The following is a 104768-nucleotide window of genomic DNA, read 5'->3' on the forward strand; positions in this document are numbered from 1 at the left end:
CAGACTCTGGGACCATAATTTCCAAATAAAATTCAAAACTTGCTTTCATCTGAAAAGAGGACTTTGGACCAATGAGCAACAATCCAGTTCTTTTTCTCCTTAGCCCAGGTGAGATGCTTCTTGCTTTGTTTCTGATTCAGAAGTGACTTGGTTCTAGGAATGTGACAGTTGTAATGTGACAGTTGAAGATGTCTGTGTGCTGTGGCTCTTGATGCACCGATTCCGGCTTCGGTCCACTCCTTGTGAAGCTCTCCCAAGTTCTTGAATCTGCTTTTCCTGATAATCTTCCCAAGGCTGCAGTCATCCCTGTTGCTTATGCACCTTTTCCTACCATGCTTTTTCCTTCCAGTCAACTTCCTATGTGTATATTTCGATACAGCTCTCTGTGAACAGCTAGCTCTTTCAGCGATGACCTTCTGTGGTTTACCCTCCTTGTGTAGGTTGTTGATGTTCATCTTCTGGACGACTGTCATATCAGTAGTCTTCCCCATAATTGAGGTTGCATGTTCTAAACTAGTTTAGGAGGTACCCAATATTTATACTCAAAACTAATCAAGCTCAGTGGAATATTTTCATTTTTTGAGATGCTCTTTTTTTTTTTTTTTTTTTGGTTTTTTTTTTTTTCATTTTCCCAAGCTGTAAGTTGTAGTGCTGCAACAACGTGTCGACGTAATCAATTACGTCGACTACGAAAATACATCGACGTGCGTGAAATGCGTCAACGCGTCACATTGTTTACATTCATCTTGCGTAATGGCGGCTTCTGCTCCTGGGAATGGAGAAAGTTCTATTCTATCACAAAAACCTAGACCACGATTATCAAAAGTATGGGAATACTTTAAACAGAGGCCAAATAAAATGGTCCTTTGTTCCCTTTGCAAAAACGAGATGGCGTACCGCGGCAGCACAACTGCGATGCACGAGCACTAGGGGTGTGACATGAGATTAAAATGTGACTAGATTAAAATGTGACGAGATTTCTTGTCGAGGTGAAAAGTAGTCTTGTGATATTGTCATGACAGAGTGTTAGGATGATTAGGAAAGAATATGCCACCGCAACGTTTACATTATGCCTCCACTGTCGTTTTGCTTTGTATTTAAATAAAAAAACATTTAATTCAGCTGGATAACGGTCGCCGCCGCTCCATATTTACAGAGTTACATGCCATCGTGAATGTGAAAGTAGACGCGTGGGCGCATTCAAACGAGATTTCTGATGAATATATCTCTCAATATGAAAGCTATTTTAGGATGGGCAGTGTAGTTGTAACAATCTCTTAGCTCTGTATCAAAGAAAAAAATTGGTCTTAATTGCACTTTGAATATTGAGAGAGTGTGATTATGGTTGCACTTATTGTAAAGTGTTACCATAAAAATGAATAACAGATTTCTCTTAATCTTATTAAGCACAAACAGTAAGGTTTCATTTGTTAGCATTAGTTAATGCACTGTGAACTATCATTAACTAACAATGACTATTTTTATTAACTAGCATAAACAAAGATTAATAAATACTGTAGCAAATATATTGCTCATTGTTAGTTGATGTTGGTTAATACATTAATGTTAATAAATGAGACCTTATTGTAAAGTGTTACCATTTTTATTCTGTTTTTTATTTCTACGATCAGTTTGTGGAAAGGAGTTCAATTAGGAGGTCAAAAGTTGTAGAAGCTCATAAATCACATGAGAAGTCAGTCAGTTGAAAAAAAAAAATTAATAAAAGTTGAAATATTATATTAGAAGTTGTACTTATAATTTTTTGTAAAGTTATCCAAAGGATTCAGTAGCTAATCCCCGTATCCGCTTACATATATTTATATATAATCTATTTTTAATCTCTATAATAAAATGTATAATTTAGATTTTGATATATATATATTGATATATATATTATATATATCTTCCAAGGGGTTTTTTCCCTCCTAGGACTTTTTTCCCAGTGTTAGCACGCTGGGTTTTTCTCCTAGGGGTTTTTTTCCACCCCTGGGAGTCAGCCGACATTGGCTTAATGTAGCACCATCTTGTATATGTTACATATTACCACGCTTGTTTGTACAGCTTATTTTTAACCACTTCCCTTTTTTCTGTGCTTCTAATATGTAAAGCTGCTTTGAAACAATTACCAATTGTAAAAGCGCTATATAAATAAATTTGACTTGACTTGACTTGACTAATCAAAAAAAAGAACACTAAATTAATAAAAAATATTTAATAAAAATAATCGTTAGATTAGTCAACAGAAAAAATAATCGTTAGTTGCAGCTCTAGTAAGCTGTAACCATCAGAATTAAAACAAAAAAACTCTTGAAATATTTCAGTTACTGTGCAATGAATCTAAAATATAAGAAAGTTTGCTTGTTTTAATTAAATAACAAAAATAAAGAACTTTTTTTTCATGTGTTTTCCATATGTTCCTTTTAATATAAGCCTTTACTTTAAACATAGACTGTGAATCATAGACCCCCCCCCCCCCACACACAAAAAACCCAAAACAAAACGAACAAAAAAAACAGATGACACATCTCCACTTCATTCCACTATAGAAAAGGTAAAACTAAAACATTGTTGATGACAACACCCAGTATTGGCTGCTGTCATCTTGACCGGTTACGTCATTTGCCTTTGTCTGCACAGTAGTGATTTGGAGCCTGAGTCTGTACAGTAGTGAGCATTGGAGTGACACCGGATGCGAGCGACGCAACATGTCAAAAGACAATAGATCCCATTATAATCCGTGATATTGTCTACACTGGATGCGGCACGGAGCGATTCCCCATTCTATTTGTGACGTAGTCCAATGGTCATCGTGTCACGTTCAGTGTAGACAGCTTTTAGCTGTTGCGGCGCAACGCGATAAATCACGTCTGGTGTAGACACGGTGTGAGCCTTATCTGTGCTATCAAAGTCCTGTCCAAACTACTACAGACCAAATAGAAAGTTCAGTCATGATGCTTCACCCCATTTTTATAACATCATATGGCTAAATAAACTTAAAAAAAAAAAAAAAACTCGAACATTTGAGCATTGACTTTTAAAGTTTCTGTATGATAGGTCATAATCTTGTCAGTGTTGCTTGCAGTTAATTTAGATTTTGATTTGTCTTTTTAAATAGATTGATTTTCTTTTAAATACTTTTTTTTTTTTTTTCTTGCACTCAGATGAATTTATTCCGGAAGCTGTAGACAGCGTGAAGTCCATTGAGGAACCAACTTCAACAGTATATTTGCAACCAAAAGCAAAGACGGCCAAAAAGAGAGGTGAGCTTAAAGTAAAGCAGATTGATGGTTCAGCTGATCTTTAATCCTTTGGGGTCTGAGGGTGTTTTTGGGCCCTGGAAAAGTTGACATATTAGAATTCTACTGACTATAAGTAACTACATAAGTAACTCAACTAAACCTAACCCTACCAGTCTACTAACACTCAGAGTTATGAGATCGACTATTCACTTTATTTGATGGTTATTCATACCCTTAGTGAATATGACCAAAGAAGGCTGTGAAAATAAATCTGCATCGTTAATACTTTTGATCTTTTATTTAAAAAAATCTACAAAAATCCCAACTTTCATTGGAGAATAATAATTTTAAATGGGGGGAAATCTCATTATGAGAGAAATGTTTTTCTCTAATACACATTGCTCACAATTAATCATACCCTTTTATTCAATACTTTTTGCAACTTCCTTTTTCCCAAGATAACAGCTCGGAGTCATCTTCTATAATGCCTGATGAGTTTGGAGAACACCTGACCAGAGATCAGAGATCATTCCTCCATGCAGAATCTCTCCAGATCCTTCAGATTCCAGCTCCATGTTGGTGCTTCTTCTCTTCCCTTCACTCCACTCATTTTCTTTAGGGTTCAGGTCAGGGGACTGGGACGACCTTGGCAGAAGCTTCATTTTGTGCTCAGTGACACATTTTTGTGTTGGTTTTGATGTTTGATTTGGATCATTGTCCTGATGAGTCAGGTTTTGATTTTCATCTGTTGTTATTTGATAGAATCCATGATGCCATGTATCTGAACAAGATGTTCCGGACCTCCAGCAGAAAAATAAGCCCACAACATTAAAGATCCAGTAGTATATTTCATTGTACACATGGGCTATTTTTTTACCCCTGTGTGCACGAAACCAATTTTAAGTGTTTGTGTGTGTGTTTGTTTTTTGTATATATGTGTATAATATATAATTTTAATCAAAACCAGTAGTGTTTCAGATGGGTTTTTTTTTTTTTTTTTTTTTCAAATTAAGTTCATAAACATAACTTTTTTTTTTTTTTTTTTAATGTATACTTAGGCAAACAAACTGCAGCCAGAAGATGCTGGTCCGCCGATGAATGTGCTGCAGTGGAAAAGCACCTCAAGAAGTTCATTACGAGGAACCAAGTCCCTGGAAAAATGGACTGTGAGCATTGCATTGAGGCAGAACCAGAAGTTTTAGGAACCCGAGACTGGAAGGCAGTCAAGTATTTCATAAAAAACCGCATTACTGCTTTACGAAGAAAAGTAGAGTAAAATAGTGTCCACTAGTGTTCAGCTTGGGACATGAGTTCAAAGTGTTTTCAGGTAAAGGTCACACTCTAAAAAATGCTGGGTTAAAAACAACCCAAGTTGGGTTGAAAATGGACAAACTGGGTAGTTTTATTTAAACCAAAAATTGTTTAAAAATTACTATATTTCTTGCTTAAAATGAACCCATAATATGTTGGAAATTAATATTTATTCAAGTTTAATAAACAAACATTTGAATAATACTTAAACAATAAACATTTATTAAATTGCTTATTAATAAATGCTCCTCTTTTATTATTGTTGCCTCTAGTAATTATGTGTCTGATTTTTAATTTAATTTGGGTTCATTTTAAGCCAGCCGTACAGTAACTTTTAAACAATATTTGGTTTAAATAAAACTACCCAGCACGTTGGGCAAACATTTAACCCAACCACTGGGTTTGTCCATTTTCAACCCAACTTGGGTTGTTTTTAACCCAGCATTTTTTAGAGTGAAGTCTTTTTTTTCCATTGTTTTTATTTTATTATTCTCTTAAAGCATTCGTTCACCCCCAAAAAAAGTTTATTTTTTAAATAAACTGTTATTCTAAACCCATAAGAAATGTTGAGTCTTCATTTTGAAGGAGCTAATGTTGAAGGCCCCATTAAATAAGACAAAGGTTACTGGTTAGGAACACAAAACTGCATTAGAAATGGATAAAAAATAACCAGGGAGAAACCAGATCTTTCCACCAACACTTCATTAGAGAAGTCCATTTCATGATCAATACAATGCAGACAAAGTTCAGTTGGTGTCTTGTAGGCTGAAGTAATTCAGACCAAAATTTGAGGACTCATTGGTTTTATAGGAGACTAGGATTTGAGATATGTTGAGCCGGAGGTCATTTTTCTAAATGTCATTTTACTGCTATGTTTTCTGCCTCATTATATTTTGCTCAGATCCAACCAATCATAGGAGTGACTAAGCTAATGGGTTTATGAGCTGATTAATTTAAAGGATATAAACTATAATCTATACAATTTTCTATGATAATCAAGGCCAAACTAATGGAAATGGTTGTTTCCAGATAGTAACCTTTGGTCCTTGCTAGGATATAAAAACTGGAAATGTTTGTGTCTGTGAAAGTGGACCCCATAAGTTCTAAATGTTGAAACCAGAACCCCACAAGTGACCAAAAAACACACATGGGAGAAAATTTTGTCTGAATTGTCACATTGAAGTTATATTTGTTATTAGGAACTGTTTATTATCTTGCATGATTTTTATATGTGCATAGATACACTGGAAAGGGTGGACCCCACAACTCGCCAAAAAACGGTGGGCCCCCTTATGTGAGGAAAACAAGAGTGTGTGTGTGTGTGTGTGTGTGTGTGTGTGTGTGTGTGTGTGTGTTAAAAACCTGAACCAAAACCTGAAAACAATCCCATACAATTTAAAGCATATCGTTTTCTTGTTTTCTCAGCTTTTTGTACATTGCTTCTTCAGGTTTAATATGTAACCTCGAGGTTTTTCGCCTCATTAAGCACAATGTTTCTTCCTCAGTCAGCGAGCATAGGACTTTGCATACAGTACAGCAGGGCCACGTACAGAACATCAGTGAACGGGGAAGGAAGTGCGGTCGGGGCTGAGAACAGCCATGTCTATGATCAGCCACTCCAACAAAACACAGATCTCCTGTCATCATCAGCTGTATGGCATTTGTGCCAGTTATTGTGCCAATATTCACCTGCGCTCATTAGGGTGCTGCTAAAACCCTTTCGTGAAATATCTGGAAATCTCCTGATCAAAGCTCACACAATATACGGGTATACAACATTTTTTTGTACAACTTTTTTTGCTTCAATTTCATGACATGATCATGAGGAGTGTGGATTATAACTAGGGCTGCACGATTAATACAAAAAAAAATTGTGATGTAGCGTAGTGCAATTGTCAAATCACAAAGGCTGAGACTGAACTTCATAAATATATGTGCTGCGTAGAGTGAAGCGTGGCCCTGTGTTTATTTACACGTGAGCAGCTCATGATCCGCCAGTGTCTCAGTGCACCTCTGGTTTTCCATCAAAATTTTCTGGTTTTCCATCAAAAGTTTGATGTAAATCACATTTTATCTTGCCATTTTTATCAGAAATTTTGCAATTATATGTTTTTTCCCAAACCGTGCAGCTCTAATAATAACCATGACCTCTGAACTCTCAGCATGCAACAGCCTGTTACTGGACATTTAACAAATGTTTTGTACTCACAGCTTATTCAGAGCAACTTGCACAACACAAATTGCAGGGATCATCCCTCTGAAGCAACCCAGAGTTAAGTGACCCACTCAAGGGCACAACAGCGATCTGGATCTCAGTATCTCAGCAGTTCACTTATGAAGTGGGATATTTTAACCTGGTCCTGTAAAAAAAAACACCCAGACCACTCCAGAAAGCACCTAAAAACCAGCCAGAACTGAGAACCTTTGACCCATAAAAGTTCCCACACCAAACCCATCTTAACAAACCTGTTGGTGTTTAGTCATAATTATGGGTGATGTGTTACACCTTTCAGAGGATTAGAGTCAAAATCTGCTAATGGGCTCATTAAATGTAACAAATCATGTAAAAAATTGTCATCTTTCATTGGAAAATTAAACAACATTTGATCAAACTTTGATAAACAACTGAGGAGATATGAACAAAAGTCTTATGGATTTGAGGGTAATTAATTGATGACAGAATTTTCATTTTTGGGTGAACCATCCCTTCAAGATTCAATTTTAAGCAAACTAAATGGCTCAACATTTTTGCAGTGCAATGATGATAAAATCAGTTCAGCAAAGGTTTGCAGAAACACATTAAATGATAATGAAGGTGTACACCTGCAGAAAACATGCTAGAATTGCAACACACTTTGGCAATCTTTGTTTACAACTGAACAACTGCAAAGCTGACTCCAGGGCTGCAGTTTTGTCATCATCCATATGTCTGGTGATCAAATGCCTTCATGGCTGCATTGTTGCAAATACCTAGCAGAAATGTTGCACATCAGCCTTTCAATGGAATGAAATGGGCCATACCACAACATTTTAAGTCTTTAAAAACTTAAGAAATAAACACACGAGGCCATGCGAGATAAACGGCAATTGACGTTCTCCTCATTCCACAGCAGTTAGAAAACCAGATTGTCTCCCTCAGGCAAGGTCAGCATGTGAAATACATTCATGAGACAGAGAATCTTCCCAGCTGACATACACGCCTTCATATGGGCCAAACAAACAGCCTAAAGAACTGAAAGCTACAGCATTACAATATACACAATCACTGCTTTGAGGGAGATCTGCCACTTCTACAGCATCACACCCCATATCCTTCACAGCTAAAGCAATAAAATTTACATAAACCCCGCCCCTGAGAACACAACAAAGAGGGTGAGGCCACGTTGGGCTGCTTTAAGCCCTGGATACACTGCATGATTTTAGCAATCCTATAAGATCATTACTTTATCAGACTGTGTGACATGAATCTACTAAACTTGGGTACGACATGCATGTAGACTGTACGATCATGACACCAATTGACTCGTAGGCTACGATGCAAGATTTATAAAAGAATAAAACATCATCAGCATGCACTAGTGGTAAACAAAACACCATGTTGAATCACACTTTGGCAGTTTTTATGTGTGCTGAAAATAAAAAGGAAGCGGCGAAAGACGAAGGGAAAAGAGCTTGAGTTAAGCAGTTTTAAGTTTTAGCTTTGATTTTATGTCACATTTTCATTGGCTGGTCATTAGACGTTGGTCGTAGCAGCAAACACACTGTGCGTTGATCATGATGAATTTATGACACTGTCAGAAAATGATCGTAGGCTATCTTTGGTCGCAAGACCAGGAAAACGGCCGTCTTTGAACCTCTCTTACTGTACTACATAGGACCACCAATTAAGAGCCACGATGACCGAAATCGCCATGATTGTTTCACGATGGCAATCTTTCGTCTGGGACAGCCAAAAATCGTGCAGTGTATCCCGGGCTTTAGAGAAGAGGAAGAGTTGTTGTAGTAGAGTGTTGTTACCATGCCGTCATTTTACGCCGAACTGCTTCACAAACGAGGGTCAATTCAACACAAAAGATGAACATGGCGGCACATGCTAGTGGATGAGTTGAATCAACTCCACAGCAACTACATAAATGTATCCACTAACCATTCAGAAACGTCCAGTTTCATTCTGGTCACTGGTAAAACATCTACATACAACATATTTGCAATTAGTTTGCTGCTTTCAGAAGCTGTATTTTTATACATGGAAATGCTGAATCACTCTCAATGGTGAAAGATGGGTCCGTATGGTTGTAGCTATGGCATATACCAGCAGGGGTAACATCACCAAGCGAACCAGCCAAACCTACACTCCCTGATCCAGCCGCCAGTGTCTACATTACCGTGGCTTTATAAGAGCTTTATCTTTATCAGGTTAAAAGCCTCAAGCGGCTAGCAAGAGAGTTAAAACTGGCAAGATCCATTAGCTGCAGGATGTTCTCAGACCAAACCCCCTCTCAGCCATGATTCAGAAGATAATTGTGTGATAATGTTGCATGGTCAATAGAGAGATCAGAAGAGAGTTGGGGTCTCAGGACTGTGATGTGTATTGATTACCGCCTCAGCCATTAGGACTCAACTGTTCAGGCTCAGATGTTCTAATGAAGCTCTCAAGAGGGTCGGCTGTGACGATACTGATGAGGTGATACAACAATAGAGTGTCTACTGTGCATTACTGTCATAGGAAAGAAAAGCAAATAAACAGAGCACTATTAAACTCACCATTCTTATTTTCTATATTTATTATAAATTATTTATTCGTACAATCTTTGCTGGTAATTGGAATAACTTCCCCTCCCTCTTGCAGCGACATCTCATCTCTTCTCTGATGATGAGGGCGGGGCAACCTGTCACTTGCATGAGATCCACCAATAGCAAACCACAACCATCCAATCAATTCCCCATGGACAAAATCAAGCCCCGCCCACATCTGTTCTTGTTCCAGAAGCCGTTTCACTCAGATATACATCACAATAAGTGAAGAAAAGTTCAATTTCATGATGACTTCAAAAGCTAAAATCCTCATTTGAACAAAGGATCTTTCATTTACAGAAGACAGACTTTAAAGGGGTCATGAATTGAGAAATCAACTTTTTCTTGAGCTATTGATATATAAGAGGTCATCGTACTATAAGAATATCCTGTAAGTTTCAGAACTGAAAACTTTATTGTTAGTCCAATAAGAGCTTTTATTGACACCAGGTCCAGCGAACGACTGATCATAGACAGGTGAAACTCTACCTCTGCAGAAGAAATCAACGCCTACTTCATCATTGCAAAAATTAGAGGAGAAAAGCAATACAGGACAAAAATAACATTACCTTTCAAAGGATCCTCATGCTAGGAATATGGTTATTTTCAACAATGTGAATGTCTCAGTTGAGCTTTATTTATTTGTATTCGGTACATTTCACTGTGGATTCTTTGGTAAATCAATCACATTTCGGCGCAGGCTTTGCAAACAGACTTTTACGATATGGACTCGACAGTAATGCAACAACATGTCAGTAACTGTGTTAATTCTAATGCCTGATCTGATATTAATGATTCATGTACAGTCAGATGTTCATAGTCTGTGTGTCAGTAAATCAAACCAGTGACTAAACGCTCAACTTCACCTTGTTTCTCTTAGTAAGATGAAAATAATCTGTTATTAAAACTGTCATTAAGTTATATTTAGAAAGCGATCAAAGAACACTCCCTTTACAATCGCTGGAGCTGTCAATCAAACAGCACGAATTTATCAGTGACTGAGTTCTGGACTCGTGCCAAAACTCCCGTTTTACTCAACGGATCTCTTAGTTACACTGAGTTTGCACTGTTAGTTATGATGAAAGCATTTGTTAGTGTGCAGAAATTAAGTTGTAATTGATGAGATCACTGCTTTCATGCGCTCAACATGTCTGTGATCGACTACATGTTCATCACTGCAACCTTTCACAATCTAAATATAATGCCATAGATCTAAATGTAATGCAACACTTTTCACGATTAGTTAACCTTGAGAGTTGTAATAGTAAAAAACGTGCCAAAAGTTTTCGAGAGAGTAATGCTTAGCTATTTCATATGGAAAGATGTTAGCCAATCACAACAGTGGGCATTTACACTGAAGTCTCACAGCAGACACGCCCCTTAAAACAGAGCGTTCAAACTAGAGGATAAAATCAGGGTAGGAAAAATGCCTTTTATTTCTAAATGATGACAATTTGATATAAAAAGCATTCTAACATTATAAGTGCACCACAGGAAACATTATAAAACAATAAAACAACAGAGTTCATGACCCCATTAAACTGCTAAATGGGTCTCCACACTGAAGGAGAGGCTTTCAAAAAGACAAGAAATCTTTCTGTATCTACTTGTTCAGGATTAAGGGGGGGTTATGAGAATCATGCTGTATTGCTGAGTCACTGCTTGCTCCGACCTTAAAGAAATTATATTATGCACAACCTTGCTTGCTAGAAAATGACTATTAGTATTATAGCATAATGGCATAATACTATTTTCTGCTTTCATTATATTTCATTATATTCTGATATTAACCTCTTCAGATCACCAAGAGTCTAGACATTTCTACACAAAATTGCACTTAATTAAGTGCAAAATAACAGTTTATGATAACTGACTCACTGAATTTAATGTGTACATAATAACAATGTTGCATACTACTGTCTGAACTGTTTATCATGGCATACTGCATAATGATTCACATTGTATTTTTTACAATAGTGATCAGTCTTCAGTGTATACTTTACAGAATGCAAAATATTCCATTCCGAATATAGTTGTTGTCTTAATATGTCATGTCATGAATTTCATGTTTGTTCATAATACATTTATTTATACACTTCAACTTGAAATGTTAAAAATGTATTAGTATATATAGAAATTAAAATGAACCTAAATTATTAAATGATATAAAAGTAGAGTTCATTGTTATTTAATTTTAGCTATTGCATTAATTATATGTTAAAAAATCTGAACCTAATTGTTAAGTATTGCCATTATTACATACGCCGCAAAATATGGCATTAGAAACAGTCACCATTTGGCATTCAAAGGATAAAATTTGTAGCAGGATTATTATTGTTAACTGAAACTAAAACTAATTTAAATAAATCTGAAATAAAATAAAATAAAATATAAATATCAGTTGAAAAACTTAAAGGTGCCCTAGAATTTAAAATTGAATTTATCTTGGCATAGTTGAATAACAAGAGTTCAGTACATGGAAATGACATACAGTGAGTCTCAAACTCCATTGTTTCCTCCTTCTTTTATAAATCTCATTTGTTTAAAAGACCTCTGAAGAACAGGCGAATCTCAACATAACACCGACTGTTACGTAACAGTCGGGATCATTAATATGTACGCCCCCAATATTTGCATATGCCAGCCCATGTTCAAGGCATTACACAAGGGCAGCCAGTATTAACGTCTGGATCTGTGCACAGCTGAATCATCAGACTAGGTAAGCAAGCAAGGACAACAGCGAAAAATGGCAGATAGGCAGGCAGTATTAATGTCTGGATGTGCACAGCTGAATCATCAGACTAGGTAAGCAAGCAAGGACAATAGCGAAAAATGGCAGATGAAGCAATAATAACTGACATGATCCATGATATTTTTAGTGATATTTGTAAATTGTCTTTCTAAATGTTTCGTTAGCATGTTGCTAATGTACTGTTAAATGTGGTTAAAGTTACCATCGTTTCTTACTATATTCACGGAGACAAGACTGTCATTATTTTCATTATTAAACACTTGCAGTCTGTATAATTCATAAACACAACTTCATTCTTTATAAATCTCTCTAACAGTGTGTAATGTTAGCTTTAGCCATGGAGCACCATCAAACTCATTCAGAATCAAATGTAAACATCCAAATAAATACCATACTTACGCGATTAGACATGCTGCATGACGAACACTTTGTAAAGATCCATTTTGAGGGTTATATTAGCTGTGTGAACTTTGTTTATACTGTTTAAGGCAAGCGCGAGCTCCGGGGACGGGGAGCACGAGAATTTAAAGGGGCCGCAGCCTGAATCGGCACATATTTAATGATGCCCCAAAATAGGCAGTTAAAAAAATGAATTAAAAAAAATCTATGGGGTATTTTGAGCTGAAACTTCACAGACACATTCAGGGGACACCATAGACTTATATTACATCTTTTGAAAACACGTTCTACGGCACCTTTAAACTGTATTTTTTGTAAAATATTTAAAAATTACATACATCATATAAAATAAATAGAAAATAATTAGTACCCCATCTAAAGGTGAAACACCTCCTTTCACTGAATATTAGTAGAAAAATTATACATTAATATTTTTTTTATATTATGTCAAGTCACCTTTATTTATAAAGTGGTTCCCAGGTTCCTAACTGACGACGAAGACTTAACAGAGCAGCCATCAAGTGTTAGACAGTATTCTAGGTTATTACATACAGAGGTTTTTGGTCCAATAATAACAATATCTGTTTTATCTGAATTTAGTAGTAGGAAATTACTGGTCATCCAATTTTTTTATGTCAGCCATGCATTCCGTTAATTTTGTGAATTGGTAAGTTTCGTCGGGGCTCAAAGAAATATAGAGCTGAATATCATCAGCACAACAGGGAAAACTAACGGCATGCTTCCTAATGATATTTAACAAGGGTAGCATGTACAGAGTGAAAAGCAATGGTCTAGTACTGAGCCTTGCGGTACTCCATATTGAACATGTGATCGATATGACATTTCTTTGTTTACTACTACAAACTGATAATGGTCAGATACCTATGATTTGAACCATGACAATTCAGTTCCACTACTGCCAACATAATTTTCGAGTCAAGACTTTAAAAGAATGTTGTGATCGATAGTGTCAAAAGCAGCACTGAGATCTAGTAACACTAATAGAGAGATACAACCACGATCTGATGATAAGAGCAAATCATTAGTAACTCTAATGAGAGCAGTCTCAGTACTATACAGTCTAAATTCTGACTGGAAATCCTCACTGATACGATTTCTTTTTAAGAAGGAACATAGTTGTGATGATACTGCCTTTTCTAGTATTTTTGACAGAAAAGGTAGATTTGAGATCGGCCTGTAATTGACTAATTCTCTACGATCAAGTTGTGGTTTTTTAATGAGAGGTTTGATAATAGCCAGCTTAAAAGTTTTCGTATGTATCCTAGTGACAAAGATGAATTAATGATATTAAGAAGAGGATTTATGACCTCTGGAAGCATCTTTTTCAGTAGCTTAGTCAGTATAGGGTCTAACATACATGTTAAATCATCAAAATCAACAACAAGTTTAGACAATTCTTCCTCTCCTAAAGCAGCGAATGAATGGAATTTTTCCTAAGGAGACACTACAATACCCTGTCTGACGCAATACTGTTGTAGATGGTTGAATGATTATAATTTGCTCTCTAATATTATCAATCTTGCAAGTAAAGAAGTTCATAAAGTCATTACTGCTGTGTTGTTTGGAAACATCAGAAGTTGAAGCTTTATTTCTCGTTAATTTAGCCACTGTATCAAATAAATACTTAGGGTTGTGTTTATTTTCTTCTAAGTGATTTGAAAAATAAGCAGATCTAGCAGTTTTAAGGCCTTTCTGTACTCAATCATTCTCTCTCTCCACGAAATGTGAAAAACTTCTAGTTTTGTTTCCTTCCAGCTGCGCTCCATTTTTCTGGCTGCTCTCTTAAGGGCCAGAATGTGCTCGTTGTACCACGTTGGAATAATTTCCTTAATCTTTTTTAAGAACAACTGAGTCTAATGTGCTGGAAAAGAGAGAGTCAGTAGATTCTGTTGCAACATTGAGTTCTTCTAAGCTATCTGGTATGCTAAGAAGATGAAACTGATCAAGAAGATTATTTATAAAGCAATCTTTAGTGATAGAAGTGATAGTTCTACCATATTTGTGGCAGAGAGGCAGTTTTGTAGCCTTGGCTAAATGTAATATACACAAGACTAGATAATGATCTGAGATGTCATCACTCTGCTGTACAATTTCAATGGCATCAATATCGATTCCATGTGACAATATTAGATCTAAAAAGTGAAAGTGAAAGTGAAGTGACTTGTGGCCAAGTATGGTGACCCATACTCAGAATTTGTGCTCTGCATTTAACCTATCCAAGTGCACACACACACCCGAAGCAGTGGGCAGCCATTACTGCCACAACCTCAGTCGTGGTATTGAAGCTGGGAAGAGCGCTGGATATTCACTCCCCTCACCGACAATTCCTGCCGGACCTGAGACTCGAACCCATGACCTTTGGGTTACAAGTCCGACTCTCTATCCATTAGGCCACGACTGCCCCATCTAAAGTATGATTACAACAATGAGTGGGTCCTGACACATGTTGTCTAACTCCAATAGAGTTTAGAATGTCTGTAAATGCCAAATCCAATGCGTCTTTTTCATTATCTACACAGAAATTAAAATCACCAACAGTTAGGACTTCATCTGCAGCCAGTACTAACTCTGATAGAAAATCAGCAATTATTTGATAAAGTCTGTATGGTGCCCTGGTGGCCTGTATACAGTAGCCAGCACAAATGTCAAATGGGAATTGTTGCTTACATTACATGATGTTACATGAAGCACCATCACTTTGAATTAATTATATTTGAAAGACTTTTGAGTAATACTGAAGATATTACTATAAATTACAGCAAAACTTCCCCTTTTGCCTTTCAGTCGAGGTTCATGTTGAAAACAGTAACCTTGAGGCATAGACTCATTTAAAGTAATGTAATTGTCTGGTTTTAGCCAGGTTTCTGTCAAACACAGCACATCTAGATTATTGTCTGTGATAATATGATTTATAATAAGTGCTTTTGAAGAAAGGGATCTAATATTCAGCAACCCAAGCATTATCATTTGTTTATCAGCATTATATCTGTTTTTTATTTGTTGAACATCAATTAAATTTTTACCTTTAAATGGGTTTGGGAGTTTTTTGACGTGAACAGTGAGCCAGAGCTATGATGACTGTTCACATCATGCCTGCCCAGCCAGAGACTCTTCACATCATGCCTGCTCAGTTAGAGACTCTTCACAAGATAGCTGCCACCCCTGAGCCATCAGCCAAGGTGGCTGCCACGCCTGAACCTCTAGCCAAGACAGCCACCATGCCAGAGTCTCCAGAGTGTGCAGCACTAACCATTATGGCCACTGCTATATTGTGTGTTTGGGGCCAAATGCATCTGTTACGCACCCCTACCTTAAAGGCAAAAAAAGGGGAACCGCAACACAAAGAAGGACACGCGAAACCCAATACCTCGTTAAATATTTATTCAACAAGCCACAAGAAGTCGGGAACACGTAGCCTATCATACAGAAAAATAACCCGAATAAATGCCCAATAACCAACAGTAAACCCAAATTAATAATAAATAAATACCTGACTTAACCACGACAAACAAATCAACTTAAATAAAGACAAAATAAAGAAACAAGGGAAAAAAGCTTGTTTGCTGGTGTGTCTCCTCACTCCAGCCTCCTCAGCGTCCTCCATATAAGCACAAGCAACTAGAAGCAGGTGCACAAGGGCGGACCTACAATCAAAACTCTCAGGAAGAAACAGAGTCATGACGTCACACAACACACACAAGGCACAGGCCGTAACACATCCTCTCCAGCCCCTGAGTCCGCTCCAGCGACGGCTCCAGCCCCCGTCCAGAGAGGACTCCAGCCCCTGACCAGCATCCAGAGAGGACTTCAATCAATGAGCCAGAGTCAAGGTCCGCTCCAGGCCACAACCCCCTAACTCCACCAAAAAAACTGCACCACCATGGTCCCCTGAACTTCCCTTGATTGTCATGTTTCAGTCATGTGATCCTGCCATGTGCTCCTTTGTCATGTGCCTCCTTGTTTCATCTCACTAAGATTGTTCGACTTCAAGCAGCGCTGCACAGACCGATTGGCGGCTGACTTGAAGCAGTGCATACCGGTTAGAAATTTTGTCCAACTTGAGACAGCAGTGATGCCATGTGACTGTGATGAATGGCATCAAAGTAACACGAGAGCAATTTGACAGCAGCCGGCTGGTTCATTCTGCGCAGCACCTCTAGAGCGGCTGCACAAGTGAATTTATTTAACTTCAGCTGTGATAAAGTATGCATATGCAGCATAAGCATCACTACGGGAAGCAGAAAGTGTCTGACTTTATGTTTTCAGCTCCTCCCCACCTGCATGTGACTACTCTCACCGATCCAGCCGGGATGCTAAGCTAAGTCTGTTTTTTGTATTTCTGTCCATGTTTTGCGATATAAATAAACTGCACATGGGTTCTCCAAGACTTGCCTCCAGTGGAACCATTACACTATCTATCTATCTATCTATCTAGAAGTTTTTAAGCACGTTATTCATATATTTTGCTGTAGTGCCAGTAATATAATTTTATGTTTCCACACATTCTTTTTTACATTAATTGTATTAATCCAGTAAGATTTTTGTATGCACAAGGAGTCTGGTATGATCCACACGGACATCTGAGCCCCTGCCCCTTTGATTGCGTAAGTGAAAGTTCCCATTTCTCCCCCCGGAACGCGATTTCTACCGAGGGAGAACAATTTAGAGAGGGAAGAGCAAAAAATTTAGATTGCAACGCAGCCAGTGACATCTCTGGCCAATGTGAATGAAGACATGCCTACAGGAATAGGGAGCAAGTCAATAAAGTTGGAATAATTAATGGTCTAAGGTGCTGGAAAACGACTGTACTGTTTGTACTGTTTTACCATTTATTTATTTTTCTCATAGGCTGCAATTTATAAATGCACAGGAATGAGAGATGAAGTAATACTAATGTTGTCCACCAGAAGGAGACACAGGATAAGAAATCATTTGATCTCATAGCTCAAAATCTGTGTAAATGGTTCAATTTAAATAGATTGACTTGCAGAAATCTGTGATCTCCTAAATATCCTACTTCATGATCATTATGAATGATTGGACATCGCATCGCTAACATTTTTCCACTGTAGTTTTCAGACGGTCCATATGGGATCCACCGAATACAACCAACTTTACCGCCCAATAAATGTGTCATGCTGTACTGTATGGTAACAATTTATACGAAGCTAAAGCATGAAATCAATTATTCAGGGACAAACACACAAAACGTGCACCGAGCTCGTAACGTGACGTCATCACCGCTCGCGCTATAAAAAGTGAAAGTAAATGAACAGAGTTGATGGAATATCAATGTGTTTTTAGAGGAACCTTTATAAAAGGTAAGTCGTGAATTTACGTGTAGATACTTGATAGAAAATGTGGACGAGTTTTTTATAAATCATTTAATATATAATTAAATGTTGATCAAGGTGAGTGTTCAGGTGATGAGACTTAACAGGTGACTTCCGCATTCTCTGAAGAACGTAAATAATTCTTTGAAATGCGTTTGATATTTTTCGTTTTGAAGCAAATTAACATGGTTATATTGTTTCATGTTGTCTGTGGTTTATTTTAGCATTTGTGTGAACATACAATAACATTGTGTATTTGAGTGAACGCCGCGTCTCTTGATCCTGTCTGAGGAAAGCTGAATTATTGTGTTTGTACAAGATCTTCCCTCCAGAGTCAGTGTTGGAGATCAGATTCTGTTTCAACTGTTCAGATTCATCATGGATGGCACACAAACATCCAGAGATGAAGATTTTTCTCCAGGATTCAGGTACTTTGAATAAACACTAGATTAAATCACCTTTAAATTATGATTAAAGGTCTAAAGATAGTCAGATATTTTGTTAGGATGCAAAAAGATGTTTGATGATAAATGCTTGTAAGACGTTATCTTAAAGTGATTATAATCATAAAGGATCAATTCTGTTCTGTTATAGTTCAGTTGATCAGAAGAGATCAGAACCAGAGTCCAGCTGTGTGTCTCTGAGGAGTGACAGATCTATGGGTCAACCAGTACATTTTAAGAGTGGAGATACACAGACTGATCTCAGGTATAACATTTCTATAAAAATATGATTATAGTATGGCAAAATACTAAACATTGTACAAGAATAAATATTTATTATCAGAATATTATTCTGATAATTAATAATTATTTGTTTACTTTAAAGTATATAGTGTTTCTCACACAGAGACACACATCTTTGAGAGTGCTTAGTTTAATGTACAGTTTTTGTATCAACAGTGTAAATATAAAAACTTGAGGATAAAAGAATTTAAGAAGGTTTTACATTATTTAAATCATAATACAATCGTTTAAATCATTCACTTTATCTCTCTTTGTTATAGTTCAGTTGATCAGAAGAGATCAGAACCAAAGTCCAGCTGTGTGTCTATGAGGAGTGACGAGTCTATGGGTCAACCAGTACATTTTAAGAGTGGAGATACACAGACTGATCTCAGGTTCATTTTCTACAAAGCCGATTCCAAAAAAGTTGGGACACTGTACAATTTGTGAATAAAAATAGAATGCAATGATGTGGAAGTTTCAAATTTCAATATTTTATTCAGAATACAACATAGATGACATATCAAATGTTTAAACTAAAAAAAAAAAAAAAATTGTATAATTTTAAGGGAAAAATAAGTTGATTTTAAATTTCATGGCATCAACACATCTCAAAAAAGTTGGGACAAGGCCCTGTTTACCACTGTGTGGCATCCCCTCTTCTTTTTATAACAGTCTGCAAACGTCTGGGGACTGAGGAGACAAGTTGCTCAAGTTTAGGAATAGGAATGTTGTCCCATTCTTGTCTAATACAGGCTTCTAGTTGCTCAACTGTCTTAGGTCTTCTTTGTCGCATCTTCCTCTTTATCTTCCTCTATGGGTGAAAGATCTGGACTGCAGGCTGGCCATTTCAGTACCCGCATCCTTCTTCTACGCAGCCGTGATGTTGTAATTGATGCAGTATGTGGTCTGGCATTGTCATGTTGGAAAATGCAAGGTCTTCCCTGAAAGAGATGACGTCTGGATGGGAGCATATGTTGTTCTAGAACTTGGATATACCTTTCAGCATTGATGGTGCCTTTCCAGATGTGTAAGCTGCCCATGCCACACGCACTCATGCAACCCCATACCATCAGAGATGCAGGCTTCTGAACTGAGCGCTGATAACAACTTGGGTTGTCCTTGTCCTCTTTAGTCCGGATGACATGGCGTCACAGTTTTCCAAAAAGAACTTCAAATTTTGATTTGTCTGACCACAGAACAGTTTTCCACTTTGCCACAGTCCATTTTAAATGAGCCTTGGCCCAAAGAAAATGCCTGTGCTTCTGGATCATGTTTAGATATGGCTTCTTTTTTGACCCGGCAACGGTGAATGGCACGGTGGATTGTGTTCTCCAACAATGTTTTCTGGAAGTATTCCTGAGCCAATGTTGTGATTTCCATTACAGTAGCATTCCTGTATGTGATGCAGTGGCGTCTAAAGGCCCGAAGATCACGGGCATCCAGTATGGTTTTCTGGCCTTGACCCTTACGCACAGAGATTGTTCCAGATTCTCTGAATCGTTGGATGATATTATGCACTGCAGATGATGATAACTTCAAACTCTTTGCAATTTTTCTCTGAGAAACTCCTTTCTGATATTGCTCCACTATTTTTCACTATTTTTTTATCCTCTGCCCATCTTGTCTTCTGAGAGACACTGCCACTCTGAGAGGCTCTTTTTATACCCAATCATGTTGCCAATTGACCTAATAAGTTGCAAATTGGTCCTCCAGCTGTTCCTTATATGCACATTTAACTTTTCCAGCCTCTTACTGCTACCTGTCCCAACTTTTTTGGAATGTGAAGCTCTCATGAAATCCAAAATGAGCCAATATTTAGCATGACATTTCAAAATGTCTCACTTTCAACATTTGATGTATTTTATTCACAATAGAATATAGATAACAAGTAGATAACAAGTTTATGAGATTTGTAAATTACTGCAAATTATTGCATTCCTTTTTTATTCACAATTTGTACAGTGTCCCAACTTTTTTGAAATCGGATTTGTATTTAATATCAGAATATTATTCTGATAATGAATTATTTTTTCTTTATCTGATATTACAGCACAGAGACACACATCTATGAGAGAGCTTAGTTAAATGTGCAGTTTTTGTATCAACAGTGTAAATATAAAAACTTTAGGCTTTATTGTGGATAAAATAATTTAAGTGTTTTTCGTCATTTAAATCATTCACTTTATCTCTTTTTGTCCAGCTGTGTGTCTATGAGGAGTGAAGAGTCTATGGGTCATAAAATACATTTAGTCCTCAACAGGTTTAGATCAAATCTGAAGAAGAAGTTTGAGTGTCTGTATGAGGGAACAGCACAGCAGGGAAACCCAACACTCCTGAATGAGATCTACACAGAGCTCTACATCACAGAGAGTGAGAGTGGAGAGATCAGTAATGAGCATGAGGTGAGACAGATTGAGACACAATCCAGGAGAGCAGCAACAGAGGACACACCGATCCAATGCAATGACATCTTTAGACCTTTACCTGGACAAGACAAACCCATCAGAACTGTGCTGACAAAGGGAGTCGCTGGCATTGGAAAAACAGTCTCTGTGCAGAAGTTCATCCTGGACTGGGCTGAAGGGAAAAAGAATCAGGACGTCCAGCTCATATTTCCACTTCCTTTCAGAGAGATCAATTTGATGAAGGACAAAACACTCAGTCTTTCTGATCTTCTTCATGTCTTTTTCCCTGAAACAAAAGAAATGGAAATATCCAGTGACAAATATAAAGCGTTGTTCATCTTTGATGGTCTGGACGAGTGTCATCTGTCTCTGGATTTTCAGAGCGATGTGAGGTTGTGTGATGTAAGTGAATCAGCCTCAGTGGACGTGCTGCTGACGAACCTCATTGTGGGGAATCTGCTTCCCTCTGCTCTCATCTGGATCACCTCCAGACCAGCAGCAGCTGATCTCGTCCCCTCTGAGTGTGTCCATCGAGTGACAGAGGTACGGGGCTTCAATGAGCCACAGAAGGAGGAATACTTCAGGAAGAGAATCAGTGATCAGAGTCTGGCCAATACAATCATCTCACACCTGAAGTCATCAAGGAGCCTCGACATCATGTGCCACATCCCAGTGTTCTGCTGGATCTCAGCCGCTGTTCTAGAGAAGATGTTGAGCGAAGCAGAGAGTGGAGAGATTCCCAAGACTCTCACTCAAATGTACACACACTTCCTGATCCTTCAGACCAACATCAAACATGAAAAGGACTATGAGAAGAACGTGACAGATGAAGACATGATCCTCAAACTGGGGAAAGTGGCTTTTCAGCAGCTTGTGAAAGGCAATGTGATCTTCTATGAGGAAGACCTGAGAGAGTGTGGCATTGATGTGACAGAAGCATCAGTGTACTCAGGATTGTGCACTAAGATCTTCAGAGAGGAGTTTGGCTGGTATCAGGGGAAAGTCTTCAGCTTTGTTCATCTGAGCGTTCAGGAACATCTAGCAGCGCTATATGTGCATCTCTCCTGTACAAACAACAACATACATGTGTTTGATCAGAGTTTGTGGTATAAAGTTAAGGAGAGGTTTCAACTCAATTCATCAAAACATGTTTCATTATCTGAGCTGCATCAGAGAGCTGTGAATGAGGCTCTACAGAGTAAAAATGGACATCTGGACCTTTTCCTGCGGTTTCTTCTGGGTCTGTCAGTGGAGTCTCATCAGATTCTCCTACAAGGACTAATGAAACAGAGAAGAAGCAGATCTGACAGCAATAAGAAAACAGTTGAGTTCATCAAGAAGAAGATCAGGTCCATTGACTCTCCAGAGAAATCCATCAGTCTGTTCCACTGTCTGAATGAACTGGGTGATCATTCACTAGTGGAGGAAATACAACAGTATCTGACATCTGGAAGAATAAAGGAAGTCAAACTCTCTTCATCTCAGTGGTCAGCTGTAGTTTTTGTGTTGTTGACCTCAGAGAAAAAGCTGGATGAGTTTGATCTCACAAAGTTTATTCTAGGAAAAAATAAAGCTGAAGATATGAAAGTTTATCTGAAGCTGCTGCCTGTGATTAAAGAATCCAGATCAGTTCAGTAAGTATCTTTGAGACCAATCACGTCACTGTTAAAACAGTAAAAGTATAAGTAAAAAAAATAATTGACTAGATTAGAAAATAATGCACACCCAAATTAGTAATGCGGCCACGACTGGAAGTAGATTTTCTAATAATTCAACAGCCTGGAGTAAATTATTCTGCTTATACTACGGTTACCACACCTCAAAACATTGTTCAGATGTTGCATTTCAAGACATTTGTCATGTTTTTGTCCTTAAAACACTCTTGTGTGGGACTAATTTCTTATGCAGCTCATCCCAAGCCTCCGTTGCTAATTCCAAAACATAATTTCAGAACTAGTAACGGAGGCTTGAGCCATTGATAGCAGAATAATACAGTTATTAATGCAACATGTTTCTGTGTGAGTGTGTGTTTGTACTGTGTGTGTGTGTGTTTGAGTGAGAGAGAGAGACATATTTTCAGGACATAATATTACAATTTCCTAATATGACAATAATTTATTGTTTTTATCATATTGTTTACTACATATATTTACGGAAGAGGATTAGGGCCAAGCAATAATAAAAAATGAAACCATTTCGAGATTAAAGTTGTTAAATTTCGAGAAAAAAGTCGAGAAAAAAGTTGAGATAAAATGTTGAGAATAAAGTAATTAAATTACGAGAAAAAAGTCGTTAAATTACGAGAAAAAAGTCGTTAAATTACGAGAATAAACTCGTTAAATTATGAGAAAAATGTCATTAAATTTCGAAAAAAAAAGTCGAGATAAAATGTTGAGAATAAAGTCATTAAATTTTGAGAAAAAAGTCGAGATAAAATGTTGACAATAAACTCATAATTTAATGAGTTTATTCTCAACATTTTATCTCAAATTTTTTCTTGAAATTTAATGAGTTTATTCTCAACATTTTATCTCGAATTTTTTCTTGAAATTTACCGACTTTTTTCTCGTAATTTAATGACTTTATTCTCAACATTTTATCTCGACTTTTTTCTCAAAATTTAACGAGTTTTTTCTCATAATTTAATGACTTTATTCTCAACATTTTATCTCGACTTTTTTCTCGAAATTTAACAACTTTAATCTCGAGATTGTTTTATTTTTTTATTATTGCTTGGCCCTATTCCTCTTCTGTATTTATTTGCTTGGTCAGTGTCGCTGTGGGTTTTGTTTCTTTTGCAGTTGTAGACTGTAAGGACCTAATAACTTTGGCAAAGTGATATGTAACTGTAATGCGATCAAGACCTGCTAGAACTACTTTAGCTGTGCATTTTCCTGAAAATAATCGCACACGTTAGAACATTCGTCAACCAATCAGATTAAAGCATTCAACTGCTCCATCTATAAAAGTTCATAAATCTTCAGTGCTGCAAAAGTTGTCCAGAGTTTAGTGGTCAGTATTTTAAAGTGTTTGACAATGTAAAATTCCTTCAGATATTCAAACAAAGTCAGTGTTCTTGCACATAAAGAAGGAATTTACATATTTAAATATTTGTTTTTAAATAATTTACATTAAATAATTTAAGATATTTGATGTATGGTTAACATAGCAGAGTCTTACATTTTAATTTTACTATCAGATAGACAATTAAACATTTTCTTAAACTTTAGCTCAAAGTTGACTAAAACTTCACATTTTAATTTTACTGTCAGTAAAATTAAGACTCAAATAACTGAGTATCTGAAGTTTGTGGAGGTTTGATTAAACATTAATTGTCGGACCCCTGCAGTACCGCTGTGAACCCCCGGTTGAAGACCTTTGGTTTAAAGTTAATAAATACATAAATATTAATTTAATTCAATCATAACCTTTTTGATTAGTGTGAATTTGACCATGAAAGAATTCAACACTTAAATTATATTGGAATTGAAAGTTGTTTGATGTTTTTTTTGATAGTGTTTAACTATTTATTGATGTTTGATTTCTCTCTACAGGTTGACTGATTGTGGACTCACAGATGAAGGTTGTGCTGCTCTGACTTCAGCTCTGAGATCAAACCCCTCACACCTGAGAGAACTGGATCTGTCTTGGAATAAAATAGGAAAATCAGTGAATCTGCTGTCTGATGTACTACAGGATCCTTACTGTAAACTGGAGAAACTGCGGTAAGATCATATTTGACTCTCACACATGAATCACAATGTAAAGTATTGTCGTTCTCACTTTAATTGATGCGGCTGCTAGGTGCTCTTGCTCCGGCATACGGGTGTATTCATACAGGCCAGAGCGAGTGATGAAGGCTATCTTTGGTCTGTCCATTTCATCTACTGCAATTTGCCAGTACCCAGACTCGAGGTCTATGGTAGAGAAGACACAAGCGCCACCAAGGACATCCAGGAATTCCTCAATCTTGGGAAGAGGATAAGCATCCTTAGTTGTCAGGCTGTTTAGGTGCCGATAGTCAATACATCAGCGGACTCCACCATCCTTTTTACAGACTAACACGACAGGGTTCACAATGTAAAGTATTGTCTCCACTCCACTCCACTCTGAGAAGGAAGGTGTAATGACTCCTGCTTCCAGCATAGCTTTGAGATGCCTCTCTTCTTCCCCTTGAAATCCGAGTGGAGTCCGTCTTACTGGCTGGCGTACTGGACTAGTAGCTTCAGTATGTATTTTGTGTGTGACAGCTGTTAGGAAACCAAGGTCAGCATCTGAAACGGCAAAAAGAAATCTGTATGAGAGCAAGAGCTCAACAAATCGTTGTTGTTGTTCTTCAATTAATGTTCCACTTGAAGCAGCATAAAGGGCTTGGAGGTGCTCAGGTAAGTCAGTGGCAGTTGACAGTCTTCTTAGTTCCGCATAAGTTGTGTCATCACTCGGCTCTTGAATGCTACAGTCCTCTTCTTGCTCTGTGTAATGTGATAGCTCTCATCTGGAGAGGTTTCAACCAAGAGACCAAGACAGGCTCCTTTCAGCAAGGTGGTCTTATTGCTGGAAAAATTGCAAAGCCTTACAATCACCCATTGCTCCATGGTTGTGACAACACTTCCAGAAGCCACATTTTCTGTGATCAGGTACGGTTCCAAAACAGCACAGACATCAGGTTTCGGAATGTCAACTTTCGGATTGTCAACTAAGGGAAACTGCTGATACAAGGTTTCTGAGATAACCGTCGCTTCAGCTCCTGTGTCTACAACAGCTTTCACTGGGATGCTGTTCACAGTTGCATCAATGAGCAAGCTTGGGCCTCTACTTGTAGTATGTCCCGCCTGTGGTGTAGGGGACTGGCTTCTCCAGCTTTCTAAGTCCCTTGGAGCAGTATTGCGGTTCTGCTCCTTACTACTTGGACTGGAGTTGGGTGGTGGGGTTGACAGCCTCACACACTCTCTGTGAGTACACTACAGTGTACTCTTCACTACAGTGATAACACAATCCTGTTCCAACACGGCTGGGACTTGGTGAGTAGGACTTGGTTTGTGCTGCTCCACTTTGTATGGGAGACCGACCTCGCCTCTTTTCCTGATTTGCTTCTTCCAGCTTTCTTGGCTCCTTGGCCACAGCATTATCTAGTTTTTGTTTGCAGCTGCTCCATCTTTTCCATCAGGAGGTGAAACTGGTCAGCAGTCACGTAGTTCTTACTAATTCTCTCCACTGTTTTTGTTAGGAATGCAGTTTTCTGCAAAAGAAGTGCTAGCTGGTCTGCAGTGATATAAATTAGACTCTGCACCCTGTGTGATGCTGCTGGAGTTTATTCTCTCCACTGTTTTTGTTAGGAATGCAGTTTTCTGCAAAAGAAGTGCTAGCTGGTCTGCAGTGATATAAATTAGACTCTGCACCCTGTGTGATGCTGCTGGAGTTTCACTGGACACTTCATCATCATCTGCCCAGGAAATACGCCTGGCTCTGCTTTTTGCATCAACATCACCTCCCACAGTGGCTCGATAATTGTGCTCATGGGCCTCTACAAGTCTTTGAGCGTCCACTAATGAATGAGGATCTCTGTTCATTACTTCATAAGCCACCTTTTGGTTACGAAGCCCCTTGAGGAAGAAATCTGTGGCAAGTTGATCGAGCTCTACACCAGGGTATGCTAAGGTGACTAAGCATTGTACCTCTTTTGCAAACTCTGCTGCCGACTCTTTAAACTGGCGGAGTTCTCCCAGCTTCCTTCTAATTGTGGTTGGGGGGGTCTCTCTGACCAAAACGTTGAGTTAGCTGCTCTTTAAGAAGAATGTAGTCTTCTCGAATATGCTCAGGAAGTGAACAGACATACTTAATTGCTGCCCCCCTCAGACATTCATGCAAATAATCCACCCTGTGGGCTCCACTCCAACCATACTTCCTGGCCTGCCGTTCAAATGGTACTAGAAACGATTCCCAGTCCCCACTACCATCAAAAATAGCGAGCTTTGCTCTGGGACTCTCTTGAGGGATGGCTTGGCCTTGATGAGGAAGAATACTGTGTCTTTGTTTAACGGCGTATGTAGGTGGCAGGAGCTGAGAGCCACACTCACTACTTCGATGTCTAACACTTGTCTCTATGGAGGGGGTAGCTCTGGTGGGGCCTGAAGTAGGTGCTCTCTGTTGAATGACTTCCAGCTCAGCAGCAAATGGCCCACTTGTAATGTTGCGTGACCTCTCTGGGTTCTCTAAGGGCAATGGTAAATCAGAGTAAGGCATCCGCCTCTCTCTGACAGTAGGCTGTGAGCTCTCACAAGTGTCCCACCTGGGCGCAGTGGACATGGATGGTTCAATATTGGAGCCATCATCTTTTGCAGTTGCTCATTATTCTTGTTCTGATATTTGAGCATCACTTTGACCCAGTCTGGAGGTTGGTCAGGATCAGGGGCTGCTGCTGCCATCGCTCCACAGTGTAAATCTTCCTGGGACATCTTTTAATACTTCTCTATTTACTATCCCTCTTGTTTCTATTATTATTTTTTTTCTTTTTTTAATATTTTGACTTTTTTTCTTTTCTTATATTTTTTTTATCTTTTTTTTTGTTTTATTTCTTGTTTTTTTTTTTTTTCTCAGTCAATTATCTTCACAGACGTCCTCCAGGAGCATATTTTTCTAATGCCTCCGACAGTTCACGGTGTAGTTGAGTCAACACAGTTCTCATTGGGCACGACGACGTCAGCCACCTCGTGCCTCCGGCCTGGTCTTGAAGAATGGTGAAGTGTTTTTTTTGTTTTGTTTTTTTTAAATCTATATAGTTTTGTCTTAATTTGTTTTTCAGTCAGTTATCCTCACAGATGTCCTCAGAGCATTTGGTTTTCTTAATGTCTCTGGCAATTCAGTGTGGTTGAGTCAACACGGTTCTCATCAGGCGCGATGACGTCAGCCACCTTGCGCCTCTGTCTCATGCGCCAATATCTGAAATCCTTCAGGGTTTCATACACATCCAGATAAATCCCACTTCTGACACCAGTTGTCATGCTTCTGATTTGGGTCGATGCAGTGGAAAATGCGGGTGAAATGAGCCACGACAAGGGGAATCGTTCACACAGTTTACTGAACTTCTGCACAGATGTAAGTCACAGTTCACAGCGCACTCACCAACAGTATCGTTCATGAACACACACTTTAATTGATGCGGCTGCTAGGTGCTCTTGCTCCGGCACAGGACGGCAGTTTTCCGATGTGTGATGAGCATGCAAGCGACCCAAAAACTAACTGAAGAAAAACTTAACTTTTACGCTCTATACAAAAGAGTGTGTAACTGAACAACCAATAAGAGACTAGATCACAGAAAGGGTAACTAAAATGCTTAAAGGGGCCATGTTCTCTTTTCTACAGTATATTTTGAAGTGTTCAGCCTCTTTCTGCTGCTGTGAGTTCAGTTGATTAAGCTGTAAATGATTGAACACATGAGCTGCTCCTCAGTCACATGATACTGCAGGACTGAGAGTCACACTGAAATACACACTTTCACACAATCAACATTTCAGTCTCTTGACTTTAAACAGACTCGAGCTAAACACAACTGAAAAATGAAGAACATGCTGGATTCATTCTTACTGTTCGTCATGTTCATCTTTCTGTATTGACACTTTCTAAAATGTTTTTAAACGTGTGTGATGTTTGTTTAAAATCTCACACACACACACACACACACACACAAATTGATATCCAGCTCCACCTACGCTGATCGGAACCTGAAAACTTTTGTGCGTATGCAGAATCTAGCTTTTTTTGCATACATACACTTTTAGGATGAAATCTACAGAAAGTTTTATAAATGAGGCCCTGATCTGAACTGAGAGAGTGAAGAGTGTGTCATTGTTCTCTACAGGTTGACTGATTGTGATATCACAGATGAAGGTTGTGCTGCTCTGGCTTCAGCTCTGAGATCAAACCCCTCACACCTGAGAGAACTGAATCTGTCTAGGAATAAAATAGGAAAATCTGTGAATCTGCTGTCTGATGTACTACAGGATCCTCACTGTAAACTGGAGAAACTGCGGTAAGATCATATTTGACTCTCACACATGAATCACAATGTAAAGTATATTTGAAGTGTTCTTTCTGCTGCTGTGAGTTCAGCTGATTGAGCTGTAAATGATTGAACACATGAGCTGCTCCTCAGTTGACACTTTCTGAAGTATTGTTTTTAATTTTGTAAAATCACACACAGAGACACACACACGTCATGTTTTGTGCTCTGTTACATTTTAGATCTCAATGATTTATAACTAGAGGTGTAACGGTACACATATTCGTACTGAAGCATTTCTGTACAATGCTTTAGGTTCAGTGTACTGAATGCTTTACATTAAAACATTGTAGCCTAACCACCATTAACCACAAATAATCGCAATAAGCTCTGCATTTTGTTACTTTCAATAAGAAACAAAGTGTCATCCTTCAAATTCTGTCCACGAAATCACGAAATTCAAACAGAAAGTGGCGTTTTGATGCGCTTTAATGTTGCGTAATTACTGTATAGGTGCCTCAACATAACACCGACTGTTACGTAACAGTTGGGGTGTACGCCCCCAGTATTTGCATATGCCAGCCCATGTTCCCAACATTATGAAAGGCATTAGACAAGGGCAGCCAGTATTAACGTCTGGATGTGCGCAGCTGAATCATCAGACTAGGTAAGCAAGCAAGGACAATAGCGAAAAATGGCAGATGGAGCAATAATAACTGACATGATCCATGATAACATGGATATTTTGGATAACAATGATATTTTTAGTGATATTTGTAAATTGTCTTTCTAAATGTTTCGTTAGCATGTTGCTAATGTACTGTTAAATGTGGTTAAAGTTCCCATCGTTTCTTACTGTATTCACGGAGACAAGAGCCGTCACTATTTTCATTATTAAACACTTGCAGTCTGTATAATTCATAAACACAACTTCATTCTTTATAAATCTCTCCAACAGTGTAGCATTAGCCGTTAGTCACGGAGCATAGCCTCAAATTCATTCAGAATCAAATGTAAACATCCAAATAAATACAATACTCACATAATCCGACGCATGCATGCAGCATGCATGACGAACACTTTGTAAAGATTCATTTTGAGCGTGAGCATTTAAAGGGGCCGCAACCCTGAATCGGCGCATTTCTAATTATGCCCCAAAATAAGCAGTTAAAAAAATTAATTTAAAAAAATTTTGAGCTGAAACTTCAAAGACACATTCGGGGGACACCTTAGACTTATATTACATCTTGTAAAAAAACATTTGATGGCACCTTTAATATATGCACTGCATTGTTTCAAACAGAAGGGACATAGGCACTGGAATGCAGGTAACGGGGTTTTATTTGAACAACCAGAAGAGAGTGACAATAGTGCAGGTAAGTGAACAGGTAAATGCAGGTGACTGGTAATGGTAACTGAACTGATACTGTCCTTTTCTTTTGCAGAGGTAGCGGATGCAAAAGAAGGTAGCGGAGACTGACTTGAACGAAAGAGACACAGGAAAACTCACACAAGAGGAGGAATCACAAAGGAGACTTGGGTACACGTTGGAGACAGGTAAGTAACTTGAAGGAGTCCTTAAGGTGAGCATGAAGGTAGGTCTTGATGCTAACGAGTCCAGACAGTGAGTGTGTGAGTTTGTGTGTCTTTTGAAGTGCCTGTGATTGCCGTGATATGAGGTGCAGGTGTGCGTGTTTAGTATTCGGGTGAAGGAGTGCGCTGTGATTGGGTGATGGTTGAGCCTGGCATGTCTGTGAAATTATGCAGACCAGGGGAACAATGGAGGTTGGTAACCGAGCACGCACTGAAAGGGGGTGAGTCCGGTGGTAGGTTGTCGCAGGGAATTCTGTGCGTACTCGGCCCAACCCAGGAACTAGTTCCAAGAGTCCTGGTGGCCGTGACAGAAGATACGGAGGAAGTGGCTGATCTCTTGAATCTTCCTCTCTGTCTGTCCGTTAGACTGAGGGTGGTATCCTGAGGAGAGGCTGACGGTCACTAGGAGTGAAAAGAAAGATTTCCATACCCTTGAGATGAATTGTGGACCTCCGATACAATATCCTCTGGAATTCCGTAATATCTGAAGATGTGGTTGAACATCAGTTCAGCAGTTTCCATGGCTGTGGGTAGTCCCCTTAGAGGAATTAGACGACATGACTTGGAGAATTTGTCAATCACCACAAATATGCAAGTACACTTGTCAGAAGGAGGGAGGTCAGTGATGAAATCCAATTGGAAATGGGCAGAGGATGGAGTTTTCTGAAGGGAAGATGTCGGGGACTCTTAGAGATGGCGCATTCCTTGCATTCCTGCACGTACCAGCTGCCATGTTCGGCCACCAGAAGCACTTTTTTAGCAGCGAGAGGGTTTCATTGATCCCTGGGTGGCCAGTGACCAGTACCCAGTGACGTGTGGGAGGAGTGAATGAGAGGAGTGCGCCGTGTCCGGGTGACGTATAGCAAACCTGGGGGGCAACCCGGCGGAGTGTTTGTGGAGATATTGGAGGAGGGCAGGGTTTCTTCAGACCAGACGATAGGATTGACAAAAAGCTTTTCGTTCAGGATGGGTTCATTTTCTTCAGTATTTTTGTCAGGACTGTGGAGACGAGATAAGGCATCCGCCTTAACATTCTTGGATCCAGGCCGATAGGAAATAGTAAAATCGAAGCGGGTAAAGAACAGGACCCACCGTGCTTTTCGTGGGTTTAGTCGTTTAGTGTCTCTTAGATACTCCAGGTTTTTGTGATCAGTTAAAACTCCAAAGGGATGTTGTGCACCCTCCAACCAATGCCTCCACTAGAAGAAGAAGAAGGCACATGGATGGAGTCTACTTGGGTTCCCCTGCTGCTATGAAAGAACCGCTCCCACTCCGGTGGTCGAGGCATTGACCTCTACTATGAAGGGTTTGTCGGGGTCTGGGTGGACGAGGAGGGGAGCGGTGGTGAAGGCTTCCTTGAGGGTTTCAAAAGCTTGAGTGGCAGTGGGGTTCCAGGACAGAGACTTGGGCTTTTTGTGTAGGAGATTGGTGAGTGGGCTGGTGATGGTTCTATATTCTTGGATGAAACGACGATAGAAATTTGCAAATCCTAGGAATCTTTGGAGTTCTTTTACAGTTGAGGGTGTGGGCCAGGTCCTGATGGCGTCCACCTTCCCCTCGTCCATCCGGATGCCACTGCTATCGATGTGATAGCCAAGGAACTGCACTGAGGGTTGGTGGAAGGAGCACTTTTCAGCTTTCAGGAACAGATGGAACTCCCTCAGGCATTGCAGGACCTCCGCAACGTGTTTGCGATGTTCGGCCATGCTCTGGGAGTATATCAGGATGTCGTCAATGTACACCAGCACGAACTTGTGGAGAAACTCCCGAAGCACCTCATGCATGAAGTTCTGGAATACGGAGGGGGCGTTGACCAATCCATATGGCATAACCAGATATTCATAGTGTCCAATAGGGGTCACAAAGGCTGTTTTCCACTCGTCCCCCTCACGTATCCGGATGAGGTTGTAAGCACTGCGGAGGTCCAACTTGGTGAAAACAGTGGCACCAGGGAGATGTTCCAGCGCTGATGGGATGAGAGGAAGGGGATAACGGAATTTAACAGTGATCTTGTTGAATGCTCTGTAATCAATGCAAGGCTGCAAGCCTCCGTCCTTTTTAGCCACGAAGAAGAAACTGGAAGCAGCAGGGGAAGTAGACAGGCGGATGTAAGCTTGCGCCAGAGTCTCTTTGATATATTCCTCCATGGCCTTCTCCTCCGGAAGTGACAGGGAGTAGATCTTTCCTGGCTCACCCAGAAGCAGGTCGATGGCACAGTCCCATGGCTGGTGTGGAGGCAGCTTGGAAGCTCTCTTGGGGCACAAGATGTCACTGAAGGGGGCGTAACAGGATGGGATGTCCACTGAACGTTTCTCTATGGGACTTTCTATGGAGGTCGCACAGATGGACAGATCTTCGGAACGTGGAGAGGTTGGCACAGGGAAGTAGAGAAGCAGTTCGGGAAGCAGCTGTCACCCCACTTCAGGATCTCGCCGGTCTTCCAGGAGATGATGAGGTTGTGCTGCTCCAACCATGGGCGCCCTAATATCTAGTCAGCGGTGGACTCCAGAACCAGCAGATGTTGTTGCTCAACATGAAGGATGCCCACTTGAAGTTGTACTGGACCAACACTAGAGTGTACCCATCTCCGTCTGAGAGGTCTTCCCATTATCGAGTGGACCTGGTAGATGAATGGCATGGCGGTCGTCTTGAGGTTGAGCTGACGGCAGAGGGCGCCAGAGATGAAGTTGCCGGCTGACCCAGAGTCGAGGAGGGAATGGAAACACTGGCAGCAGTAAGGTTTACAATAGTGGTGAGTGGTTTCATCTTATTTATCGAAGGAATAATGACACTCACCATGGGACATTTACAGATGAAATGCCCAGATAGACCACAGTACAGACACAGATTCTGGGTCAGCCACCTCTGCCATTCAGTGGGTGACAGACAAGTATTTTCAAGTTGCATGGGTTCGTTGGCTGGTTCTGGGGCTGGTTCTGACGGATTCTGGTTGGTGGAGGGAGGACATATAGAATGGTTGGCCCTGGTGTTCTTCGAGACTGCATACAAGTGGCGAAGCGAATGGAGAGTTGTAGTGAAGTGAAGTGACATGTGGCCAAGTATGGTGACCCATACTTGGAATTTGTGCTCTGCATTTAACCCATCCAAGTACACACACACAGCAGTGAACACACACACTGTGAACACACACCCGGAGCTGTGGGCAGCCATTCCTGCGGCGCCCGGGGAGCAGTTGGGGGTACAGTGCCTTGCTTAAAGGGTCTCACCTCAGTCGTGGAGACCCTTGAGCAAGTCGTGAAGGTGGGGAGAGCGCTGGAAATTCACTCCCCTCACCAACAATCCCTGCCGGACCTGAGACTTGAACCCATGACCTTTGGGTTACAAGTCCGACTCTCTATCCATTAGGCCACGACTGCCTTCCAGCCTGATGTAATCCTTGTATGCAGCGAGATGCAACTGCACTCGTGGATCCAATCCTTGACGGTATGTTGTAATCAGGGACTGCTCGTTCCTTCCACTGGCGGCAGTGAGTGTTCTGAACTGAAGAGCATATTCATTAACAGTCATTGAACCTTATTTCAAATGGTATAGTTGCTCACCAATTGATGAATCCCAGGCAGGTTTCCCGAAAACTTCCTTGAAGTGGGAGATGAAACTGGAGAGCGACTGTGTGATAGGATTAATCTGAGACCAAAGAGTGTCAGCCCAGCGAAGTGCCTTGCCATTCAACTGGGAAATTATAAACGCTACCTTAGAGTGGTCGTCGGGGTACAGGTGCGGTTGCATCTCCAGGACCAGCGAACATTGCAGGATGAATCCGTTGCAATCCTCCGCCGAACCAGAGAAAGGCACCGGTTTGGCCATGGGACTGGCATACGGAGGTGGTGAAGGAGAGGCGGCGGTGTTGACGGATGTGCTCGGTGGTGGAGATGCTGGTGGATTCGTGGTGAGTGCTCTCCGTAGAGCATCCACAAGCTCTTGAAACGGGTCTGGGGTGTTCATTCTGGTGTTCAGCAGTTATGGTTTGGACTTTTGTTACAAACAGAAGGGACATAGGCACTGGAATACAGGTAACGGGTTTTATTTGAACAACCAGAAGAGAGTGACAACAGTGCAGGTAAGTGAACAGGTAAATGCAGGTGACTGGTAATGGTAACTGAACTGATACTGTCCTTTTCTTTTGCAAAGGTAGCGGATACAGAGACTGACTTGAACGAAAGAGACACAGGAGAACTCACACGAGAGGAGGAATCACGAAGGAGACTTGGGTACACGTTGGAGACAGGTAAGTAGCTTGAAGGAGTCCTTAAGGTGAGCATGAAGGTAGGTCTTGATGCTAACGAGTCCAGACAGTGAGTGTGTGAGTTTGTGTGTCTTTTGAAGTGCCTGTGATTGCTGTGATGATGAGGTGCAGGTGTGCGTGTTTAGTATTCGGGTGAAGGAGTGCGCTGTGATTGGGTGATGGTTGAGCCTGGCGTGTCTGTGACATATATATTCATTATATTTTACTTAACCTGTTAGTAATGTCTTGATTATTTAATGTAGGCCTATGTTTAAAAAAAAATCTGTCATGAAAATGCCAGCCACTGTGTATAAATTATTATATTTCAACATTAAATTGGAGTAAAACGAAATTTTATAATTAGATTTAAAAGTTAAAGTGGTGGTTCAGTGTTTTTTTTCTAGGCTTGATTGTGTTTTTGGGGCGCAGTTTAACATGTCTTAATGCTTAGTTTTTTTTGAAAACGCTGTATTTTTCATATATTTTACCTTTATTCTACACCTCTGTTTCTGTCATTTGAACTTCCTGGTTCTATGAAGCCACTCCCTCAAAATACGCAATGTGTTCAGATTGGTTAGTGGGCCCAGTGTATCGTGATTCACTGAAGCGTCCGGAAATGCTTCAGTAGAAATGTAAATTTTGGCGTCTATATTGCTGTATCAAATTGAGCCGAATCAGACCCAGATGAAGAATGTTAAGCAGAACGTCTGCAATCGTGGCTTTTAAAGGATGTTTATGAATGGTATTTCATTTTGTATTTGTGTCAAAGTGTTTAGATATGCTGTCACTGTTGTTTGTTAGCTTTTAATATACAGTTTTATCCTGATTAAAGCTTTACTGTAGCCGAATGACAGTAGTAGTATTCTTTGTAAAGGTAGTGTTTAATTTATAACATGAACAACTGTGTGTCTATGAACATAGAAGTTTGTTGGTGTTTGTTGGCGTTTGTTGGAGAAGTATGCAATAGAATTTAGCTAACTGGCTAGCGAAGCAAAAATGCATTGGTCTTTGTTTACGTCCTTGATGCAACCAAAAATAGCAACAGAACTATACATTTAAAAGATATCTACAAACAATAAAACATACTTACAGTTTCGGGGCGATAAACAGCAGCTTCTGCTTTTAAAGTAGGAACTTCTTCTTTCAGTAAAAGCCTTTGTGCAAATCCAGTTTTGAACTCGTGTAGATTCTGGAAGCTGTCTTCCACAGCGCATCCAGTGTAGAAAATATCACAGATTATAATGGGTTCTATTATCTTTTGACGTGTCGCGTCGCTCGCGTCCGGTGTACACAACTCTTTCGCTTCCACTGGCTGCGCGACATGGCCTCGCCCACTTTGTTGCGTATTCCCAGGGGCAGTGTTTGCAGGGTTTATGATGTCACCAACCCGGGAAGAAGCTTGTTGTCATCCAAACCAGTCGTTTTTGTAGGCATTAAACTACGATAACTTTAAAAGACAATATCTCAGTTTGCATTGAACTTTCAGCGCTGTAACTTTGCAGATACTGTTTATGCTCAAGCAGCAACATTACACACTAACTAAAGTTAAAAAAGTGAAATCGCAATGAACCACCCCTTTAATGCAAAAACTGCCTTATTTGCAGCTTACATGTTTGCATACAATTTGTTATTTGAGTGTTGATTATTATATTTAAAAAAATAAAAAAGTGATTGAATTTATAGTGTGGGCTCTGTTGTTAACCTTTAATATTATAGTTGCATTATGTATGCAAGTAAGGGCTTCCTACATAGTTTATAGCATCAGCAAAGATAATTGTTTTTATCCATAAAAAGAAACTTTAAATATATTAAATTAAATTAAATTATAACTAAAAGACAAAAACACAATTTGTTCAGTAAATCACTGTTTAATCATGAAAAAAGCAATTTTAGTTTTCTCCCCACCTGCTGTACCGAACCTGTACCGAAATGTGAGTTTTGTGTACCGTTACACCCCTATTTATCACACATTTTGATTTGTGCTTTAAGTTTGTATTTTCTCTTTAATAATGGATTCACTGCTAAACTGATCTGATCTGAACTGAGAGAGTGAAGAGTGTCATTGTTCTCTACAGGTTGATTAATTGTGGAGTCACAGATAAGGGTTGTGCTGCTCTGACTTCAGTTCTGATATCAAACCCCTCACACCTGAGAGAACTGAATCTGTCTGGGAATAAAATAGGAAAATCAGTGAATCTGCTGTCTGAAGTTCTACAGGATCCTCACTGCAAACTGGAGAAACTGTGGTAAAATCATATTTGACTCTCACACATGAATCACAATGTAAAGTATATTTAAAGTGTTCAGCCTCTTTCTGCTGCTGTGAGTTCAGCTGATTGAGCTGTAAATAATTGAATTGCTCCTCAGTGGGGCTGAATGATTATGACCTAAAATCAAAACCTCGATTAATTTAACATTTTACCTCGATTACGATTAATGAACGATTATTTTGTTTGTTTTTTTGCCCTCATAGTTCACTTACAATGTTTGTACTGTAATGCTTGACTATTAAAGGTGGGATATTTTTTTCCTTTTGAAAGAGTGTTCTGACATGTCATAGCTCACTTTCATCCATTATTTTATCTATGTTTGTAACTTTTCTTGCAGATTTCTGCTCGTTGTAAATCAGATACAGATAAATTAGTACAGTCTCAGTATGTAATGAGAACGATTGCGTGCATGAATTAGTCATACCGTCTCTCTATTAATTTCGAAGCTGTTTAAATAGTTACTTCAAAAGTACAAAAATATATTCTATAATAAGTTGAGTTTCTAAGCTACTTTAGTGATAAATCACAGGACAGCGCTGACAACTAGTTTCTATGGCGTTATTTTACTGTCTAATGTCGAGAACACCTTATTGTGACGCGAGAGCACATACATGTAACAGGCAAGCGCGAATCTCTCCACTGGTGCTCAGATTTCCTTTGCTCTTGCACAAAACTAGACATGCGCTCTCAAATATATGTGCTCTCTTATGAACTGCCTCTCCTCTCACTCAGATATTGCATGTGCGCGCTCAAACTGTGTCCTGCACGGTCTTGAATCTCTCCATGCTCTTGGAAAAATTCATTTGCTTATGGATTAAATGCTGTCAACAGTTATCAACCATTCAGAATCGTTCAATAAAAAAAAATAGGTAACATTTTACAATAAGGTTTTTATTTGTTAACATTAGTTAATGTTTAATCTAACATGAACTAACAATGTGCAATACATTACTGTAATTATTAAACTTTGTTAACTTATTAACTTATAAGTTAAAAATACAGCTGTTTGTTAGTTCAGTTCAGTTCATCTTTATTAATTTCCCGAAGGTAATTTGGTTGCAGCACACAAGCATTTCACATAAACAACAAAAACACAATACAAACATTAAATGTTCATTTCCTTCCTAAAAAAATTCTTACCTTAAATTTAAAAACTTTACTGCTGAGGGGATAAATGAATGTCTAAACCGATTTGTTTTACTAATCGGAGTTCTATACCGAATGCCAGAAGGGAGAAGGTTAAACTCGTGGTACATTGGGTAGGAATCATCTAGTAAAATACTTTGGGCTTTACCCAGAACCTGTCTATGATATAACTGGGCCATAGACATCTGCTTACTCCCTGTTATTTTACTTCCCTGATTTACAATCCTCTCAAGACAATTCTTGTTTTTCACATTTAGAGAATTAAACCAGCACAACAATGAAAAGGATAACAGTGACTCAATATAGGATCTGTTGGGTATTGCCCCAATGAAAGCTGGTGTATATATTATTGACCGCTGCAGAACTCTGGTCAGGGAGTCGGAGTCATCAGATAGATTTGAACTGTTTATTGCACAAGAGTGACCATATACACATAGAAGTGTACTTGAGGTAGTTTTCTGAAATAAATAAAATAATATTCATTTTCTAAATATAATCAACAATTTAACAGATTACAAACTGAATGATAAACAACTTTACATAACAAACTGATATATAAATATGACAGTAATATCAGCATGAGTCAGCAATATTAAGCTGCAGTGTAATAAAGATTACAAAACCCACAAAATATGAATTATAAAGGGTAATGAGTAATACAGGCAGTAATAATGGTGACCACAGAATGATATGATCTAAGTGAGAAATGTTAAACTTGGAGCAAATAACTTTAATAAACATTACTAATACTAGCCGCGATGTTAGCGGGACAAATTCACTCATTAAACAGGATCAAATTACATTCAGAAAGATTGCGAAGCATAAAGAATATAATGAACTAAAGCTAATACTGCTGCAATACAGTGTAACGATCTTCATTAATAACAATATACATTGAATTAACTTACTTGTCATTAACTTTCTCTTGTGCATAAACGCTGCACTTTAGTGAGAGCATGCGATCTGACTGCCTAGCTGGAGTGATAGTGAATAGGCAGATATGCTGAACTCATACACGCAGGAAACACTGCACTACGTTGCTTACGTAAGTCATAATTTAAAACGTCACACACATAATGAACTTAAACTTAAAAGGAGAGAATTCACAACAGCCGCCCCCACATTTGAGCAGCAAATGGGTAATCAAAGGAATTCTCTAAATGTCTTTAGTGTTATCTTATAGAGCAGGCAACTCTATCAGGCGGGCAACTGGTCTGAGATAAGTTTTACCGTCAATGACAACTTCAGCAGTCCGCACACATTCATCGCTACTGGGCAATGTCTTCTGAACTTTGCCTATCGGCCACTGAGCTCTAGGGAGTTGTGGATCTACGATCAGTACAACAGAGTCTACTTCCAGGTTTTCTGAAGCTTTTCGCCACTTCTGCCGGGTCTGGAGAGTAGGCAAGTAGTTTCTTGTGAACTGTATCCAGAATTGGTCCACCACGTTCTGACAGTGTCGCCACCTTCGCCGCCCCATATTTCCTGGAGCATACACCACCTGAGGGAGCGATGCATCCCGCCGCCCCATAAGGAGAAGATTTGGAGTGATCGGATCAATGTCAGCGATGTCTGTTGAAACATATCCCAGCGGTTTTGAGTTGAGGATCCCCTCTACCTCTACTAGGATGGTGGACAGGACATCCTCTGTGAAAGCTTGGGTTCCGACAGCTACCTGGAGAGCATTCTTTATGGAACGGACCTCACGCTCCCATATTCCGCCAAAGTGTGGAGCACTGGGTGGATTAAACTTGAAGCAAATTTGATATTCTGAAAGCTGAGTTTTGAGCTCTGGCTCCATGGTGGAGAAAGCTTCTCGTAATTCTCTGTCAGCTCCGTGGAAGTTGGTGCCACAATCAGAACAGATTTCGTGTGGTTTACCTCTTCTGGCAATGAACCGGCGGAGTGCAAGAAGGAAGGCATCTACATCCATTGAATTAAGGAGCTCAATGTGAACTGCCCTGGTTGTGAGACATTTAAGGATCAGGCCCCAGCGTTTCTCATTCCGCCTTCCTATTTTGACCAGGTATGGTCCAAAGCAGTCAACGCCTGTTGAGTAGAAAGGTGGACAGAGCAGTCTGAGGCGTTCTTGTGGCAAATCTGCCATTTGGGGGATCTTTGGCTGCACTCTCCAGCGCTGACAGGACAAACAATGAAGTTGATGGTGCTTTATGGCCTGGCGTCCTCTGAGAATCCAATACTGTCTCCGTATCTCAGCATAGACTCTCTCTGATCCTGGGTGTAACATACGCTCATCAAATTCTTTGATAAGGAGCTTCGTTACTGCTTGTCTTGGGTCCAGCACAATAGGGTGGATTTGTTCTGGGTCTGAGTTTACCAGCCTCCTTAAACGGCCTCCAACTCTGATGAGGTTGGTCAGTAGATCCCATTCTGACATGTCATAGCTCACTTTCATCCATTATTTTATCTATGTTTGTAACTTTTCTTGCAGATTTCTGCTCGTTGTAAATCAGATACAGATAAATTAGTACAGTCTCAGTATGTAATGAGAACGATTGCGTGCATGAATTAGTCATACCGTCTCTCTATTAATTCCGAAGCTGTTTAAATAGTTACTTCAAAAGTACAAAAATATATTCTATAATAAGTTGAGTTTCTAAGCTACTTTAGTGATAAATCACAGGACAGCGCTGACAACTAGTTTCTATGGCATTATTTTACTGTCTAATGTCGAGAACACATTATTGTGACGCGAGAGCACATCCGTATCTCAGCATAGACTCTCTCTGATCCTGGGTGTAACAGACGCTCATCAAATTATTTGATAAGGAGCTTCGTTACTGCGTGTCTTGGGTCCAGCACAATAGGGTGGATTTGTTCTGGGTCTGAGTTTACCAGCCTCCTTAAACGGCCTCCAACTCTGATGAGGTTGGTCAGCAGATCCCATTCTGGAGCAAGACTGACTAATCGGCTGTGGGCAGGAACTGGTTTCTGTGCCTTGAGAGCAGCAACTTCTTCGGGAAAGCTCTGGAGTTGGCATGCTCTTAGCAGAACAGCTTCAGCTTCTCTACTGGTCACAGGTTCATTGCTTGCGGAGTTTGATGTGGCCGCCCCTTGACAGGTTTGTTGAGTCGCCTTCACAAGTTCACGCCATGTGTTGAAATGGGTGGCATCAGGGAGGTTGGAAGCAGTTTCAACCGTCATTAGGCAGTAGCATGATAGGCCTTTTAATTCGGATACTACTTCTGACTTCAGATTTCTTTGGCCAGTGCTCTGGGTTATGTTTCAAGAATGGAGGCCCTCGACTCCATCGACTGGGCTCAGACAGACTTTGGAGGGCTTTACCTCTCGTTATGTCATCAGCTGGGTTATCTTGCGAATTTGCATACCTCCAAGATCTGTGGTCTGTTAATTCTTGTATCTCTGAGACTCGTGTTCCAACAAACACCTTATATCGACAGGAGTCTGATTGAATCCACTCTAGCACAGTCATGGAGTCTGTCCATAGAACTGTCTGATCGATAGAGAGAGACATCTCATCCCTCACCAGTTTGGCCAGCTGAGCTCCAGCTAAGGCAGCGCAAAGCTCCAGACGAGGCATAGACTGCTGCCTCTTAGGAGCGACCCTCGATCTGGCCATTACGAAGGAAACGTGAATGTCACTTATGGTTTGAACTGCCAAATATGCCACTGCCCCATATGCTCTTTCAGAGGCGTCGCAGAACACATGGAGGGAATTGTGCTGTTCTGCTGCAGTTGCAGAGGATGGTAAGTAACAGCGAGGGATGGATACTGCACTGAGATGTTTAAGTTCATTTTCCCAGTTGAGCCAGGCAGCCTGAAGGTTTGGTGGTAGATCTAGGTCATCCCAGTCTCTCTTTTTGGCCCACAACTGTTGGATGATCACCTTTGCTCTGGTGGTGAATGGTAGTATGAATCCCAGTGGATCATATTGGGATGCTAACACCTGGTAGGCAGCTCTCATAGTTAGTGTTGCATGCTCAATGGGCCGATAATAATAGCCGAGGGTATCGGTTGCACAATTCCACCTGAGGCCCAATGTGGGCTCTATCGGGTCAATGTGGTTTTGAACTAGCCACTGCTCTGTGGCAGAGGAGCGGGCTTCAGTTGGAAGATGAGCTACTACCATTGGATGACTGCTAGCCCATTGTCTGAGATCAAACCCTCCTTCTGCTAACATGCTGCATAGTTCGTCCACTGTTTGTTTAGCTGCCGCAACAGTAGGAAAGCTTGTTAGGCAGTTGTCCACGTAGAAGCTCTGGTGTACTATGTCTTGCAACCCTGGATATTTGGCTTCAGAATTGCGAGCATGATGCTGCAGAGCGAAGATGGCACAGCATGGACTGCTTGTTGTACCAAATGGTAGAACCTGCCACTCGTATACATCTGGAGGGTTCTCACTCTGCAGATCTCTCCAAATTAACCGGAGAAAGGGTCTGTCCTTTGTCAGGAGACAGATCTGATGGAACATACCCTTGATATCGGCACTTACAGCCACATGATGCTGCCTGAATCTTAGCAGGACACCCAACAGTGATGGTCCAAGTGTAGGACCTGGCAGGAGTTGATCGTTAAGAGACAAACTTTGGTGTCTGAACGAACAGTTGAAAACCAGTCGTGGCTTGTTGTTATGGCTCACCAGATGGTGGGGCAGGTACCATGACTCGTCTGACTGGGCTGCTTCGCTTTGATTGAGCCTGGCGACATATCCTGCCTCGATAAGCTTGGTAATCTCTCCTGAATAGTGAATAGATTGCAGCCTTCTCAGAGTCTTTACAGAACCTCCTCTCATTACTCCTCAGATTTGCAAGAACGGATTGCATGGAGCCTTTGAGTTTAAGTGCACCTGGTTTCCACAGAAGAGGGGTGGTGTAACGTTGTACTCCCTTTACGTTGACTCGCTGCTTTTGGGACTCAAGCAGATCCATAGCCTCTTTGTCTTGCCTAGACCGGACAACCAGTTTCTCATTGCGAAAGGGCAGCACATCCAGTTGCCATAACTGTTCCACATTTCTGTAGAGAAGATCATCTGGGTGGGAGGTGGAGAGGAAGAAACACTGCTGCACTGGTGCATGGTCTGTAGTGCACATTACTGCTCCTTGGAGAGCCCAGCCAAGAGCTGTACGGACTGCTACTGGACCCCCTCTGGTGCCTTGGCGAATAGGTTCTTTAGCGGTAATGAGGTGAACTTGATTTGAACCTATTAGCACCAGCGGACGTATCTTGTGAAATGGATGTAGCGGAACTCCCCTTAGATGTGTATAATGTCTCTGAAGAGTCTGAACAGGGTATGACTGTTCCACCAGATCAAGACTGGAGGCTGTGAATGCTCCCAGCACCTGATATCGTTTCTCTGGGTTACCTCTTGGGGGGATTTCAAAGGTGATCTTGAAGCCACTGAGATGAGTAGTGTCTGGTCTAACTGTACGAAGTGCTAAAATATCAGGTTCACCTTTCAGCTGGAGCTGCTGGACAGCAGTGGGTAGGATCATGGTACGCTGCGCTCCATCATCTAATATAGCATAAGTCTCCAATGTCTTTGTTTTATGGTGTAGCAGCACTGGTACTACTTTCAGGAGGACTCTGCCTGATGTAATGGAAGGTAAGAGGTAGATACGGCTCTCAGAGGTAGCTGATGATGTGTCAGTTGCATGAGTTTGGGCCACACCATGAAGCACTTGAAGGTGAATACCACCACAGTCACTGCAGGGTTTCTTTAGGTTGCATACCTCAGGCGCATGGGAACGAGCACATTTCCAACAGCACTTCCCCTCTGCGATCCTCTTGCAAAGTTCAGCAACTGACTGTTCTTTGATATTGCTGCATCGAGTGATGTAGTGGTCTTTGCTGGCACAGAAGAGTTAACTTTGGGTGAAGTTCTCTTCCAAGACACCTAAGGACTGAGGGGAGTGGCTTTAGCCTCTGTGGGTGCTGCACCATGCTATAAGGCTGTACTTTGGCTTCTAGGTTTAACCACAGTCTTTTCCTTTGCACTGCTTGGGGATTTCTCATATTGGTAACGTTGCACTAACCTACTGGACAGTCTCTGTTGCTGAGCTTTGACTTGGAGCCATCCAGCGAAGTCTTGTAGGTTGTATGGGTTAATATTTGGGGAATTGAGCTTTTCTTGCAGCTGGAGAAACTCTTTGAAGCCATCTCTTAAGTACTTGGGCAGCTTACTGAGCAAGCGATCTACATGCGAGCAGCAGTTCAACTCCATCCCTCTGGGTCCCTCCAAAGATAACAGCATACTCACTAAGAGGTGAACACGGAGAGCAAAACTCTGGAAACTCCAAGCGTCATTTGGCTTGACCTCTGGTGCTGTGAGGATTGCTGCTATTTCGGTCTGAGCCAGCTGGTGTGGTTGACCATATTGTAACTGAAGAGCTTGCATAGCTGCTGAGTATGGATATGGATGATGACGGCAGGATTGGCCAATCATCTGTGCCTCAGGCAGTTTGAGATGTTCCAGCAAAATGTGGTACTTGTATTTCTCATCTAGCTCTGCATGAGGTTCCAGAAGGTTATCCAGTGCTAACTTCAGGTTAGCGAATTCCCTTTCGTTGTCATTCACAAAATCAGGAATCTTTGGCTGGGGTGCAGCCTGCAAAGGGCGGTGAGGCACAAAGTATTCTGGTTGCTTCAGTGGCTGGTTCAATGACTGTAAAGAAGTGCCTGCAAGGGTAGGAATGTTCATGACAGGAACTGAAGCACTGTGCAGAGTTTGAGGCACTGACGCTCCTGGAAGCATTGGAGTATATTGAGGAATTGAAAAACTTGATGCAGGTGGAGCAGCGACAGGTTGTCGTGGGGAAGGTGCCACTGTTGTATAGACATATGGCAGACTGGGATGCTGGTAGGTTGGTGTGGGTGCTACTAGCTGTGGATGCACCTGAAAGGCTTTTACACCATCCTCATAAGGGGGAAACTGGTTTGTGTACAGTAGTGGCACAGTCTCTGCTCTCGTAGCATGGGGCACAGTGGCAGGTAACGCACCAGATGAAATTGGTGAGTACAAAGGGAGTGAAGTGACTGGCTGTATTGGTACGAAACCGGGTTCGAAGTGCTCAGCCTCTGCAGCAGGTGTACTAGCATTCAGCTGTGTGGCACTCACATGTCTCTTGGCATGCAGCTCAATGTCAGGTGATTGTGATGAAGGGGTAGAATGACATGAGGAATGCGGAGGTGAAGAAATTACTGAAGGGGACCTTGGTGGTGTTGTGGCAGGCTTTCCACTTTGATCCACCTCCTCGTCCTCTTCTCTCAGGAACGATGTAATATGTTCCATCAGCTCTTTGCGTCAACGCTGTAGTTTTTCATACTGTTTCAGTTTATTGTGAAGCGCAGCCATATCAGCAGCCTCATCCTTTTCCTTATCAGAAATGGACCAAATTTTTTTTCTGGAGCTTGTGTCTGGGTGTTCACTCTGGCTGCAGACTGGTCGTGACTGGCTAGTGGGGCTCACTGCGGCTGCTGCTCCTCTCTGCTCCGCTGGCACCTCTGCTGTAGGTGGGGAGGAAATTGCAGGTCAGTGATGGCCATAGTCAAGAAGATACTCCTCCAGATGCTTGGGTGTGCGGCGATGCCGTGAGGGCCTGTCTGACGTCTCAGCATGAGGTAGAGAGGTGGCTTGCTCTTCCAATGACATCACTACAGTAGTCAATAGCTCCGGCTCGAAGGACCAATGTTGACTAAAGTGGAACAACTTCAGTCAAAAGTGGACGACTTGGAGAACAGAGGTCGACGAAAAAATTTGAGAATAGTTGGCCTACCAGAAGGAGCGGAAGGCTCCGGTCCGCTTGCGTCGTTTCTCCATTCATCCATTCCGAAATGGCTAGACCTGCCTGCAGACTCTCTCACCCTGGATATCGAATGGGCCCACAGATCTCCTTCTTTTGCACCTAGCAATACGAATTCACCCCCGAGGAGCGTTCTGGTTTGCTTTTTGCGGTTTACAGAAAAAGAAACTGTTCTGAGGGCAGCGCTGAAGAAGACAATTACCCACGAAGGCGCGGAGCTCCGGTTTTACTCAGACTTATCCTCCAGTGTCCTGCAGAACCGTCACGAGTTCACCTCAGTTGCCAAGATCATGGTATCTCGTGGCTTATATCGCGGATTCGCCTACCCTGCCCGGCTCAGATGCTTACATCTGGGGAAGATTCGCTTGTTCGATGATCCGAACTCGGCTAAAGCTTTTTTGGACTCACTGGACAGATAACTTTTTTTTTTTTTTTTTTTTTTTTTTTCTCTCATCTTTATCTACAATGTAAGTGTAGTAAGATCAAAGTTCGTCTGGAAGGAAGAGGACGGAGTCGGCGATTGACTGCTGACTGAGCTTTATTCAACAACTCAAAACTGTTCAACAGAAAGACTGTGCATCGCACAACAACAAAATAAATAATCCACAAAGGGCTTCACTCCAGTATCGCTGTCGTGGCCAGCGTCTCAGTCAGCAGTTCCCCTCTCTCTCTCACACTCCTGCTTCTCGCGGCGTTTTATCCTGTCTCCGCGCCAATTACTGGAATGAGAAACAGGTGTTCGTGATTTACATTTAACCCGCTCACTTACCAAGCCTCTCCTGGCGCTTTCTCCTGCTGCAGACCTCGCTGAACCACGCCCCCCTCGCCACAGTAAGGTACTCTATTTCTCAGAGGATTACTCTTTTTTTTGAGCCCAACAGACTTGTAAGATAAAAAGTGTAATGTTAGCCTTTTTTCTCATTTTCTTTTCTTTTCTATTATTTTCTATTATTACTTATTTATTTTATTTAGACCACGACTGTATATTGTTGTTTTTAATATTCGTTATCCAGGATTTTTTTTTTTTTTTTTTGAAGGGCATTTAAATGTTGTTGGCTCATGCGGTTGCTATACTTCCACTTTTTTTTTTCTTTCTTTCTTTTTCTCATTGGGCTCAATCATTTTAATTACGTATTCTATTTTATAGTTTATGTAGGAGCGACTCTTGAGGGGGCTATTTTTCTCAGTGGCATTAGTATGATGACATGTTTATTTACATACATCATCTCATTCTGTGACTTTTTGATGTTCTTTGTGCCCTATCGTTTGGGATGGGGCCTGGGGGGGCGGACTTTTCTGGGGTAATTCATTGTTCATTCTGTGGTACTGTTCTGTTCAAATTGGTGTCTTCTTTGTGCAAGATTTACGTTTGTCAGCTCATCAGCATCTTAGCATTTTGTTTTTTGTTTGCATGCATGATATTGTCAAGTTAGTAACTTGGAATGTGAAGGATATCGGCCACGTTGTAAAGAGGAAAAATAAATTCTCAAAAAGGAGCATGTATCCATTGCTCTTTTAGAGGAAACCCACTTATCAGCTTAAAAGAGACTGGGTGGGTCAAATATATTACTCTTCTTTTACGTGAAATAGTACAGGGGTAGCAACTTTAATTCACAAGAACATCCCATTCAGTCTGGATTATGTAGAATCTGACTCTGAGGGGAGATTTGTATTAATCTCTGGCTATATTTTTGGAGTACATCTCACTATTGGAAATGTATATGCCCCAAATATTGAGTGCCCCAGTTTTATATCTCAGACAGTTTTGCAGTTTAACCGGTTTTGCAGAAACCTGGGGTTCTTGGGTGGTGATTTTAAATCCACCCCACAGACCATGATAGGCCACAAATCCTCCCGTATTTTACGCAATCTCTGTAAAGATTTAGGCTTAGCAGATATTTGGAGGGAGCTACACCCGAAAGACAGAAATTACACATTTTATTCTCACCCTCATAATTCTTATTCCAGGTTGGATTATTTTTTCGCACCGTCCGATTGCATTCACCAAGTGAAATCCTGTTGTATTGGCCCTATCGTTCTGTCTGACCACAGTCCTGTTTATTTGGACCTTGAGGTCAATTTGTCCATTCCCAAATCTAATTATTGGAAGTTTAATGTTTCACATCTGAACAATGACGATTTTTGTATGTTCCTAAAACAGAAAATAGTCAATTACTGGCAGGACAACCAGAACTCTCCTGTTTCTTCAGCGACAAAGTGGGATGCTGCTAAAGCGGTGTTACGGGGCCATATTATCTCCTATGCCTCTTTAGTGAGCAAACTCAAGACCAAAAAAAGGAGAGAATTAGAGATCGAAGTGATTCACTTAGAAAACCAACACAAACAAATGCCAAATCAGATCAATTGGATTCAGCTGAACAGAGCCAGAGTGAAACTAAATTTAGACCACACGGAGCATATTAAGAAATTACTGTTAAATTAAACCTAGTCCTCTACTTGCATATCAACTCAAAAAAGCACAACAAGAAAGAGTTATAATAATCCAATTTTTATAGGACTTTATACAAATCTGAGGGCTGTAGTTTGAAGGGGGATTTATCAGACTATTTGCGTAAAATTTCTCTTCCTGTTGTTTCTGAAGCAAACAGAACTTTTCTAAATGCCCCCTTTACTAAAGAGGAAATCTGGCAAGCTATTCAATCCATGCAATCAGGCAAAGCTCCGGGCCCAGATGGGTTTTCTCTCGAATTTTACAAGCAATTTTGGAAGGATATTAGCCCAATCTTAATGCCTGCGATTAATGATCTTTTTGAGCTAAATTCACTGCCCGATTCTTGGTCCTCTGCTGTTATCAGCCTCATTTTGAAAAAAGACAAGGATCCTTTGGATTGCTCCTCCTATCGCCCCATCAGTTTATTGAATGTAGATTACAAAATCGTGGCTAAAGCAATGTCCCAACGCCTTGAATCCATCCTTCCTTTTATCGTCTCGCCAGATCAGACCGGGTTTGTAAAATCTAGATATGGCTCTGATAACATTCGTAAATTACTGAATATTCTAGATTATGTACATATGACCAAAGATCCCACATTAATTGTTTCACTTGAAACAATTAATGTGGGGGGGAAAAAAAGGCGTTCGACAGGGTGGAGAGGCCTTTCCTTTTCGCCGTATTAGAGAAGATACATTTAGGGCACAATTTTACTAATTTGATTAAACTTTTATATTCCCAGCCTATGGCGGCTGTTAATACGAACCAGCTAATGTCTAGTAGATTTCCTGTTGGTAGAGGCTGCCGCCAGGGCTGTCCACTCTCACCCCTTTTATTTTTGTTGGTCATTGAACCTCTGGCTGTGGCAATGAGGGCCAATACAAGTATACAGGGTATTAGAATTGGCTCAGATGAGCATCGTATCTCTCTATATGCCGACGATTTGTTATTATATTTTAAATACCCAGAGACTTCTGTTGACACAATCCTTTTGATTATTGGAGAATATAGTATATTTTACGGGTATAAGATCAATCTAAATAAATCTCAGGCCTTATACTTGTATGCTCCCCCCCCCCAAAGCTGCTTTGGGCTGTCCATTTCATTTAGCTCCCTCAGGTTTTCAGTATTTGGGAATAAATATCACACCCAATTTGTGTGATCTATTCAAAGCTAATTACACCCCATTAGTTACCAAAATCAGTCAGGACTTGTCCGATTGGTCAAATCTCCCCATTTCGTTTCTGGGCAAGATTAACGTAATTAGGATGAACATCCTACCCAGGTTAAACTTTTTATTTCAAAGTTTGCCCTGTTACTTGACTGCTGCTTTCTTTAAAAAGTTAAATTCCATTACATCAAAATTCATCTGGAATAAAAAAAAAAAGCCTAGACTCAAATTTTCTATCTTACTGAAACCCAGAGAATAAGGAGGGGTTGCACTCCCTAACTTCCAGTTATATTTTTGGTCTGCCAGATTAAAAATATGATAAACTGGTTTCTAAATAGAATAGATTCTCGGTGGGCAGGGATTGAGGCCTTGAGATGTTTCCCAAATTTGTTGTGTACCCTACCATTTATTTACAGTGTACATAAAATTGAATCAGTGTCCAATATTTTTATGGTATCAAAACACTCTCCTGGCATGGAAAGATATTTTGAAGTATTTGAATATTCCATACATCCTATCTTTGAAGTCTCCTATTTTGTTTAACATTGACTTACCCCCTGCTATTCAGAACATTGGTCTTCGATCATGGAGACTGAGGGGAATTCAGGAGCTGGACTAGTTACTTGACAAAGGCAGCTTGAAACCATTTCAGTTGTTAAAACAAGAATTTAATTTACTCAATAATGATTTCTACAAATTTTTGCAATTACGACATTTTCTGGAATCACTTCTAAAGGACATACGCTTGGATCTTTCTGATATAGAAAAACAATTGTACTCTTTCTCTCAAAAGGAAGATCTCTGTTTTTTATACTATGCTATCTAATGTTGGCTCCTCCTCCTTTGACCCTCTGAAATTGGTATGGGAAAAAGACTTTGGAACGAATCTCAGTGACGAGGACTGGCTTTTGGCATGCTTAGTCCCCAACTAAGCAAGCCAAAGGCGACAGCAGCAAGGAACCCAAACTCCAACAGGTGACATCAGGTGGCAAACAAGTGGCAAATAGGTGTTAAAATGGAGAAAAAAAAAACCTTGGGAGAAACCAGGCTTAGTCGGGGGGCTAGTTCTCCTCTGGCGAACAGTGCTTTGTTACGAATCAGGTTGCTATCATAAATCTGATAGGATCGCAACATTCAAAGTATTTATTTCAGTTCCATCCAGTTGAGGATCGTATTCATCACGCCGGTATGGACGGTTTGTTGAGGAACTGTGCTACTGGCTGTCATGTCGATGAGGCCTTCACAGTGGATGATCTAGTCAACTCGATCTCTGCTGATACTTCAGGCTGCGTTGTGGTCGTGTCCAATTGAGGATCGTATTCATCATGCCGGTATGGTCGGTTTGTTGAGGAACTGTGGCACTGGCTGTCATGTTGATGATGTCTTCACAATGGATGATCTAGTCAACTCGATCTCTGCTGATACTTCAGGGCTGCGCTGTGGTCGTGTCAAGGCGCAGGTCCTTGGTCTCAGCTGGTTACGGCCCGGATCCGGTTGACTACGGTAAACCTCGGGAAAAACAGAAAGACTAATATTAGCATAGATGCCATTCTTTTTCTGATGTAACGAGTACATCTGGTGTTATAGGAAGTGTTCCCGGTTCCGGCTGACCTAATTTATGCAGCCTAATAATCCTTTAACGGATTTGAAAATATAAATTGATAATGTGTTATGTGTATGCCAGGTTAAAGAGATGTGTTTTTAGTCTAGATTTAAACTGACAGAGTGTGTCTGCATCCCGAACAATGCTAGGAAGATTGTTCCAGAGTTTGGGTGCCAAATAGGAGAAGGATCTACCGCCTGCGGTTGATTTTGATATTCTAGGTATTATCAGCTGGCCTGAATTCTGAGATCGCAATAAACGTGAAGGACTATAATGCATTAAGAGCTCACTCAGGTACTGGGGAGCTAAACCATTTAGTGTTTTGTAAGTAATTAGCAAGATTTTAAAATCTATACGATGTTTAACAGGAAGCCAATGCAGTGATGACAGAACTGGGCTAATATGGTCATACTTCCTAGTTCTAGTAAGAACTCTTGCTGCTGCATTTTGTACGAGCTGTAGTTTATTTAAGCGGGAGGAACAACCACCCAGTAGAGCGTTACAGTAATCTAGCCTTGAGGTCATGAACGCATGAACTAACTGTTCTGCATTTTTCATTGTCGTAGTTTAGATATATTTTTAAGATGGAAGAATGCGGTTTTGCAGATGCTAGTAACATGGCCTTCAAATGAAAGATTGGTATCAAAGAGCACACCCAGGTTCCTAACTGACGACGAAGACTTAACAGAGCAGCCATCAAGTGTTAGACAGTATTCTAGGTTACTGCGTGAAGTAGTTTTTGGTCCAAAAATTAGAATCTCTGTTTTTTCTGAATTTATTACTAGGAAATTACTGGTCATCCAGTTTTTTATATCAGCTATACATTCTGTTAATTTAGCGAATTGGTAAGTTTCGTCAGGGCGTGAAGAAATATAGAGCTGAGTATCATCAGCGTAACAATGAAAACTAACGCCATGCTTCCTAATGATATCTCCCAAGGGTAGCATGTACAGAGTGAAAAGCAACGGTCCTAGTACTGAGCCTTGCGGTACTCCATATTTAACTTGTGATTGATATGACATCTCATCGTTTACTACTACAAACTGATAACGGTCAGATAAGTATGATTTGAACCATGCCAATGCAATTCCACTAATGCCAACATAGTTTTCGAGTCTATTTAGAAGAATATTGTGATCAATAGTGTCAAATGCAGCACTAACATCCAGTAACACTAATAGAGAGATACAACCACGATCTGATGATAAGAGCAAATCATTAGTAACTCTAATGAGAGCAGTCTCAGTACTAAGGTACGGTCTAACTGACTGGAAATCCTCACAGATACTATTTCTTTCTAAAAAGGAACATAGTTGTGATGAAACTGCCTTTTCTAGTATTTTTGACAGAAAAGTGAGATTTGAAATCGGCCTGTAATTGACTAATTCTCTAGGATCAAGTTGTGGTTTTTTAATAAGAGGTTTAATAACAGCCAGCTTAAAAGTTTTTGGTACGTATACTAGTGATAAAGATGAATTAACAATATTAAGAAGAGGATCTATGACCTCCGGAAGCATCTCTTTCAATAGCTTAGTCGGTATAGGGTCTAACATACATGTTGTTGATTTTGATGATTTAACAAGTTTAGACAATTCTTCCTCTCCTAAAGCAGAAAATGAATTGAATTTTTCTTCAGGGACACTACAATGCACTGTCTGACACAATACTGTAGTAGACGGTTGCATGGTTATAATTTTCTCTCTAATATTATCAATCTTGCAAGGAAAGAAGTTCATAAAGTCATTACTGCTATGCTCTTTGGAAACATCAGAAGTTGAAGCTTTATTTCTTGTTAATTTAGCCACTGTATCAAATAAATACCTAGGGTTGTGTTTATTTTCTTTTAAAAGTTTTGAAAAATAGGCAGATCTAGCAGTTTTTAAGGCCTTTCTGTACTCAATAATTTTCTCTCGCCACGAAATGCGAAATACTTCTAGTTTTGTTTCTTCCAGCTGCGCTCCATTTTTCTAGCTGCTGTTTTTAGGGTCCGAGTGTGCTCATTGTACCATGGCGTTGGATTAATGTCCTTAATCTTTTTTAAACGCAAAGGAGCAACTGAGTCTAATGTGCTGGAAAAGACAGAGGCAATAGTTTCTGTTGCAACATCGAGGTCTTCTAAGCTGTCTGGTATGCAAAGGTGATGAAACTGATTAGGAAGATTATTTATACAGCGATCTTTAGTGGTAGAAGTGATGGTTCTACCATATTTATGGCAGGGAGGCAGTTTAGCCTCTTTGACTAAATGTAGTATACATGAGACTAGATAATGATCTGAGATGTCATCACTCTGCTGCAGAATTTCAACGGCATCAATATCGATTCCATGTGACAATATTAGATCTAAAGTATGATTACGACAATGAGTGGGTCCTGACACGTGTTGTCTAACACCAGTAGAGTTTAGAATGCCTGTAAATGCCAATCCCAATGAGTCTTTTTTATTATCTACATGGATATTAAAATCACCAACAACAAGGACTTTATCTGCAGCTAGTACTAATTCTGATAGAAAATTGGCAAATTCTTTGATAAAGTCTGTATGGTGTCCTGGTGGCCTGTATACAGTAGCCAGCACAAATCTCAACTTACATAATGTTACGTAAAGCACCATCACTTCGAAGGAATTATATTTGAAAGACTTCTGGCTGATACTGTAAATATTACTATAAATTACAGCAACACCTCCCCCTTTGCCTTTCTGACGAGGATTGTGTCGATAATCATAACCTTGAGGACTAGACTCATTTAAAGTAATGTAATCGTCCGGTTTTAGCCAGGTTTCTGTCAAACACAGCACATCTAGATTATTGTCTGTGATAATATCGTTTACAATAAGTGCTTTGAAGAAAGTGATCTAATATTTAACAATCCAAGCTTTATCATTTGTTTATCATTATTATCTCTATTTTTTTATTTGTTGAACATCAATTAAATTTTTACCATTGAATGGGTTTGGAAGTTTTTTGTTTTTACTAATTCGGGGTACAGACACAGTCTCTATGTGATAATATCTAGGTGTAAGAGTTTCTATGTGTTGGGATTTATCTGACTTCTGTAACGTGAGGCAGCTAGCAGACGGTCGGTTTAGCCAGTCTGTCTGCTTCCTGTCCTGGGCCCCAGTTTGTCATGTTTCAGCTCTAAGACTATGTGCCATATTACTAGAGAGAAGAGCAGCACCATCCCGGGACGGATGAATACCATCTCTTTTCAACAGGTCAGGTCTGCCCCAAAAGCTTTCCAATTGTCTATGAAACCTATATTATTCTGCGGACACCACTTAGACAGCCAGCCATTGAGTGATGATAATCTGCTAACTATCTCATCACTCCTACGAACAGGAAGGGGACCAGAGCAAATTACTTCTCCTGCCATTGTACTTGCGAGTTCACACACCTCTTTAATGTTAATTTTAGTGATCTCCGACTGGCGAAGTCGAACATCATTTGTGCCGACGTGAATAATAATTTTAGAATATTTACGATTAGCATTAGCCAGCACTTTTAAATTTGCTTTGATGTCAGGTGCTCTGGCTCCCGGCAAACATGTGACTATGGTGGCTGGTGTCTCTATTTTCACGTTCCGTGTAATAGAATCGCCAATAACTAGGGCACTTTCAACAGGATTCTCAGTGGGTGCGTCACTGAGTGGGGAGAACCTGTTTGATGTTCTTACTGGAACGGAAGAGTGGTGTTTTCCGCAGCTAGGCAGCCTCACCATTACCCAAGTGCCCTGCTGCGTGGGCTCTACAGCCGGAACCGAACAATGTACAGAGTTCACTAAGCTAGTCGCATCCAAAACAGTATCTGAAGCCCCTGCATTCTATCCTCGATTAAAGTTTGGATGCGTGTCTCTAATTCTGAGATTCTCTCTGTCAGCCTGACTATTTCCCTACATTTATGACATGTAAATCCCTCGTCGCTGACAGAGAGAGCTATACTGAACATGTGACAGATGGAACAGGAAACAGTTCTGTGAGAGGATGACATGACTCACCGTGTTTGTAGACTGATCCGATCCGAGTTACCACAGCTGTTTGATGAACGCGTTGATTGTATGATGAATGACTGTATATACTGACATAAGACACCTGTACCACAGTTTTGTTATTGTAAAACTGTAAAAAATAATAAAAACGTATTTATAAAAAAAAAAGAAAGAAAAAAAAAAGATAAGCTTATTAATATAGAAATCAGCAATTTCTAAGATAGGCCTACATTTTGATTAATATTATTAAATATTATTAAATTAAATATCTTTGTCGAAAGAATTCCAGGCGCAGTTCACTCTTGTCTATTCTGATTGGTTAGCACGGTAGCTCGATATAATAATACACATCCGATCGTCTAATCGCTTGAATGTCTAAAACCGTAATACACATACAACTGACAAAGTTTAGTGAAGACGCAAGGGCAAGGCTCACCAGTTTCGCGCGTCTCTGTGTTGACTCTGCGTTCACCTGCATGTTGACTGGACTGGGCGGAGTCACTTGGCAACACGCGCGCTAGTCTGTTTTTAGGTGGGAAGTATTATAAGGATTAAAAAAGACGAAATAACCGACATGGGAAAATTACGTCGGTTAGAGGTTCTGAATTTCGGTTTTAATTACTTTTCGATTAAAGGTGATAGAGAGGATTTTTTCGTCGACTGAGAATCCAAAGACTGTTACTGAGTTTTTGAAATGAGCGCATGCGTAAGAACAACCCCCCTCCTTCGAAGGAACGCCTCCCAAAACTCGTAAACACTCCTATTGGAACACGAGTGTTTACCACCGGCATTCGCTGTGTTGTGTTAGTGGATTCATTATGTCAGACTCACCACAGGTAACTCATAATCTGCAGTTGTTACTCCTGTCTCCGGATAAAAACATCGCATGCGGCGCCTGTGGAGTGTGGAAAGTTACTGGAGCGCGCAGCCGCGCTCGTCTCTCACAAGGAACGTCATGGCAGTGATTGACAAGCCAGTGGGCCAATCCGCGCACGTCTCTCACAAGGAACGTCACGGCAGTGATTCACAAGCCAGAGGGCCAATCGTTTACGCGATTGGCTGATGTTTTTAAGGCCCTACCACGTGCACAGATGATGTTTATTAATATTATTCCTTTCAGTGCACCTAATAAATAGTCTTTTATCAGTTAGTAAAGACAGTTTCAAGTAATATTGCAAAAATGTATAAAACAAAACTTCCTATTTAGCACCTTTAATCGTCCAGCCCTACTCCTCAGTCACATGATACTGCAGGACTGAGAGTCACATTGAAATACACACTTTCACACAATCAACATTTCAGTCTCTTGAGTTTAAACAGACTCGAGCTCGACACAACTGAGAAATGAAGAACATGCTGGATTCATTCTTACTGTTCATCACGTTCATCTTTCTGCATTTACACTTTATAAAGTATTGTTTTTAATTTTGTAAATCACACACACACACACACACACACACACACACACACACATACGATCATGTTTTGTGCTCTGTGACATTTCAGATCTCAATGATTTATCACACGTATTCATTTGTGGTTTAAGTTTGTATTTTCTATTTAATAATGGATTCACTGCTAAACTGATCTGAATTGAGAGAGTGAAGAGTGTGTCATTGTTCTCTACAGGTTGAGAGATTGTGGAGTCACAGATGAAGGTTGTGCTGCTCTGACTTCAGCTCTGAGATCAAACCCCTCACACCTGAGAGAACTGAGTCTGATTGGGAATAAATTAGGACATTCAGGACGTGAACTGCTCACTGATCTAAAGAATTCTCCACATTATAAACTAGAGACACTGCGGTAAGTAATACTTTCAAATAAATATTCACGTTTTCATATAGCTGAACATTTATATATTTATATGCATATTTGGTCCCACTTTATATTAGGTGTCTTTAACAACTATGTACTAACATTTAAATTAATCATTTAGTACAATACAATGTTTTTACATTGTACTTACTGATTTTTTATTTTTTTGCATTTTCGTCACACTTTAATGTTTTAGATCATTAAACAAAATTTAAATATGAATCAAAGATAACACAATTAAACATAACATGCAGTTTTTAAATGCTAAGGTTTTTATTATGAAGGGAAAACAAAATCCAAACCCACATGGCCCTGTGTGAAAAAGTGCTTGCCCCCTAAACCTAATAACTGGTTGGGCCACCCTTAGCAGCAACAACTGCAATCAAGCGTTTGCGATAACTCTGTTACAGCACTGTGGAGGAATTTTGGCCCACTCATCTTTGCAGTATTGTTGTAATTCAGCCACACTGGAGTGTTTTCAAGCATGAACCATCTTTTTAAGGTCATGCCACATCATCTCAATAGGATTGAGGTCAGGACTTTGACTAGGCCACTCCAAAGTCTTCATTTTGTTTTTCTTCAGCCATTCAGAGGTGGACTTGCTGGTATGTTTTGGATCATTGTCCTGCTGCAGAACCCAAGTTCGCTTCAGCTTGGGTTCGCTTGGGTTCGCTTCATCATACTGTTGGTATGATGTTCTTTTTCTGAAATGCTGTGTTACTTTGACGCCAGATGTAATGGGACACTCACCTTCCAAAATGTTCAACCTTTGTCTTGTCAGTCCACAGAGTATTTTCCCAAAAGTCTTGGGGATCATCAAGATGTTTTCTGGCAAAACTGAGACGTGCCTTTATGTTCTTTTTGCTCAGCAGCGGTTTTCGTCTTGGAACTCTGCCATGCAGGCCATTTTTGCCCAGTCTCTTTCTTATGGTGGAGTCATGAACACTGATCTTAACTGAGGCAAGTGAGGCCTGCATTTCTTTGGATGTTGTTGTGGGGTTTTTTGGATGAGTCGTCGCTGTGCTCTTGGGGTAATTTTGGTCGGTCGGCCACTCCTGGGAAGGTTCACCACTGTTCCATGTTTTCGCCATTTGTGGATAATGGCTTCACTGTGGTTCGCTGGAGTCCCAAAGCTTTAGAAATGGCTTTATAACCTTTTCCAGACTGACAAATCTCAGTTACTTTCTTTCTCATTTGTTCCTGAATTTCTTTGGATTTCAACATGATGTGTAGCTTTTGAGGATCTTTTGGTCTACTTCACTTTGTCAGGCAGGTCCTATTTAAGTGATTTCTTGATTGCAAACAGGTGTCGCAGTAATCAGGCCTGGGTGTGGCTAGAGAAACTGAACTCAGGTGTGATAAACCACAGTTATGTTTTAACAGGAGACCTACTGGCAGACAGGTAGGAGGTCTCCAGGGCAGGCTCTGGTGCGGAGTTTGGGGCTGTCTCGGGCTCTGGTGCGGAGTCTGGAGCTGACTCTGGCTCTGGTGCGGAGTCTGGAGCTGACTCGGGCTCTGGTGCGAAGTCTGGAGCTGACTCGAGCTTGAGTGCGAAGCAACCGGCGGAGGCTTCGGAATTCCAGCTGCTCGTGCTGACGTCAGAGGTGGATCGTCCACACTGGACAACAATCCTCTCCGTTCTCAGACGGATTCAGAGACGTGACGTGACTGGGCGATCAGTGGAGACGTGACGTGACTTTGGGTGATCAGCAGAGACGTGACATGACTCTGGGCGATCAGCGGAGGCGTGACGTGACTCTGGGCGATCAGCGGAGGCGTGACGTGACTCTGGGCGATCAGCGGAGGCGTGACGTGACTGTGACTTGACTTGGTTCAGGAAGTTTAACTTGGACTTGATGTGGCTCAGGTAGATCAACTGTGGCTTGACTTGTCTCACGAAGATCAACTGTGACTTGACTTTGCTCATGAAGATCAATTGTGACTTGACTTTGCTCATGAAGATCAACTGTGACTTGACTTTGCTCATGAAGATCAACTGTGACTTGACTTTGCTCATGAAAATCAACTGTGACTTGACTGTGCTCATGAAGATCAGATGTAACTTGACTTTGCTCATGAAGATCAGCTGTGATTTGACTTTGCTCATGAAGATCAACTGTGACTTGACTTTGCTCAGAAAGATCAGCTGTGACTTGACTTTGCTCATGAAGATCAATTGTGACTTGACTTTGCTCATGAATATCACCTGTGATTTGACTTTGTGTTGTTGTTGTGACCGCCATTTTGTGAGTGTTCTCTTTAGCGGCAGCCATTACGAGGAGACGAGGTGTTGCATTCCTCCACGACACCCACAGTAAAGGGAGTGTAAGGCCCGCCTAATGGGCCCAATGACGGTTTCCCACAAGACGGGGAAGGTTAACGCATGTATGCCTTTTCAGCGTCTCTATTAAGTTTACTTAATTTCACTCGTTTAATCTGACTCCAATTTCAAATGATTCTTATTCTAAGGGTTGTGTCTCCAATTAGAAATTAATCATTTGTTATGTATTAATTTAGATATTCGATTATTCTGATTACCTTATCTTCAATTATTTCGTTCACTGCAGTCCCGGTATCGCTTTAGAAGAGTTACTTCGGCCGATTTGAGCACTCTTCCCGGACACAAACTCGTCAGTCTGACCTTAAACATTGGATGCAGGGTAAATATCTACCTTTAAGTCGGTCGCGCTCTGCTTACTCGTAACAAAAAGCATAGTTTTGATATATTTACGAAAACTGCAACTTATTTAAGGCAGTGATTGTCAGAAATCGAAATGGACTTAATTGACGTGCCCCATGCTCCATCTATTAAACCTTTCGTATGAACAATCCTGAACACAGCTTTGAGGTAATACCTTCGCTTTGATCTACTAGAAATAAGGGATTAAGAATAATACAGAATCAACCAAATATAACATTTTATTTGTCAAGTAAAAATATATCATGCCAATTACATTACAATTAGACAATTAGAAGCCAATTCAGAAATGATAAATGCATAACATCGATTACTCAAAGAAATGCATATATACACAGGGATGGGTGAGTGTCCTCAGACATTCACCCATCTCTGGGGGGCCTCTCCTACAGATGATCCCCCATGACTGCTTTGCTCTTTACCTTTTATACCAGAACCAGAACAAAAGGATCGTAAATGTTTATTACACCAACACCTGTTTTGGGGGAGAGAAGTGGGTTTTCACAAAAGGCACCACCCAAAAGAGGACAGAATTTTCCTTAGTTTTCAATCTTCTTCATGATACTAGTGACTGCTGTGAAATTGAGACCATCTAACCAATCGCACTGAGACAATTTAAATGATACCAAACATGAAAAGGGAGAAACAATAGATACACAAGTTACATTATATGTTTTGAATAACTTTCAGTGACTTGAGCCAGAGGAAGGGGAGGTGTGTGTGTGTGTGTGTGTGTGTGGTGGGGGAGGCGTTGTCCTTTTGGGGTTAGGGCGAGGCGTTGTCCATTGCTACTTCTTTGAGATCTTCTTTCCAGATTAAAGTTTTATTACTTTATTGCAGGACGCTTGATCTCAGTTTTTGTTTAGCAGGAAAATCAAGCCTTACAGGAGAGCCGCTCAGTTTTAATGCCATATCTATATTTTGTTTTAATGTCCCATTAGGATTATGTAATGGCATGCCGGAACTGAGCAGATCAGATAGTCCTCCTCTAAAGAAGATCATAAGACATTCCTCATTAAAGCATGTCAAATGCGCCAGTCCAATAAAGTCCTCAACGTAATCCTCTATGGATCTGTCTCCTTGATGGAGACCTATTAACCGGGCAGATGAATTCATTTTGGATGAGACAGACACACTCACGAAAGCAGCTGAATCCTGGTATGGCAAAGTCTTCTGTAATGATTGGTCAAACAGGTTTAAATCCAAATGCAAGCTTTTATTGTGCAAGTGCGTTGTCGAACAGGGGCAGACAGGAACAGCAAGGGACAGGCAGAATTGTGGTCACAGTACAGGCAGAAGTTGAGGCAGGCAGATATCACTCACAGGTCAGGAAACAATATGCAGTCCAAAGGTAGGCGGCAGAGAATGGTAAACAGTTAACAGACAGGATCGGTAACAGGCAGACAGACAGATTAACAATGCTCGGAATTGTGACTGTAGTAAACAAGACTTCGCAATGATGTGTGGTGAATGAGAGTCCTTTATAGTCTGGTTAATGTGCTGCAGCTGGGTGTGGTGATTACTGATTAGTGTGGAGTGTGTGCAGGTGACTGGCAGGGAGGATTATGGGAATTGGAGTCTGGGAAATGACAGGAATCATGACAGTGACAAACATGCAACAAAAAAAAAAAAATCAGGAAGGGGGCAAGCACTTTTTCACACCACTGTATATTTTAAAAAAACACCTGCATTTAATTACATCTGTAAATAATTTCTGTTATTGCGTTTATAATTACACTGTTGACCGTTCCCTTACACCTTTACCCACCCTTAAACCCACCCATACCTTACCTATATTCAACCTCAATAGCAGCAAAAGTGTTTTCAATACAATATGAACACAATAAGTACATTGTATTTGATAAACAGAGAGATTTGGCTTGTTTATAATTGATCTGTATTAAAATAATTAAGGCATGTTTCAGACTTTTATTATTTTAAATGAAAGAATGTCTGATTTTACATAATTGACTGTTTTATTTTTGGATTTACAGGTTTTGAGGAAATTCCCATTTCCATTAAAATATCCGCTCTGAGTCCGGCTCCACACACTCTCCTCACGGACACTCTCTTCTTTCTCCACTCTAACTTGAGAAATTCACCACAGTGTTTATAAACTCCTCTGATCTGAATCACGCAGCAGAAACCACAGGGTCCTGAAGCAGAGAGCTCAGAGAGCTGACAGAGAGACACCTTTTGTGTTTCTTGTTATACATACTGAATACAGATTGATAGATTAATAATTATAGCTTTTTTAAGACAGGGTTTCATCAATGTTAATGACTGTACAGAATGTGAATTATACACTAACTCTGTTAACTTGTATATATGTATGTATAAAATACTGTATAACTGTGTAAATAACATACATTTCTGACTGCACTGTATTAAAGTCTCACTCACATAAAATGACACTATTGTCACTTTAAAATTACTTTACAGCACAATTTGAATTTGTCTCATAATTGATCACTAATGTGAAGCTCTAGTCTAAAAGGAGATTTTTTTTTACAGTGTATTGTATTTACTGTGTACTGACTAACAGTAAAAATTCAAACATTTGCATTATAGATATTAAAGGTGATAGAGAGGATTTTTTCGTCGACTGAGGATCCAAAGACTGTTAGTGAGTTTTTGAAATGAGCGCATGCGTAAGAATAGCCCCCCTCCTTCACAGCTCATTTCAAGAGAACGCCTCCCAAAACTCGTGCACGAGTATTGGAACACGAGTGTTTACCACCGGCATTCGCTGTATCGTATTAGTGGATTCATTATGTCGGACTCACCGCAGGTAACTCATAATCTGCAGTTGTTATTCCTGTCTTCTGACAAAAACATTGCATGAAGCGCCTGTGGAGTGTGGAAAGTTACTGGAGCGCACAGCCGCGCTCGTCTCTCACAAGGAACGTCATGGCAGTGATTGACAAGCCAGAGGGCCAATCGTTTGCGCGATGATCGCGTAAATGATTGGCTGATGTTTTTAAGGCCCTACCTCGTGCACAGATGATGTATATTAATATTATTCCTTTCAGTGCACCTAATAAATAGTCTTTTATCAGTTAGTAAAGACAGTTCCCTTTCAGTCGGTCACGTTCGACGTACGTCAGTAGTGACCGACGAATTGGGATATCGCTTAGAGAGCCCTATCAGCTTCGTGTGAACTAAAACAAGCCAATGGAATTGGCGTGCGATATTTGCATAATGCGCACCGCCCCCGACAGGTGTATATAAATAGGAAGCGGATGCAATCGCACTCTGTCTTTCGCTTCGGAGCCATACACTGGTGTCCTGCTTCAGACTTTGTTTAAACTGCAACTAAAACTGCCTCAGAAGAGGATTAACAACGCGCTGTTCGTGTTGGTAGTGAAGGCACTCCAGCGAGGTCGCGAGCTTCCGAGGAGCCGAGCTATAAGCTCTCAACTGCTGTTGTAACAGCAACACTCTAAAAGTGTGTGTGCGTGTTGCGATTTGGGCCGGTTCCTCGGTGTGTTCAGGGAGTGGTGTACCTGAGCGCATCGCGTCACTCCCTGTGTGCTTCAGCACAAGTGAGCTGATCTTTCCCCTTCTAAAAGAGCTTTACAGACGAACCCTGACAGTATGTCATTTCGTCTGTGCGTTACTGGGTGCGGTCGTTCCCTGGTCCCTGCTGATGGGCACAATCGCTGCATCTCGTGTTTGGGCGTTCAGCACGCTGAAGCAGCTTTTGTGGATGGTTCATGTTCCCATTGCGGGAATATGACTATCGCGGTGCTGAGGTCTAGACTCTCCTTCCTGAGGTCTCAGGAAGCGGGGGTCCCCTCTCCTATGCCCCGTTCGACCATTTTTTCCGGCCCGGGCCGGAATGACGGTTCGGCGGTGTATGGGAAGGGTGACCTGAGGATTACGGTCAGGGCTTCCCCGCCGAGCGGAAACGCTCCGCGGGCCCCTGCCGCCTCATCAGCACCGCAACCCGTCGTGCCGCCGTTGGTTTCCGCTGGGCCCTCTACGGACTGTCCAGCCGTTACCTTTGGTGCGCCTGCGGCGGACCGGATGTCGATCTCTGCATCGGAAGGTGAGCCAGGGTCCTCGGGGGAGGAAGATCCGGACGCGCTGCCGCCCTCCGGGACGGTAGCGGTGGCCGAGTCGGATCCCGAGTTGACGGCTGTGCTTTCCCGGGCCGCCTTGTGTGTCGGGCTCGAGTGGAACCCTCCACCCTGTCCCGGCCCATCTCGGCTGGATGATTGGTACTTGGGGGGGGTCGCGCTGGTCATGTCCAGCGTCCCGCCCCAATGCCATTCTTCCCGGAAGTGCACGATGAGGTGACCAGGTCTTGGCAAACACCGTATAGTGCTCGTGCAAGGCCCGGTCCCTCGTCCGCCTTCACCTCCCTGGACGGCGGGGAAGCCAGGGGGTATGCGAGGATCCCGCCAGTCGAGCGGTCCGTTGCGATGCAGCTGTGTCCAACGGCCACTGGCTGGCGTGGTGAGCCGCGTCTCCCGTCCCGGGCCTGTAAGTTCTCAGCCGGTCTGACTGAGAAGGCTTACAGCGCCTGTGGGCAGGCTGCCTCAGCCCTGCACGCGATGGCCCTTTTGCAGGTTTACCAGGCAAAAGCGCTGTCGGAGATGCCCCAGGAAGGGCCTGACCAACAACTGCTTGGGGAGCTGCGCGCTGCCACCGACCTTGCCCTCCGGGCGACGAAGGTGACATCACGCGCTGTTGGTCATGCGATGTCTACCCTGGTAGTCCAGCAACGCCATCTCTGGCTGACCTTGGCGGACATGCGGGAAACCGACAAGCAGCGGTTCCTGAATTCCCCCGTGTCCCCGGTCGGCCTCTTCGGCGACGCGGTGGAGAGCTTCGCCCAACAGTTCTCCGCCGCACAGAAGCAGGCTGAGGCTATCAAACACGTCATGCCACGGCGGTCCGCTGCTGCCTCCACCCACCCGCCCGTGGCTCAGCCTCAGCCCGCCCGTCGCCGAGGGCGCCCGCCTGCGTCGTCCTCAGCCCCTGCTGGTTTGGCAAAGCAGCAGCCTACACCAGCCAAGCAGCAGGGTGCCGGTCGCGGACGTGGTGCCCAGCCCGTCTCAGCCAAGCCAGGTGGCAAACGCAAAAGGAAGTCACGGCCCTGAGACGGGCAACCTGGAGGGGAAGGATCTTGCTCTTCGGGAGAGTTTTCCACCTTCTCTCCCACCCCCGGAGGAGGGCCGGGGGGAATTTGTGATGTCTGTCCATCTACCGCCGCTGGCTCCCCGGAGTCCAGCGGTACCCACTTTATCACAAAAAGAGCAGTTTCCTCAAACTCCAGGTCACAACAGGGTGCGCCTGCCAGTGTGCCAGGCCCCGCCTCGCCACTTGCAGCCCCCTCCCATTTCGCCAGCAGGTGGCAGTGTGATGGTGCAGCCCGCGCCCCGTGCGCCGTCTCCCATACGCACTGCTGCCTCCCAGAGTTCGACCACACTCCGGGCCGCTCCCATGCCGTCCGAGTTGGGTCCCACTCTACCTTGCTGCCCCACCCCCGGTGCGTCTGTGGTGCCTTTGGTCCCGCTGGCTCGGAGTCTGGAGGCGTGGATCACGCTTCCCAGCCCGTCCCGCTGGCTCATTCGCACTATCAGACTCGGCTATGCGATTCAGTTCGCCCGGCGTCCCCCGGTCTTCAGGGGTGTCCACTTCACTCAGGTGTCGTTGGACAGTGCACCTGTTCTCCGGGCGGAGATTGCTGTCCTCCTGGCGAAGGATGCAATCGAGCCGGTCCCTCCAGCCGATATGAAGTCGGGGTTTTACAGCCCCTACTTCATTGTACCGAAAAAGGGCGGTGGGCTATGGCCAATCCTGGATCTGCGCGTCCTGAACCGGTATCTCCACAAGATGCCGTTCAAGATGCTCACGCAGAAGCGCATTTTCGAATGCGTCCGTCCCCGGGATTGGTTTGCAGCAATCGACCTGAAGGACGCGTACTTTCATGTCTCGATTCTGCCTCGACACAGACCCTTCCTGCGGTTTGCGTTCGAGGGTCGGGCATATCAGTACAAAGTCCTACCCTTCGGGCTGGCCCTGTCCCCCCGCGTCTTTACGAAGGTTGCGGAGGCGGCCATTGTTCCCCTCAAGGAACAGGACGTTCGTATCCTCAACTATCTCGACGACTGGCTGATCCTGGCCAGCTCGCGAGAGCAGTTGTGCGAACACAGGGACATGGTTTTAGCTCACCTCAGCCGGTTGGGTCTTCGGGTCAACTGGGACAAGAGCAAACTCGCCCCCGGGCAGAGGATCTCTTATCTCGGTCTCGAGCTAGACTCGGTCGCACGGACTGCGCGTCTCACCGAGGCGCGCGTCCAGTTGGTGTTGAACTGCCTGAGCTTGCTCAAGCGCAGGACAGCGGCTCCACTGAAAGATTTTCAGAGGCTCCTGGGGCATATGGCATCTGTAGCCGCGGTCACGCCGCTCGGATTGCTCCATATGAGACCGCTTCAACACTGGCTCCGCGGCCGGGTCCCGAGATGGGCGTGGCAGCGCGGCACGCTCCGTGTCCCCGTGACACCGAGCTGCCGCCGCACCCTTGTCCGGTGGTCGGACCCTTCGTTCCTGCGGGCCGGAGTACCCCTGGAACAAGTGTCCAGGCATGCTGTGGTCTCCACAGATGCCTCTGCCACGGGATGGGGGGCCACGTACAACGGGCATGCAGTGTCGGGTATTTGGACGGGGCCTCAGCTGCATTGGCATATCAATTGCCTCGAGTTGCTAGCAGTACGTCTTGCTCTGGCCCGCTTCAAGGAGCTGTTGTCAGACAAGCATGTACTGGTCCGTTCGGACAGCACTGCGGCCGTTGCGTACATCAACCATCAAGGTGGTCTACGCTCCCGTCGCATGTCGCAACTCGCCCGCCATCTCTTGTTGTGGAGTCAGAAGCATCTGAGGTCCCTTCGGGCCACTCATGTCCCAGGTGTGCTCAACCGTGCGGCCGACGAGCTGTCACGGCAGCCTCCACTTGCGGGCGAGTGGCGGCTCCACCCCCAGGCGGTTCAGCTGATTTGGCAGCGTTTCGGCGAGGCCCAGGTAGACCTGTTTGCCTCCCCGGAAACTGCCCACTGCCAGTGGTTCTATTCCCTGACCGGCGGCACGCTCGGCTCGGATGCCCTGGCACACAGCTGGCCCCCGGGTCTACGCAAATATGCGTTTCCCCCAGTGAGCCTTCTCGCACAACTCCTGTGCAAGGTCAGGGAGGACGGGGAGCAGGTTCTGTTAGTGGCTCCGTACTGGCCCACTCGGACCTGGTTCTCAGACCTCATTCTCCTCGCGACAGCCCCTCCCTGGCCGATTCCTCTGAGGAAGGACCTCCTGACTCAGAGACGGGGCACCCTGTGGCACCCGCGTCCCGATCTGTGGAACCTCCACGTGTGGTCCCTGGATGGGATGCGGAGGTTCTGAGTGATCTCCCGCAAGCGGTCGTAGACACCATCACTTCCGCTAGAGCTCCTTCCACTAGGAGTCTCTACGCGCTGAAGTGGAACCTGTTCGTCGAATGGTGCGCCTCTCGCCGAGAGGACCCCCGATCATGCTCGGTCAGATCTGTGCTTTCCTTCCTGCAAGAGGGGTTGGAGCGAAGGCTGTCTCCCTCCACCCTGAAGGTGTATGTTGCCGCTATCGCTGCACATCACCACGCAGTTGAGGGTAAGTCCCTGGGGAAACACGATCTGATCGTCAGGTTCCTGAGGGGGCAAGGAGACTGAATCCTCCTCGCCCTTCCTCCGTACCCTCTTGGGATCTGACCCTGGTTCTCACAGCTCTCCGGGGTCATCCCTTTGAGCCTTTGCGATCAGTCGACCTGAAGGTTATGTCCCTAAAAACTGTCCTTCTGGTTGCATTGGCTTCCCTGAAGAGGGTAGGGGACCTGCATGCGTTTTCGGTCGACGAAGCGTGCCTAGAATTCGGGCCCGGTGATTCTCACGTCATCCTGAGACCCCGGCCTGGATACGTGCCCAAGGTTCCTACCACTCCCTTCAGAGATCAGGTAGTGAACCTGCAAGCGCTGCCCTCGGAGGAGGCAGACCCAGCCCTAGCTTTGCTCTGTCCCGTCCGAGCTCTGCGTGTGTACGTGGACAGAACGCGAAGCTTCAGGACCTCAGATCAGCTCTTTGTCTGTTACGGAGGCCAGCAGAAGGGAAAGGCTGTCTCCAAGCAGAGGATGGCCCACTGGATAGTGGATGCCATCGCCTTGGCGTATGAATCCCAGGGCGTGCCTTGCCCGCTCGGGTTGAGAGCCCACTCCACCAGAGGGGTGGCCTCTTCCTGGGCGCTGGCTCATGGCGCCTCGCTGACAGATATCTGTAGAGCTGCGGGCTGGGCGACACCTAACACGTTCGCTAGGTTTTATAGCCTACGTGTAGAGCCGGTATCTTCACGTGTACTCGCATCTACTAGTCGGTAGACGTGTTGTACCCGCTCTAAGTGTCGGCTTGCAATGCCATTCCCGCCCCCTGGCCGGATACGTGCATACTTTTACTCCAGTCGTGTTCCCCGCTTGGCGAACCCTGTCGAGTTCCTCCGCCTCCCCCTTCGGCTCGGACATTGCGGAGTGTCTGATGCCAGGCCTACATCCGTCGCTGACGCTGTCTGTTGGCTGGGGCCCATATGTCATGACCCCTCTACGTGAGCGGTCCCATATGTGTATTGTCCACAGGTCTAAACTCCCTACGGCGAGCCCGTGTCTTTCCCTTAGCAGAGCCAGCTCTGCTGTCACCTGTCAGATGAGTCTCCCCCTACCCAGGTGGAGCCATCCCAGGGACCCCATATGCGTACTGCCCCCCGGGCCAGTCCATATGTGTATTCTCCACGTAAACTCCTCCCCCATTGGGTAGGTAGTGGCCTCCGCAGCGTCCCTTTCGGGTTCGCTTCCCCAGTGTAGTCTAGTTTACTTAGTGGGTATTCGGTAAGACAGCAGTAAACTCTCTCGGCGTAAGCTCGCCCCTTCACCGTTCCAGCTGGTGCTATGGGTAGCCGAGCTTGCGCTGGGCACTGGAAGGGGTTTCGTAACTGTGGCGCTTTAGTTGGGATCCCAATTCGTCGGTCGCTACTGACGTACGTCGAACGTGACCGACTGAAAGGGAACGTCTCGGTTACGTATGTAACCCTCGTTCCCTGAAGGAGGGAACGGAGACGTACGTCCCGTCGCCACAGTTCCTGTACCCTCGCTGTAGTGCGGACACCAGTTGTCTCCTCAGCGAAAAACAGAGTGCGATTGCATCCGCTTCCTATTTATATACACCTGTCGGGGGCGGTGCGCATTATGCAAATATCGCACGCCAATTCCATTGGCTTGTTTTAGTTCACACGAAGCTGATAGGGCTCTCTAAGCGATATCCCAATTCGTCGGTCACTACTGACGTACGTCTCCGTTCCCTCCTTCAGGGAACGAGGGTTACATACGTAACCGAGACGTTTCAAGTAATATTGCAAAAATATATAAAACAAAACATCCTCTTTAGCACCTTTAAAGTAACAATTAATACACCACTTTTAAAATTATACAGTAATGTATCATTACTGGTTTAATTATATTCAGTTGTGCTAAAAATGTAATTGACACCCTGACTGATGATGTCAAAGATGAACATTTCAAAGTTTAAAGCATTTTAACACTATTCTCACTTGAGGTGATAAAGAAACACAAAGCCTGTTACTGACAAATATGACAAAGATTGGTTAGTGTGAATGATGCCTCGATTGCGTTAATGTTAACAAATCAAACCTTATTGTAGTGTTCACAAGTTCATGTGCTCATATAATCTTAGAAACAGATTTGGCTTGCTGTCTGCTATAGAGGGGCTCAGAAAGAATATCCTACTCGAGCTCCGATTGCCCCCCTATAACAGGCAAAATAAGTACAAAAGGAGGAGGAGGGATGCCAAAAGAACTAACAACAGGAAGAGGTAAGATGCTGGTTTTATACCTTGGTATTAATTGGAAGATTAGATGGGCGTACTCCTCACGAAATGACGTTTATTAACTTCACTTAAAGACATTTCAACAACAAATGATAGAACTAAAATTATCATTCAAAAATAAAACAGAAGTATAATTGTAATATATAATAATAAATAGGAAATGTATCAACACTCTTGAAAAGAACAGTTTACTTTTCAGTCCCATTTTTTGGAGGACCATTTGAGGAAAAGATCTTTCACAGGCCTCTGAACACGTCTGTTGAGTGAATCCATTTCACAGCCAAGGGCGGAGGAGTCTGGACAACAAGCCGAGGAAGAGCCAGGAGGCAGAGCCAAGGGGTCCAAGCATCCAAAGGGATCCAGATGACCCGAGGTGGATCCACACCACAGAGAGGCAGACAGGAGACAGCAGCGACTGGGCAGAGGAACTGGATGAAGTCTGAAGAGGAGGCGGGAGAGGGAACATTGGAACCACAGGAGAACTTTTGCTGGACAGAACCAGCGGGGGACAGGGAATCATCCTCTTCAAAACAGTTCTCTTTAAAAAAAAAAAAAAATAGTCCAGCGCTTGCTCATCCTCTGTGGCTCCACTCCATCCCCTCGAACTGTACAAGGACTCCCACGACGGCTCATGAGCAGGGACTTTCTCCTTTTTTACCAGGAGTGGTAAATTTTTTTACTTTGTTCATTTAGACTCTGGTCCCTGCAGTCCAAATATTGAGTACCAACCCAAAGTCTCTAGTTCCTAGTTTGCAAATGCCATTTCAGGTGTATGTGACATTTGAAACTCTTTTTTACATTGAAGACACTTGTAAGGTTTTTCACCAGTGTGAATTCTCATGTGAATCGTAAGATTTCCTTTCACTGTTAAACTCTTTCCACATTGAGGGCAGGTGAAACGTTTCTCTCAACTGTGAACTCTCACGACGTGCATCTTAAGGTTTCCTTTCGTCGTGAAGCTCCTTTCACACTGAAGACACTTGTAAGGCTTCTTTTCAGTGTGAACTCTAATGTGAACCTTAAGCTGATCTTTCATTGTGAAGCTCTTTCCACACTGAGGGCAGGTGAAAGGCTTCTCTCCAGTGTGAATTCTCATGTGAAACTCAAAGTTTGCTCTGTTTGTGAAAGTCTTTCCACAGTCATGGCACATGTAAGGCTTCTCTCCGGTGTGAAGATTCAAGTGGGCTGCAAGGGCTTTTTTTAGTGTAAATCGTTTTCCACACTGAGAGCATATGAACGGCTTCTCTTGACTGTGAATTTTCATGTGGACTTTAAGTCTTTCTTCACGGACAAAACTCTTCCCACACTGTTGGCAGGTGAAAGGGCCCTCTCTAATGTGAATTCTCATGTGAGTCTTAAGGTTTCATTTTAGTAAGAAACTGTAGGGTCTGCACAGTCTCAAGGATGAGCAGGTCCCACCATAAACTGTGTTTAAGCCTCAATTCACGGAACTTTGGTTTGTAAATCTTACATCGGTTCCGGCCCGGCAGACACTAATGGATCACAAGACTCTTTTTATGACTGTTTCGATAAGTCCCTAACCTCTCCTCTGCGACTTCAAAGGGGGTGCAACACCACGGATCGGGTTTCTAGGAACCAGGCCCAAATTCCAAACGGTCATAAAAGGAAAATACACGCACACACCCACAAACACACAGCTCCCCTTTCATAGAGACTGTATGCACAAATATTATACCTGCAAATATGAATGTATCTGCCCTTGTAGTGTTCGCTGCATGTATGTGTTACTAGTGTAGAATCGTAGAATTGACTGTAGTAGGTTAGTTTTCATGTTAAACGATAGTAATAGAGTGTAAAGTGTATCTTCTTTATATGACGAGAGACACCTGTCGAGTTTGATCTCTCCGTAAAGCTGTGAATCCGAGCTATTCACTCATGTACGTTACATTTCTGTCAAATGCATCATTCAATGTTTAATAATACTATGAAGAAAATGCACTGATTCAACATACCATAAATTAATTCGGGGAGACTGGACAAAGGGATGTGGAAAAACCGCCAAATTGCAACGCTATCATTGGAGGACGTTATCAAGAAGGTGTTCTGGCCTGTTGTCCTTAAAATACCATGACACGCGTCTTTTCGATGCACAAGTTTTCTGCACGAGTTCCTGCCGTCAAGACGGACTCTCTTCTTTATTTTCCGGTCATATTACAACAGTTAAACCTTCGTTTGAAACTTCGCCGAAACAACCTCCGGAAGAAGAAACAACTATCAAACCGAGCGCTCCGAAACTCTAAGCACCCCAACGAACCTATGCAAGTATAACGTTTTTACGATTTTAAATGCTGAGTTTCCTTGCTGGCTCTTAAAGGTGAACTGTTGCAGTTTGCCATGCTTTGATCATCTCTTTTCATTTCTGCCTTTCCTTCTACTTTATATGTATTTGTATCTACTTGTGTACATTTATCCGTATAACCTTTGTATTACCCGTTCTGTATATTAAATACATCATATCCATGCTTATTTTGTTCACTTGCTCATTTAGCAACAACCAAGTCACTTTAACGTTCTGATTCTAATATCCTTGCTTTACGTTTGGATGCTACCATAGAAATTTATCTTCGTGGCCAGAGGGTAATATTTCTGTCGTAAGAGTCTGTGGAACTTACCGGTTTGCTGGACGGACCGATAGTTCTCTACATAATTATTAAAACAGAACTAATCATATATGTGATTGATTATAATTCGTTGTAGTTAATTCACAATATATGGTTAATTCCCCCCTTGGGTCGGTATGTGCATAATAATAATTCATAAAACCTTATGAATTATTGTATTCATATTCCACCCATAAATTGATTAATAACTGTGCAAATCGTCACAAAACTCTCCCCACATAGATTGCAGGTGTGAGGCTTCTCTCTAATGTGGATTCTCATGTGGACTTCAAGGTTTTTTTTCCCTCTGAAACTTCTTTCACACTGTTGGCAGGTGAAAGGACTCTCTCCAGTGGGAATGCTCATCTCAACTTTAAGGTTTTCAGGTTGTTTTATGAGTTTGTGAGTAACTAAAAGATTTTTCCCCGGTCATGATATCATGGCCTTTCTCGACATGAATTTTATCTTCCATTTCATTCAGTTCTTGACTTTCCTCTTTCAGCTCTATCAGGTCTAGGGTAAAAAGAAACAAAAATAAGTTAACACCAGTTTAATGCAACAAAGAAAACAAAGGGGTCATGAACTGCATTGTTTTATTGTTTTATAAAGTTTCCCTGGGGTGCACTCATAATGTTAGATTGCTTTTTACATCAAAAATTGTCATAATTTAGAAATAAAAGGCATTTTTCCTACCCTGATTTTAGCCCTCTAATTTGAATGCTCTGTTTTAAGGGGCGTGTCTGCTGAGAGACTTCAGTGTAAACGCCTACTGCTGTGATTGGCTGACATCTTTGCAATATGAAATAGTTACTAAGTATTACTCTCTCTGAAACTTTTAGCATGTTTTTAATATTACAGCTCTCAAGGTTAACTAATCGTGAAAAGTGCTGCATTACATTCTGATCTATGGCATTATATTTAGATCGTGGCATGAAAGGTTGCAGTGATGAAGATTGTAGTCGATCACAGACATGATGTTGAGCGCATTAATGCTGTGATCTCGTCATAACTCAATTTCTGCACACTAACTAATGCTTTCTTCATAACTAACAGTGCAAACTAAATGTAACTAAGATATTCGTTGAATAAAACAGGAGTTTTGACACGAGTCCAGAACTCAGTCACTGATAGACTGTGGGGTTTTAGTGAGCATCAGCTGAAGGAAATTAAAGGTAGATTACTGTACATCTTCATGACTGTGACCAGTGTGTACAAGCTTGACAAATGATGAAAATAAGATGATTATTAAAAAGAAAAGCTGAACATTAGTTCATAAATAATATATATTGTTTAAATTGTTACTGCCTTTAGTTATTATTTTGGAATAAATTTATACAAATGCGTAAAAACACTAACTTTATGAAATTATTACTTGGTTTTAATAAATAGAAACTTACATAGTGTAAAAAATACAAAATAGAATTGTATTTGGGCTCTTTTTATGTAATGTTTATTTAACCAGGAAAATTAAGTGTAACAGACATAAATTTACATTTGATATATAAAAATGTGAGGACTTTTCCTCCTGATTTTAAAACAGCACCGCAGACCACTGATGAACAGACCCTCGACCCCTCGATTAACTGAGGAGAGAGTCGACTCATATGAACACTTCAGACAGATCCATATATCAGTGAAACACGATTGTGACGTCAGCAGATTGTGCTTAATTTAACTCCTCCCCACACAACTCTAGTGTATGATATATTTAGGAAGGGCAAAAAAAATTTGGATTGGAGCACATCTAGTGACATCTCTGACCAATGTGAATGAAGACAAGCCTACAGGAATAGAGAGCAAGTCAATAAAGTTGGAATAATTAGTGGTCTAAGGTGCTGGAAACCGATTGTATTTGTTTTGCCATTTATTTATTTTTCTCACTAATAGGCTATTTATAAACGCACAGGAATGAGAGATTAAGTAATACTAATGTTGTCCACCAGAAGGAGACACAGGATAAGAAATCATTTATTCTCATATAGAACAAAATCTGTGTAAATGGTTCAACTTCAATAGATTGACTTGTAGAAATCTGTGATCTCCTAAATATCCTACTTCATGATTATTATGAATGATTGGACATCGCATCGCTAACATTTTTCCACTGTAGTTTTCAGACGGTCCATATGGGATCCAGCGAACAAAACCAACTTTACCGCCCAATAAATGTGTCATGCTGTACTGTATGCTAACATTATACGAAGCTAATGCATGTAATCAATTATTCAGGGACAAACACACAAAACGTGCACAGAGCTCGTAACGTGACGTCATCACCGCTCGCGCCACACATAAAAAGTGAAAGTAAATGAACAGAGTTGATGTTTCTCCATTTAAACAACCAGGAATATCAATGTGTTTTTAGAGGAACCTGTATAAAAGGTAAGTCGTGAATTTACGTGTAGATACTTGATAGAAAATGTGAAGGAGTTTTTTTTTTGTTTAATCATTTAATATATATTTAAATGTTGATCAAGGTGAGTGTTCAGGTCACGAGACTTACAGGTGACTTCCGCATTATCTGAAGGACGTAAATAATTATTTGAAATGCGTTTGATATTTTTCATTTTGAAGCAAATTAACATGGTTATATTGTTTCGTGTTTTCTGTGCTTTATTTTAGCATTTGTGTGAACATACAATAACTTTGTGTATTTGAGTGAACGCGCGTCTCTTGATCCTGTCTGAGGATCTGAATTATTGTGTTTGTACAAGATCTTCCATCCAGAGTCAGTGTTGGAGATCAGATTCAGTTTCAAGTGTTCAGATTCATCATGGATGACACACAAACATCCAGAAATGAAGATTTTTCTCCAGGATTCAGGTACTTTGAATAAACACTAGATTAAATTCAGTTCAGTTCAGTCCATGTGATCTAGTAACTGCTGTGCGACCCGTTAGCAACATAGCATGTATGAAACAGCAAAAAATAAGTCTGTTTCAAACTGTAAATCAAAAAGTACTATGGGACCCCACCATAAAGCCTAAAGGAATATTTGGAGGACACTTACATATTAGAAGTGTTTTATCCAAAACTGAACAACTTGAACATTATCAGATTCTAATTTGGATTACTTGGGGACTCTCAGAGACACGGTTAAACAATAGCATCCAAACAAACTTGGTTTCAGTTCCAGGATATAACATCTATAGAAAAGATCGTAAATATGGGAAAGGGGGAGGGGTTTTGCTTTACGTTAAAAAGACCCTGCAGAGTAAATTATTTGACTTGCCCGATAATGATATTGAAGGAATTGGTGTTACAATAACTCTATCTCCTGAAATGTCATTCAATGTTATTGTGTTGTACAGACCACCAAACGCTAAAGACAATTTTTTATGAAGAACTGAACAGAATTTTAAAACACTGTAATGGGAAAGAGTGTATACTACTTGGAGATTTTAATATAAATTGGCTAAACAAACAATGTAGGAAGAAATTAAAAGATATTATGACTCAATTTCAAATGACTCAGATAATAAAAGGTCCCACGAGAATTGCAAAATCATCTCAAACCTTGATAGACCTAGTTCTCGTAAACAAATGTGATCGTATAATGAAGACATACAACCTGATCACAGGAATCTCTGATCATAATTTAATGCTAGTTTCAAGAAAATTGTCCAAAGAACGATATAAAAATTGTTGAATATAAAAAGATATTTCTCATATATCCCGAAACAAGACAGAGAGAAACTGGAAGATGAAATAAAGATGATTAACTGGAGCCATTTAACTTTAGTAAAAGACACAGAGCAAGCTTGTGACAACTTTAAAACTTCAATAATACAGACAATTAATAAGTTCACAAAAATTAAACAAAAGAGGCAGAATGGAAAAATTAATTTACCATGGTTCACAGATGAATTATGGCAACTTATGAAAGAATGGGATGCAGCATTAAAAAGAGCTATAAACTCAAAATTAACTACAGACCATCTAATATACAAAAGTTTAAAAAATAAGAAAGGCTAAGGCAAATTATTTTTTAGACCACATTCGACAAGCACACGGGAATGCTCAAAAGTTGTGGAAAACAATTGATAAATTAATGGGTAAAGATCAATATCAAAATGAAAAGATAGAGTTGGCAATAAATGGAGAAATCCTAAAGGATAATGTAGATGTAGCAAATAGTTTTAACTGTTATTTTATTGACTCATGTTTAGAACTGCAACGAAAATTTAATGTCAATGATATTCCAGAAAATTTAGCCAATAATCAACAAGGTCTTAAATTTGACTGCATTAATGAACTGAAAGTACATCAGATCATCTCCTCTCTGTCAAATTCAAAGGCAAAGGATAAGTGGGGACTTAACACAGTCTTTTTAAAACAGCATAAGGACTGTCTCACGTACCCAATTACCTGCATTATTAATCAATCTTTATTGGACAGTGTGTTTCCCTCAGCCTTTAAAACAGTGATAGTAATACCTATACATAAAGGTGGAGAGAAGAAAGAGATCAGCAACTATCGGCCGATAAGCATACTGCCAGCTGCCTCGAAAGTAATTGAGAAGGCAGTGGCCGAACAACTTGTGGCACATCTCAACAGTAAAAAACTCCTGCACCCAATGCAATTTGGGTTCAGGAGCAACTACTCGACAGAGGCGGCTTGTTGCTATCTGATAGAAATAATTAAATCAGCATTAGACAAGAGAGGAGTGGTTGCAGCAGTATTTTTGGATTTCAGAAAAGCCTTTGACACTGTAAACCATGCAGTATTGTTATCAAAGCTTACAAAATTCAATCTTTCTGACACTGCATTTAAATGGTTACAATCATACATTTCTGAAAGAAAACAATGTGTTCGCATTGATGATAAATGATCAACTTTGAGACCTTGTACAGTAGGAGTTCCGCAAGGTTCAATTTTGGGACCATTGCTATTTTGCCTGTATATCAATGACTTACCAACAATTTGTGAAGATGTAGAGATACAAATGTATGCCGATGACACGGTCATATATACCCATGGGAGAAATGTGACTGAAGTGGCTGATAAGCTCTCATTAGCACTTGATAAAATTGCTCACTGGCTACAAAACTCTTGCCTCACACTAAATACTAAAAAAACAGTGACAATGTATTTCAGTAAGAAACAAATTTGTGGCCCTCAACTTAGTATATCAGGGCAAACTATTAATAATGTCAAGGAAGTCAAGTATTTGGGAATGTATTTAGACTCAACCTTGACCTTCAACAAACATGTTAAACATCTAAATAAAGTTTTAAAATTTAGTATTGCCAATTTTAGACATATTCGAAAATCTCTAAACATAGAGGCTTCAAAGGTATTTCTCCATGCCATGATTTTTTCACATTTACAATATTGTCTTACCTGCTGGTCACAGGCTGCTAAAACATTACGAAAGAAACTGGAAAGACTTTTTTTAGTATTTGACAAAAGATCATTGAACTACCATCATTGTAATATATTAAATGGATACAAATTGTTAAATTTTGATCATATGATCTATTATTCTGAGATGCGTCTGTTGTTTAAAATCTTGCATAACACTGCTGCCCCTCCGTTAAGTGGATTTTTTTCAGTTTCGTTCAGATCATATGACTAGAACATCCCGTTCATCTGTAAATTCCAATCTGATTATCCCTCTTAAACACAGTGCAATGGGACAATCTTCTTTCTCATTTACTGCGGCAAAAAAGTGGAACTCACTACCGGTTGAGCTTAAAACATGTCCCAACTACCACACTTTCTCACACGGGTTAAAACATTGGCTATTGAGCAAACAGACATGTCAACATTAACATTTATGTCAACATTAACATTTATCAAATAAGAGCTGGACTCAAGGATTATATTGTTAGATTTTTAACTCTACATTTTAGTGGCCAGTGTTATTGATGAATTGAAATTGTGTATTTTTAGTGGGGAGACTTACTGATGAAATCAATTTAACTGTTGTTGTCATTGCTGAACTGAAGTGCTCATGATAATTTTAGTGGGTATTGTTTTTATGAAATTTGTGTATGCTAGATTTTTTAAAGAAATTGTTTATCTAGTGACCTGCCCAAGGACTACAGATGGAAATTAGCTTATAGCTAAATCTGGTGCAGAGCATCTTCTCTCTACTTGAGATTAATGTTTTTTTTTCTGTGAATTGTCCTTGATTGATTGATAAATAAATAAATAAATAAATAAATAAATAAATAAATAAATAAATAAATAAATCACCTTTAAATGATTAAAAGGTTTGAAGATGGCAAGATATTTTGTTAGGATGCAAATGTTAGGATGTTTGATGATAAATGCTTGTAAGACCTTATCTTAAAGTGATTATAATCATAAAGGATCAAATCTGTTCTGTTGTAGTTCAGTTGATCAGAAGAGATCAGAACCAGAGTCCAGCTGTGTGTCTATGAGGAGTGACGCGTCTATGGGTCAAATTGTAAATTTTAAGAGTGGAGATAAACAGACTGATCTCAGGTAAAACATTTCTATAAAAATATGATTAATGGCACAATACTAAACAATATACATGAATAATAATTTATTAACAGAAAAGTATTCTGATAATTAATAATTATTCTTTTACTTTGTTTCTAGTTTGTTTTTCTTTATCTTATTTTTTCAAGTTTATATTGTTGCTCACACAGAGACACACATCTTTGAGAGTGCTTAGTTCAGTACAGTTTTTGTATCAAGAGTGTAAATATAAAAACTTGATTTTTTACTATGGATAAAAGAATTTAAGTGTTTTTGTCATTTAAATAATTCACTTTAATCTCTCTTTGTTGTAGTTCAGTTGATCAGAAGAGATCAGAACCAGAGTCCAGCTGTGTGTCTATGAGGAGTGACGCGTCTATGGGTCATAAAATACATTTTCAGAGTGGAGATACACAGACTGATCTGAGGTATAACGTTTCTGTAAAAGATATGCATTGATTATGATACAGAATGAGACATTGTGCTTATTAACTCAAGTAATAATGTGGTATTCTAATTTTACAGCCATGAAGTCCTCAACAGGTTTAGATCAAATCTGATGAAGAAGTTTGAGTGTCTGTATGAGGGAACAGCACAGCAGGGAAACCCAACACTCCTGAATGAGATCTACACAGAGCTCTACATCACAGAGAGTGAGAGTGGAGAGATCAGTAATGAGCATGAGGTGAGACAGATTGAGACACAATCCAGGAGAGCAGAAACAGAGGACACACCGATCCAATGCAATGACATCTTTAGACCTTTACCTGGACAAGACAAACCCATCAGAACTGTGCTGACAAAGGGAGTCGCTGGCATTGGAAAAACAGTCTCTGTGCAGAAGTTCATCCTGGACTGGGCTGAAGGGAAAGAGAATCAGGACGTCCAGCTCATATTTCCACTTCCTTTCAGAGAGATCAATATGATGAAGGACAAAACACTCAGTCTTTCAGATCTTCTTCATATCTTTTTCCCTGAAACAAAAGAAATGGAAATATCCAGTGACAAATATAAAGTGTTGTTCATCTTTGATGGTCTGGACGAGTGTCGTCTTCCCTTACATTTTAAAAGGAATGAGATTCTACTGGATCAGAACAAAAATAAATCAGTGGACATGCTGCTGATGAACCTCATTGTGGGGAATCTGCTTCCCTCTGCTCTCATCTGGATCACCTCCAGACCAGCAGCAGCTGATCTCGTCCCCTCTGAGTGTGTCCATCGAGTGACAGAGGTACGAGGCTTCAGTGAGCCACAGAAGGAGGAATACTTCAGGAAGAGAATCAGTGATCAGAGTCTGGCCAATACAATCATCTCACACCTGAAGTCATCAAGGAGCCTCGACATCATGTGCCACATCCCAGTGTTCTGCTGGATCTCAGCCGCTGTTCTAGAGAAGATGTTGAGCGAAGCAGAGAGTGGAGAGATTCCCAAGACTCTCACTCAAATGTACACACACTTCCTGATCCTTCAGACCAACATCAAACATGAGAAGGACTACGAGAAGAACGTGACAGATAAAGACATGATCCTCAAACTGGGCAAAGTGGCTTTTCAGCAGCTTGTGAAAGGCAATGTGATCTTCTATGAGGAAGACTTGAGAGAGTGTGGCATTGATGTGACAGAAGCATCAGTGTACTCAGGATTGTGCACTCAGATCTTCAGAGAGGAGTTTGGCTGGTATCAGGGGAAAGTCTTCTGCTTTGTTCATCTGAGCGTTCAGGAACATCTAGCGGCTCTATATGTGCATCTCTCCTGTACAAACAACAACATAAATGTGTTTGACCAAATCACCAAACAGAGTTTGTGGTCTAAAGTTAAGGAGAGGTTTAAACATGTTTCATTATCTGAGCTGCATCAGAGAGCTGTGAATGAGGCTCTACAGAGTAAAAATGGACATCTGGACCTTTTCCTGAGGTTTCTTCTGGGTCTGTCAGTGGAGTCTCATCAGATTCTCCTAAAAGGACTAATGAAACAGAAAAGAAGCAGATCTGACAGCATTGAGAAAACAGTTGAGTTCATCAAGAAGAAGATCAGGTCCATTGACTCTCCAGAGAAATCCATCAGTCTGTTCCACTGTCTGAATGAACTGGGTGATCATTCACTAGTGGAGGAAATACAACAGTATCTGAAATCTGGAAGAATAGAGGAAGCCAAACTCTCTTCATCTCAGTGGTCAGCTGTAGTTTTTGTGTTGTTGACCTCAGAGAAGAAGCTGGATGTGTTTGATATTAATACATTTGTTGGAGGAAACGATAAATCTAAAAAACTGAAGGTTTTTCAGAAGCTGTTGCCTGTGATTAAAGAATCCAGATCAGTTCAGTAAGTATCTTTGAGAACAATCACTTCACTGTTAAAACATTAAAAACAGTCGTTGTAATAGTGCAAAAAAATGACAAAGTCTACTACATTCTGAAAAACAATGAAACACTGTTTCCCTTTTCACACAGAAAGGACAATTTTCATTTACATTAGAATTAATAACAGAAATAAAAGCATTAACAGCCACAATTCCATGTAACACTCTCCATTGTAGATCCCCAACTTTTTTTGTCAGCGGTAATTTATATAGGGCTCTCCATACAGGCTTGACCTCCTTGTCAAGCCCAAAATGAGCTCTCCAGGGAGTATCCACTCTACCATTCAGTTTATCTTTGTTTAAAACCTTAACAAAAGACATATACATGGATTTACTTGTCATTGTGACCATGTTATTAATAAGAGTTCCGTTTAACTCTAGCAAAGGACCAGTGGAGTTTTTAAAATCAGGAGTAAGAATTAAAGAAGGGAAAATATCATTACTGTTGGGTTGACAATGTCCATTACAATATTCATTACACAAGGAGAGTTCAGTCTGTGCGAGTTCACTTTTCCAGTTATTAAGCAAGTGATTTACAGTCCTGATAGAACAGACCCCTATATGAGAGGCCAATTTTTCAGCGTTAGACAAATTTGGTCCCGTCAAATCAAAGACATGTTTCAAAGTAACAATTCTTGCTGAAATAAAACGCTGTGCCATAAAAGACCCAGTTAAGTTTTCTACATCAAATCGTGTCCCATACAGCACTGGTTCTTTCAACAACCAAAACAGTGAATCAATGCTTATCCTTGATTTCTGAAACATCCCCCACACAGTAAACAGTCCTTGATAAAACTTAGGAAGATTACAGAGTTTATGAGTCTTCAGATCCATTAAAAACAAAGACTGAACTAGACCCAAATTTCCACCTTGGCTCAATATAGCATGGGCCACGGGTCTCCAGACAAGGTTTTCTGGTCCAACAAGCAGTCTCTGTATAAATTGAAGTCTGAAAGTAGCACCTCTACTAGCGAGATGAATTAGTCCATGACCTCCTTCTTCCTTTGGCAAAAACAAAAGACATTGTGGAACCCAATGCAAATGATCCCAAAAAAAATTAACTAGAACTGCTTGTATTTTTGCCAGCAGCTGTGGTGGAGGATCTACACACATCAAGCGATGCCACAACATAGATGACACCAAATTATTAATCACTAATACACGTCCCTTAAAAGACATATGTGGTAAGATCCACTTCCATTTTTTAAGACGTCCTTCGATTTTTTCTAAAACATTGTCCCTATTTTTTCACACAACTGAATTGTCTCCTAAAAACACACCAAGATACTTAAAACCACCCTTAACCCAAGATAACCCATTGGGTAAAACAGTCTTTTTTTCTAACTCAACACCAAAAGCTATGGCTTCACTTTTCCCCCAGTTGATTTTTGCAGATGACAAAACACTGAAATCATTTATACATTCAACAAGAATATTAATGTCATCTTGATTCTTAACAAAAATAACCACATCATCAGCGTAAGCAGATAGTTTAAAAACTGAATTACAACCAGGAAAGGTTACCCCTGGGATAAGTCTTCTTAGTTTATGTAGGAAAGGTTCAATAGCTAATGAATAAAGCATTCCAGAGAGAGAACACCCCTGCCTAATTCCCCTCTGAACCTTAAAAGGAGCACTTAAACCCCCATTTATCTTTAACAAACTCTCAATATCCCTGTATAAAACCTGGATCATGGCTATAAAACTTGGATTAAAACCAAACACTTTCATCGTTTGCCACAAATATTGATGCTCAACTCTGTCAAACGCCTTTTCTTGGTCTATTGAAATTAAACCAAGTTCACAACCCAAAGAGCTAGAGAGGTCCAAAACATCGCGAATTAAAATAATATTGTCAGATATCAACCTATTTGGAATACAATAGGTCTGGTCTACATGTATAATTTGCTCCATTGCTTTTTTCAATCTCATGGCTAATACTTTAGATAGTAGCTTATAATTAGTCGACAGTAAAGCTACTGGTCGCCAGTTCTTAATCTCTTGCAGGTCACCTTTCTTAGGAAGAAGAGTAAGAATTTCCCTCCTGCAGCTTAGTGGTAAGAAACCTTTTTCAAGGCTGTTCATTAGCACAAGTGACAAGTCTTTGCTGATTTCTTTCCAAAAAACTTTATAAAAATCCACGGGAATCCCATCAATGCCTGGAGCCTTGCCACTCTCTAGGCTCTGCAATGCTGTGTATAATTCAGCTTCAGAGATTGGACCAGTTAGCTCTATGTTAGTCTCCTCTGAAACCTGTGGTAAGCCCTCATAAAAGGACTGCGCCACTTCTAGTACCTCTTGAGACTCTTTCTTAAACAATTTTTCATAAAAATCAACAGCACATTTCCGAATCTCTGCAGATTCATGTAAAAGTTGTCCAGTGTTGTCTCGCAAAGAATGCATAAGTCTCTTTTGCCCATTTTTTCGTTCTAGGGCGAAAAAAAAATGAGAAGGAGCATCCATTTTAACTATGTTTCGAAAACGTGAACGAACCAGAGCTCCTTGAGCAGAAAAACCTAACAGGTTAGATAAAGCGCTTTTTTTTCTTTTTGAGAACTTTAAAATGTTCTTTTTCTCCTGTGGAGTCTGCCAACTCTTGCAACTCCAATATTTCACTCTCTAAATTTTTCATTGATCTGGTCATATCTTTTGTAACATTTAAAGTATATTGCAAACAAAGCTGTTTGATTTTACTCTTTCCTATGTCCCACCACTGCTGCAAAGAACCATATTCAGATTTTGTATTTTTAAAACCATCCCAAAAAAAACTTAAAAGTATCTCTGAATACATTGTCATCAAGCAAAGCAACATTAAAATGCCAAAAAGCACTATTACATTTCACATCTTTGATAAAAATAGAACATTGAACAAGAGAATGATCATAAATACCGACAGGATGTATTGAACAATTACTCAATACATTTGTTTGATTTTTAAAGCAATAAAATCTATCCAATCTAGCTAGAGACAGATAATTATCCTTAACATGAGCCCAGGTGTATTGGCGCTGAGAAGGATAAAAAATCCTCCAAATATCACATAAACCATTTGATTCAATTAGCTTGATTAAACATTTTCTGCTAGGACCATGAGGTTCTATATGATTCCTATCGACATTTGCAGCAGTACAGTTGAAATCCCCCCCAGAATCATATTACAGTCATCAGAACAATTCCTTATCACATTGTCTAAAATGTTAAGAAAAATCACCCTTTCAGTTCCCACAGTTGGAGCATACACATTAATAAGGCTCAATTTTACATTTTCAAAACAAGCGTTTATCTTCAACAACCGTCCCTTAATAATTTCCTCAATATCAACAGAAATTGGTATAAAATCTTTAGCAAACAAAATGCCAACTCCGCCACTGTTGTTGCTCTTATGACTAAGACACACTTCCCCATCCAATTCTTTCTTCCAGTCTGCTTCATTATCTACTGTACTATGTGTTTCTTGCAGGAATACCACATTTAGTTGTCTCACTTTAAGTAGATTAAAAAGAGCAGCTCTCTTCACATCCTCCCTGGCCCCATTAATGTTTAAAGATCCTAGCTTTACTTCACACATATTAAGTAAGTAAATGCATTGGGATTGCCATTTAAACAAACCAGAGAGAATAACACATAGGAAAGAGAAGAACAAAAAACAGTTAACCATCATTAGCTATTTGCGATCTAACTTTGATCATCAATTTCTTGAGACGATAAACTTCCTGATCACTGAAAGTGGACTGATCAGACCTATCAGTGTTTTTCATAAACAACTTGACTGAATCAAGAAACATCTTTAAATCCGGGAAAAAATCATCAACTCTAACTGACCTCATGCCTTTAGTGTCCTGTAAGAATGAACGGAGTCTAGTGAAAGGGTAAACGCTCTCTGAATCCACCTGTGTGTCAGCACCAAACTCACATACACTCTCCTGTGTGTCCACTGAACTCTCTTCAGACTGCGAACCGTGCGCTAAAATCAACTTTGATACTTTACTAGCCTGATCTGCGTTCGTCTTGTTGTCTAACTCTTTTCTTTTACTCGATTGTTTGGCCAGATCCTTATCACACACCACATTTTCCTCATCAAACAACGCTGATTCAGCTATTCTAGTAGCAATATGAACAATATTAGCGCCTACCTTTGGGTCTCGTTGAACTTCCAACTCAGTTTGCTTACTCGTTTACTCCTCCATAACTTCCTTCTCCAGATTTCTAACATCACGTTCCTCACTTGCAGTGCGTGTATTTCCTTGTCTTGTAACTGAAGCGGCGACTCCGCTTGTGCTCGGCTGTTCCACCTCATTAGCGTTTATCTCATCCAACGTTACCCTCTCCGGGCACGAACGAATCAGATGGCCTACAGTTCCGCACCCAAAACATTTCATCAACTCTGATGTTACATGTACGGTATAGTCATAACCATCAATCTTAAACTTGAACACCAAGTTCAGCTCCTCATCATTATTTTTAAGCACCATAAGCACCTGCCTCCTAAAGGACATAACATGTTTTAAATGAGGGGATTTACAACTCATGGGGATCAGTTTAATCGGAGTTACTAGCTGTCCGTGTCTCTGTAACTCTTTAGCCAAAACTTCATTTTTAAGAAAAGGAGGAACGTTAGAGATGATAATCTTTTTAGCAGGATTCACCAACGAGAGAACAGATATAAAGGTACCTTGAATTACTACTCCATTCTCAATTAACTGATTCGCTTTATCAATGTCATCCAAAAAAATCACAACAGCGCCATTCATCCGCGAGGCTGATCTAATGCTACCATAGCCAACTTCTTCGCCGACCGCTAAAACACAATCCTCTACCGAACAACCGGCCGGCGGAGACAGCTTAATAGCGTGCCGGCGCGTGAGCTCAGACAAACCGAGCTGAACGCCCGCAGCCATGCTGCGTCCGCTGCTCAACAAACAACTCACTAAAACCTACACTAAATATCAAACAAAAACAACAAAACAAAAAACAAAAAAATAAAAAGAAGAAAAAGAGAAAAAAGATAGAAAACTCACTCACACTACCACGCGCTCTCCACGCTCAGTCTCACCATTCACTCAGAGAGAGAGAGAGAGAGAGAGAGAGAGAGAGAGAGAATAAGCAGATGTGAATTAATCTACTTGAGTCTGTGCGTCTCTCAACAGTGTTCAGCAGCATTGTCTCTAATAATATGAAACTGTAAGTTTATCTACATCAAGAACTGCACAGTTATTTCCTCACTGGTGAGAAATGTCATGTAGCTTTTAAGTTACTAAACTATTTAACTGATTAATTCGTCAGAGCAGCGCGGACAACACATTTCTGTGTGAGTGTGTGTTTGTACTGTGTGTGTGTGTGTGTGTGTGTGTGTGTGTACTGTATGTGAGGTGAGAGAGAGTAGGAGAAAGTGAGTATGACCTTTCAGGACATGATAAAATATATTTTGTGGCAAAAACCTTGACAATAATTCATTGTTTTTTATCATATTGTTTACTATATTTATTTGCTTGGTCAGTGTCGTTGTGGATTTTGTTTCTTTTGCTGTTGTAGGCTGTAAAGACCTTATGAAATAACTGAAATAACTTTGGTGAAGTGATATGAACTGTAATGTGGTCAAGACCTGCTAGAACTACTTCAGTCGTGTGTTTCCCTGAAAATAATCGCACACCTTAGAACATTCGTCAACCAATCAGATTCAAGCATTCAACAGCTCCATCTATAAAAGTTCATAAATCTTCAGAGCTGCAGAAGTTGTCCAGAGTTTAGTGGTCAGTATTTTGATGTTTTCTAAACCGTGACAATGAAAAATTCCTTCAGATATTCAAACAAAGTCAGTGTTTTCACACATAAAGAAGGAATTTAAACATTTAAATAAATGACATAAAAGAATTTAAGATATTTGATGTATGGTTCACATAGCAGAGTCTTACATTTTAATTTTACTGTCAGATGAACAATTAAGACTCAAATCTCTGAGTATCTGAAGTTAGTGCAGGTTCTCTAGTAAAGAGCAGATGTAATGTGTAGCAGCGGCTCCACCATAACAAGAATAACAATGTACAGTGAGACATTTAAGATTATTTAATAAGTCATTACTTTTACAAATAATTGGAATATAATTTCAAAAATGTATTGATAGAAATATTTTGTGTGTGAGTGGATTCTGACTAAATGAAACTCCTCTGATTGGCCATTGAGTTCAAGACATCAAAAAAGTATCTGTGATCAAACATTAATTGTCGGACCCCTGCAGTACCGCTGTGGACCCCCGATTGAAGACCCTTGGTTTAAAGTTAATAAATACATGAATATTAATTTAATTCAATCTTAACCTTTTTGATTAGTGTGAATTTGACCATGAAACTTGGAAAAGAATTTGACACTGTTAAATTATATTGGAATTGAAAGTTGTTTGATGTTTTTTTGATAGTTTAACTATTTATTACGCTGTTTGATTTTCATCTCTCTACAGGTTGAGAAACTGTGATCTCACAGATGAAGGTTGTGCTGCTCTGACTTCAGCTCTGAGATCAAACCCCTCACACCTGAGACAACTGAATCTGTCTGGGAATAAAATAGGAAAATCAGTGAATCTGCTGTCTGATGTACTACAGGATCCTCACTGTAAACTGGAGAAACTGTGGTAAGATCATATTTGACTCTCACACATGAATCACAATGTAAAGTATATTTGAAGTGTAAGAGAAATGAAGAACATGCTGGATTCATTTTTTTACTTTTCATCACTTTCATCTTTCTGCATTGACACTTTCTAAAGTATTGTTTTTCATTTTTTAAAACACACACACACACACACACACACACACACACACACACACACACACATCATGTTTTGTGCTCTGTGACATTTTATATCTCAAAGCACAAATCAAAATGTGATATTTAAGTTTGTATTTTCTCTTTAATAATGGATTCACTGCTAAACTGATCTGAACTGAGAGTGAAGAGTGTGTCATTGTTCTCTACAGGTTGAGTTATTGTGGAGTCACAGATGAAGGTTGTGCTGCTCTGACTTCAGCTCTGAGATCAAACCCCTCACACCTGAGAGTACTGAGTCTGTCTGAGAATAAAATAGGAAAATCAGTGAATCTGCTGTCTGATGTACTACAGGATCCTCACTGTAAACTGGAGATACTGTGGTAAGATCATATTTGACTCTCACACATGAATCTCAATGTAAAGTATATTTGAAGTGTTCAGCCTCTTTCTGCTGCTGTGAGTTCATTAATGCTTTGGGAAACAGACCGTAATATTAAGAATAGTCGTACGATCGTTTTACGAACTTCTTAGGCTTACGATGCTTTTAGGAAACGCAGCACAGGAGCCTCATTTATAACCGTTACGCACAAAACATGCCCTGAAAGAGGCGTACGCCACTTCCTACACAAAAGATGGGATTTATAAAAACAAACTTAATTTTAACTTAACCTGCACACAAACTCTGACCCATGAGTACAAACTCTTTTACTAGAGTGAGAAAAGTAATGAAGTCAACAGAACAATTTTAAACTCTGTCTTCATTTTGATAAACACATTTACATTAATATTCCACTTTCATTAATGGCGTTAAGCACTGAAAGTCATTATGCAGAAGTTAAACAGAAATTATATGAATTTAGACAGTGGATGTGCAACTTTTGATCACTTTTCCTGTGACACGCTGTTTTAATGACAGTGAGGAGTGATAGGAGCACAATAATTCCTCTTTAAACTAAACTGCAGATCTCATGTTATGACTAAATATTTTAGTGAGAACGATGATCAGTGATGCACACTTACTTCAATATTATGGCAAGATTTGCACGTTTCCTCTTTAAAATATTTTGTCAGTGACGCAGTGAGTCAGACAATTGTATATTTACTCTGCAATAAACAAGTAGGATCTGTTTCCACTAAAAATAGCCTATAAACATCATAAAAGATATGTTCACATTATCAGTAAAACTGGATATATTTGATCTAAAGTGTTTAAAACAATTAAAACACTATTTGGCCAGTGGAAATGAATGAATCAACTCTATGTAGCGAATGAACTCAAAGGGGAAATATTAATAATTATTCATTATTATTAATTTAATTCTAAGAAATGTTCATTTCCAGGTTATAGAAAAATAACATTCTTTTTGTACCGTGCTATTTAGAGCATAGGTTCGGGGTCTATATCACTTAAGAGGCAATTTATTAGCAGACGGAGTCAGAACCAAACATGTATTGTGCACAATCTTTATTAACTAACTCACAAACACATAACTAAACTAACAAACAAACACATAACATACAACAAAGGTCACACACACACGTAGGTCAGAACGAGTAATGATAGAGTTGAACCGGAAGAGGTACTGTTACAAAAGCTATAGGAAAAAGTCAAAGACAATCTGGAAAGGAATCATCAGTTTCTTTCAGCAACAGCAAAGGTAAGTCTTACAAATCAATACTAAATCGCTGTTTAGTGTTAAAATGTACGATACTTGCAAGATGCCTTTAGGCTGTGGAGCGTCGGATCGGCAGGTTGAGGAGAGATCATGAGGATTTTGTCTGAAGTTGTTGCCAGTCTTTTCTATGTTGGATGTTGAGCACATGGCTGGTTTATACAGGCCTTGGCCTGAAGAGGCCTTCGGCAAAGAGGGTTCTGTTCAGTTGTCCACGAGGCAAGGAAAGAGAGGGAGTGGTATTGTTCTCTAGCTTTTAACCTCTGGTCAAAGTTCAAACTCTTAAGGTAGATGTAGTCAATGAAGGTGTTGTATTTCCGGGTGACACCACACCCCCTTGTCGGGGGTTTTATGACCAAGCAGATTAACAAGATGAGTCTTTGAATAAGAACTATTAAAGATTCTTGTAATACTTAAGTGTTGCACAGGTATGGACATACCGCATACACAAGCATTTAAATCTTCCCGATACGAACACATAGACACTAAACATGGCATGATTGAAGTTACCTTAAATGTATCATAAAACATACGCATACTGTACATACGTGAACACAATGATTGTAATACAGCAACAGTAATAATGGATACCATTTCCTGGGAATGTGCATGTTCATTTATAGAACAGTCTGTCTATACATTAATGCAAGAGAGTCTGTGTTATGTGTGGATAATGCAGGAAAGATGCACGTTTTTGTGGGTCTCTTCTCTGCTCTCCATGCGGCATTCTTTGGTGCAATAAAACTTGTAACTGAGAACTTCTTGGGGGATGGAAGCCAGACCCCAGAGTGAGCTTAAAACTATTGGTTAATTAACAAATAACTGTGTCTGATTTGTCTCAGTCATTACATCTATTCTAAAAACTTTATCTGAGAAGTATTTTATAACTACAATTTTGTTTTTATGAATATTTTGATATATTTATTCTAAAACATAAAGAGGATATTGGATGATTTTATCAATGTAATGTGTGTGGCACAATCGGCATTTATAGTCTGTATCTAATATTTTCCAATGTCTCGTACCTTTGACAGTGTTAACATGGTGTCAGTGGATGAGAATATGCATGGAAATGATGCATAGTATGAATAGTAAAACTAGGCGCTGTAAGCTCCATATAAAAAATGTTTGTGCAGGTTCTGGTGTGATTTAAAAACCACAATTAATATTATAAATTCAACTCTGAATTTTATAGGCAGCCACTGGAGAGAGATAAAGACAGGAGAGATGTGCTGATATTTACGTGTTCTCGTCAAAAGCCTGCTGCTGCGTTTTGGACCAGTTAAACGCTCCATAGATGAGCTGTTAATCCCATAATAAAGTGAATTACAATAGTCTAAACAGGAAATAACAAATGCATGAATTACTTTTTCAAAGTTCTTGGCTGATAACAAAGGTTTCACAAGATTGAAAAAAACACCCTTTAACTACTCCATTTATCTGATTGTCAAGATTTAGACCAGAATCAATCCAAAAACCTACATTTTTTGCACATGTAGTAACCCAAAACACATGGTTTTATGAATGAATGAATGAATGAATGAATGAGGCATTTATATAGCGCTTTCATATGTACTACTGTACACCCAAAGCGCTTTACAATCATATCAGGGGTTTCTCCTCATCCACCACCAGTGTGCAGCATCCACTTGGATGATGCGACGGCAGCCACAGTACAACGGCGCCAGTGCGCTCACCACACACCAGCTGTAGGTGGAGAGGAGAGAGAGTGAAAGAGCCAATTCAATGGATGGGGATTATTAGGAGGCCGTGATTGGTAAGGGCCTATGGAGGGAATTTTGCCAGGACACCGGGGTTACACCCCTACTCTTTACGAGAAGGGCCATGGGATTTTTAATGACCACAGAGAGTCAGGACCTCGGTTTAACGTCTCATCCGAAGGACAGTGCTTGTTACAGTACAGTGTCCCCGTCACTATACTGGGGCATTAGGACCCACACAGACCACAGGGTGAGCACCCCCTGCTGGCCTTACCAACACCTCTTCCAGCAGCTACCTGGTTTTCCCAGGAGGTCTCCCATCCAGGTACTAACCAGGCTCAGCCCTGCTTAGCTTCAGTGGGCAACCGGTCTTGGGCTACAGGGTGATATGGCTGCTGGCAATAAATTAATAATTTATAAATATGGAAACTTTTGTCCGTACGCAGAATCTAGCTTTTTTGTGTACATAAACTTTTAGGATAAAATCTACAGAAAGTTTTATAAATGAGGCCCTGATCTGAACTGAGAGAGTGAAGAGTGTGTCATTGTTCTCTACAGGTTGAGATGTTGTAGAGTCACAGATGAAGGTTGTGCTGCTCTGACTTCAGCTCTGAGATCAAACCCCTCACACCTGAGAGAACTGAGTCTGTCTGAGAATAAAATAGGAAAATCAGTGAATCTGCTGTCTGATGTACTACAGGATCCTCACTGTAAACTGGAGAAACTGTGGTAAGATCATATTTGACTCTCACACATGAATCACAATGTAAAGTATAATTGAAGTGTTCAGCCTCTTTCTGCTGCTGTGAGTTCAGCTGATTGAGCTGTAAATGACTGAACACATGAGCTGCTCCTCAGTCACATGATACTGCAGGACTGAGAGTCACACTGAAATACACACTTTCACACAATCAACATTTCAGTCTCTTGACTTTAAACAAACTCGAGCTCAACACAACTGAGAAATGAAGAACATGCTGGATTCATTCTTACTGTTCATCATGTTCATCTTTCTGCATTGACACTTTCTGAAGTATTGTTTTTAATTTTGTAAAATCACACACTCACACACACACACTCTCACACACACACACACACACACACACACACAATCGTGTTTTGTGCTCTGTGACATTTCAGATCTCAATTATTTATCACATTAATTGCTTTAAGTTTGTATTTTCTCTTTAATAATGGATTCACTGCTAAACTGATCTGATCTGAACTGAGAGAGTGAAGAGTGTGTCATTGTTCTTTACAGGTTGTATGATTGTGGAGTCACAGATGAAGGTTGTGCTGCTCTGACTTCAGCTCTGAGATCAAACCCCTCACACCTGAGAGAACTGTATCTGACTGGGAATAAAATAGGACGTTCAGGACGTAAACTTCTCACTGATCTAAAGAATTCTCCACATTATAAACTAGAGATACTGCAGTAAGTAATAATTTTAAAATAAATATTCAAGTTTTCATATAGCTGAACATTTATATATTTATATGCATATTTGGTCCCACTTTATATTAGGTGTTTTTAACAACTATGTACTAACATTTAAATGAATCATTTTAGTTCAATGCAATGTTTTTACATTGTACTTGTATTTTAAAAAATACCTGCATTTAATTACATCTGTAAATAATTTCTGTAATTACATTTATAATTACACTGTTGACTAGGGCTGGGTAAAAAATATCAATTTCTCAATTTTAATTGATTCTCATTTTTACGAACCGATATCGATTCTTAAATCCAGAGAATCGATTAGTCTAGTCTGTTTTCAGTTGATGAATGAGCAGAACACGTAGCATCTCGGTCCGTGTACTTTTGCGTCCATTCGTTTTTCCTTTTTTAAACCAGAAATGAAATATGGAAAATGTGGTTTCTTTGTTTTTTATTTCAACACTGATGTATAGAATTAGCAGATACAAGCTTATTTTCCTTATGCAAGATTATTATTTTGTTAAAAATAATATAAAATGATATACAACTTGTTTTTTAATAGTAAAAAATGCTAAATTTAATTTCCAGTGTTTCTCGTCATACACACAGACGCTAAAGCGCCCTCTAGTGCCTGTTCCTCTGGCATCAATAGATTGACTCGCTTCAAGAGCCTGCCTAAATGACATTGATTCATTTTCATTCGTTAAATTACTATTATTATTATTTGTACATTTATATTTTAACCTAAACATTAAATTTCTAAACCTTATAGCCTCTTGTTTAGCGCTCTAACATTATCGAGTTCCCACTTGTCTCCCGTCATTTTGCTTTTTACTATGAATAATGGCCAAAACAACATCTAAATGTTATATGAATAAAGGCCAAAACAACATCTAAATTACTGTGACTTTTTCGTCTGGCTCTGTGTTTTATATTGTTTTATATTGAGAAATTGTTTGGGATTAGGAGTCACTTTATAGCTATACTGTTCAAATTGAAAATATACCAATGTTATGATGACAAAATCATACCCCAAAATTGTACATCCCATGCCCTTTGCCTCAGTGGAGGTTTGACATGAAATATTTCTCAATTCTCATTGAAAGCAATGCGTTACAGCCGCGTCACTGGGACATACTGCTTTATGTGGCTTAATCCTAAAACAACATGCAGGGAGAAACTATTTTCTCGCACATTTTCTTGTCATGCAGCATCTAAGGCTAAGACAACAGCAACGTAAAAAAGTGGAAGGACAATATTTTTATGTTAAGCGTTTATAACGGTTTTCTATAACGCTAAACGTTGAAAGCGCATTGCCTTCATATTCGGCCTGACCTGCTTGTCTGCATATTTTTATTGGTCATTTATTATCTTAATGCATTAAGCGTTTTCTTCATAACTGTGTTTTATTTTCAAGGAAAAAGCTTAACGTGTTAATTGTGTTCATAGTGGGCTGCTAGTAGTGAATTTGCTCCTCCAATATCATTATTGCTGGACGAAGCGAGACATACTGGTTTGCCACCAGTATAGCATCTCTTGGACATGCGGCAGTATCGGACCCCTCGTGAGTGAGAATGTGGCGGAAAAGTCAATTATTATCGTGTTTCAGAGACATGGATCTCGAAAGTGTGGGAGAAATGGCAATTTTACAAAAGAAAACTTGTAAATTGACATTTTTTCGACTTTCATCTGTCCTTTTTAATTTTGGTTTATAAAGATGCAAAAAGTAATAAACAAAAATCTGAAAATAAGTCAATATTTATTTTGTGCACATGAAATTTGTGTATTTGGTTTTAATTTTTTTTTTTGTATTCACCATAGCATTTAAAAATACAACAACCGTTCGTTTTTTGTTTTTCTTGAGGTGGTTAAAAAACGAAAAAGGAATGGATGCAAAAGTACACGGACCCGACCCACCTCCCATCCAATAAATCGCATTAATCTTTGTTCTTTGTTACTTTTGATATGAAGCAAAGTCTTAGATTTCAAATGAAGTCCATCTTATTATGAGATTAAAAAAACAAATACTGTTTTGGCGCTGTTTAATGTGATGTGACAGATTGCTTTAGCGCCTCAGTTAAAGAGAAGCATGTGATCATCCTCTCCTCCACTTTAATACCAGTTACAGTGCGAAATAAACAAGACTAAACATCTGAAGGTATGTTAAAATATACAGTACAACTTACTGAAATCTGTATCATGTCTCATGTAATCGCTCAATCAGTGTTTCAACCTCGGAAAGACGTCAATAAAACAGCTTGTAAACAATGTCACGTAACGTCACATTAACCTCAGAAAAACATATTCAGTGACCATAAACTCATTAGTCAGCTAGAAAATTAACTCTAGAAAGCATTCTGATAAATAAAGCTATGCACCATTACATATTCATTATCATTTTTAATGTTCTTCAATATTTAATGCATGTTTGAATAAATCAGTTATGACAGCCACGATTTAAATGTTTATATTTCAAAAAAACAAATTGGAGTAGAAATGTGATTATGTAATTCTAAACTTTATTTATAATATAAACATCATTGAGTGTAATTTAAGTGTTTGTATATAAATAAGTTAATTTAACCTTCAATATTATTATAGTAGTACAAACTGACTCTCATGTGTAGTTTACAGCATTAGTTGAGAGATTTTTTTTCCTCTAGAAAATTTGCCATGTACTGTAACTGAAATACTACATCCAAAATAATCAATATTGAATCGAAATCGAAATCGTAATCGAATCGAATCAAAAGCATGTGAATAGTAATCGAATCGAATCGTGAAAATTGTGTCAATACAGCCCCACTGTTGACCGTTCCCTTACGCCTTAAACCACCCTTAAACCTACCCATACCTTACCCATATTCAACCTCAATAGCAGCAAAAGTGTTTTCAATACAATATGAACACAATAAGTACATTGTATCTGATAAACAGAGAGATTTGGCTGGTTTATAATTGATCTTTATTAAAATAGTTAAGGCATGTTTCAGACTTGTATTATTTCAAATGAATGTCTGATTTTATATAATTGACTGTTTTATTTTTGGATTTACAGGTTATGAGGAAAATCCCATTTCCGTTCAAATATCCGCTCTGAGTCCGGCTCCACACACTCTCCTCATGGACACTCTCTTCTTTCTCCACTGTAACTTGAGAAATTCACCACAGTGTTTATAAACTCCTCTGATCTGAATCACGCAGCAGAAACCACAGGGTCCTGAAGCAGAGAGCTCAGAGAGCTGACAGAGAGACACCGTTTGTGTTTCTTGTTATACATACTGAATACAGACTGATAGATTAATAATTATAGCTTTTTTAAGACAGGGTTTCATAAATGTTAATGATGACTGTACAGTATGTGAGTTATACACTAACTCTGTTAACTTGTATATATGTATGTATAAAATACTGTATAACTTTATAAATAACATACATTTCTGACTGCACTGTATTAAAGTCGCTCACTCACATAAAATGACACTATTGTCACTTTAAAACTACTTTACAGCACAATTTGAATTTGTCTCATAATTGATCACTAATGTGATGTTGATGAAGCTCTAGTCTGAATGGAGATGAGAATATAGTAGTGCTGTAATCATGAAGTGTCTTTTCAAAGCTGTTGTGTAAGAAACTCCATTTCCATGTCAAATGTTTCTTCAGCTTCTTCAGGTGTCTTTAAAAATCACATTTTTGTGCTGTCATCTAGTCTGATTTGGCATTAGTATTACAAGAAATCAGTGTTATTCATATGTAAGCACATGACAGTCTTTAGGTCTGTAGAAATGATGATCAGCTCGTATTGAACACAGAGATCAACCCCAACACACATCCATAAACTGCTCATATTAAAGTGTGAATGATGGGTTGATTTAAACTGTTGATGTCATTATGTTTCTAAAAACTGCCTTATTGAGACGTCTTTCCATATGAACTTATTGTTCTTTCTTGCTGTGTTTACATGTATTACAGGACTGTGCTTCATAATAATAGTGCTTGAAGATGTTTTGTAGACTGAAATAAATGGTGTATAAACAATTTTCACTCAGAAATTGCTGGTGAATTTCTCAAACACAAAGAAATGGCAAGTAACATTGAATTAAATGTGAAATTTTGAACTATAAAAACTGAAATAACATTGTCTTGTAAAATGTGCTCTAATAATCTTTGTTTTATTTTTTACAATGTATTGTATTTACAGTGTGACTAACAGTAAAAATTAAAATTATACAGATCTGTTGTATAGGACTTGATGTTGATATCCCTTAATGCATACTTGAGGCACCGATGAGACTCCATGGGATGGTCCATTGAGTGATGGCACTGTCGTCAGGTATGTCGTCAGGAGGGTACTTGAGGCTCCGATGAGACTCCGTGGGATGGTCAATTGAGTGATGGCACCCTTTGGGTTGTCAAGTGGGCGCCCTCCTTCCTTGGTGTTTTGCTGATAGGCCCACGACACCTCCAGAGGGTTCAGCAGTGAATCCCAGCGTCCCAGGTTCACTCCCTAGGTTCCATCAACTCCTTTGAAGACCCAAGCGGAGTCTTTTCTCTTCACCCATAGCCACTGGCTTCCCTTTTCTGCAGCCACAGAGAGGTCTTTGACTGCCTGCCGGTGGGCCTTTCCTCGCACTCCCATCTCCCTAAGTAGCCTGGATGTTGAGGTGGCTACAAACCCTCTGCAGCCTACTTCCACTGGACGTACCTTCACGTTCCAGCCTTGTTGTTGCACATTGGTTGCAAGTTCGGCGTACCTCAACCTTTTCCATTCATAGGCCTCCTCCACTGCACCCTCCCAGGGCACAGTGAGCTCGATGATGTAGACAAGCTTGAGGGAGGCTGACCACAGAACAAGGTCTGGTCGCAGGTTGGTGGCTGCGATTTCAGCTGGGAAGCAGAGTTTCTTGTTCAAGTCTGCCAGCAGCTCCCAGTCCCGTGCTCTGCCCAGCTGACCAGAGTCTGATCTTATGGTGTTGAGGTTGGCTTGGCCCTCACCCTCCCGAACAAATGGTGTTGGCTGCCACTGGGGTGACGGGGGAGGAAGGGCATTCACGCTTCTCCGTCGACTTTCCAACACTGCTGCAAGACACTTTAGCACCTGGTTGTGCCGCCAGGTGTAACGGCCTTGGGTGAGGCTGGTCTTGCATCCCACTAAGATGTGCTTCAGTGTTGCTAGACTTGGGCATAGAGGGCACGTGGGGTCTTCGGCATACCATTGGCTTAGGTTTGCGGGAGAAGGTAGGACATCATAGGCAGCCCTGATGGTAAAGCTTGCCCTAAATGCCTCCATCTCCCACAGCTCTTTCCAGGAGATCTTCCTCTTCTCCACTCCTTCCCATGTCATCCACTGCCCTTGCTTTGCCTGTGCCACAGCTTGGGCGCACCTTCTTGCTTCCTCCTCCCGACGTACCTCCTGGACCACCATTTTACGTCTCTGAGGTGGAGAGGCCTTGCTCCACACTGGTGTACTGGCCCCAAGTCCAAGACCACTCCTCCTCTCCTACACTCGGCCCACGATGTCCTTATGTCTGAGTGCTGCCTTTGCCTGCTCAGTTGCAGCCAACGGGGTCCACTTCCTCCCAGTGGCCAAGATGGGGGTAGCTTGGGCTACAAATGGATCGTTCGAATCCAGTAGCATCATCTCCAGTCTGACTTTGGCACACTTGTACTCCTCTACCAGACTGGAAATGGGCAGATGTAGCATCCCTTTGCCGTAAAGTCCAATACTGCTGAGGCACCTGGGAAGGCCAAGCCACTTCCTTACGTATGAGCTGACCAGTCTCTCCAGCTTTTCCACCTTCGAGAGCGGGACTTCATAGAGGGTTAGTGGCCACAGGAGACGTGGAAGTAGTCCATACTGCATGCACCAGAGCTTCAGCTTGCCAGGGAGCAGGGTTCTATCGATCTTTTCCAAGCCACTGGCTACCTCCTTGCTAAGCTGTTCTACTTGCTCTTTGTCTTTAAGGGAGGCATCATACCACCGACCTAAGCTCTTCACTGGCTTCTCTGAAACAGTTGGGATGGGTTCCTCGCCGACGTGGAAGCGGTGGTCTGACAACTTCCCCTTGATGATAGAGATGCTTCTGGACTTGCTCGGCTTGATCTTCATGCGAGCCCGTTGAATGTTTTCCTGAAGCTTTCTTAATAATCGTGCAGTGCAAACCTTGGTCGTGGTGAGAGTTGTGAGGTCATCCATGTATGCTCTGACCGGCGGCATCCTCAGCCCAGATCTTATTCGCTGTCCGCCAACTGTCCATCTAGAGGCCCGAATGATGACCTCCATGGCCAGGGTGAAGGCCAGTGGGGAGATGGTGCAGCCCGCCATGATTCCCACTTCCAGGTGTTGCCAAGCTGTTGTGTACTCTGCTGTTGTCACACAGAGTTGGACGTCCTGAAAGTAGGCCTTGACAAGGGTTGTGAGAGCTGCTGGGACTCTAAAGTAGTCAAAGGCTGTCCACAGGAGGTTGTGAGGGACTGACCCAAAGGCATTCGCGAGATCCAGGAACACCACGTGAAGATCTGTTCCCTCCTTTTTGGTGACTTGGATCTGATGCCATATGACACTAGCATGTTCTACACAACCAGAAAAGCCTGAGATGCCTGCTTTCTGGATTGACGTGTCAATGAAGTTATTTCTTTGCAGGTATCCTGCCAGCCTGTGAGCGACCACGCTGAAGAAGATTTTTCCCTCTACGTTTAGAAGGCTGATCTGTCGGAACTGCCCAATCTCTGATGAGTCCTTTTCCTTGGGGATAAGGATCCCTCCGGCTCTCCGCCAGGATGTTGGTATCTCCTTCTTTTGCCACACAACTCTCATCAGTTTCCAGAGGAATCGCAGGACATCTGGTGCGTTTTTGTAGAGCCTGTATGGAACTCCATTGGGACCTGGAGATGATGCGGCCCTTGCTCTACGCACGGTTTGTTCTACCTCGCTCCACCTGAGTGGATTGATATCCAACTCGTGCTCTGGTGGGTTGACTGGTGGCATGTCAGGTGGGAGTGTAACTTTTTCCTGGTGTCTGTCATCTGTGCAGGAGTTTTTCAGATGTTCTTCCAGGTCAGCCTTTGACACTGAGAGACTTCCGCTCTCCTCCTTTGTGAAGAGATTCTTCACAAATTTGAAGGGATCTTTATAGAAGTGTGATCTTGTTTGCTCCTTCCTTCTGCGCTTCCTCAGAAGGTTTTCAGCTCTCCTCAGTGTTGCAAGCCTGCCCTGGATCTCTTTCTGCAACAGGTTTATACCCTCCTTCTCCTCCTCTGTGGCCTTTCTCCATTGCTTCTTCAGCTGTCTCCTCTCCTTGACTAGGCAATCTATCTCTGTCTGCCTTCTGGACTTGGTGGGGATTGAAGGAGTAGCTTGTTTGCTTTCGACCACTCCAAATCGTTCCACTCCGTAGGCATAGATAAGATCACCCATCCTATCCAACTTTTCCATGGCTGTGCCTCTGATCCCTTCCAGCATGTTGCAGAGATCGGTGTTGGTCTCCTTCCACATCGTCTTGTTGCAGGCCTTTGGCCACTTGACTAATGGCCTTCGCCCCTGGATCTTCTTCTCTGCTGTTGGTCGTGATGGGTTGGATTCAGGTTGCCCTCTTGTGCCATGTTGTTCCTCGTCCAGGGCAGGGGTGTTGATGTCCTGCAGACTGTGGTGTGTGTCCTGCTGCTGAACTTCTGTCGACTGACTCGGCCTGCTTCTCAAAAAGTAGCAGTCGATGCGACTTCCCTGTTGACCCTTCTTTAGGCACCCTTTTTTTCCCTGGTGTATTTTCAGGCCTTGGATAGAAGTAACCTTTGTCCAGCCACAAATGCAGTTCTGGAGCTTATTTCCTGCTGTAACTGTCGGAGCCTCAGGTATGCTGATCATCAATCTCATAGTCTGTTCCATTCCTGTGTTCATTTCCGGGTTATCCGCCGATGAGCCATCTTCCGCCCCCGCTCTCGCTGGCTCAGGGGGTGTTTTCTTCATAGGACTTTTCGTAGCTATGTGTGGGTGGGACCCATGCACCTCTCGTGCTGGATCCCGCCGCCATGGGTAGCTAGCCCATGGCGGCCCCGTTGGGGTCTATTCCCTCCTGTCAGCTGTCTTTCCATGCTGTCACAAGGTCTTTCCCTTGTCGTCAGCTGCCCTTTCACAGCAGTCACTGGCTCTCCAGATGATCAGATCTGTTGTATAGGACTTGATGCAATGTATCATTACTGGTTTATTCATATTCAGTTGTGGCTAAAAATGTAATCGACACCCTGACTGATGATGTCAAAGATGAACATTTCAAAGTTTAAAGCATTTTAACACTATTCTCACTTGAGGTGATAAAGAAACACGAAAGCCTGTTACTGACAAACATGACAAAGATTGGTTAGTGTGAATGATGCCTCGATCCAAAAAGCTTTAATCATTTACATTAACTAACATTAACAAAGACTAATAAAATATATTGCTTCATTGTTAGTTCATGTTAATCAATGCATTAATGTAACAAATCAAAAGCTTATTGTAGTGTTACAAAGACATTTCAATAACAAATGACAGAACTAAAATTATCATTTAAAAATTAAACAAGTATAATTGTAATATATAATAATAATAATAATAATAATAATAAATAGGAAATGTATCAACACTCTTGAAAAGAACAGTTTACTTTTCAGTCCCATTTTTTGGACCATTTGAGGAAAAGCTACCTATCTATCTATCTATCTATCTATCTATCTATCTATCTATCTATCTATCTATCTATCTATCTATCTATCTATCTATCTATCTATCTGTTTCCAGTGTTCCCTCCCAGCCTGGAAATATATATATATATATATATATATATATATATATATATATATTTCCAGGCTGGGAGGGAACACTGGAAACACAGGAGAACTTTTGCTGGATGGAACCAGCAGGGGCAGGGAATCATCCTCTTCAAAACAGTTCTCTTTAAAAAAATAAATAGTCCAACGCTTGCTCATCCTCTGTGGTGTGAGTGTTGGTGGGGCTCCACTCCATCCCCTCGGACTCTACAAGGACTCCCATGACGGCGCACGGTGTTGCCAGCTCACACACCTGGTCAGACGATCTGAGCGGCTCTGAGGCGATGTAAAGCTCAGTCCCTTTCATCATCTCTGGCTCGTTCCTCGCAGCAGGCTAAATACCTCCATCTGCGGTGGGCTCTGGCTTGTTGTCCATGTATGGGTGAAGGCAGGCTGTACTCTGGATAAGGAGCGGGGCTGGTGACTTCCTCCTCAGTGAGGCCAATGGTCAGTGGTGAATCGCAGTTCATCAGCACCCAATCCACATACTCTGCGAAACTCCCCCGAGGACCCACATCGGGCAGGCATGCCTCAGTTTCTGCACTGAGGCTTGTGTGGAAAAAGACGTTCAGAACTTCGTCCAAAAAGTTGGTGAGATACGGCAGATTTAAAATCCGTGGGTGTGGGTTGCGAGGGATTGCTGCTCGAGGCATAACTGCTGGACAGCCGGTAAGTCCATCTTCAGTTGCTGTTCTTTTGTCACGTAACGTGTAGTATAAACAGCAGACGAACAGCATAAATGAAGGAGAATAATGAACTTTGAAAAAGTACTAACTCATGAGCAGGGACTTTCTGAGTGGGATTTTTTTTACTTTGTTCATTTAGACCCTGGTCCCTGCAGTTGAAACATCGAGTACCACCCCAAAGTCCATAGTTCCTAGTTTGCAAATGCCATTTCAGGTGTATGTGACATTTGAAACTATTTTTAAATTGAAGACACTTGTAAGGCTTTTCACCAGTGTGAACTCTCATGTGAATCTTAAGCTGATCTTTCATCGTGAAGCTCTTTCCACACTGAGGGCAGGTGAAAGGCTTCTCTCCAGTGTGAATTCTCATGTGAAACTCAAAGTTTGCTCTGTTTGTGAAAGTCTTTCCACAGTCATGGCACATGTAAGGCTTCTCTCTGATGTGAATTTTTGCATGATTCTTAAGGTGATCCCTGTCTGTGAAACTCGTTGCACACTTATGACATGTAATACAGTTCTCTCCAGAGTGAATCCTCATGTGATGATCAAAGCATTGTTTATATCTGAAACTCTCTCCACACTGATCACAAACAAACGGCTTCTCTCCAGTGTGAATTCTCATGTGAGTCTTCAGATTTCTGTTTTGTAAGAAGCTCTTCCCAAACTCTTGGCAGGTGTAAGGTTTCTCTCCAGTGTGAAGATTCAAGTGGGCTGCAAGGGCTTTTTTTAGTGTAAATCGTTTTCCACACTGAGAGCATATGAACGGCTTCTCTTGACTGTGGATTTTCATGTGGACTTTAAGTCTTTCTTCACGCACAAAACTCTTTCCACACTGTTGGCAGGTGAAAGGGCCCTCTCTAATGTAAATTCTCATGTGAGTCTTAAGGTTTCGTTTTAGTAAGAAACTCTCCCCACATAGATTGCAGGTGTGAGGCTTCTCTCTAGTGTGAATTCTCATGTGGACTTCTAGGTTTTTTCTCCCTCTGAAACTTCTTTCACACTGTTGGCAGGTGAAAGGACTCTCTCCAGTGGGAATGCTTGTCTCAACTTTAAGGTTTTCAGGTTCTGTTTTATGAGTTTGTGAATAACTAAAATATTTTTCCCTGGACATGATATCATGGCCTTTCTCGACATGAATTTTTTCTTCCATTTCATTCAGTTCTTGACTCTCCTCTTTCAGTGCCATCAGGTCTAGGGTAAAAAGAAACAAAAATAAGTTAACACCAGTTTAATGGCACAAAGACATGAAAACATTAAAGGGGTCATGAACTGCATTGCTTTATTGTTTTAGAAGGGTTCCTGGGGTGCACTCATAATGTTAGTTTGCTTTTTACATCAAAAATTGTTATAATTTAGAAATAAAAGGCATTTTTCCTACCCTGATTTTAGCCCTCTAATTTGAATGATCTTTTTTAAGGGGCGTGTCTGCTGAGAGACTTCAGTGTAAATGCCCACCGCTGTGATTGGCTGACATCTTTGCAATATGAAATAGTTACTGTGGCGACCAGGGCGGGCGAGAGCCGTGAGGGAAGGGCGAGGCCGGTGGCGCGAGAGTTAATGAGCTTCACCTGGGACATAGACGTTGGAACGGGGGGGCGGGGGAGGCGGCCGCCCCCCCCTGTTCAAACATTCTCCCAACATTCTTCCAAAACAGAATCTGAATTAAAATGTGTTTGATTTAAGCCTACATTTCAAAATTTTGTGTCATAAAATTATATCGCGCATACAGCTCAACTAACGCGATCGTTATAAAGGTGTTTAAACAACAAAACACTTCCACTTGCATGTATTTGACAATCGGAATATAAGATATTTCATCCCATAGCTAACACATATACATTCATAAATCAGTCAATTTTGTATTTTATTATGAGATATTTTATTCTAATGTGATCAGTGACCCAAGCACTGATGGACCAAAGAGCGCGCATTTCGACATTTGCAGTAAAAACTTGAAATATAAATTCTCAGAAAATGCATTAAATACCAATATATTGAAACGTCTGCTTTTTTACTCCATTAATAAAGGAGTCCAGACATTGGAAAAATATCAGTCCACATGCGTTTTATATTTAATATGAGGGAAATAGACATGCATGCATGCGTGACACAAAAAATCTTTAACTTTTAGGTAGCAAAATATTTTTTAGTAATTCTGTCAATTACACTAAGGTTATTACATTGTCTGCTATATATTTGCTTCTTATTTATTAAATACGGGCAACTGATTGATAAAACATTGATCAAAATTAAGATACAATTTATACAAAACGAATATCTTTTAAAAAGAGTTTTCTGTAAAACAAAACTTAATGAAGTCGTCAAAATCATGTTTTACCAAAAACAGCTCCGTTGCAAGGAGGGCGCCAGCGCCTCTGCCTTTCAGCGCCTATGCCTTGCGAGTGGATGATAGCCCTGAAGACGCCTAGCAATGCTATACCTTTAGTGGTAGTATACCTTTAGTTAAGTTATACCTTAAGAGTCTTCGTAGCACGCTAAGAGACAATGTTATCAGGAAACGCAGCCCAGGTATGATGCGTTTCATGCGTAATGGAGATTCCAAAGCGCTCTTCTTTGGTCAGAACCATGGAGA

At 41.0% G+C, this 104768-nt stretch overlaps 2 protein-coding genes and 1 pseudogene across 3 annotated transcripts; 2 read left to right on the forward strand and 1 right to left on the reverse strand.

Moving 5' to 3' along the window:
• Positions 1 to 17394: 17394 nt before the first annotated feature.
• On the forward strand, positions 17395 to 62181 carry LOC125261832 (NACHT, LRR and PYD domains-containing protein 5-like). 2 transcript variants are annotated; one of them, XM_048180382.1, is made up of 10 exons: positions 17395 to 17837; positions 18169 to 18277; positions 18444 to 18557; positions 18856 to 18969; positions 20778 to 22616; positions 24537 to 24707; positions 28841 to 29011; positions 36893 to 37063; positions 56854 to 57027; positions 61732 to 62181. In XM_048180382.1, the coding sequence occupies exons 1-10, from the start codon at positions 17798 to 17800 to the stop codon at positions 61736 to 61738; spliced, it is 2910 nt and encodes a 969-aa protein (XP_048036339.1). In that variant the 5' UTR covers positions 17395 to 17797; the 3' UTR covers positions 61739 to 62181. The 2 variants fall into 2 exon arrangements, with proteins under 2 accessions (XP_048036339.1, XP_048036340.1); XM_048180383.1 differs by lacking the exon at positions 36893 to 37063 and having other exon boundaries at positions 17398 to 17837.
• A 12378-nt stretch (positions 62182 to 74559) lies between these two features.
• LOC125261833 (NACHT, LRR and PYD domains-containing protein 3-like) lies at positions 74560 to 96722 on the forward strand. The gene is made up of 10 exons (XM_048180385.1): positions 74560 to 74657; positions 74990 to 75098; positions 78615 to 78728; positions 79043 to 79156; positions 79254 to 81047; positions 87539 to 87709; positions 88056 to 88226; positions 91799 to 91969; positions 92502 to 92675; positions 95740 to 96722. The coding sequence occupies exons 1-10, from the start codon at positions 74597 to 74599 to the stop codon at positions 95744 to 95746; spliced, it is 2886 nt and encodes a 961-aa protein (XP_048036342.1). The 5' UTR covers positions 74560 to 74596; the 3' UTR covers positions 95747 to 96722.
• LOC125261834 lies at positions 91524 to 91640 on the reverse strand (annotated as a pseudogene).
• Positions 96723 to 104768: the final 8046 nt, after the last annotated feature.

The sequence above is a fragment of the Megalobrama amblycephala genome, unplaced genomic scaffold (genome assembly GCF_018812025.1).
Source record: "Megalobrama amblycephala isolate DHTTF-2021 unplaced genomic scaffold, ASM1881202v1 scaffold500, whole genome shotgun sequence".
NCBI lineage: Eukaryota > Metazoa > Chordata > Actinopteri > Cypriniformes > Xenocyprididae > Megalobrama > Megalobrama amblycephala.

Coding starts and splice junctions, on each gene's coding strand:
- LOC125261832 (XM_048180382.1), top strand. CDS start 17,798: ATGGAATATCAATGTGTTTTTAGAGGAACCTTTATAAAAG. Junction 17,838..18,168: donor TAGAGGAACCTTTATAAAAG/GTAAGTCGTGAA, acceptor TGTTTGTACAAG/ATCTTCCCTCCAGAGTCAGT. Junction 29,012..36,892: donor TGTAAACTGGAGAAACTGCG/GTAAGATCATAT, acceptor TGTTCTCTACAG/GTTGATTAATTGTGGAGTCA.
- LOC125261833 (XM_048180385.1), top strand. CDS start 74,597: ATGTTTCTCCATTTAAACAACCAGGAATATCAATGTGTTTTTAGAGGA. Junction 74,658..74,989: donor TAGAGGAACCTGTATAAAAG/GTAAGTCGTGAA, acceptor TGTTTGTACAAG/ATCTTCCATCCAGAGTCAGT. Junction 75,099..78,614: donor GATTTTTCTCCAGGATTCAG/GTACTTTGAATA, acceptor GTTCTGTTGTAG/TTCAGTTGATCAGAAGAGAT.